Below are 121896 nucleotides of genomic sequence, written 5' to 3'. Positions count from 1 at the left end.
TATTTACTCCTAGTGCTTAAAAAGCAAATAATACTCTAGTATTTGTACTTACGGCCAAGTAAAGATGTAACAACTAACAAGTTTGCTTCAACTATGATGTGGCTAGAAATATGTACCTTCTGGTGCAAACATTTAAAGCCTAGAATATAAGGTAAGTCCCTTTTCTAAAGGGGAATTAATTTGGAGGAAAATACATCTTAGAGTCTGACGCGTGTACTTAGAAGCTAGACTCGAATTCCGGCCTCCTTCGTTGGAATAAAAGGCAAAGGGATTCTCGACTGTTTCCCAGACAAGTTAGTGACAGATCCAAATATGAAGAAATGAAATGAGATACGGTAGTTGATGTGACAGGAAATCAGGCCAAATCAAGCGAGGTTTGATATCAGTTTGTCAGTTTTATTGCTTTTGCATTTTAAGCTCATCACAGCAAGGTATCGATTTCTCTTTAATAATTATATTTCAGCACATTTGACAGCAAATGAAACCTCTTATCATTCCAGTCCTAAATTTTAAAAAGCAATAGGTTTTAGAAACAATTAATAAACTTTCCCTTGCAAGTTATTTTAAAATATTTATTTCCCCATGTACATTTATTTATACCAAATGGGTTAATTTGTTTTTGTTTTTGATGAAATGGATGACTGGGTTATTGAAGGGTGCCATCTTTCTAATGAGCTCTTCAGGTTTTTTTATGAAGCCCTACTTAGCCTACTTAGCTGGGCAACTGGGCTGATCCTACTCAGAAAAGACACAGGAGCAAACTGTATAGAAAATAAAAACTTTATTTTTTTCAAGTTTATAAGATAGTTCCCATTACATATAACATTATGGTCAAGGACTCTACACAGCCACGAATGCCCGCAGTCACATAAATATATCTGATCCACTCAATGCCTTTTCCTGCTAAATGAGGCATCTGAGGTCCAGAGGGTCATGTTTTGAGTAAAAGTTGTCCTTAATGAGATGGCTCCCGTCAGTGCATTAGGAACTAGCCACGGAGCCTTGCTTGCTGGAGCTAACTCAGAGGAGAGGAAGGGGCAGAGGGACTGCAAATCGGGGATGGGACAGAACGAGATTTTTCTCTCATAGTTTAAGATATTTTAGAGTCTCAGAATTCAGATTTAGCTTCTTTGTAAGTGTGAACATCTGGGGAGTTCCAAGTTTTGGATGAAAAAGGAAGCCAATTTAGTTGTAAGAAATAGAAGCCTGCTTAGGAAGGGCCTTAACTAGCCCCCTTCTATAGGAGTGAGGAAAGGAAGGCCCAAGCTCACCACCCTTGGCTTAGACCTTTATTCTCCCAGGAAGAGGAAGCATGTGGCTCTCCCCCTCCCCCCTCTCCCCCATGGTTCAGTGGCACTGACACCCATTCAAGGTAGTGAACATCTAGATGCTCCATACGCTGCAGCTAGAGTTTGCCAATCAGAATCTACTTGGAGCTTTAAAAGTGAGTTTGTATAAACTTTTTGAACAAGCTGTGGCACAGGTATCCCGGGACACTAGCTTTGCCCCCCAACTTACAGAGCAGAAGACAGGAACACCCCAAACCAAATAAAAGCCCAAATAGGCATCTAAATTTGGAACAGGCATCTATTCTCCTGGACACCACCAGCTGCCCCAGGGGCATTGGACAGGGTGATGCTAAGGCACAGTCAGTTTTACATTCGAAAGTCAAGCCACCTCTTAAACCCAGGACACATCTGACAACTCCAGGTCCCATACTAGAGACAGTCCTCACTGTGAAATGTGCAGACCCATTTTGTAGAACCCACAGTGCCCAGCTGGGGGAAAGACTGATCACATGGCCAATTTCAAGGGTATACTTTCTAGCAAAGAGGGTTTCCCCCTGAAGAAATGACTCATGGTATCCTTTTGCCCTGAGCTTCTAAGAACTCTTGGTGCTACCCACTTATTTTCCTTTCCAGCTCTTTGTGCTGGGGAGGAAGAAAACACAGGGTAAAAGGAGGACACTGTGTTCCCTGGACAACTCATTTTGGCAAAGAGGAATCAGGAAGCTCTCATTTTCTGTCTGTCCTATAACGAGGGCAGCAACCATCAAAAAAAGAAAAAAAAAAGCAGAGGTTGCTCTGCTCAGTAGAGCTCCTCACCTCTTGTAGCCAATTTCAAGTTCCTTTTGCAGGCAGTCAGGGCAAGGGTGGGGAGTGGGGGGATAAATGCCATTGAAAGAGGAGTCCAAGTCATATTACAGGGATAAAGAGCTTCTCCCAAAGGGCAGGGAGAGGAAAGTGTTTGTGTGTGGACCTGTGTGCATGATGGGGGTACCATTCCACAGCCTCAAAAGCCTGAAGTACAGCACCAACTACATGGCCTATGTCCAGTGCAGAGAACCAACAGTTATACTGTCAGTATGGGGAGAGCTTGGGGCCTGGAAGAAAGGCCCCTCATAGAGCTTTCTAAGGTCAATTATCAAGCAAAGCAGAGCAGCATGTGGGTAACTATGCTGAACACAGACCACAGAAGGCTGGCCTCAGACTACATGCCTCATCTCTTCCCCACCTGCCAAAGGAGACTGGGTCAGAGACGCAGCTAAGTAATAAGCACTGACTTCAGTTCCTCCCCCAAAACTGCTTCCCTAAAATTGAGTAATGGAGCACTTTCTCAATGAGCTCTGAAGGAATGTGTCTATCAGTCAGTCTTTGTCTGTTGCCATCTGGGTGGCCTGGCATTGGAAGGAGCCGGGCCCCTTTGTGCCGCAACATCTCTGGAAATGGATATGCAGAATCTCTAGGGGTGAGCAATTACAGCTGGGGTTGGTCAAGGGATGCCTCCTGCTGAGGACCCAGACTACACACCTGAGGTGCTTATATGATCGCTTCTTCATGCCGCCTGGGAGAGGCTGAACTTCCTCAGCTCTAGGAATTTTGTCCTGAGCAGATGCCCACATTGGTCTTGGAGAGATGGAGCATCCACAGACACAGCTAGGCTGCAAGGTTGGGATTAGTTGCCTGGCACCCACCAATCTTCCCAGAGGTCAGGGTGAGATGTTCCTGCATTTGGCCCAGGATTAAAATTTCAGGCATGGAGTAGGGTTCCAGCACTCTCATTTAAATCAGGAAAGTCTTTCTGGCCTTCTAGTTTCCCATTTTAGAACAAGATTTGAGAAGCAGGAAGGGTGTTCCATGGGAAAAATGGGTTTTGATCACAGCAATCTGTTCTTCAGTTTCAGGCAGAGATTTGGGTAAATATAGGCCCAAAATACCTTTCTTGGCTTAAGGGCTTCAAAGGAAGTCAAATGTAGTTAGAAGTCTGTTTTTAGACTTAACTTCTTAGATCCAAAGCTGAGGGACTGGCCAGAGCTGCATGGAAGTGGATGTGAGGTACAGGGGGCAGGAAAGGGGCAAGAGTCTAGTACTGATGACTAAGAAGGAAGAGAAGGTTGTAGGGGTGTCTGCTGGGAAGTGTGCTTCTCTGCAGGAGGAAAAGGTGGAATCTTCTTGTTTCAAGAGCCAAAGAAGCAGAAATTCCTCAGAAGCCTTAGTCCTTTCCCTACAGTTTGGAGGTAAGCCCTCTGGGATGCAGTCTTTGAATAAAAGTCAAGCTGAAGGCTTAGAATTTACTGTCTTAAAAGGGGGCATTTCTAGAGTTGTGCCATTTGGTTAAAGGGGAACAGGGATTGGGATGGGGACTAAGGCTTCTAGGATGGGAAATACCAAAGCCTAAAGTTAATCAGTATTCAGTGCCCCACAGTTCAGCAAACTAGGAGATGGAAGAACGGGAAGGAAACCACCCTAGAGAGCAGACCACTGGAGCAGCTAAAGAGGTGCTACTGTCACAGAGAGGTATTTTAGATATTTCAATTGCTATTTTCCAAGGAAACTTTACACACCCCTTTCTTGCTAGAAAAAGAAAGGAGGGAAAACCTGCTTCAGAGACCAGACCCTTAACTATAAAAATAACATATACATTCCCTGGGAATATTTTCTAGAGCTAAGGAGATTACAAAGACTGCAAGAGATGGTATCACAAAAGTCTGCCATGTTTATCCTGTTACCGCAAGTCCAGAACAGTTCTCAAACTGGGCACGAACTAAGAGTGCAACTCTGCCCCAAGAATTTCCTTTTCTTTTCTTCATTTTTTTGAGACAAAATAAAATGAAACAAAAAACAGAAGAATTAAAAGCACTGTAGCTGCGGTGAGTCTATTGTTCTCTCAATCCAACTGTCTCCTGCCTCTACGAGGATGAACACAGGGCTGCAGCTCACTCTTGGCAAAAAAAAAAAAAGCTTCGTCCCTTGCAGCTGTTGGTTCTGATTGTGTTCTCGCCAGCATTCCATGGAGAAAGAGAGAGAGAGACACACACACAGAGACAGAGACAGAGAGAGAGTTCCCAGATGGTTCCGGTCTCTAGCTCCCTTGAGGAATAAAAAGGAGCTCATGGGGAAAGGTCTTCATTCCAGTTCTCAGAGAAAATCAAGCTCCAAAGCCTGGTGGAGGGACACTAGGTCTCCATGGTTTGTGATTCTCCAGAAAGGCATGTTGTGCTGGAAGACAGGAGGACAGTTGATTAGCCCAACTTCTTTTGCGAACTTATATTTACCTATATATACCTCTTCCTCTCCACAAGATACTTGGGAACACTCTCTCCTCCTGCCCACCTTATAGGGCTGTTACAGGATCAAGTCAGTCACATGTGTAAGGATTTTGTACACGCCAGGATACTTTACAAATGTGAGAGATTTTTATCAGGTCTTCAGTTGTAACTCTGCTTTTATGATATATACTTGTTCTAGCCATTACATAGGGTCTTTAGGATCAAATAAAATGACCCATGTAAGACATTACAACTAATATTGTATTTTCTTATAGATGGGTCAGTCTTCTGTAAGTTTCAGAGCTACAAAGCTTAAATATTCTTCACAACTAAGATCACAAATCTAAGAAATATGATCCCATTTACTATATTGTCAAAATCATGTCCAGGAGACCATGTGCTGTTGTGGAAGCCACATTTTAAAGAAAGGATTTGAAAAATCGAAGTATTGGAAACTATGTTCAATGAAGCTAAAGGGGATTTGCTTTACTGATCATTTTGCTCAAACTGGTTGCAAGTCACCCAAAATACTGAAGTTTTATTACAATAGTTCTTTGGCAGTAAGCTCAGCGTTTTTCAAGCATGTGGCTGCACATAATATTTAAAAGGCTTTTAATATGCCGAAGAGGAAACAGACTTGTTACGTTGTGCTCATGACTAGGCCCAGGATGTGAAAGAGACACAAGTTTTAGTTTAGTGGAAGGAGGAACATCCTAACAGCTTGAGTGACTTCACAGAAGAGGATACACAGGAAGCAGTCTCTGCATCCTTGGGTTTATTCAAGTAAGGACTAGAAAGTCTTCTACCAAAGGGCTACAGAAAAGGTCCCTCACAGGGTAGAGGCTGAACTGGATAGAGCTCTAAGGCATCTTCCCGTGGGTATATTCTATGGTAGATGACTACAGGCATCAGCTTAGCGGCACCAACTCTGCTAATGACTTAAGTTGTTCTTTATCTCCCCAACTCCCTTCTTCAAACCAAGCAGCACTATTGCCTCCATCCACTAGTTTTTTTCCTAGAGGGCAACAAGCACTTCAGAATCAAAGCCTTAGAAATAACACATTAAAAAAAAAAAAAAGTCCTTGAATTGCTACATAAAATGGTAAATGAAAACATAATGAGGTAATAGTGCCACCTGATTATCAATCTCAGTTTATTAATAGTTGAAGTTTTTACATTAAGTGATGAAGAAGAAAAGCAGGACAGCTAATCCTAGTTGGCAACCTTCCACTTCTAAACCTAAGAAGCAGAGTTGCTGGAAGGAACCAGAGTAGAGGAAAAGAACTTTTGTAGATTCATTTAATAAATGCAGATGAGGAAACTCAAAGAGAAGTAAACTGTCCAAAGTCACACAGCTAATAAATGGATAAGATCTGACCCAGTCTAATTTTAGATTCCATAGGCAAGACTCTTTCATCCACCATTTCCTGTAATGAGAAGAGGTGGCCTGGAGTTGGGACCTGCACAGCAGAATAATCTTTTCTGGGCTCAAAAGCAGAAAGGAGTTTATCCAAAGAACTTTCACTTAATTGTATTGGCCTCTACCAGGTTTAATGATGGGGGTCTCTCCAGCAAGGCTCAATGATTTTAAGATTTCTGAGTGGCAGGGAGGAGAAAGGAAGGATCTAACAACTTATAGGGAAAATTCTATTTGGGGAAAAAAGGAACCTCTTTCTTTAAAGAAAAGGGAAAACATTATAATGCATAAGACTACTAAGATTTCTGACTTTTACCATTTCTCTAACTGCTTGATGCATTACCACATGGATTATTCTCTTAACCATGGTTACCTGTTTGGCTGCAATTTCTTCATCTCGCCCATCTCCAATCACTACGTATGTGACTTTCTTTCCAAACCTAGACACAATTCTCTCGAAGCAGCTCTCCTTACCTGATAAGAAAAATAAATTTCCCATTAGGATAGTCTCCCTACCTTTTTTCAGCACCAAAGAGGGCTGCTGCTGGTTCACCTGCCTAAGCTTAGACAAAACAAGTGGCAGCCCAAGTAATTTGTCTGGTGGGGAATACAGGTGGCCGCAGGAGATCCAGCAGGCCTGCTACCCAAAGAATGTGAAATTGTGCTATTAAGATGACAACAGACTTCCTAGGCATTGTTCTTTTTAGGTTCTTATTTTAATCTGCATACTGAGGGTAAAATCCCTAAGATCTTAGTGTGGGGATTTTTTTTTTTTTTTTTAGTAGGGTCCATGCCCAGCACAGGTTTGAACTCATGACCCTGAGATCAAGGTCTGAACTGAGATCAAGAGTTGGATGCTTGGGGCACCTGCATGGTTCAATGGTTGAGCGTCTGCCTTTGGCTCAGGTCATGATCCCGGGGTCCTGGGATTGAGTCCCGCATCGGGCTCCTGCAGGGAACCTACTTCTCCCCTGCCTATGTCTGCCTCTTTCTCTGTCTCTCATGAATAAATAAATAAAATCTTAAAAAAAAAAAGGGGGATGCTTGACTGAGTCACCCAGGCACCCCTTAGTGTGGGGAATTTTTATAAATGGGAAGCAAAGGGGCCTAGGCAGTGTGAGAGCTGGGAATACCACCTCCCTCTTCCATATCTCCTGTAGCCTACAAAGCAGTTCTCAAGGGATTCCTTTAATGAACTCTCAAAATAATCCAGTGAGATGAGTATCATTTCCCTACTGTAAAGATGAAAATGGAGCTGAAAGGATTAGTTACTTGTCCCAGATCACAAACAAGCTAGTAGCTATATTTTGGGCTCTAGGTTCCAATCTAGGCTCTAGCTATCTTGCTATGATATAAGAATGATTTCAGAGGGAACCTGTTTTAGTGTAGGAAAAAAAAAAAAGTGGAAGCATAAGGTCCTGATTTCTTGTTGGTAACAAGAAATAGGCAAACAGCCATTTCCTCCAATTCTTCACTTTCCAGAAACAGTCCTTAGGCCAGAATCTTATGTCTTTCAGTGGGGGAATAGCCCCAGAGTACCAATGAATATGGCAGTAAATCTGTCACATCCAGAATATCCTATTATACTTTGTAACGTCAGCTGAGATAGTGTCTCTCTGAAATTGACCTTGGGGAAGGGTGATTTCAAGCCATGGTAGACAGCTGAGAAACATGGCAGTGTATCAAAATTCAAATCCCATCTGGAACACACTGGAAACATGCACTGATGATAATGCTGTGGAAAGATACTTTATTTGCGTAAATAGAAAGGAAATTATTTCCTTTGCTCTTATTTCCCTGTTTCTGCCACCTTCTTCAGTTAAGCAAGGTCCTAACTCTGCTTTCTTCTTCATCCTTTCTTCCTGCAAGATCCAGGGACTTAGCACCAGGGTTCCTGTGTGAACAAGAAAAAAGTGCCTCTTCCCCAAGGCACTTGTCTGCCATCTGCTGGAAAATTGTTGTAATAAACATATAAATACATGAATTTGAGATGACTACATCAAAATTGACAACCTATCCACCCATACTCAGAAGTCCTGCTTGGCACATGTGAGCAACTGCAAGTCTTTGAAACTCCTAGCCTAACTGGCACCTCAAACCAGGTGAACTAGTCACCTGAACCAAATTCTGGTCCATTTTGGGCTTTAGCCTCCCACTTGCAATAAAAAGCTTGGCTCAGGTGCACGTAGGTCCCTTTAAGTGCTAACGTTTTACAATAGCATTGTCAAGCCTGACATTGAAATCAAGCAATGCAGTCAATGTTTGCAGAATAAATACACATTAATCTCATAAATGATTCAGTAGATGACTGCAGTCCATGTCTTGAGCCCTAATTCAAACATTAAATAGTTCAACTAATAAATTCTTATTACGTTCAAAGTGTTGAAGAGCTGTTCGCGTAATTCCATGCCAAATATTACATCCTTACAATCTAAGCCAACCTCTGCCAGATCCAATCTCCTTTATGATCTGTTTATAGAAAACCTTAAGTCAGAGTTTAGATTTTTTTCCGTAAGACCCAACAAAGGGAATGTCTCATATTTAAAGGACAAGGACATAGAAAGATTTTTGTCATGGCATGTAATGATCAAGGATGAAATACATTTAGGAATGTCTCCTCTAAAAGGATGGAGACAGAAAGATTTATTAGCAGCTCAAAGTGAAGAAGTAGCTATATAAAAAAATGACTCCCATACTGTTGGTAAATATACTTCCTCCATTTTACACTCTCAAAACAATCCTGAAGATGAGCCCTGCATTCAGGAGGATATGGCCAATGATCACTCAGCTTACCAAGTATCAGACAACTAAATCTGTAACAGCAAGACCAACTAAACCTTTGGAGAATATTAGCTTTCTGGGATTCCTGAAACAATTTTGAGAATTCTCTTTATTTATTATTATTATTATTAATTATTATTTTAAGATCTTATTTGAGAGAGAGAGAGAGAGAGAGAGGGAGAGAGAGAGAGAGAGAGAGAGAGAGAGAGCAGAAACACAGGCAGAGGGAGAAGCAGGCTCCATACAGGGAGCCTGATGTGGGATTTGATCCTGGGACTCCAGGATCACGCCCTGGGCAGAAGGCAGGCACAAAACTGCTGAGCCACCCAGGGATTCCGAGAATTCTTTTTAATATCCAAGATAACGGGGTGGCCATTTAGAGAACCTTAACTCGAAATCATTTCAGAGGAAGAAAACAAATATTTCTTCTCCTTACTCCCACTTCATAGTTCTGTAAAGGAAAGCCTCAATTCTCTCACTGTGGTTATCAAGGTCCAGGTACCTATTGCTTTGCAAATTAGCTCTGGGTGAAATGAGACTGAGAAAAATTACCAAATAAACACAGGTACTGTCAAAGGGGATAAAATCATTCCCATTAGTTGGATGAGCCTTTGGATGTCAGGACTCAGTATAACAAGGACTACAGAGAATTTACCTTTCAGATTTTGAAACGCATAGTGAAGCAGTGGCAGTGATACCAAAACACAAAGGGGAGTGGGTTTCCTGCAATTCCTTGTAAATGAAATAACTAAACATACAGAATAAGGAGAATAAAAATAAATTCTTGTATATCTACCACCAACTCACTTTTGTCAAATCGTAACACTGTACATAAAAAAATAAGAATAATGAGATATTACAGATTTGATTTCCTGTGTACCCCTATCTGTTGACCCTTCATTTATCTGAGTATATATATCCATAAACAATATATGGTTACATGGTTATGTACGTTTTTACCCTTTAGATAAATGATACACTCTGTACATATCTACAATGTGTTTTTTGTGTTAAACACTGTTTTTCATATTAATCCTTATAGATGTTATGTAGTTTTAGTTCATTTACTTTTTTAAAAAACATATTTATTTGAGACAGAGAGAGAGCACAAGCAGGGGGAGCAGCAGGCAGAGGGAGAGGGAGAAGCAGGCTCTTTGCTGAGCAGACAGCTTGACATGGGGCTCCATCCCAGGACCCTAGAACCATGACCTGAATTGAAGGCAGATGCTTAACCGACTGAACCATCAAGGCGCCCCAACAGGTTTTATATATGAATTAGTAAGTAAAAGAGCTGCAAAAATCTTTTCCCAGTCTGGTTTATCATTTTATATTTTCACTCAATATAAAATAAGATTCGTCTAATTAAAATGATAATTTTTTGTTTTTTTGAAAGTTTTTTTGGGCCATTTAAATAAGATCCTCTTCTATCTTAAGGCCATACAGATACTATTCTGTATTTTCTTCTAAAAATTAAAGTTTTGCTTATCATGCTGTTTTTTTAATCTACTCAAACTTACTTTTACAAATAGCATAAGGAAGGAATAAAATTCTGCTTTTCTCCTCACATGGAGAACCCAGTTATCCTCGTACCAGTGAGTGAAGGTAAGTTCCATGAGGACAGAGGATTTTGTCTCTGTTATATTCCTAGTGCCTTGGCACTATTCTGGACAGAGGGAGAAGCAGACTCCATGCAGAGAGCCCGATGTGGGACTCGATCCCAGGACTCCAGGATCAGGCCCTGGGCTGAAGGCAGACGCTCAACCACTGAGCCACCCAGGCATCCCTGTATATGCCATATCTTGTTTATCCATTCATTTCATGGATTCATTCTACCTTTTGGCTATCATGAATAACGCTACTATAAAGATGGGTCTGAAAATATTTTTTTGAGATCCTTCTTTCAATTGTTTTGGATATACAGCAGGAGTAGGATTGCTGATCAAATAATAGTTCTAATTTTAATTTTTTGAGGAACCACCATACTGTTTTCCACAGTAGTCATACATTTTGTATTCCCAACAACAGTGCAAAAGGGCTCCCATTTATTCATATCGCTGTCAGCATTTGTTATTATTATTTCTTTTAAATTTTATTATTAAACAAACTCTATGCCCAATGTGGGGCTTGAACCCACAACCCCAAGATCAAGAGTCACAATCTCCACTGACTCAGCCAAGCACCCCAACTACTTTTTTTTGACAGCAGCCATCCTAAAGGGTGTGAGGAATTTAACCAATTTTAAGTATACATCTTAGTCTTTGATTTTTTAATCTAGTACTTTTTCTATTAGAGACTATAGCAGCACTCTCTCTGTGAAAAAGAAAAATAAATCTGGAATGAGGCAAAAGTAGATTTTCAAGCTACAATATTATGTTCTTTCAATTATTACAAAAGGTAAGAACTTGATAAACATGAAGTCCTACAAACCTGAATTTGCTTACTGGCTGTGAAGCCTTAAGCAAGCTACGTAAGCTGGTAAGCCTGAACTGGCCCATCACTAATCTTAGGAAAAGACTGCTATGAGGATTAGAGATATGTATAAAGTGTCTAATTAAGGGACTGGTAAATAATTAAGTACATCATAAATTATAAAGTATTATGTAAGGCAAGTGACAAGAAATAGAATAGAAATCATACCAATTTTGGTAGCACTATAGATGTTTTCAATAGGAAATATTTCTCCTAGCCCATATAGGAGAACCTTGGCCAGAGCTGGAACCAGCTGGGTTGTAGTGATCAGAACATTCACACAATTCTTTCTAGAAGGGAGAAAAAATAAAAAGAAAAGAAAAAATAAAAAGAAAAGAAAAGGAAAAGGAACCAAACCAACATGAGAGCAAGAATTCAAATGCGTCTTCTCTTTAGGATCTAATTAAAAACCTAACCTCAAAGGGCCTGTTATTTGTTCAGTGACATGTTGGGTTATTACTCTATCTCAGGTTTATTCATTTCCCATATTAAAGGACAGAGTCTATATATATAGTTGGCAAAGAGCAGCAACTTGATTCTTGCCCCATTTCCCTCCTGACCATTGTAGTTCACTACACTTGTTAGCAAATAAACCACCACCACCGCATGTCACTGATGCCACACTCTGGAAAACCAGCAATGAAGACTTTTAGTCACAGACTATTCCATCTGAATTTAACTCAGCCCTTAAATAAGACATGATTTAGTCCTCTCTGCCTTTCACACAACAGCAACACAGATTCCAGAATACATGGTAATCTCATCACATGTCCTTTATCTTTATGAATATCCACCCCTTGGTTTCAGTTGTACTATTTGCTCTACTGGTTGTAGATCTGGAATTCCTGATTTGAGGGAGGGAGCAACAGGGTACTGACGCAGACTATTTGCTTCTATTTCCCATTCTAAGCTTCAAGCTGAAATCTCCTTAGACTGCTTAATATATTCCTTTTCTTGTGAGTCCTGCCTTCCTGAGTGGGTTTTGGTACATTTCTCTGGAGCTTCCTCTACTTATGTGGTATGTCTCCTACATGGATTTTTTGATGTGACCAGGCCCATCTCCTGGGCTGGAGATGACGGGTTACTCTGATCTTTTAATTCTGTGAGCGAAAAGTAAGGGGAAAGAAGACAGTTTCCATATGTAAATATCCTTTGAAAATTTGAACATGTACTGTCAGCACAGAATGACTTCGTCTCCCACTTATCTTGAATATTTGTTGGTATCCTTTGAACTCCCTTCACCCCTGTCCCAAACCTATGTTACAGAGTGGCCTATTGTGGACTGGTGCAGGAAAGAGCATAGCCAGGAAAGGATGAGAACTAAAAGAACCATTTCCGTACCTGGACTGGATGAGAAGTAAGGACTTCAATGCAGTTCCTAGCCAGGAGTCTGTTAAAACTTCAATTTCGGCTCTCAGTCTCTGCAGTGCTTCCTTCCTCTGAGGACTGAGCAGGCCTTCGGGAATAAAAGCAGACACGTTCATCACTCATCATCTGACAACATATCCCTGCTGTCACTGAGAAAGCAACTTCTAGAGTCAATTTAGAAACAGTGTGAGTCACTGAAATACTCTAATGAGCGAACAGATTTCTCTTCTTGGTAAAACCCTAGAGTAGCTTACTTCATTAAGATGCCTTTTCAACTTTATCAGAATGTTTTGCTAGGAGGGCCAACACCACCACAACAAAATCAGCTGAAAGAAACACTGTGATTAGATTCTGCCAAAGCAGAATCTTTCATCAACAGCCAGTAACATAATTTGCAGATGGGTGGACCATACTGAGTAGCACTGCTTTAGATGTGATATCAAGAATCAAAGGGGGAGAAATGAGTTGGAAGAGTGCAGCATTTCCAATCTCTCTAAAGAAACCAAAGCCCAAGGAGGAAAGGGGGGCTGCCTAAGATCACACAGCAAGTTAGTGGCTTGGTTTCAGAAGTCTATGCACTGCCATACATTGCTCCCATGGTGACTGTGCTTTCACCCTATCACAACACATTGACTTGAGATTTCAAGTTGAATGACCAACTTCAGGAATGTCATTTATTTGTACTGAAACAACTCCAGCTAAAAAGAGACTGAAACACTGTTTAAGATCAGGCAATTAAGCATAGAACAAAACAGAATTCATCTGATGGGAGCATGTTAGCAGACATTTGAACTGTAATACTCAAATAATAAATCTGGTGTTGTATTTTCTGTAGTGAAGGTAAAAACAGAAATCCTATATTCTATTTCAAATATTTCATAAAAACAGAAGGCACTTCTGTGAGGAGAATGGTGTATCATGTTTTCAGACTGATGGTTTCACAATGCAACCCTAGAATCACATGACTTTCAATGTCTCTGATAAAACAACAAAACCAGTACCTGTATGTCATGTGTGGCATACACATAAGTACACAGGTCACACACTTAACTAATAATATGATGTGGCACTTTTGTTAATTCCTATTTACAAAATCAGGTGGACATTACTTTTAGTGTTCCTTAGGGTAGGCTCAAGGGATTCTCACAGAGGATTATATCACTTTCTTCAGGAGACCAGGTCCTGGCACTCATTGAATAGAAGAAGGATCAGATACTTAGGTTGTATATGAAAACTAACAAAAGAAAGGCTAATATGTGGAGAGAGTAAAAGCAAAAAGATGGAGTTGCCAAAATATAATACTGGCTCTGAATCATGAGAAAAAAATAGGCTATTAAAAAGGGAGTCTAAAAAAAGCTAATTAGGGACACCTAGGTGACTCAGTGGTTGAGCATCTGCCTTTGGCTCAGGTTGTGATCCTGGAATCCTGGGATCAAGTTCTGTATTGGGCTCCCTGCAAGGAACCTGCTTTTCCCTCTGCCTGTGTCTCTGCCTCTCTCTGTGTATCTCTCATGAATAAATACTATCTAAAAAACAAACAAAAACTAATTAAATTCCTAAAGCTTAGATGCCTGTGATTTTTATCTGGTACTGGGGGCTCTAACAGAAGTGAGCATAATTATCTTTGAAGCCCTGTTTTTATTTTCAGCACCACAACATAAGGCAGCATGGTGTGGCAGGAGGACTCTCTTGATCTGGGGTAATATACCTCTTGATAGTCTATCGAATCCCTGAAACTTCATGCAACATTTCATATTAGATCTTTGAGGGTGATAGTTTATAGCTTAAAAATTTTCTTCTCATAAGTATGTCACTAAAAAAGGAACTACATTGGGGCACTTGGCTGCCTGTTAGTAAGCACATGACTCTTGGATCTTGGGCTTGTGAGTTCAAGCTCCATATTGGGCAGAGAGCTTACTTTACAAATAGATAAATAAAATAAAAATAAAAACATTCTTTATACATACATACATATATATATATATATATATATATATATATATATATATATATATAAAAGGCCTGCATGAGTGTAAAATGCACTGGATCAAGAGTTAGGGGATTGGGTATGACCATGGGTAAAATGTCCTCAGCATCCTCATGATAAACATGCTTTCTCAAATTGAAAATGAGAGGTTCTAAACATTAGAAATCTAATCTATGGCTAAGTTATTAATTCCAAATAATAGGATTTTAGGCATAGTGACACTGATAGTTGAGGGATTTCTGGGCAGAATTTCCAAGGTCTAACACATGGCTACTGCCAATCTAGAATTCTGGACTGAATTTTCCATCCACCATAAACCTAGTCACTAGTTCTACCAAACTTGTTCTGGTAGTTTCATTAATCAGTCAAAAAATACGGCAACCTATTAACTAGTACTGACAACAGTTGTGACTCCAGAATAAAACATATGTCATCCAACATAATCTTGGGAACATATTTCTTTAAAAAGGTATTTGTCTAAAAAGAACAAGAGAACTTTGCAAAGTCATGCTAAGAGAAGTCCATGAGAAATGCAGAGCTTCTTCCTCACAGGGTTTCAATCAAATCTCAATTTTTTTTAATACAAAGTTAAAATGTTATTGTGGCCCCAATTCCTAAGCAGTTGCTAGGGAGTTCTAAGGAATCCCTGGAAAAGAACACAGGAAATAAAGAGGGAAACAGAATACCAGACTGGTTGTATGCCACACTTACCACCCACGTTGCTTTTATGCTTATCATAGATCTCTCTCACTTTTCGGTAGCGGAAAGCCAGTTTTCTCATCCAATCCACACCTCCCTGGACACCCACAGAGGAACCATGGCTCCCCCCACCTCCTGATCCACTGAAACCATCTGTTGAGAAACTGTAGTTGCTGCAGAAAGAGAAGATGATGAAAATTAATAAATATACTGTATAGGGTTTTGGGCTGAATCCCACCTGGGATTCTCTGTCCTATTCCTGGCAATTGACATCAAGTCTAAAGGCTAAGAGAACTTTCTCCCTCAATTTCTGTGTGTCAAATCTATCTTCCATTAGTTGTCTACCTCAACCCTATTACTGCCATCAAAAAAGGAGGGAGAAAGAGGGAAAGAGAGGTAGGACCCATTCAAACATTAGCATCCACTAGATGTTGTCTTGGGAATACAGCATCTTTTCATTAATGACAGAATATCTTATAATGAAAAAAAAAAGCAGAAAAAAAAACCCACCCCAGAATATAACATTTTCATGTACACACATACACACAAATGATGGCAACTATGTAAAGTGGAGAAACATGTCAAGAAGTAATGGAAGGAAATGACTCCAAATATTAATAACTGCAAGGTATAATGGTAATGTTCTTCAGAGACAGGTTAGTTGGTTTATTTGATGGTGTCAGATCTCTTGCTCTCTCTTGGAGTACCTGCTCTGAAAGAAGTTAGCTGTCACATGAGCACACTCAAGCTGCTCCATGGACAGACATACAGAGCAAAGAACTGAAGTGTCCTGTTAGTCACATGTGAGAGGCTGCAAACAGATCCTCCAGCTCTAATCAAGCCTTCAGATGATTTAAGCTCCAGCCAATATCTTGATTTTAATCTCAGAGACTCTGATTCAAAACTACCTAGGTAAGTCACTTTCAAGTTCCTGTCCTACAGAAACTATGAGATGATAAATGTTTATTACTTTAAGCTACCAAGTTTTGGGGTAATGTTACAGAGCAATAGATAAGTAACACAGTTAAACAGGCTGGGAGAGATTAATACTTCCTAAGTAAAGATTTAAAAAATGACAGACAGAATTAGAGACAACTTGGTTCAATCAAAAGTCAAAAATGAGTTCAATAAGTATGAGGTTCTATTCTTAAGAAAATGAAGCTGTCCAGATATTTAGGTAATTAGTGGTTAGCCACATGTAGAAGAGGAAAAAAAACCACTAGGCTTCAGGGTAGATCATAAACTGCTTCAGACCAGACACTTTCCTAAAAAGTCTAGTAAAATCTCATTAGAATGGTGTGTTCCATGGCTGTGCAAGCACCACATGCAGAACTGGATGCTGCTCCTGATGTTAAATCTTTTAATCTTTCTCAGCCCTATAGGATTCGGTCCTTCCTAAGTGTTATGTCCAGTCCTGCTCTATGCTTGAGAATTCATGGGTAAAACAATTTTAGGGTAGACATAGGGAAGAACCTATGAAAGGGACAAACATGAACAACATGAAAAAAATGTCTTTTTTTTTCTGAATGTCTTTAAATAGAAGCTACATAAACTTTCAGATTATTTGCTAAGACTACTGGGCCAGAAGATAGTAGCCAAGAGAGAAATGAGGGGACGAGCAAGCATTTTGTCCCAGAGATCCCCTTGGTGTAGTGTTCACTGGTACAATACTTAGGACTGGCTACTATAGGGTTATTCCTGACGCCAACAGACTTCCACCATTAGTTTCCTTGGCAAAATTCCTGATGTTAATTTGTATATAAAACTAATCAGTCTGGAAGCACATTTTTCCTGATTTAAAAATCTGGCTAAAGAAAAACTAGTGTATCCTTTACTCTGGAGATTCTCTTCCCTCATCCCATCATTGCTACCCATTTTTTAAAGCCAAAATCAAATTCTACTGCACTGAGAAAGCCACTCCAATGCTGGCAATTAGCCATTCTCCACAGCCATCAGAATTACTTTCTTTTCTGTGTTCCATCACATTTTCTACTGTCACCTCTACACATCGCAGTCCATTGTTAACTCTGTTTCCTCTAATAGACGGTGACATCTTTTAGGGCCATGTCTTACTCATTTTTGTTTTTCTCTGAATCTAGACAGTGTCTTGTGCTTAACAACTAATCTGATGTTTAAGACATCACTGTTTCTATCACCTCAAGTCTTGGCCATTGTCATCAGAAGCCACATCTTCCACGTGCACCTGGTCACACTCCTGTTAAAAGACAAAACCACACACTATTTCAATTCAGGGAGTATAAGTGCTATCACCACGATGACATAATGTAAAAAGATTACAAACAATGGCAGATGATGAAATACCTTACAGTCTTTCTTGTGTGTGGAGGATCACTCTCACCCCCCTGCTGTCCAACTTCTTTTAAGGTTTAATTCATGTCCCACAGTCTTCATGAAATCTTCCTTAACCAGCCCAACCCTCAGGTGTGCTCTTTTCTTAGCAGTCATGGGTATAACACAACAGCTCATGGGTACAAACATAAGCTCCCCTACACTGTCAGGGATGTCTATGTCCTAAGCTAGACTACAAGGTCTATTACACTGCTGCCCTTCTATGGCACAACCTGTATCTTATACCTCCTTTGTACCCTTCTAGTCTAGTCCTTGTGTAGCATGTGCTCTTATGTAGCATGTACCCAATAAATTTTTGTAGATGAAGCAGATATTGGCAGAGTATGGTATCAAAATGGAGAATGACTGAAACAGAAATCTGTAAATTCAAACTTAGGAATTAGAAGTGGTCACCTAAGTTAATCTCATGTTCTAAAAGTGAGATGAAATGAATGACCCAAAGTCATACGAGTGATAGAAAGAAACTTGAAAGAGCCTGGGCCTTCCAATTTGAATCCAAGGTTCTTTCCACCAAGCCCGTGCTACCACTGATATAAAACGCCACCCACTGCCTAACTGAGAGAATCACTCCTCTGACACCACCTAGAGCAATGTTATGATGTCTGCCTGCATCAGAATCCACTGGGGAAGTTTTTTAAAAATGCATATTCTTGGGTCCACCCCAGACCTCCTTGAATCAGAATTTCCGGGTGTGAAGTCCTAGAATCTTCATTTTTAATAAGCTCCCCAGGTGATTCTTATGCCCCCTAAAGTTAAGAACCACTGACCTGGGGGGCAGGAACACATTCAGGTCAAATTCTTCACAGAACTTTCAGTCCTGAGTGAGGACTATGTCTAGAAAATCATTACAAATACAATTTGGCAATAATTATTGGCACAAAGTAGGTTTTCAATAAATGTTCGCTGAATAAAAATTATGATGCCCTAACGTATCAACATGTGAAGTTGAGGAAGATAAAAGCACTGTGGAGGTCAGACAAAAGTACTGAAGTTTAGAGCCCTGGTGATTCAATTTGTTGGAGAATTGTCCATTGAGTAGAACTAGACTGTATTTAAACAGAAACAGAATTACTTTGTGTTTATAAAATGCTATCTTATTTTTAATTAATTAATTAGATTTATTTTAAGTAATCTTTACACCCCATGTGGGGCTCAGACTCACGACCCTGAGATCAAGAGTCACATGTTCTCCCAATTGAGCCAGTCAGGCGCCCAACTATTTTATCTTTTTTTTTCTATTTTATCTTTTTAAATTAAAATTTTCACTGTTACTAAAAACTAGGTTATATAAGTAGTACACAGCATGAACTTAAAAGGGCATGAGATATGCCCTTCCCACCTCTGTGTCCCAGCAACACACCCCCTTTTCCAGATGGAACAACTGCTGGTTTCTTGTGTAGGACAACTGCTTGACTGAGGTCCAGAATGGGGAAATAACTTTCCTAACCTGGAACTCACACTCTGATCTTCTGACTTCCCAGTCTCGTGCTCTTGCCTATATCATCATGGTCACCACAAAGGTAACTCAAATGTCAAAGCCAAAAAATTCACCAAGAAGCTCTGTGTTCTTGCTTTTCCTTGTATCTAACATAAAATGATTCTGGACGTCAAAGTTAATCTACACATAGATAATAAGCATGTATAAATCACAATGAGTTAGAGCAGCCGTTTATAGATCTGATACATCAAAAGATTGCATTTTAAGAAAGTAAAATAAAAGAAGTCAAAATATAATTGAGTACAAGGAATCAAACCCACCATACTACATGTTATTTAAGATAGATGAATAGGAGTGTTGGTTTATATTTCACTGTTTTGCCTAAAGGGCTGGCATTTCCTCTAGAGCTAGATCATTTCCAAATAATCTAACAGAAATAAAATTTTTGAGTCAATGAAATTGAGGGCCAATACCAAGACTGATGACCTAGCCAAGGCCTTGTTCTTATAAGACTATATAAGCCTAAGTGGTCAGCTGGCCTCTCCACAAGCACCCCTTCTCCCACATTTCCTCTAAATAAAATAAGCATAAGGCTAGATAGTTATTAAAGAAACAAAATGTTTCACTGAAGCACAGAAACAATTTAAAATGCTTACTTCTAAGTCATTAAAAAATAGATGTGTATCAGCCACTTCAAAAATCATCTCTTCCATTGTTAAACCTGAGCCAATCACTACTGTTGGATCCTAGAAGATAATAAAAGAAAAATTTGTTTAATTGGTACTAAAAACACTGTTCCAATCTTTAAATATTTCAAAGTTATTCTGGGTCAAGGCCAAAACAACACAGACTAGCAAAAGTGCTTCTAACTATTACTTATGCAATTTCATTGACAGAAGATTGTGCAAAGGGATTGTGCAAAGTTAATAATTTTAGGACTTAGTTTTTAGAAAACTAAACCCACCCCCCAAAAAAACCCCAAAACTCCAATTTGGGTAGAAATTCCCTGTTTTGTGAGAAATGTTATTGCTGAAATATTACTATTATAACACCCATCTCCCACCTCACAGCCATGCACAAGCATATACGGTGTAATACTGCAAGTCAGTTATTGGACAATCTCAACAGCCGGGAAATAAGTAAAGAAAGGACAAAGAGTCAAAATATTTGTATGAAAAGCAATGCATTTAGCTTTATAGTGAACCACCGGGTCTTCACTTAGAGGATGTATGCTCTTATTTTATATACTTTTATAATCAGCTTGTTACACAGTGTTACTAGCTTATGTCAGCTTACCAGCCTAGATATTAAAAGCCCATGGAAAGTACTTCTAACAGAAACATTAATGACAATAAGAAATAAATGGGAATAGTAAGAAAGCAAAGGAGGCAGGTATTTTTATAAAACTTATTCACAGAAACTGAAAACTAGAAGCCTGGAGATAATTTAGTGTAGAAATATATAGCTTATCCCTCTATTAAAACTGATGTTTAGGGGTGTATAAGTGGTGCAATTGGTTAAACATCCAATTCTTGACTTTGGCTCAGGTTGTGAGATCTGCACTCAGCATGGAGTCTGCTTGGGATTTTCCCCCCTTCTCCCTTTACCCCTTCCCTGCATGTGCACTCTCTTTCTTGCTCTCTCAAATAAATCAATCTTAAAAAATAGAAACAAAAAACCTCCCCAAAATCCTGATGTTTGTATTGATGACTAAGTAAGTTAAATTCTGCTTTGTATATTTAGTTTATGAAGTATGTAATTTTAGAAAAGTATTTTATATGTACTTTAAATTTACTTATCTAGCATATACTCAGCTAAATAAAATACTCAGTTTGGGCTGTTAAAAGTGACTTAAGGTTAACAGATCAGTCTTTGGAATATATAATCCTTAGGTTCCACCATGTTTTGAGCTTCATTTCCATATTTAATCTTCATAAAATAGTGCTCTTGAACAACTTCAGTTTACAGTACTGGTCCCGGGTCTAGTGTCCAGTTTTATCAATACTGCCTGACCACGTAGCCTACCTGGTACAAGTCATCAGGTAAAGTTTCACATAGAAAGTAAAATGCCAACAGGGTAAAATGGAGGTAGCAGAGAAAGTGATTTTGGTTACCTGTCCATATATTGTTAGAAGGACGGTTACAACAAAGGAAGAAAGACTCCAATTACCTTTCCATATTTCTGGGCATAGGATCCAGTAAGAAGAGAGTGAAAGATGATGATGGTTTCATCCAAGTCCCACAGAAATACCCGCTGAGGAAGGAAAACATAAAAAAAAAAAAAAAAAAAAAAAAAAAAATGAGTGAGCATCTTTTCTAAATACAATGGAATGGAACAAGAAATAAGTAATAGAAAGAAAACTAAAAAATTCATAAATATGTGAAAATTAAACAACACAATTTTTGACTACCAATGGATCAAAGAAAAAAACCCCAAGTGAAATTAGGGAATACGTTGAGATGAATGAAAACTAAAACACAACATGCCAAAATCTATGGGCTGCAGTGAAAGTAGTACAAAAGGGAATTTGTAGCTGTAAATGCATGCCTTAAAAAAGAAGTAAGATCTCAATCAATAATATAACTGTACAATTTAAGAACTGGAAAGAGCCAGCAGAAGGAAGGAAATACTAAAGGTTAGAATATCAGAGAGTAGGGGCACCTAAGTAGCTCAGTGGGTTAAGCAACTGCCTTTTGGCTCAGGTCATGATCCCAGGGTCCTGGGATCGAGCCGCACACTGGGTTCCCATTCAGCCGGGAGCCTGATTCTCCCTTTCCCACTGCCTGCTGCTCTCCCTGCTTGTGTTCTCTCTCTCTGTCAAAGAAATAAATAAAATCTTAAAAAGAAAAAAAATCAGAGAGTAGAAAAATAAGAGAGAAAAATCAATGAAACCAAAAGTTGGTTCTTTGAAAAGATCTACAAAATTGACAAGTTTTAGATTAACTAGGAAAAAAAGACTCAAATTAGTAAAATCAGAAATGAAAGTGGAGATGTTATTATCCAATAACATGATGTTTAACCAATTTTATAGAAATAAAAAGAATTATAAGAGAATACTATGAATAGTTGCATACTAAAATAACCTAGATAGAAATGGACAAATTCCTAGAAGTACACAAAATGCAAAACTGCCTCAAGAAGAAATGGAAAATCTGAATAGACCTTTAATAGAGGTTGAAATCAGTCATCAAAAAGATACCAAGAAAGAAAAGTTCAGGACCAGGTAGATTAACTGGTAAATTCTACCAAACATTTAAAGAATTAACACCAATTCTTCTTTAACTCTTCCAAAAAGTGGAAGAGAGAAAAGAAAGGAATACTACCTAAATCACTCTATGAATCCAGCATTACCCTGATACTGAAGTCAGATAAAGACATGTCAAGAGAACTGCAGACCAATACCTCTTACGAACATCGATAGAAAAAAAATCCTCCACAAAATACTAGCAAACAAAATTCAAGTACCATATTAAAAACATCATACATCATGATCCTGTGGGATTTGTTTAGAATGCAAGGATAGATCAACATGCCAAAATTAATCAATATAATCTGCTACCTTAAAAAAACAGAGGGAAAAAAAAACAATGGTCAACTCAACTGATGCAGGAGAAGCATTTGACAAAATTCAACACACTTTCATGATAAAAACATTTAATAAATTAGGAATAGAAGTCAGTTTCCTCACATGATAAAGACTGTGTATGAAAAACTCAAAGCTAATATCTTACACTTAATGGTATAAGACGGAAAGCTTTACTCCTGAGATCAGGAATAGGACAAGTATGCCTGTTTTCACCAGCTGTATTCAATGTAAATATGAGAAATTTTAGCCAGAATAATTTGGCAAAAGGGGAAAAAAAAGGTACCCAAACCGAAAAGGAAAAAGGTAAAACTATCTCTGTTCACAGATGACACAATCTTATTTGTAGAAAACCCTAAAGAATCCACAAAAAATTGTTAGAGGTAATAAATGAATTCAGCAATGAGCTGTACTTCTATATACTTGGAATGACTAATCCTCAAAGAAATTTATCTATCTATCTATTTATTTATTTATTTATTTTAAAGTTTTTTTTTTTAAAAGATTTTATTTATTTATGATAGACATAGAGAGAGAGAGAGGCAGAGACACAGGCAGAGGGAGAGGTAGGCTCCATGCTAGGAGCCCAAGCGGGACTTGATCCCGGGGCTCCAGGATCGTGCCCTGGGCCAAAGGCAGGCACCAAACCACTGAGCCACCCAGGGGTTCCCCCTCAAAGAAAATAAAAAAAAATTCCACTTACAACTGCATCAAAAATAATAAAATACTTAAATATAAATTTAACAAAGGGGTGCCTGGATGGCTCAGTCAGTTAATCATCCAACTCTTGATTTTGGCTCGGGTCATGATCTCAGGGTTATGAGATAAAGCCCTGCATTAGGCTCTGTACTGAGCATGGAGCCTGCTTAAGATTCTCTCTTCCTCCCCCTCTGCCCCTCCCTGCCATTCCCTATCTCTCTCTCTTTAAAAAAAAAAAAAAAAAAAGGTAATGAATTTAACTGAGGAGGTGAAACAATTGTACACTGACAACTATAAAACATTGCCAAAGGAAGTCAGATGGACATAATAAATGGAAAGACATATCATATTTATGGATGAAAGATTTAACAATGCTAAATGACACTACCCAAAGTGATTTACAAATTCAATGCAATCCCTATCAAAATTCCAATGCTTTTTTTAAATAATAAATTTATTTTTTATTGGTGTTCAATTTGCCAACATACAGAATAACACCCAGTGCTCATCCCGTTAAGTGCCCCCCTCCGTGCCCGTCACCCATTCACCCCCACCCCCCGCCCTCCTCCCCTTCCACCACCAATGCTTTTTAAATAAACAGAAAAACTCATCCTAAAGTTCATATGGAATTTCATATCCCATGGCCTGAATGGCCAAAATATGAAAAAGAATGAAGTTGGAAGACTCATACTTCCTGATTTCAAAACTTATTACAAAGCTACAGTAATCAATACAATGTGGTACTTGCATAAGGACAGACACACAGACCAATGAAATTGACAAGATAGCTCAGAAATAAACCCTTACATATATGATCAATTTTGGCAAAAATACTAATACCATTCAATGGGGAAAGGAAAATATTTCTAACAAAAGGTGCTAGGAAAATTGTATATCCATGTACAAAAGAATGAAATTAGGCCCTTACTTTATACCATATACAAAAATTAACTCAATATGAAAAAAAGTTCAATATGAATCAAGACCCAAGTTTATGAGCTACAACAATAAAACTCTTAGAAAACACAATAATTTTTACCTTCCTGATAAAAAGAACTCACAGAATAGGAGAAATATTTGCACATCATATATCTGATAAGTGATTAGCATCTAGAATACACAAAGAGTTCCTAAAACTCAATAACAAAATACCAAACAACCCAATTAAAAAATGTGCATAGGATTTGAACAGCTATTTCTTCAAAGAAATCTACAAATAGCCAATAAACACATGAATAGATGACAAACATTATTAATCATTAAGGAAATGTAAGTCAAAACCACAATGAGTTACTATTTCACATTCATTAGGATGGATATTACAAAAAAAAAAAGGGAAATAATAAGTGTTGCGGAGGTGGAGAAATTGGAACTGTCATGCGTTGCTGGTTTTTATTCGTTTTTCAAAAAGTTGAACACAGAATTACCAAGTAATCTAGCAATTCTACTCTTTTGTGTATACCCAAAATAATTGAAAAGAGATACTCAAAGAAATATCTGCATAGCAGTGTTCACAGCAGCATTATTCACAATAACTCAAAGGTGGGAAAACCAATAGTGTCCATCAACAAATGAATGAGTAAACAAAACATGGTATATGCATATAATCAATGAAATATTATTCAGCCATAAAAAGAAATGAAGATCTTACACATGCTATAACATACATGAACCTTGAAACCATTATGAAAGTGAAAGAAGCCTCACACAAAAAGGTAGATAATGTATCATTCCACTTAAACAAGACAGTTAGAATAGGTAAATTCCTATTTACCTAGTAGAATAGAGGTTACCAGGGGCTGGTAGGAGGCGAGAATGGGGAGTTATTGCTTAGTGGGTACAGAGTTTTTGTTTGGGATTATTAAAAAGTTGTGGAAATAGGTAGTGGTAACAACCACCATTGTAAATGTACTTAATGTTACTGAATTGCACACTTAAAAAAATAGTTACAATGGTAAATTTTATGTTATGTATATTTTACCACAATTTAATAAAACTAAGTGAGTTCTCAATAAATGTATCAGGACTTTAGATTTTCTTTCTTGCCTTTTTTGTCAGGAAGAAAGGGAAAGAGAGTCCTCAAACACAGCCTCAATTTACTTATTATTATTTTTTTTAGATTTTTTTTTTAATTTATTCATGAGAAACACAGACAGAGGCAGAGACATAGGCAGAGGGAGGAGAAGCAGGCTCTACATACAGAGCCCGATGCAAGGAGCCTGATGCGGGACTTGATCCCAGAACTCAGGGATCATGTCCTGAGCTGAAGGCAGGTGCTCAACCTCTAAGCCACCTAGGCGTCCCAATTTACTTATGTTTTAACACCTATCGATGAACTCATCATATTTATTCGTATTCACATTCGTATTATTCGTATTCGTATTCACAGTATCCCCCTGCCCCATTAAATGTTCATATTATAGAAAAATCAAAAACAAAAACAAATGAAAAATGCCACGATTATTAGTGTTTTGTATAATTTTCTAATCTTTTTAATTACAAAGCCAAATGTATGCCCATAATAAATTATTTTAGTGCCTAACCACAAAATAATTGAGTGCCAATCTTGTTAATAAGTTACCAGATCTCGCTGCAGGTTTCAAAGAAGCTTGGCCTAAAGCCTAAAGCACTCTCACCTTCTCATTTTACTTTTAGATGTTTAAATGGAGAACACTATGACAGTACTTGAGATACCCTCTGCTTTCTGAATATGATGGAACTGTTCTTTCTGTTCTCCACCGGAACATAGAGAACCATTTGTTCTTTCCCTTAAAAAGTTATCTGGCTACCTAAATTCAAAAACACTTTTTCAAAGCCTTGGTGAAAAGCATCTGAAAGTAATATGGTGAGCTATGGGCACAGAGAAATGTGTTTCTATGTTTCTCTCTTCACTTGGCCAATTTCATTCCTCTTGCCCAGGAATCAGGAGGCATTCAACACAACTACAGTATATCTAGGAGTTTCAGATATGTATATTCGATAAACTTAAAAAACGAGAAAAAAAAAGTTTCTTCCCATACTTCCAATTCGCTGTCCTGGGAAGAGCTGGCATCAGCTTTCCTTTTGCCCCGGTTCTTGCCAGTCATGTTTTTTCTGGACTGGTCATCAGCCTCTTTATTTGGTGTAGTTTGGGACAAAGACGGACTTGTAGAAGGGTCTCCTGGAAAGGAAAAGCAAGAGATATATTGCTAGTAATCACAGGCTTTAAGGACCAGAGTAGGAAGAGGGTCAGCATGTTTTCTCTCCTTAAGAATCATATTGCAAGGATAAAGGCTGAAAAAGCAAACTTTCTCTAACCAGTTTAGGAATATAGATCTAGGCATCAACACTGAGCATTCACAGCTCCTAACATCACAGAAGAGAGTTATAAATAGAATTTATATACCTGCCTCTACAAAAAAAAAAAAAAAAAAAAAAAAAGAACCTGTATCTGATAAAGTTTCTACACCAATTTCTCAACTTGGCACAACTGACATTTTGGGCCAAATAATTTTTGTCAAGTGGATGTCTTAGGTGAACTGGGGAGAGAGCATGGCACAAAAATCACCTTTAGTTGAAAACCATGACTCTAAATCTATTTAACAATTTAAAATAAATTAGAGAAGGTAGCAGGACATGCTGAACTACCCAATATAGAAATAATCAGCAAAATTTAGACTAGGAAATGGTATGAGAGAAAGAGTCTGGTTTCTTCACAAATACAGTAATATCAGGGAATAAAAAAAGAAGGGAATTTGTTAAGAGACACAAAATACATATCTACCAACCCCAATGTATGGACCTTACTTTGATCCTAATTAAACAAACTATAAAAGGAAAAATAAAACTCCTAACATTGATGAAAAAAACTATAAATAATACCTTTTAGTATTTTATGATATTAAGGAATTACTGTTGAATTACTTTAGATATATGATGCCTGGCATTTGAGGAGAGAACTGGACGAAGTATAGTTTAAATAGGAGTTAACTGCTGAAGATTAAATGTTGAAGATTATTTAAAGGTTAAAACTGTTATGAAGAACAAAGATATTTAGAGATATGAATTCAAAACTAAGGCATCAATATGTGTAATTATTTCAAATTTATGTAAGTTTGAAGCAGTGACCATCTATATGTCTACTTAGAAGACTAATGAAGGCAACGTGCACAGAAAATTGCTTCAGTTATAACACAAAGCACTGTTTTTAAAATTGTATCAGTGCTAATGATAAACAGTCCTTCCACCAGTTATGTGATGTGACAGCCAACCACAAATTTTCCTGAAAAATGAAGACAAATTAAAAGCATATACATACATTTATTGAATGTGTGCATAAAGCCTTTGTCAGTTTTTTTAAACCTAGACTTTGTAATTTATCGATACATTTCAAGCCTAAATGTGTAACTTTAAACTTATACCTTAAATTTTATGTATTTACTTGAGGGGTAAAGGATCATAGCTTTCCTCAGAATCTTGGCGATTCATGACCCATAAAAAGTTAAGAACTACTACTCTAAGGCCTCAGCAAGCACCTAAAATAAGCACAGAACTAAAACTGGAGTCCTCCAACTTTTACAAACTGTGCTAAGATTTTGAAGTTCCCCATGACAAGCACATTAAAGCTAAAGGGTGGGGTGGGTATCACAGTCTTTTCACTCTTGGTACTTTCTGTTCACAGCACCAGGTATTACATTCAGCCTGTCAATGACTCATCATATAGTCTGGATCCAATGTTTAAATATTCCTCACCTGAGAGGGAAAGCCAATAACACAGTGACTCAGACCAAAACAAAATGATCTTTACTATTATATGCTGAATGAAGTGCCCTTAAGCCAAAGTTTTTGAAACGATGGTGCTTACCAGAGGAAAGCCTCTGTGCTGTAGGCGCAGGTACCATGACACTAGGCTTCTCCGCCTGGTATGTGGCTGCTGCTAATGTGGTACTCTCAGCGTCACTGTTAGTCTGGCCTGTGACTCCAAAGCTGGAGCTGGGGTAGCAGGTCTGGTACTGACTCTGACCAAGGATAGTATAGGTGGGATAGTCCTGGAGATGGAGGGGAATAAGGGGGGAAAACAAGACGCTCAGAAAGTGCAAAACACTGATTTCAACACAAGAGACTTTCATGTCCCTCTTATTCACAGCTATTTTCTTAAAACATTTATTTGACTTCTCATTTACCCATCTATAGCTTCCACTTAAACCAATGATTTTCAAAATGCATTCTGTGGCAGCCTAAGAGTCCAGAGGAGAGACCTAAGGAGCTATCTTCACCATGAGCAGAACACTGAGGGAAGGGTCCCAAGCACTCTAATTTCTCTTTTCTACTCTAACAGCTTTCTTATTTTCCTATTTTAGGTACTGAATTTCTGTGTAAATTTCTTCACAGAGTATCTCTATCTTCTTAAAATAATCAAGTTTTCTTTAAAAATGAAGTTTCTTTAAAATATCTGGAGGGAAGCCTCAGGTGGCTCAGTTGGTTAAGCCTCTACCTTTGGCTCAGGTTATGATCTCAGGGTCCTGGGAGCATGCCCCAAGGGTCTCCCTTGCTGAGTGGGGAGCCTGCTTCCCCTTTCTCTCTGCCTCCCTCCCCCCACCTCATACTCTCTCTCAAATAAATAGATAAAATCTTTAAAATAAAATAAAATATTTGGAGGGAAGGGTTTCTGGGTGGCTCAGTCAGTTAAGCATCTGACCCTTGATCTCAGCTCAGGTCTTGATCTCAGGGTCATGAGCTCATGCCCCACTGTGGGCTCCATGCTGGGCATGGAGCTTACTTATAAAAAAAAAAAATGGAGGGAACTTTTGATGATTTCATGGGCACATGAATGTCAAAGCTTATCAAACTACAACTGCAACTTATGCAGATTATTTATTACTATTTTTTAAGACTCCAACTATTCATTCATGAGAGACACACAGAGAGAGGCAGAGACACAGGCAGAGGGAGAAGAAGCAGGTTCCATGCAGGAGCCTGATGTGGGACTTGATCCCGGAACTCCGGGATCACGTCCTGAGCTGAAGGCAGATACCTAACCACTGAGCCACCCAGGTGTCCCAAATGCAGATGTGTTAATTATACCTTAATAAAGCTGCACAGAAATGTGCATGACATATAGCTCAAATACATATCCTAAAAAATTTCCACTGATACTGATGTTAGTAATAAGCAGGAAGAAACCAATCAACCAGACCAATTATAAAGAGTACTGAACATCTATCGTAAACAAATACAACTCAGTGTGTGTGTCTGTGTATGAGCTGGAATATTACAGAAGAGAGTGAGTTGTACTGGCTGAACTCAAGGGAGTTAAAAATCTAGCAGAAGAAGACAAAAATATGTCTAACAAATTGGCAATAAATTATATGTCAAATGAGTGAAATACAGAAGAAGACAACTATCACTGCAGACTGTTGTCAGAGAGCTTTCTGAGATAGAGGGAATAAGAGCATGAATAGGCCCTTATTAAGGGACCAGAGATGTTGAGTCTGGTTGAAACAAAGGCTCTTAGAGGCTTGAATGAGTTATGCAAGCCCATGAATGTGACTTGGATTCTTTAGACAACTGTATAGTTTGTATGGGGCAGGTAATAAGGACTATCAAAATAAAACAAACAAGTAAAAATACAACAAGATTCTGGACAGGTAATTGATGGGATAAAAGTGGACTTTTGAGAAAATTACTCAGATAGTGTTTTAAATTAAAAAAATTTTTTTTGGGATCCCTGGGTGGCTCAGCAGTTTGGGGCTTGCCTTTGGCCCAGGGCATGGTCCTGGGGTCCCAGGATCAAGTCCTATATCGGGCTCCCTGCGTGGAGCCTGCTTCTCCCTCTGCCTATGTCTCTGCCTCTCTCTCTCTCTCTCCCTGTGTGTCTCTCATGAATGAATAAATAAAATCTTAAAAAAAAAAATTTTTTTTTTTAGTAATCTCTAACCCTAACAGGGGCTTGAACTCATGACCCCGAGACTAAGAGTTGCACGCTCTACCGACTGAATCAGCCAGGCATTCACAGTGTTTTAGGAAATGTTTAGGCACAGAGAAAAACTAGAGATGAGATAAAGTTAACTGAAGTAATTCAGGATTAAAGGGGAAAAAACCAAAACATGGGAAATAATAGCAAAAATGGAAAAAAGAGAGAAAGAATTCTAGAAATGGCTGGATTAGAATAGGTGAGGAAAAAAACTGCAAACAACTGGTCTGGTTTGAGGCCTAGATTTATGTAAAAATCGTCTCATTGAGAATTCATAGGGAAAAATGGTTTTACTTTTGGAGGATGAGACAAAAAAAGGTGGAATAAAAGCCTGGTTTTCGATATGATGAACTTAGGGAAATAGTAAAACATTAAAGAAAAAATTGGCCGTCGATCAGCAGGAAGTCTGTAGATATTATGAAGTCAGAACTAGAATAATCATTTCAGGGGTAGTAAATGGATATTGTGAATGTGGTTAAATATTACTGGGGATGAAGTAATAAATGCATGGAAAACTACAAAGACTGTCCATGAGAGAAAACAGGATCAAAAAGAAAACCTATAAAAGGGAAAGAGATAAACAGTACACTGAAAAGTGCCAGGTATATAGTAGAAATTCAGTAGTCTGCAAACTCTAAGAATGAACGAATGCAAAAACAGCCAAACATAAAAAGATGAACCAGAACAGTTATGTTAATTATAGCCAGAAAAAGAGATTCATGGAGAAAATTTCATTGCTGCAGAGAAAACAAATAATAACATAACAGCAAATCAAAAAACCCTAAAACCTAAAGATATTACTAGTGATCTAAACATAAGGAGTTAATAGAACAGTGATCAAGATCAGATCATGAAGAATTCACAAAGGAATGAGTAGCTCAATAAAAAAGTGGAAGAACATTCATTCCACAAATACTTATTATGTGTCTTTAATGTGAGAACCAGGCATTTTCTGAACTCTAGGAACGTGTAAGTGAACAAAATAGAAAAATAAGTCCCTATCCTCATGGAGCTTACTTTCTAGTAGGGACAGGGCAGGAGGTAGACATGCATAGTAAGTGAAGGAGCAGATATAGCTCTATCACTCAGAAGCTTAGCAGAGTAATGAGAGAAACCAGAAGGCAACCTGAAAAACCATGCAGGATCCTAGAGTTCTGGTTGTTTATTAGACTGGCAAATTGACCATGGAGAGAAGAGAAGAGCAAGCTTGATGAACCATATCAAATAGGATGAATAAAGTAGCACAGTACCTGGTTTGAGATGCTGGAAACTGCTGCTGCTGGAATATTGGCAATTGTAGATGAAGTGGATATCAGGCTGGCATTTGTGCTTGAAGCTATAGGATTGAGAGTGTTAAAAGATGTTATAGATATCATGCAAAAGCCTAGAAGAAATGGAAAATATATTGTATCTTATGTAAACAGATCTACAAGGAGATAAAGAACATTGGGCAAAAGAAACAAATATTGGTTTTGCTCTACTGCATGCCATACCTTACTCTAATATTGATTAGAAATAAAACAGTTCAAACATTTTTCTGTTTCAACTCTTCCTGTTAGGAAGTGTACTTATACAATACACTCACTCATACTAATGATATCAATAATTAGAAGCTAAGCCAACTCCAGTCTATCTTTTGAGCCGTTGAAAAATGACTCATCTGCAATATGACCTACTGACAACCAAGAGAAACAACAAGAGCTCTGGTAAATCCACGTGTAAATCCTACGCTGTGATATTTGTTGTCACTTGCCCCAAATTATGCCTTTCCTAATGCAACATAACCACCTTGAGAAATAGAGCTGATCCCCCAAACATGCTTAAGAGTTGCTTTTGGGCTCTACTCAAATCATGGACTATTAATATGATCAACAAACATGATGATGGCATTTGATGATTTTACCAGTAAGCCTGGAAAAACTTGGAAAGTATTAAATATTATTCTGGCCAGGTAATGATGTAGTCTGCAAGCTATTTAGGCTGCCTATGCTGGGAAAGGAATTTGGGTTAAGTTTTCATACTCTTCTATCACAGATTCCACCAGGGTTTTAGTCAAATCTTCATTGACTACTATTTGTTACAGTGACTTTTTTCAGGTGGACCATGTGACTGAGCCTGTGAGGTACCTGTCTTGAACTCCTCTCTCTCACTTATCATAAGCACGCTTAGACATGGTTTCCACTGCAGTTACATGTGCCATCAGGGCTCACCATCAAGTAGACCTGACTGACTACCTAACCCATTAGCAACAAAGCCTTTAGAGGTAAAGTTAGGTCATGGAAATGGAAAACTTCCATGAAGAACATAACAGATGAACAAATGGAACAGAAATGTGAGGGTTCTTGTCGAAATCAGAGGCATCCTTACACCCTTTCCCAAGGGTACTCTGCTTAGAATGAGGTCTAGAAGAGATTAGAAGACAAAGGCTAAGCAACAGCTATTGTTGCAACCCCAGCTTTCATACGAAGAACGTGGGACAGAGAAGAGTTAAGTAATTTGTCCACTATCATGGAACTAGTGGCAGTCATGATGGTGATTGGGATCTCCAACTGGATGAGCTAAGATCAGATTTCCTGACTATCCAGGGAGATTTTCTTTTCTACAACAATTCTTTCCCCAGGAGAACTAAATGGCTCTTAAGAGTTTACCTTCTTAAACCCCAAGACCAAATGAAATAGATTTTATAACCCCATAAATGGTATTTTCTTCCTACCAATATTCATTTTCTTCTCTACTATGGCTTAATCCATTTTGTCCCCCTATGAGGAAGTACAAGGAATTACTGTACAATACACAGGCTTCAATAATTCTGTAAATAGTTTTTAATCATTTTTGTGGATAGAGATTTTGAGTGGCTTTCAGGTTCTATTACCAGTATACTATGGTAGGCACCCATGCAATAAAACAGATGGAAGGACACAATGTGATTTAAGGTGGGAAAGAAAATGAATAATTTACTTAATCTCTCCTAGCAAAGCCCATTTCTAGCTCAATTTTTCTTTGGTCTTTTTTTTTTTTTTTTCCTTTGGTCTTTATTCTAGCATATACTCCTCTTTTACTCCTATTTACCTTTAATTGTTTTACCTTCTAACTTATAAATGGTTAGCACTACAACCCATTCATATCTGATCTTTACATACATGGAAGAAAAGGTACTCTGACTGACAAAGTGGTTTTACAAATTTAACAATTTTTCAGACCATTTACTGAATTGGGTAGACCTTACAAAACAATTGGTCATATACCCTATGCTAGGAAGTTTAATGACTTGATTAGTTAGTTGCTGATCCTGAGTTTTTAACAAGTATCTTACTAAAAATCACTAACTACCTTCAGCAATAGTGACTTCTATTATAGGAAATGCTGGCCTGATGACCTAGAAAGTTTATAGGGTTCAATAGCCCTTCTTTCTCCAACTCAAATAATTTCTATTATGTGCCATTAGTTCATTCATTCAGCAAACTACGGTTTACTATGTACCCAGAAACGTTCTATCACTGAGGAATAGAGGAATGAACAAGGCAAAGTCCCTGCTCTCATGGAGATTAGATTCTACTGATAGAGTTAGATGATAATTAAACAATATTTTTAGGCTCTTTTAACAATCACAGAACTCAAGCTAAACTCACCTAAAAATATAATCACTGCATACTCTATACATAACTGACTAAAAAGCCATGCATCTCAAAAAAGTACTTATCATTCTGTGCATATATATGTGTGTGTGTGTGTATATATATGTATATATATACATAAATTGCAGATATAAAAAAAAAGCAGCAATAAAATTGCAACAAAAAGAATAAACTTAGAGGATCATCAAAACTGAAGTGGTAGATCCTATTGATAAATATCTGAAGACTATTAGCTCTCCAAAATGCCAATGGCATGGCTAACTGTTTTTGGATAGTTTCCACTCCTGTTCTGACAATGGAGCTGTGAAATCACAGAAAGACAAAATTTCTGAGAGTCATGCCCCACAAGAGGTCCAACTGATACAGTCAATATACACAGATAGCTTTAATCAGAAGATGGTGGTTATAGAATTGAGGGCATAGCCAAATTAAATGATACTGCCCCAAAGCCAGAGGGCTAACCTAAGGGTTAGTGATACATAAAAGTTGGCACAAGATTTATTTTCTACCCATATCTAATCTTATACATGTCTCTCTACCACCCTTGCTTACCTAGCTTTCAAGTTACTCAAAATAAGATGAGCTCTTTCTCACCTGAGTACCTTTGTAATACTGCTTGCTCTGCCTGGATTGTTCTCCCTGGCCTGTCCCTTTTGCCCTCCCAGCATGATGGCTCCTCCTCAGCATGTCTACTTCCTTAGAGACATTCTCTTTGAGCCCTCTATTGATACTCTTTGGGAAACCTCAGCGGCTCAGTTAAGTGTCTGATTCTTGGTTTCCAGGTCATGAGAACAAGTCCCATGTCAGGCTCCATGAAGCCTACTTAAGATTCTCTCTCTCCCCTCCCCACCGCCTCCCACTTGGCACGCTAATAAAAAATAAATAAAATAAAAATTAAAACTACTTGTTTTCCCAGTCCCAGCAATCTATTCTTTTTTTTTCTTTCAAACTTTTTGAAATCTATTTAATGATTTATATGCTTATTTCGTTTCCTCCATTCATCTGTAGCTCCATGAAGGCAGAATCTGTCTTATTCATTATCTCCAGTATCTAGCAAAAAACCTGGCACAGTATATACAGGCGATGCTCAATAAATACTTGCGGGATTCATGTATCATGTAACATGTCAAGGTCATCAAAAACAAGAAAACCCTGAAAAACTGCAAAGTCAAAAGGAGCCTAAGTAGACATTACAATTAAATGAAATGTGGTATTCTGGATGGGATCCTGGAACAACAAAAAAAAGGTAAGAACTAAGGAAATATGAATAAACTATGGACTTAGTTAATAATAATACACCAATATGGGTTCATTAATTGTAATAAATGTTCCAATCTAATGTAAGATTATGTCAATAATAAGGGAAATATTATGCAAGATGGAGGGGATATAAAACTCTACCATCCTCAAAAACAAAACTCCTAGTCAGTGAAAGACTATCAAAAAGATTATCATGTGCTACCAACAATACTAGAGCACAAACACATTCATTAAAATTCAAGAATGAGTTAAAATTAATTTTGAAATTTCTGAAATTAATTTCACCACTTAATATTAACCATTTAAACCACCTCAACTGAAGAAAATAATCAGGGACTGGACCACATAGTTATACCTTAGGAAAAGACTGATTTAAAGAAGCCAGATCTTTTTTTTTAAGAAGCCAGATCTATTTCACCAAAGAGTTTTCATGAACATTGCTATATAAACTAAAGAAAGGTTTTTATTTATTTATTTTTTAAAGAAAGGGTTTTGATCAGAGTTGATCAAGCCTGAAGTAAAATTATTTTAGGCTGAAATTATATACATTTTAAAAGAAATTGCAGTATGTTGACACACAATGTTACATTAGCTTCAAGTGTACAACATAGTGATTTGACAACTCTATACATTAATTGTAGAACGCTTTGGGGTAAAACGAGGAGACACTGCTGTTTTGACCATTAAAAAAAATTGATAGAATTCTTCTTTTTATTCTGTGGAAGGACTGGATAGTTACACAGGGGGAAAGGAGTAACCCTGGATGGCTGATAGTCACTATCTATGCTAAAGTGAAATTAAAAGTGTGAGTGAGGAGAGTAATATTGATAGAAAACAGCCCAGTACTTGTATTTAAATTTTAGACAATTGTTTCAAACTCGTATTCTACCAATTTTTTCTTCAGAATAAATGGCAAAATCAGTAACCTGATGGTTACCTTCTGCCTTAAATCCTACCCTTTGCCAAAGTTCTAATGAACAACGAAATGGGCCAAGCAGTTACCCAGAAAGGGAGGAGGAAAAATGAACTTAGTTATCTGTCAGTAAAGGTTCTCACTTAAGGGAGAGTTGATATTGACATCATGATTTTAATACTGAAAATCAAAAATACTGTACTCATGCTCTGAGGTCAGACTGTCCAGCTTACATCCTGACTTAATTATTCACGAACTTTGCGACCTTTGACAAATTACTTTGCTTTTCTGTGTCTTATCTTCTCCATCTGTGGAACTGGATTAATAATAGTAGCTTCCTTGTAGGTGTGTTGTGAAGATTACCTGAGTACACCTGTTACTTAAAACAATGCTAAGAACATGGTAAGCATTTAAGTACCAACAATGATCATTATTAGCAAATGAGGAGAACAAATTTAATTGATCAAAAGGAGAAAAATGTACTAACATGTAACAAGTATGGATAGTGGTTAATGAAGTTCAAAGGATGTTCTCATGACCCTTTCAAGTCAATGGGTCCTAAGTCCTAAGAGACTGTAAAAAGGTTGTTCCTCTTGTTTGACAAGGAGGGAGAAGTAAGCAAAGCTATTAGATTCCTTAAACTCAAGATACAACTACGGAGGAGTGGTGATGCTACACCTTAGAAAAGGGTTATTAATATAAAACAAGAGAACTCTTTGCTTTTCTTTCATGACCTAGGTGTAGTCATCAGGAATATATCTGTTTAGGAGGGACATAGCAACTAGATTTGCCTGTAGTTGCATCTAAAGGCCTATTAACCTAGAGAAACGCTTCACAAAAATGAAATGGGGTAGAAGAGAAGACAAAGTCATGCTCTTGAGTTTTTGCCCTCCTAGTTTATTACCATTTTAGAAAGAAAGAAGGGGGGAAGAGATAGACAAAGAAAGAAGGGAAAAATAAGTAAAAAACAGGAGACTCAGTAACTGCTGGGAGGTAAAGACAGCTCAGAGCAAGGTCTTAGAATGTAGTGACCAGTTTGTTCTCAAGCAGAGGTAGTTCTCAATCATTTAAATGAAAACAATTAAAACTGAGCATCAAAATATTTTACTTAATCTACATCGAAACATTCTTCATCACCAAAGTTTATATCTTTTTCTTTTTTTCCAAAGTTTATATCTTAAGAGTACCTCAGACCAGTTTTTGCTGTCCCACTCCCACTCCTCTAGCATCTATTTTATAAGGAATAAAATTTTAAAGCTGGGAGAGATCAGGAGAAAGGAGGCAGATGAGATGCCAGGTACATGAACATTAATTCCCAATCTGGAGCAATGACAAATTGCCTGTGTTCGATTTGGAAGGGTAGGGAATTAATTTCATAGCGCCTTCTGAGTTTCTTTGTCTTCATCTGCCATTGTCTAATAGTCTTGTCATAATTCTAACCTTTTAGAAGAACAACTCAGGAAGGCAAAGATGTTTAGAATTCATTTAAGGCTATGCTTTTTAATGAAATAGGAATAAGACTGAACTTTTTGAGAAAGAAAAATGCTCTCACCAAGAAACAGCAAGTGGGAGTGGAGATATGACTGTAGCAAAATACCTCACATTCTGCCCTATGTGGACTTCACATAAAGAAGTCAGCAAAGTTCTACCCCATGCAGTCTTCTGCTTATAGGACAAAATACCACTGAGAACAGACTAAAACAAAATCAGATAGGTTTTCTGGACACCAACATGCAAAAGGGAAGGCTCTGATGCTACTAAGCAGCTCATATTTAAAGGTTAAACTACTTACAAACCATAGTCCTGGGTTCTGGTTTGCCAAACACAAAAAAAAAGCATGCACAAATGCAAATATCATCCCCTTCTATTTTACAAGATAGATCTCCTGTATTACCCAATTTGTTTGGAGATCTAGGTAGACTGAAAACAACAAAAACAACAATAATAAAACACACACAACCATGCCTATTTACCTTGAATGGGGTAAGAATAATGTGCTGGGCTTGGCTGGCTTGTGGTTAACCCTGTAGTGCAGGTAAGAACACTGTGTTGACTTGGAGATGGAGTCTGAATTAAACCACTTTCAGGTTTCATACCTGGCCACAATGCACCTGAATCAGATAAATTGGACCAATTACAAACAACAAACTGGGACTGAGGAGCATGGTTATGCTTTCAAATATCAGCCAGTAGGTTTAAAACCTAAATCTTAAAAAACAAAAGTAAATTTGCTTGTAAGAGAAAATTACTGATTCTCCCACTCATAATATACCACAAGCAAATACAATTTCAAAGACTGAGAAGTGGGGCCACAGAAACAAAATCTTGTCAAAAACCCCATTAATGATATGATATAAATTCATTTCAATGGCTGGGGGAGACTGATCAGGGTTCAGAAAAAAAGGTACTGACACCCAACTAGAATACTGATTGTAAAGTGCCTGTTGACCATGTACAGTGATAAATCATTTATCCGTTGTCAAGGTGGGAGATATTCCACAGAAGTTTAAAATTCACTTACCCATTAAATAAGCACCAAATCTTTCTAAAATGTATTAAGTATTTTTCTGCCTTCTTAAGCTGGTTTATTGTTACCTGTTTCTTCTGATTAGGAAAGACATACCTGCTTATTTTTATAAATTAAAAACATTAAGGAAATATGTAACTTAGAAAAAAATAAAGTCATATATAATCCCAGCATCCAAACTTAAGCACTATTTACAGTTTGCAGAAGAGTCACTTAGATTTCTTCTATATATGTACTAATCTTTTTTTTAATAAAAATGGGATGTTATACATACTGTTCATAATTTGCTTTTCCACATAATACCTGTGAAAGACATCTTTCTATGTCAGAACATATAAATCTCTCATATTGATAGACATCATAGCTTGTTCACTTTTATTTTATTTTTATCACAATGCTCCTGGGTGACAATCTTTCTAAAATATATTTATATCCTTTCCTGCCTTCTTTGCAGGGAGGAAAGAGTGAACAAAACATACCTTTAGATTTTCTCAGAATTATTGTCACAAAGATTAATAGTGTGCTGTGATATATATATTACAAAGACACTCCCCAGAGGCTACTGGGATATGTGAAGACATTTGCTTAGTACTAAATAGAACTCAGTTATAGTTCTTTATCACTTTGTTTTTTCCTCTGTGACCTATCACTTGACAATCACTTGTTTCTCACTTTCCTCTTTCATTTGCAGTAAACTAGAAAACCATAAATGAACCTTTGCTTCTACGTGACAGCCTAAGGATGTCCTTTATGGTGTATAGTTTTTTTTTTTGTTTTGTTTTGTTTTTTATTTTTTATTTTTTATTTTTTATTTTTTTTATGGTGTATAGTTTTAATGATAATTTTGGCTACGCAAAAATCTATTTATAAAAAATCTTACCGTCTGGTTGTTCACTGTATTCTGAGCAGCTATGGCTGGTGGATTGGTGGAGTTGGAGCTAATAATTAGGTACAAGAAAGCTCATCAATCACATTCCAGGCAAGAAATCAATACCAAGGTCAGCCATAGCTTCAAATTTAATATTAGCTCATTTCATTTACTTCTAATCTGATACTGAATTATAGAAGTGTAATGCACTGATAATAAGGGCCTCTGCTTCACGAGGGCATTGAGATATCTAGGTGCAACTCTGATCTGATCTGTAAAATTTGTAGATTAGCAAATGTAAAGGAGATGTGAAAATCTCAAATGGACGTGGGCTGTGGCAATTGCCTTGCCCCAAACTCTTAAAATATAAAAAAACCCAAAAGTCATATTCTTTCTTCACCTATTAAACACATGAAATAACTTATTTGATGAGACTGAAGAATACCATCATCTCCAAAATGCATTAGGAGGACTGGCCCCCGTCCCATGCTTAGTTTATGATAATTAGCCACAGCTACAGTTCTACTATATCTAAATTTCAACACTAAAAGTATTTGAAAATGTTATTTTTTAAGTATTTATGTGAAATTTGAGTATCAGTGCCACGATTCTTGGTGGTTGAATATCACATTTTTTAGTAAACAAAATGCCATTTTAATGTCACAATAACTTTCAGATTTATTGTAATCAATGTAATTTTTTTCCTAAATAGGTTCTGAATCTGAGGTGTTGGATCTGTGAAAATGTTTAGATTACACTGTACTAAAGTATAATCTTATTAATGAGAACAGTATTACCTGAAAATGTTTTACTAGTCTCATTATTTAAGATATATTTAAGTTTCAAAATGTAAAATATCTATAAACTGGCCCTTATAAGGTAAAAAAAACAGACAAAATGTCCAAGGTAAGTGGGAAAATGGCTACTTATAGTAATTTTGAATGTTTTTGACTGAAAACATGAAGTTGATATTTAAAATACAATTATTTTATGAAGAATAGAAGAATAAAAGACCATACGAACAGTGCCTCCAGCATCATGGCAGCTTTGCTCTGCAAGCATATAAACATCTTCCTTTAAAAGTGCCCTCCCCAGAATTCCAAGTCACAGACAGCATGACCAAATGATCTGACTGTACTGCAATACTGCCCATAGTAAAGATGAAACCAAATCCTGGTTTCCTGACTGCTAGTCCATTGCTCTATCCCTACAACTACAAAGCTTATCAAGTCATTTTAAGCACCAAGGGCGTGGTGTGGAACAACAGCTGGTCTAACAGTGGCAAATGAAGCCTGTCTCTGAAGTGCTATCCTCTCAATGCCCCACACTGGGGTCTTATCACAAACTCTACCCAAGTTTCTCAACACAGATACCTCACCTTTGGTTAGTCACTAACCAAACTAATCTGAGCAGCTCAGTTTACAGTAATATGTATCAGAGTAGTGGACCCTAAGAGAAAAATTAGTTTGGTTAGGAACTGAAGTACTATTTGCTTAGGAAAAAAACACATCAAAGAATATCTTGATTTGTTGATTTGATAGCTCAATGGGATGAGCTATTATAAATACTAATTTAATGAGTATTTTTCTAATTATAAAGCAAGTATGTTATAGGAAATTAAGAAAATATAGAAAGTATAAAGAAAAAAACTACAGTCTCATTGCACAGAAAAAATATATAGGCAGTTCTTGCTTTTGTATGGCTCTGTGCTAACTGAAACCCATGCATAGTGCAACTGTGTCTTCACCTTGCATGGTTCTGTGGTAACTGAGATTGAAGCTATAATGCCTGTGCTGTGAACATTCACATTTGTCTTCCAAATTATTCTTTATGTACATTTTTGAAAAATACCTACTTGGACTACCATATTGTTTTTAGTTTTACATACTGCTTTTTGAAATTAATAATAAACTTTTTTCTCAAGATGCTGAATATTTCTAAAGAATGTGAATTTATAAGGGACACCTGGGTGGCTCAGTTGGTTAAGTATCTGCCTTTGGCTCAGGTCATGATCCTGGGGTCCTGGGATTGAGCCCGGCATCGAGCCCTGCATCAGACTCCCTGCTCCAAAGGAGCCTCTGCCTCTCCCTCTGCCTGCCTCTCCCTCTGCTTGTGCTCGCTCTCCCTCTCTCTGTCAAATAAATAAACAAAATCTTTAAAAAAAAAAAAAAAGAATGTTTATTTATAGAACATGATTCTAAGTTTTCCATTCTGTAGATACACTGCAATTTAACACACACCTTTCAATTAAAAAAGGTAGGCTGTTTCTAATCTTTTACTGTTAGAAGTAATGCTTGATGAATACCTTGGTTTGAAAATTTCTGTATCTCTAATTAGTTCCCTAGGATAAATCCCTTGAAGTGAAATTGCTGTGGGAAATGGCATGAAGATCCTTAAGGCTCTTAACAGTATTACCAAATCTCTCACATTAAGAGTTCTTTCAAAAGAGGCTGGGATAGTGGCAGCTAGGTAATCTTTTATGAGCTCCTAAAGAGAAATGGGTGCCCCATTCCTCTCACATGTTTATTGAGATCAGTGGACCCTCTAATCCTCTTTCTACCATTTTACTACATTTCTATGTAGCTCTTTAAAAGAATATGATCTTTATTCCTTTACTTTTACAGACTGCTCACAATATACTGCCTCCTAGATTTCCTCTATTCTTGTCTCCTTTCATCAAGAGGAGGAATATTTTTAAATTTCAAATTCAACCCTGAGACACAGACTAAATTTATGAGTACTTCTGAAATTAAACAGACCAGGGTTCAATTCTAATCCCAGGCATTTCCTGATTGTATGACCTCAGGCTAGTCACATGATCCTTCTAAGCCTGTTTCCTCATCTATAAAAAGGGATAATGCTACTGCTCACTCCCTCGGACTGTTCTGAAGAATAAATAAGACAATAATGTGAAGTGTGAGGTACCTGTTCCCAGCTTACTGCTTTGTATATAAAGTACTCCATAAACATTAGATATTATTACAACAAGATTTCCTGAAGCCCTGTTTACATCTGAAATAAAATAACAGACCAGCAATCTAACTTTAGTGCTAATAGGCAACACTAAGATAAAATTGCCAAATCTTCACAAGAAGAAATAGTGTTTTATACTTGAGTGAACACACTTTTTAAAAAAGAGCTATATCTATAATTTCCTTAATAAATCTGAGACTATGCCACATCTACCATTCACATTACCCCAACCTAGATCTCCAAGTAAGCATCATGTTACTTAAGAATCAAGTTTAGCTGATTCTCTCTTTGAAATACTGATAGAAGAATTTATGAAACAAGTCTCCCTCATTCCCAAATATTAAACAAAACCAGATTAATAAGAGTCTGTTAATACCAATACTTCTTTACGATATAGTTTCAAGTTTTTACCAACGATCTATTACACAGAATTTTCTTTCTTTCTTTAATACAAGGGAATGCAGTGATCATAAAAGACACTATAATATGCATATAGTACTTCGTTAGGTATTTTATAATCTGAGATTAGAAATATAATAGGAATTTTATTTAACACTGAATAGCAGGAGCGACCGCCTGTTCAACAATGTCATAAAGGGCTCTGGGCTTACTGATAATGAATTTCAATAAAAACAGAAGGTAAAAAATCAATATAAATATACTTATTTTATACTTTCTAGCTTTTACTAGATAGCTATTGAAAAATTATTTTGATACAGGCAAAAAGATAGAAGCATAAATGTATTCACAGAGAGTTCTATTTCCAAAAGGACTGCTCAGTCTTGGCTGGTTAAATATATAATAAATTTAAGATTTTAGTATAGTGGCTGATACTGACAGGCATGGAGGCATGGACATGCAAATGGGCAAACAAAAGCATTTATTTGTCTCTGTTCATGAAGATATCAACTACCGTATCATTAAAACATAACCTCTCATTTTTGTTTCTAGTAGTTACCAGGAACTAAGGCATGCTAACAAGCATAAAACTAAGAAAGCTGTCACTATCATAGAAGACTAGCCCATGGGCCAGGTAAAACAGGAATGTAGAAACCAAAAGGAAGCAACACTAATACATCCAGAGTCTGAGGTGGCCTTTTATTTTTTTTTTAAATTTTTATTTATTTATGATAGTCACAGAGAGATAGAGAGAGAGGCAGAGACACAGGCAGAGGGAGAAGCAGGTTCCATGCACCGGGAGCCTGACGTGGGATTCGATCCCGGGTCTCCAGGATTGCGCCCTGGGCCAAAGGCAGGCGCCAAACCGCTGCGCCACCCAGAGATCCCCTGAGGTGGCCTTTTAGAAGATCTTTCTAATTTGCAGCTAGTTTCAGTAAAGGCTACAGAGATGTAATTTTATTAACATGTTGCATATGTGAAAATAATACAGTATTCCCTCAATTTTCTAACACCAGTTCTAAGAAGCCAGGGAAGGGGCAATAAAGCACACTGCATATATCTATCAATTTACACACAGAGAGAAAAATCAGCACAGATATTAAGTGCTCAAAAGAGTCTCAATCGGACTTCTAGCAAATCAACCTAAATTCACAGTTCATGTCTAACATACCTAAAACGACAGAAAAAACTATGCACAAGGTAAGGGTTCATAAAATTGGGGACTCTCTTCATTCTAAGATGACTTTTTGGTTCAGCAGAGCAACAACTGATTGGTTTGGGGCACAAGGAGGAAAGAGAGGGTAAAACTGACCAAAAAAAAGGAGAGTAAACTATAAGGCATATTCTATCTGGATATTTAGATTACCAAGTTTTAGCAGGAAACTGAGTCACCTCAAATTATATTATGCTTATCTAACCATGGTAGCATGTTTTATATAATGAAAATAATAGTAACTCCTCAAAGAGTTTCCCAAACATTTAAAGATTCCAAGCTTTACAGTCAAGATTTTAGTACCTTAGAAACAGCTAAATTTTGGCAGATAAACAAATGAGTATTGAAAATTATGATTTTATTTAACATGCATCAAACATACTGTTGGAAAGTTGCACACTTAACTTCTATCACACTCGTAACTGAGTAGATACTCTTTAAGAACAACTCATCACCTTTCAGCTTCCTGATTAGCCAGCCATACTTGATTTTTGGGGAAGATCAAAGTTTCTGAGGGATAAAATCAACACTCTTAGAAACTGCTTATAATAGAATGCCTTACCGAAAGGAGGTAGTCCATATGTTTGGGTTGCCTGAGGGTAGACAGCATAGGGTTGAGACTGCTGTAGTGTCTGGTACGGAGTCTGCCCAGGGTAAGCAGTTTCCGAAACAGGAACTGAGAGGATATGTGCATAAGGTCTAGAAAAATTCAAGAAAACAAAAACTTTCATGTGTGATTTATTTTTAATGAAAAGCAGAGGAAATAGCTAATACCACTAAAAGCAAAAAAAAAAAAAAAATCAGCAATGAGGAGACTAACTTTTCACATAAAATGTTTCTTACTATGGTCAGAAAGTAGTAGTAATTTTTCTTTTCCAGGTTCTACTATCACCTAAGAAACATTTTTATGGGAAATTTAATAGTTCCAAATACCCTCCCAAGGTCCAATTACTATGCTACAACCATTTGTGATAGGTTACATGTAGCTTGTAGATAAACTTGTTTAGAATGAACCCCTTGTAGAATGAACCCCTAACAAAAAACTGGATAGAAAGAGATTCACAATTGGCTCTTATTCTCCATCCAGCCCTCTGGGCCAAACTTAAGTTCTAAGAGGGAAAGTAGGACTTGAGGAGGGTTAGGCTGGTAGAGATAAAGCAAGCAACCACTATAAATCAAAGAACAGGGAGTAAGGGTAGGCTCCAATATTCCCAAATCAAGCCTACAAAACAGGAGCCAAATAACTAATAAAATCTGAAAAGTCCCAGACAGGGCTCAGAATCTCCCCAAGGATATTTAAGCCAGAGTATAATGCCACTGGTTGCAGCCAACCATATCAGGTTTAGCTAGGGAATTTGACTTTAGCAGTGAAACTTCTGGGACTTTAACTAGATGACATGGTCATTTCATCCATGCAATAAAATGGTCCCACGTTTTGTGCACTGAATTTTTAGATACCGGTTATTTGGTGAGTTATGTTGTACTCAAATGTAAGCATTTTGTGTACCACATAAATCAGAACAATAAAATATTGGGAAGAAGGAATGTTTCAGAAGGGGAAAACGTTTTTTTTTTTTTTTTCAGCTTTGGGGGAGAGGAAAATGAATGAAAGCTATAAAGAAGTACTATGTGAGCTGAGCAGATAAGATGTGCAGAAATGAGAAAGAAAGGGTGTTCAAGGTCAAGAGAAAAACTCTAGTGAAGGTACAGAGGAAGGCAAAGAAGGGCTTTACCCTGCAAGTAGCACAGTTTATATTAAAGGATTATATAAAGTGAAGGAGAGTAGCAAGAGAAGGAAAAGACAGCAAAGACCTTGAATACCAGGCTGAGTTCAGACCAATTTGAAATAATTGGGAGTCACTGAAATTACTGAGCAAAGAGTGACAAGATTAGAGCTGTACTTGAATAAAGATTAATTTGACACTGCTTTGTAAAATGGGTTAGAAGTGGGAGAAAGTTGAAGGAGAGGTCCAGTTAAAAAACAGCTATAATGTGATGGTTCGCATAAATGCTAAAGAGGTCTGAATTGAGATAGAAGGCATAGCTAATGAGGGGATGTCCTGAATGCAACAGGTATGAAAATATTTCTTTGAATAGGCAAATGAATCTGGAAATGCCTGATGTTCCTATCTATTCTTCTTAGCCAGATCTAAGAAGAAGAAATAGCTCAGATTGTAGCTATTAAGTTACATGGGAATAATTTAAAATCCTGGTGACTTCAAATGGACTGATCTCCAGATATGTTAAAGATCATAATACCTAGGGTGGCTCAATTGGTTGAGCATCTACCTTTGGCTCGGGTTGTGATCTCAGAGTCCTGGGATAGAGCCCTGCATCAGGCTCCCTGTTGAGTGGGTAGTCTGCTTCTCCTTCCCCCTCTATCTCTGTGATCTCTCTCAAATAAATAAAATCTTTAAAAAAAAATCATAATATCTCTTTTTCCTACAGTATTTTTATAGCTCAAAGTATTTTCTTATCTCCCCTTCATAATCTCAAAGAACATGTTCAGTCATTTCACAGAAAAAAATGGCCCAAAGATGGGCCATTAATGGTTAAATACCAGATTAGAATTTGGAGACCTCACTGAATTGACTTTTTATTTTTAATTGATGAAAAATTCAAAAGGTATAAGTGGACACAAAAAGGAAAAAAAGAAATGCCAGTTTTCTTTCTATAACAGTTCCACAGGTATCAGTCATCTTTGTTACCAATTCCTTTTTGTGTTTTGCCTATGTAAGCACTTGCAAATACCTTATAATTTAATAAACACATTTCATGTGTCGATGAATGTGCAGGCTCACTCTTTATCAATGAACAGCTGATAGGCATACACTCAGTTCTGCACCTGCTCATCTTGGAGATGATTAGCTTGTAGATCTTAAATGCTGATCTTACCTGTGGAAGGCCCAAAATGTTGCTCTTAGTGACTTCAACCTGCTACGCCTAACTTGAAGCCTAATTCTACTTTGAGGGCATTCCTAAAGCAAGAAACTGAACATAGATCAGGCTGAGAAGTCCCACTAGGAGGCTGGCTTAAGCTGTGTTTATTGATGTAGCAAGGTAGAGGAAAGAGAGAATGATCAGAGGTCAATCAGTGATATGCTTTGATCACGAATAGTATTTTTCATTTTCAGTGGGTAGTCATTTATTTATTTATTTATTTAGATTTTTAAAAAATTTATTTATTCATAGAGACACAGAGAGAGAGAGAGAGGCAGAGACACAGGCAGAGGGAGAAGCAGGCTCCATGCAGAGAGCCTGACGTGGGACTCGATCCAGGGTCTCCAGGATCAGCCGTGGGCTGCAGGCGGCGCTAAACCGCTGCACCACCGGGGCTGCCCTCAGTGGTTAGTCATTTAGAGTAAGCTTATGGGTAACAGTGATCTACCCCAGGCAACCATCTACTTTTTAAAAGTATGTTACAGAGACTCTATGATTAGAGGGAATAAAAAAATTGGAGTAGGGTCAGAAAATAAGAGGTGAAATTAAGTTAAATGACTTAATAAGTAAAATATCAAATTAAATTTTGAAACGAACCTAGAGAAAAGGCATATAGACTTTTGAAATAATTATTGAACTTACTTTGCAGAATACATTTGTGAGGTATAATCATTGGATGAGCGAGGGATGTAATCGGTGCATGTCATAACTGAAAGAAAGATATCACCAGGTAAAAAGTTAGAACATGTCAAAAATGAAATGAGAAAATTGCATATCTCACTGTAGAGTCTTTCAAACTAAGTAACAGCTTGGACATGAGAAATTTAGAAAGACTATGCCATAGAAAATCCCTCTCTTACAGTAATGGGTTTAGAGACTTTTTGAGACAGTAAAAGAAGCTACAATGTGGGGGGTTTGGAAAAGAGCTGAAGGTTAGCACCAGTTATCTTTACCTTTATCCATCACTGATCTAAAGCCACAGATGAAACAACCTCCTAAGCTTTAACTGTGCTTACAGGTAAACTTAAAAAGCAAGATCCATATCTAAAAAACTGCATTATTCAGCTTATTCATTCTTTCAGTGCTTCTACTCTTCTGAGTAAAAAACCAGGAAGACAGATTTGGGGGTAAAGTACCCAGTTTTATTAGAAAATTGTTGCTACTGCTGTTTACAATGCAGCAAAAGATGCAAGTAGCTTCCATACCACTATTTTTCAGCTTTGTAGAGATAGCTTTCAAATTTGGCAAAGACAGATCTGAGGAATGATGTGATGCTCTGATGAACCATCAAGTAGAGAGACTTTCACAGGTAGTATTCTTTTGACTCCTATGATTTCATCTAAAACAGCTGTTGTGAAGGCTTAACCCTACTGATTTCATCTGTAAATATTCTACTGAAATCTGACAGGTAGCAAAATCCTATTCATTAGGCACTATTTCAGTCCATGCTGTAGACAGAGTTATATCATAAGAACTTGTACCAGATCCCTGAACTGTTCAAGAACTTCCTTTAACATCTGTAAAGGAGGTTGCTCTACTATTAATAGGAATTAAGAGTAAACCAACTAACTTTATGTCTAGCTGGGTTTCCTGAGTGTCTGAACTAAAAAGGGAACTGTGGTCAAGAGCACATGAGGGGCCAACTCACGGTCAACAATAAGACACTGTTTTTTTAAAAAGATTTTATTTATTTATTCATGACAGACAGAGACAGAGAGAGAGACAGAGAGAGAGAGAGAGAGAGAGAGAGAGAGAGAGGCAGAGACATAGGCAGAGGGAGAAGCAGGCTCCATGCAGGAAGCCCGATGTGGGACTTGATCCCCAGACTCCAGGATCATGTCCTGGGCCAAAGGCAGGTGCTAAACTGCTGAGGCACTCAGGGATCCCGCAACAATAAGAAAAATTGATATCTGTGAGTTTAGCATAGAAGATCTTTCCACTGACATTGTTCAAAGTCTTTAAAAATAATTACTGGAAATTTGTAGATCACATTCATCCATAATAATTTTGACAAAAATGAAAGAGAGATCAATTAGGTCTAAAGTTCTTTATTCACATCCATCACAGAAAACATAACTTCATTTGAATTCTGCATGACAGTTCCTTCCCTGCTGACAACTACTTTCAAAAACCCTAACTCAGGATGTGTGGGTGGCTCAGCGGTTGAGCATCCTGCCTTCGGCTCAGGGCATGATCCCAGGGTCCTGGGATTGAGTGCTGCACTGGGCTCCCTTTGAGGAGCCTGCTTCTCCCTCTGCCTCTGTGTCTCTCATGAATAAATAAATAAATAAAATCTTAAAAAAAAAAAAAAAAAAAGAACCCACAAATCCTTCTCCTCTGATTTAATTTAATTATAGAAGAGATCGACAAAACATCCTGGGAGACTTAGGCTGATATTTATTTCTCTATAGAATGAACGAAGCTTTATCTTTGCAGTAGTGAGGAACCATGAAAGGATTATAAACAGTCAAGACATAATCTGCTATAACATTAGAATAGTAGTAGTAAAGATGAGGCACAACCTTGAAATACAATCTGGAGATAAAACTAACAGAACATTCTGACAGATCTGCATATTAGGAATGAGGAAGACGGGAATACAGGATAATTTTTATGTTTTCAGCTTGAGCAACTGGAGGGACAGTGAAACTACTTCCTCAGATGGAGAAGTTTGGGAAAAGAAGAGATTTGATGGGGCCTAAGGGAATAAAAAGCTTTCACACATTTTAAGTATGACTTTCAAATATCTAAAGTTGATTTATCAAATAGGCAGTTGGATACACAAATGAAATTGGGGGAGAAGTCAGACTGGAGATACAAATTTGGAATTAACAATGTATACAATATGTAAAGTAATGTAGTGGATGAGAGGATGCAGAAAAAGAAAAGATGCTGGACTAGAAATATATCCTGAGGCCCAACATTCACAGTTCAGGCAGAGGAAGAAGGGCCAACAGAAGAGAAAGGTGGGAGGAAAAGTGGTGAGAGGCAGAATATGAGAAGAAAGAAACATCCACTAGAACTAGTACTCTCACAGTAACTGCAAGTAGCTAATGACCTTAACAGGAGCAATTTCCTTGAAAGAGTGGTGATAGAAGCTAAATTTGAGAGGGCTGAAGAATGAATAGAAGACAAGAAAACAAGAAAGGGCAACTCTTTCCAGAAGTTCCAATGGGTCATGGAACAAAGGAAAGGTCTAAAACTAGTGCGGAATGTGGATTCAAAGGAGGATTTTGTTTGTGTTTTAAGATGGCAGATATTGTGTCATGTCTCTTTTCTGACAGGAAGGATTAAGAAAAGAAGAACATGGTGATGCAGGAATGGTTTAATTAACTACAATACCAAAGTCCTTGGGGAAGGTTAGAAGGATATGGAACCCAAATAAAATGTCTTACCTTTGGCAGCACTAAGAATACTATTTTCATCCTGATGAGAATGAAGCAAGAAAACATGGGTACAGACACAGGTAGGCTTGCAGATTTGGTGGTGGAAGGAGGATAAGGGAGTTTCTTGTCTGACAACTTCTATTTGTGATGGAGCCATCAGTTAAGAATGAGGAAAGGTGAATGAAGATATGGGTACTCTGAGAGGACAGTAAGTGCTTGTAAAATATCAAAAGGTAGGGCACCTGGGTGGCTCAGTGATTGAGCATCTGCCTTTGGCTCAGGACGTGACCCGGGAGTCCTGGGATTGAGTCTTGCATCAAGTTTTAAATATCAAAAGGTAAAATTCATTAAGGAAATGTAATGGGATTTCCAAGCATGCTGGGTGCCTATTTGAGGACTTGTGAGTAGTAAGTCAGCTCTGTTTATATTTATCCAATGTTTAGCTATGTGAATGCACTTAAAGGGAAGATGGAGAGTTGTATTAAATTAGATTAAATTAGGACTGGGGTTTAACAAGGAGAGTACTAGAGGCAAAGTTATCGAGGGTATTTATAAGAGAGTAATTATAATAAAGAGCCACGGAATCTATGCTGAATAAGAAGGGATATAAAGGCAGACAGATATGATGACAGGTATTTGATAGGTCATCTACATGGACTTTGAAATTACCAAGAACAGTAAGGGTTTGGATGGAGAAGAAAACAAAGAAGACCTACTCTTTAAGCACAAAATGACCAAGAGTTCAGTCTAGGGTAAAAAGAAATGTAGGGGAGGCATAAATATAGATTTCAAAAGAATTAGAGTTTTTGGAGGGAAAAGAGAAAGAGAAATGATTTGGAAGGAGCAAGAAGACTCAATTTACCTCCTGGCCCTGGAATATATAATTCTCGGGGATGAGTGGCACATTAAAAAATATTAGAGAGACTTTTCGTTGATTATAGCAGTTTCCCATAGCATGAATAGTTTCTCCTATGCATCAGAATTACCCAGCTATCTTCTTGAAAATACAGATTCTGTGTATCAGATTTATTGAATGATAATCTCTGAAAATGAGGCCAGAATTCTACATTGCAAACAAGCATTTCAGATGATTCTTAAGTATGCTAAAAGTTAGAGAACCAACAGAATAGTACTTTTGAGGAAATAATAAATATAGCTTAAGATGTACCATTTCCCTCCTTCTCTCCTTCCATCCTTCCTTTTTTTTTAAAGACATAATAGCATTTTCTAATACATGGAATTATATCAGGTTAAGCATGACCACCTTAAGAGAAGAAAAATCTCCTAAACAAGTGTCTTTTTAAAAAGTGTCTTATACAAACTTACTCTTTTAAATTATTTGGTGAAATATGGAAGGGCACCAATATTTAATTTCAGGGAGAACTACTTGTCCTATAGAGGCAATCTGGGGTAGTATGTGGGTATGCTAGAGAAACTTGACACCTCTGCAAAAAACAAAAACAAAAACAAAAAAACACCAAAACCAAAAACAAACAAAAAACCCCCAGAACACTCTACAAATTTTTGTCTATTATATTAATGTATCTGTTGAATAGGAGAAAGCAGATTGGTAAGTGGATGATGTATCTTATTGGGCTGGATCTCTCCCAGGGTCATCAATCTTGGGCTCTTACTGGATTACTTTTCTTTTTTGGCATAGATGGACAGGTAGAGAATCATTTGGCTATTAGAAAGGTGGGAAGACATCAAGGCGTCTGGAGGAATAGTTAGTAGTTGGCCCACAAACTTTTCTGATTTTGAGTAAGGCAGTATTAACATTTAGAACATCCAACTTCAAAACAAAAATAAATTCACCAACTGTGACTCCTCAGGTACATGGATTCCAGATGATTTTGTTCCTCAGCTGGTATGTCAATAAAGCTTATATGAAAGCACAAGGATAAATACACACATACACACACAGAGAAAGGAAAGGCTTCTGGATATATGGGGCAAACAAGGCAACTAGTGGAAAACAATTCGAAAAGAAGAGCATCATCCATTTATAGGAGTACACAGAATATAGTACTTACTTTCCTCTGACATGGTAAGGTTTGAAGCAAGGCTTGAAGTTTCAGGTTTCTGATCACTGACTTCAGGGCTGCTCACTTGGCTGAGAGAACCAAAATGAATACATTAGCCCCTCATGGACTTGCTATATTGCTAAAAGTGATTAAATCAAACTCCTTTCTCTTCCTGGGCTGTACACGTAAGAGGCAAAGTAAGACTTCATGGTATCATTCTTGGTTTTTAGCAGCTATCTGAAGAGGTAGGGCCAGGGCTAGTATCCTCAATATTTGACTGTTCTTTCTCATATCACTAGATCCTTTCTGTTTTCATGTCACTCAGAACTTCCAAGTAAGTCGGGGGGATCCCTGGGTGGCTCAGCCCAGGGCATGATCCTGGAGTCCCAGGATCAAGTTTTGCATCAAGCTCCCTGCCTTCAGCTCAGGGCATGATCCTGGAGTCCCAGGATCAAGTTCTGCATCACGCTCCCTGCGTGGAGCCTGCTTCTCTCTCTGCCTTGTGTCTCTGCCTCTCTCTCTCTCTCTCTCTCTCTCTCTCTCTCTCTCTCTCTGTCTCTCATGAATAAATAAATAAAATCTTAAAAAAAAAAGAGAGAGAGAAGAAAAAGAAATTCCAAGTAAGTCATAGGCAAGTCAGAAGTTTTCCTAAAGACCATGTAGTAAAAACAAAAAACAACACACACAAAAAAACCCAAACCAAACTGCACTGTTACTTTGTTTCCGTAAGTTCCACAGGAAAGCAGGGAGATGTCTGATTTCAGAGAGTGGTTTTCTTAATTACTAGAGAAATCTTTTCAAATTATACATGCCTGCTTCCAAGAAGGGAATTCTGAACCTTAAAGTGGTTCATTCTACCATATTTCTCTTTTCCTCCAATTAAAAAAAATTTAAAGTTTGTTATCATATACCAGACTGAGCAATATCTTTATTTTTTTTAAGCAATAAGGAGAATTCAGAGAAATTACAAAAGGTAAATCACAAAAATTGGGGGTACAAATCATTATGTTAGACACTTTAATGATGGTAAGATTCTCACTGAAATTCTGGAATAGAGATTTTACTAAGTTTCATCCCTCACAATGTCCTCCCTCTTCCTTCTACTTTACTTTCTACTTTCCAGTTATCTTCTCAACTACCAGGATAGCATAGTGGTTAAGGGTACACATTCCAGAGCCAAATTGCTTACAATTATATTCCACTCTGCCAAAATTCACTTAATGACTTTGGGTTAAATTTCTTTATTTAGTGCCCCAGTTTCAACTGTCAAAGAGGGACAATAACAGAGCCTAACTCATATGGCTGTTAGATTAATGAGTTAATATGTGAAAAGTACTTACAGGCTAGAACAGAGTAAATACAATATAACCATAGCCATGATTATTATATTACAACTTCTCCCCAGCCCAGGCATCTTTCTCACATTAATTTTCCTTAGAAAGAAATCTGCTTTGCTAATGTATATGCTAGGGACAAGTAGACAGCACTGTACCAGAGGCTCCATATATCTCCAAAGATAATACTCACTAATAAAAGGTAAGAGTAGTTTCTACACAGAATTTTTAAAAGAAGTGTTACTTATAAAAAATACACAGCATCAAAATTCTTAAAGCTCTCTTCTTTTTTCTTAATGGACCTATAACATTCAAGTATAAAATCAAGATTTTTTTTCCTGGTATATTCTCAATCTTCAAACAATTTTTCCTCAAATGTAATTAACTTTTATTTTTTTCAAGTTTATTTATTTATTTTTTAAGTAATCTCTACACTCAGTGGGGACTTGAACTCACAACCCTGAGATCCAGAGTCACATACCCTTATGACCAATCCAGTCAGGCCCCTGTAATTAACATTTATTTATTTATTTTTCTTAAGTAGGCTCCATGCCCAATGTGGGGCTTGAACTCATTACCCTGAGATCAAGAGTTGCATGCTCTACCAACTGAGCTAGCCAGGCACCTCTGTAATTAACTTTTGCTTATTTATTTATATTAAAAAAGATTTTTTTTTTTTTTAATTTGAGAGAGAGCACAAACAGGGGGAAGGGGAGAGGGAGAAGCAGGCTTCCCACTGAGCAGGTAGCCCAACTTGGGGCTCGATGGGTCAGGACTCTGAGATCATGATCTGAGCGAAAGGCAGACACTTAACTGACTGAGCCACTCAGGTACCCCTGTAATTAACTTTTAAAGCTAAATCCCCAGATAAAGTTTATCTATTTACTCAAATGCCTGTATTTTTGGAATAGCATTTAATGTACTAACCAAGATGTGACTATGAAAATTGAAGGGTAAGGGTAAGAAATCATACTAAATAGTTACATCAATGTTTCCCAAACTGGTCTATTATTATAATTACCTGAATAATTGGTAAAAATACAGACTTCTGGGCTCCATTTCATGCCTTAGATAGGATTCCCAGCAGAAGGGTATAAAAATAGACAAGAACTTATATTCTTGACTACAATGACCGTTTTGTCTTCTATGTGTACCTGGATAAGTCTGGGGTTCACTGTTACACCCATTGCTGAAGGACTATTTCTAGGCCCTATAACTTAGAAAGTATATTTTTATAATCTAGGATATAATGGTATAAATCCTATGGGTCCTGGAATATTATATTATAGCAAAGTCCCCTACATAGTTCACTGAGCGTCTAGAGATTCAATAGAAACAACAGTGTCAATGGGATGCCTGGGTGGTCGGTTGAGCAACTAACTGACTCTTGATTTTGGTTCAGGTCATGATCTTAGGGTCATGGGATTGAGCCCCATGTCAGGCTCCGCACTCAGTGGTGAGACTGCTGGAGATTCTCTCTCTTTCCTTCTCCCTCTGCCTCTCCCCTGTTCATGCTCTTTCTCTATCAAATAAATAAATCTTAAAAAAAGAAAGAAAAAGAAACAACAGTGCCAAAACAGTGAATTAAGTAGCACTTTGTTAAACATTTAAAATTATTTTATCCAGGAAAATTATGTACTGTCTCAAAATTTAATTATTTTTAATTATATAAACACAAATTTTACTTAGCAGTGTGTGCATGATGGAACAACAACAAAAAAATGTTCTAAAATAAAATGATTTCAAGGCGCCTGAGTGACTCAGTCATTGTTTGCCTTGGACGTGGGTCATGATCCTGGGCTAGAGTCCTACATTGGGCTCCCTGCTCAGCGAGGAGTTTGCTTTTCCCTCTGCCTAGTTTGCTTTTCCCTCTGCCTGCTGTTTCCCCCTGCTTGTACTCTCTCTCTGTCAAATAAATAAATAAAATCTTTAAAAAAAATTAATAAATAAAATGACTTCTACCCCCCAAAAAGCAAGAACACTCAAACTCCAAAAAGTGAGCATTACAAATACTTGATACTCATTCAGTAGAATTTTTGTCAATAATCAACACAATCAACCAATATACACAAATAAGCAAAATTAGGTATGGACATATAATGGAATATTATTCAGCCTTAAAAAGTAAGGAAATTCTGACACCTGCTGACATTGATGAACCTGAAGACATTGCATTAAGTAGAACAGGTCAGTCACAGAAAGATACATACTGTATGATTCCACTAATATGAAAAACTATTATTTAATGAATAGTTTGGAAATATGAAAAAAGTTCTGGAGACGGATGGTGGTGATTATTGCAGAACAGTGTTAGTGCAATATGAATGACATGGTGAATTTATGTTTATGTATGCTTTATCACAATAAAGAAACTGAAGGAGAGAGAAGGGATAACTGCCGGAAAAGATGAAATTGGTAGGTTCTATAATATAACTGGAAGTATTAGCCTTACATATAAGCAGGGGAATAACTTGAGAGGATAGGGTAACAGGGAATATTGTAGAGAAGCAGATAAATGGGTAGATTTGGTTATAGGTAAATGAGGTAGTTTCTATCTAATTGTTTCTAACTTTCTGAATTAGATAGCAAGATCCCCAACTGTGTGGATAGGGACAGAGTGGAGGGGAGGTGAGATGAAAGGAAGGGGAGCAAGCAGGAGGCAGGGAGGGAGGGAATGATAAAAGGAAGGAAGGAAAGAAAGTTAACTTTAGAGACTAGGGAATAAAACACCAGGAAGGGTGGCTGGACCACCAAGAGTGTTTAAGTGCCTGTGTAATTATAAATGAAAACAGAAAAAAAAAAAAAAAAAGAAAACAGACCGATCAGCTCAATTTTCTGTTTTTCTCTCACAAAGTTCAGGTGATTGGAAATAGCATGGAATAAATGGACAGTGGGTTTAACCAGGGCTGTGGTTTTGCAAACACAACGTGCCATAAGGGAAAAGGAGAGTTAAAAGTGTTTGTAAGGGACTGATTAAATTAATAGATGTTATAATTTAAACAGCATAAGAAAGATACTGAAGTCTTTTTTTGTGGGAAGGGTGAACGGTTAAGAGTGAAAATATGATAGCTCATTTAATGGAAAGTGAACAGGAAGATATATAGCTACTGTGGCAGTAGATTAAATGAACAGGAACGTAAAGTCTGGTCCTAACAGTAAGATTTTGGAAATTAAGATGTCACAGGTGATACAGTTACTGGTTCACAAACAATAGGAAGAACGAAAAACACAGAAAACCATGGTGTTTTGGAAGCCAGAGGGTGAGGTACAGAGACTGCCCCTTGTCTAAGGGGAGTGAAGCTAATGATTAAGGCATCCCATATCCATTCGATAATTAACAGAAAATCCCTTGGATTTCCCTTATTTCTGCTTATTCTTCCCATTCTGTATACTGTACATCTGACTGAAGAACATTTATTGTCATGTCTCTTCCATGTATCACAGTAGCTGACAGATAACCTGAGCTTAGTACATATTATTGAACAAATAATGAATAAGAAAATATCAGCACATATTTGTTTCAAGGACAACCTATTAGAAGGAAATTTTCATCTTAAACCAAATAATTTCAAAAAGAAATTTGTAAAGACTGAGATACAAAAACTCAAAAGGAAACTAGTCAACCCAAAACGCACCCATTTACTAATCAGTGTGTGAAAAAAACCTTCTATGTAGATCATTAAAAAGAAATTCAACTTTACATACCTTAAAGTTTGCTCTCCTGATTCCTGCATCTTGGCTTTTTTCACCTGCAAAAATAAATACACAAAGCCATCAACACAGTGATCTGCTTTTGAAATCATCTATCTATTTAAATGGCAGGCTAATATTAACTAATAAATTATACAGCGTGTTGCATGTTGTTTTGCTTAGATTTATGTAATTAACTTTTGTTATATTTTAGAGATGAACTCCTTTGTTTTTCACATGAGCTCTTTTCTTTTAATGAAATAAGTGTTTTCCAGATTCAAGGTAAAATGTTTACCAGGATTTCTACTCAAGATAAAATGTTTATCAGAATAAAGTATTCAAACTTGAATACAAACTAGTTGGTTTTAAATTTTAACAGTCATATATTATCAAATAGTATGGCAATCTCAATATCATTTAATTTATTAATTTATTAAACAGAAATGCCTTAATATCTAAATTACTTGCATGCCAAAAATATAGATAAATTCTTATGAGGTTATGAGTAATTTTTTAAAAGATTATTTATTTATTAATGAGAGAGAGAGAAGAAGGAGGCAGAGACAGGGAGAAGCAGGCTTCCTATGAAGCTGGGAGCCTGTTGCGGGGCTCAATCCCAGGACCCCAGTATCACGACCTGAGCTGAAGGCAAACACTCAACAGACTGAGTCACCCAAGAGCCCCAGGTTATGAGTAATTTTTTATAAAGATTTTACTTATTTAGTTTGAGAGAGAAAGCACACATGAGTAGGGGAAGCGCAGAGGGAGAGAAATTCAAGTGGATTTTACACTGAGTGTGGAATCTGATACAGGGCTCAATCCCACAACCCATGAGATCACGACCTGAGCCAAAACCAAGAGTGGGATGCTTAACCAACTGAGCCACCCAGGAGCCCCAGGTTATGAGCAATTTAAAAAATATTCTGGGGATCCCTGGGTGGCGCAGCACTCCCTCTGCCTGTGTCTCTGCCTCTCTGCCCCTCTCTCTCTCTCTCTCTCTCTTTGACTATCATAAATAAATTTAAAAAAAAATTAAAAAAAATATTCTGCATGCTGTTCTGTTTTATTCCAGATTTTCACCTTTTCTAATTCCTTCGGAGGTGAAAGCATTTCCACTGAAACAGTTTAACCCACAAACGGATGATCAACATTTAACACTACTAGTGGATTTTCCTGCTTTCATATTACAAAGAAACTGATGTTAGAATTAGAACTCTCTGATTAGAATAACTAGTCATAGTAGAAACATGCTTAGTATGCTTAACCATACAAAATTATGGATCCTTAAAAGTAGTTCATGCTAACAAAAGGCAGAAACTCTGTTAAATAATTTTAAACAAAAATATCAAGTGGAAATATAGCTATTTAATATAATTAAATTTAATATCTCAGACATTGTTTGCCTTGATTTGGGCAATTCTGTGCCGCTGTAATTCAGGGATAGGAAGTATGTGCTACCTTGGTACTAGAGGCAGGTAAATGAACTCAAAGGATACAGAGGGACTTCACAAGTACGGGTTCAAACAACAGAATTCAGCAACTGACAGAATATAAAAAAGATAGCTACTCTGGAAAACAGTCTAGTAGTTCCTCAGATAAGGCAAATAATAAATATAAGATAAATACAAGGCTATAACATTTCTCATGGACATCTATTCCTCATGAGAAAACATTACAAATTCACTCTTGGTTCCTTGCTTATGGCATGCCACATATGTTATATTTAATGCTACTTTAATTTTCATAGTTACCAAACAAGATAAAACAATGAAAAAGGGGGCATTAAAAAAAAACTCTCTGGGGGCCTGGGTGGTGCAGTCAGTTGGGTGTCTGACTCTTGGTTTTGGCTCAGGTCAGGATCGAGCCCTGTGTCAGGCTCTGTGCTCACCTCACCTCCACTTTGTTCCTCCGGCTCATGCTCTTTCTGTCTAAAATAAATAAATCTTAAAAAAAAGAAAAAAGTCTAAGAATAATAGGCATAGCATATAGCATATAGTCAATCACATTGCAACAGCACTGTGTGGTGACAGACGGCAGCTACAACTCTGGTGAGCAGAGCACAACACAGAGTAGCTGAATCATTATGCTGTATATCTGAAACTAATGGTGTATCTACTATATTCAAAAAATTTTTAAATCCTCTAAATTTAAAAATAAAATTACAGAGGCATATGAAGAAAAACAAGAGCAAACAAAAACCAGTGAGGCAGATAAAGTCTTACTAAGCATACTAAATTCCAAAGCCATAAAATAAAAAAGATTTGAATATACAAAAATTCAAAATTTCTATATGATAAAAGATACCATAAACCAACCAGGATCAAGGGGTCCTAGGATGATATACGGACCTGGACAAAAACATTTAAGTTATTACAACTGTATGATATAACCCCACTGAAAGGGGTGGAAGACAAATGAGGTACTTAAGAAAATAATGGATGACATTTTAACTGGAAATTGCAAAGTTAGACATAAGAAAAATTCAACTATCTGGTTTCACAAATGACAAAATATATGCCTTTGTTATAAAATGTGCTGTCCTTCTCACCTGGACAGTATTTACATGAGGTCAGATGATAATGTAATTTTCTAATAGTGGGGATGAATTTATGCTTAGCTCACCCTAAGACTCTCCTTCTCCAAACAGTCATCCATATAAAGAAAACTGGAGCACTGAGGAATCTAATTTATAATCTTAATTTTATTAAAACCACGCAGTAATAAACTTAGCTCTAAAATTCAAAAAAAAAAAAAAAAAAGGTGGCACTGGAGCAAAAAAAAAAAATTTTTTTTTTTTGGAGCAAAAAATTTAAATATGCCACAATACCATAGGGTCTTTTTTATTTTTAATTTTTAAAGGTTTTGAGAGAGAGGGTGCGCGTGCATGAGCGGCGGAGGGACAGAGGGAGAAGCAGATTCCCTGCTGAGCAGGAAGCCTGATACAGGGCTCAGGGCTCAATGCCAGGACCCTGAGATCACAATCTAAGCCACCCAGGTGCCCCTATCAGAGGGCCTTTCAAATTTTATACCACTTTTTATTTATTATAGGGCCAACCCAGTACAAAAGAACAAGTAATACTAGAAATGGAGAAAATGTACACCAAATCATATCTACCAAATAAAGTTTGGAGGAAGAAAATATGTTATCGGCTAATTTTTTACTTTCCATGGCCCACTGTTTGCCTTGACTTGAGCAATTTTGCTCTCCTATAAATCAAAGATAGAAAGCATGTGCTGCCTTGGAACTCCTTGGAACTCCTTTTGAGTAAAGGAACTCAAAAAGATACAGAGATTTCACTGGATTACAGAATCACAGGTTCTAACAAAACAATCCAGAAACCGAGAGAATGTAAAATAATGTAGCTACCTTGGAAAACAGTTTAGTTGTTCCTCAAAAGATTACATATATAGAGCTATCATATAACCCAGCAATTTCACTCCTTTTCTATATAACCATATAACCAAGAGAAATGAAAACATATATCCACGGATGTTCATAACAGCATTATTCAAAATAGTCAAAAATTGTAAACAACCTCAATGCTCAGAAATAAACAGATAAATGGATAAATAAAATGGTAAAATAATGATAAATTAAATAATGATGAATGCTAAATAAATTCATACAATACTATTTAACAATAAAAGGGAATGAAGTACTGATAAATGCTAAAACATAAATGAACCTTGAAAAGGTTATGTTAAGTGGAGGAAGCCAGTCTCAAAGAATCACAAATTGTATGATTCCATTTACATGAAATGTCTACAAATTGGTAAATTTTTAGAAAGAAATTAGATTAGTAGTTGGCTAGGGTTGTAGGGGATGGAGCAAATGAAGTGTGACTGCTAATATGTATGGAGTTTCTTTCTGTAATGATGTAAATGTTTTAAAATTGATTTTGGTGATGGTTGAAAAACACTGTGTTTAGTATAATTACATATACTAAAACCCAGCAAACTGCACACTTTAAAATGAATATGTGAATTGTATCTCAAAGCTGTTATTTTTTTTTTTTTAAATGACATATAATCTTATTTTTGACCTAAGATAACACAAAAAGAACCACTGGCAAACTCATGAATCAGGGTTCTATTTGTGCCTCTGCTTAAATTAAAAAATCCTGCCTTAATTTAAATGTAACAGAGTAAGGGAATGCTAGTAACACAGTACATGAATTCAGAATATCCACATTCTGTTTCAAGTACTTCACTCTGTGATTTTTCAGATCATCAATGCTGGCTTTGTATTGATGTCTGAAAGTTTTAGTTTTATGAGATAAAACTGCTGTTAAGTCTGGAAGAATAGAACTCATTTGAAATAACTTAGGTACTTGCTTATACATATTAAAATAAAAAGTATTTTTAAAAATTGAGGTATGCTACCCTTTACAGCTCACCTTCTTTCATAGGGAAGATAAAGAAATCAGGGGTTCTCTCCTTACTACCTGTTCCACCTGTTTCTTCTCCTTACCCTCCAAGCCCCAAACACATTTTTTTTTAAAGATTTTATTTATGAAAAAAAAAAAAAGATTTTATTTATGTATTCATGGAGGGGGGGTGGTGGCAGAGACACAGGCAGAGGGAGAAGCAGGCTCCATGCAGGGAGCCTGACTGGAACTCAATCCCAGGACTCCAAGATCACACCCTGGGCCGAAGGCAGGCACTAAACCGCCGAGCCACCCAGGGATCCCGCAAACACAATTTTTAAAGTCCTTTTTTTTATTCTCAAAAATGTTTCCCAAGCTTCGCTCTTTTCCATGTTTTAGCCTAGAGAGTACACTATGGCTATTGGCTATAAGCATCTGCCACCTCTGCTGTCTACAGTAAGTATGAGGAATTTCTTTTAAAAATTTAAACACAAAAGGCATACATGCTCATATTTTTAAAAATTCAAACCATTCAGATATGTATAAAAAAATAAAAGATCTTTTTCTGACCCATCACCTCCATGAAATAATCAGTATTAAGTTTACTGTATATTATTCTAAAAATTTTTCCTACTCCGTGTATCCTTTCAAAATGTGAATTTGGAAAGCACCCCTGACAGCCATGAAGGAGTTTTTAAAGTGCTTCTACCTTGCCAGGGACAGTCTTGGTTTATATCTCTTATCCCCAAACCAAGTCTGGTTAGTGTCCTGTTTTACTCTTCAAGAGTATTGTCCAGTTTAGAAAATAATACAACTGCTTCAGTATATTTGAAAAAGATGAAGGCTGGGATGGGGGGGCGGGGAAGAAGGAGGAGACTGAGTAATTTCAAAGTAACTGGTGACCACAGAGTGAATCATCTCTGACTGCAGGAGACTATGGATTGACTGGCAAAAAGGGAGAGTGAAAGAGAGAACCCAATGTTAGGATTTACATTGCATTGTCAACAATGACCTGAACAAAGCTTAAGATAGAGCAAATAAGTAGTAGAGAAACAAAAAGATAATTCAGTAGGCAAGAGACAAAAAGACAAAAAGAGTTATAACATAACTCCAGTTAATACTGCCCACCAACATCTCTCTATGTATACAGGTAACAGTCAGTAGGGTAAAACCCTTGGTTTTATTTATTATCATGAACTTGGGATAGAATCATTCTTTCCACTCAATTTTTAGATGTCTACTACAGCCTGTGAAGACTTTTCTCCTCAAAGTATAATATTTACCCTTCCCATTCTAATTATTTTTAACACTTTATAGGCATTCATTAATCATAGGGACAAACTACAGACCAGGGCTGTGTACATCTCCCTGTGATCCAGAGCCCATACTCTGATCCTTCTCTTTTATGCTACTTACACACCAAGTCAATATTTCCCCTGCTCCAATCACCCCAGAGCCTGACACCAGACACCTAGTGACAGCCTCAAAATCCCAAAAGCTCTTGGAATTATTCAAACAAATGAAACTTAAATTGTTTACCCTGCCTTGCCTGTGGTCCAATAAAGACCATGTCTTCTGTATTCCCCTATCTCCTTTCTGTCTCCTAACTGACTCTGGTACTTTCCCTGTGGCCTGGTGTGATGTGCATGGCTTTTCATTTCTAAGGACTGTGAGTAACATTAAACTTTTCTTTCAATGGCATTGACCTCCCCATGTTGTCACTCAGTTACCTTTATAAATTAAGACTAAGGCACAAGTCAATAAAAAAAATTATGCCCTGGGTCAATCACCATTTAGAGTCAGCAGAAAATCTGCTTTTAAAATGGTTTAATCAGGGCAGCTCAGGTGGCTCAGTGGTTTAGCGCTGCCTTCAGCCCAGAGTGTGATCCTGAAGACCTGGGATCGAGTCCCACGTCGGACTCCCTGCATGGAGCCCGCTTCTCCCTCTGCCTGTGTCTCTGCCTCTCCTCTCTCTCTCTCTGTATCTCTCATGAATAAATAAATAAAATCTTTTTAAAAATTTTTTAAAAAAATAAAATGGTTTAATCTGGGACACCTGGGTGGCTCAGTGGTTGAGTGTCTGCCTTCAACTCAGGGCGTGATCCCAGAGGTCCCGGGATCCCGCATGGGGCTCCCTTTGGGGAGCCTGCTTCTCCCTCTGCCTATGTTTCTGCCTCTCTCTCTCTTCATCTCTCATGAATAAATAAACAAAATCTTAAAAATACAATAAAATGCTTTAATTTCTCACCTTCTTAAGTAACAATCAGGGTTGCATATCATGTTATAGAAATTGAACAGAACAGAAAGGAAATGAAGCAGAACAGAAAAGATGATCACCAGCAGGTCAGCCTCACAATCCTCATTACCTTCAATAAGTGAGGAGTAACTAACAACAATACCCTTATTTCAATGTGTGTCAGCATGTAAGTCTTGAAACTAGACCTCTATCTTGACTAGATCTCTGTTTTGCTACCCTAAAAACTCAAATGACATAATTTTCTTTAGTACATTTAATGTCTCTAATCTAGCTATATTTGTTCTTACTGTACATATCCTAAGAACACTGCTGAGGATGATATCCATGATTATCATTGCCCCATCAGGGATAGTGATGACATTTCCTGTTTCAAAGTCATTTTACCAAATGTGTATGACTTTCCAGTCTTATACTTACCTTAAGTGAGAAGGCTAAAAGAATAATGGCAAAGTAATCATTAGTATGACTTCTCGACATAAAACAAATATTAGAAATGTATTAAAGGACTTCATGCAAGCAGGTGTCCATCCTTCTGCGGTTTAAAGAATATATCCAGAACATGAAAAACATACCCTATTATCTGCTTTCAAAATTCAAATGTTTCTAAGTTGGATTTTCGTAAAGGTAAACATGTATCATTCTACATTCTCTCTTAATATGATATTCAAGAGGCTCATTCAGGATAGTAAGCTGACTCAGAATTTATCTAACTTCAGAAAAATAATCAACACAACAGGAAAAGATTCTTTATTATAAAGAGATCTTAAAAGAATGATTACTATTGTTTTCCTATTTTATTTTATTTTACTTACTTTATTTACTTTTTAGTGGGCACCATGCCCAACATGGGGCTTGAACTCACAACCCAGAGATCAAGATTTGGATGTTCTACTGACTGAGCCAGCCAGGTGCCTTTGCTTTTTTTTTTTTTTTTTAATGCTAAGGTTCAAAATACAAATAGAGCAAAACAAACAAACAAAAGTCCATGGCCAGGCAATAAATCTGTATCACATGGAGACATTTACAATTACTTTATTTATATTAAATATTTCAAAGATATTAAGAATCTAACCTAGACTCTAGGGTCTTACCTGTTTTTAACAATCAGCTGGTAGTCAAATTATACTTTTCTTCAACTACTGTTTTTTGAAAAATTAAGTCAATCTGAGAAATTTAGGTAAAGATAAAACTAAGTTTTCTGGCAGAAATGGTATATATTGTTTTCCTGGTAAATAGATATCTTCTATTATTTTCTAAAAACTGTAAGAACAGCCATTGGTGTTTTTTTCTTTTTTAATGACATTTCCAAATACAATACTTGTTTTGTAACGCTGAATCTTCTAAGCACACTCCCTAGCATTAAGCTAACAAAATGTGAATTTTAAGAATATAACATAACACTGTTTTCTTAGAAATATTAGGAAGTCTTTTCCTTATTTTTATTCTAATTTTGAACTTGTAGCATAACAGTAATATTTAAAATCTCTTACGATTAGATTTTCTAAAAAGAATTTTAATTGAGACACTTAAAGGAGACACTTACTGGTTGTTCTGGTAAGTCTTGCTCTTCTTCCATGAGGACCAGTATTCCTTTCTATCGTTTATGTGGCTGGATTGTGTCTGTCACAGCAGTCTTCACTGTCTGTTTAAAAAAAAAGGGATGGGGGATTCAAAGCTTTATGTACTCTTAAAGCATTATCATTGAGGCCATCAGAAAATAATTTTTTAAAACTTTTTGTTACTCCAATCTTTCTACGTGAATCCCAATCTCAAAATCTCTAACCTGCACGTGGCTTTTCAAAATTGACATGCTGCACCAAGTCAAGATAGGTGTACACAATGACCTTTATACTACCTTGTAAAAGCCAACACGTGGAACTCCTTCTGCTGTACTTAAAACATGGTTACTATAGTGCCTAATGCACTAAACATTTTATAATGACAGCCACGTGCAGATAACTAAAACATGATTTTTAGGATTATTGTTACATTAAAAAATGATAAAAACTAGCATAGCATGTCAATAAGTTATGATAACATCTAACTTGCTTGAATGTGGAACATTTACATAACTGTTAACACAGACAGACACACTGAATAGGATGTTTGTTAAATAGGACAAATTGGAATAGCAATTGAATACTTTCACAACCAACTATCTGTATATATGTAATTAATTTAAAGGAAAATTCCTCTGGATTTATTTTAATAATGCAAATAAATAAGTAAAGCAAAACCTTGAATTTTAGAATTAAGGAAAAATCATGTAAAACCCAATTTTATTCTGAAATAACAAGCTCCATTAAATATACTACCTAGTCAATTTGAGGGAGGGAGAGAGCTAGCACGTGCATGAACACACAAGCAGGGGAGAGGAACAGAGGGAGAGGGAAAAGCAGACTCTCTGGGCTCAATCCCAGGACCCCAAGATCATGACCTGAGCCGAAGGCAGACAGTTAAACAATTGAGCCACACAGGCACCCTGCTACCTAGTCAATTTTTAAGCAAACTCTTTACCTTCTCAGACCCTATTCTTCCTTTCCTGATTTTCAAACTAAAAAGAAAAAAAGAGGACTCAAAGCCCCACATTTACAAGTAATAACATCTTATGGTGGCCTGCTGGCAAGAAAGAGACAGGTAGATATTAGCAAACTTAATACATTATAAAAATAAAACTCCATTTCTATGTAACACAAATGAAACCGACACTTCTCCAAAACAGACGTGATAGCTTACGCCTTTAATGAAGGTCACACCTGTTTTCACTTCTACCAACCACTGTAATTAAACATATAAAGCTAAGGTAAGTATAGAACCTTATTGCTAAAATAATGAAAAGAGAGAAAAAACATGTAAAGGGAAATGAAAAACTTCAGTTGTGCCAATATACCTCCCCTTCTACTGCTCTATTTTGATGCAATACAAAACACTATTTTAGAGCCACACTCCAGAATGGGGAAAAAGAGGGAACACACAAGTGATCAGATGCAAAATTGTCTAACTCCACCACAGCTTTACTCCCTTCTCTGACCTAGATGTCAAAGAAAAAGTTTAAAGGTCAGAAGCACTTGATGATCAATACTCACGTGTAGCTCATACATAGAGCCTCAAAAGCCAAGTTCTCCAACTACATGACGCAGGTAATTGGTGCTGCAGAATTACAGGGCGCAGTAACTAAAGCCCACAGGAGCTATCTTGCCTGAACTTGTTTTGCTCTCCTCAGAAGAGCATAATCAATGTGACGTGAAACGGATTCACAATTGTGAAAGATGAAACATTTTTATGTTTTACCAGTTTATATCTATTTTAGTTTTAAATTGAAATGTCTTTATGTTATGGGATTTTAATATCGTCTAAATGTACATAAGGTACACATAAAATTTCATCTGAAAAGAAGGAACAAAATAGGGCCAAATTATGAGGGAAGTGCAATGCCTTTAATACCTCATTTGTTGGATTTTTGTATGACCATTTCTTAGCTAAACAAAAAAGTGATGATATTCCATATTTTACTTAATTGAAGGACATATGTAATAACTGCAATCTCTAATTAGTAGATTTTCAGCACGGCAGAGGGTAGGGATATTCCTTCTTATGGGGGAAGGGTTATAAAATCTGCCTCCAGGCAAGAAGGTAAGAAAAATTGTTTTAAAAAAAGGATACTCAAAAAAATAAAAAAATAAAAAAATAAAAATAAAAAAATAAAAAAATTAAAAAAAAAGGATACTCAGTAACATGTGCTTTAAGTTTAAAGCACAGGAACTAATTGATTTAAGAAATATAAACATTTAAGAAGAATTTTTTTTAATTGATCAAAGGGATCACAGATTTTGTAAAGTAAATACTACTCTTAATTGTGGGGAAATAAATTCTCAAGCCATATAAAACTAAATATTAAAATCTTGAATTTTGTTTTTTAGAAATATGGCAATATTATAGTGATTTTATAATGAAAATGAACAATTTCTCTATTTTTCCTAAGACAAATTCTATGGTAAGTTGAAGAAAACTTTAAGGGAAAAAATTGGAAGACATTTTTTCTACCTCTCCTATTTCTCCTTTGAAAATAAGCACTGGTTGTTGCTTCCATCTTAAAAGTCACCTTATTTTCTCAGCTTTTCAATTTAGGGGAGGAAAAGGGGCACAATTTCTATGGTTAGGAAAAAACTTTAAAAATCAAGTAGCTGCGGCCCCCCACACAGCCCCGGTGTGGTGTGGGGCAGGGCAGGTGGGAACCCCCTGGGCACCTGTGGGGTTGTAAAATAAATAAATAAATAAATAAATAAATAAATAAAATAAAAATCAAGTAGCTGATCAATGATCACCAATAATTTTGATCATTTAAAACAAACAAAAGCAATCTTAAAAGGAAAGTACATAATTTATTACAGAATCTTCTGGGATTCTATTGGCAACATGTAAAATGCATAAAGTTGCAAGCATACATTCTGGTACATTTGTGTATATAATATGTTAATAACTATAAATTATGTATTTCCATCACAATATTCATCTAAGTACTACTTTCTGTTAATAGTTTTCCTTCCTTCCAATAATTTATAATTTGAATAACCTGAAATATAAGGACATACTAAATACAAGAATACAAGTATTTGTCACATTCCTCGAATTTCTCAATGAGCTAAAACTTTAATATTAAGATCTGACACCATTTTCTGTAAGTGGCACATGCTTACAATCAAGTCACATTTACTAGCAACCAGATGGAAGTGCTGTATAATATAGACACAGTACTATAATAATTGATAATAAAAAAAAGTACAGAATTACTATACAAATCTTAGTATTCTCATTTCCATGTTCTAGAGTTTAATCTAATTGTGGGTTTTTGTAAACCATTAATCTAACATGACATTATTCTAAACGAAATTCATCTTCTAAAATATCCAAAAATACACAGACTTGACATAGAAGTAGAAAATGGATTCTTATTGGAACTTAAATGAATACAGTTACTTACAATTTAGTCAAACAGCCAGTGAAATTACGAAACAAGGTGTGAGTTAATCTTTTAAGTGCCTTTCAGCATTTGGATAGTAATGTCTTCTCACAACTTTCTAGTTTCAATTCTTATTGTTGATTTCTAAATACACCTTTTTAATCACAAGAGTCTGTCAGTATCTAAATGCCTTTATGGGCAGAAATTAGGAAAATCTACAACTGAGAACAGAAATAGTATTCTGTTCCGTATCTGCAAATAGATATGGAAATAGACTTTCCGTATCTTCAACTGCTCACAATGAAAAAATAAGGAATTTTGTTTGGATTTGAAGAGATCACATAATTTTAAATACTGTGATTTCACATGTTCATAAATAAAGCAGGATACTTTTATAATATGGCAGCCATAATTTTTATTTTTAATCTTTAGAAATCAGAAGGGAAATAACTAGTAAATATTTTAATATTCTAATTAGATTTCTACCTCATAATTTCTGTTTTGTATCAAGTTGAATATACTATTCATCCTGTAATTGTAAATGGCTACATGCAAAAATCTAGGTTACTGCAATATTATTATAGCTCTTACGTATAGGAAGGGGAGAAAATATATATATTCTAAACACACATATAAAGAACAAAGATCAAATCATAATGAAAATAAACACTACTCTTAATTATAACATCAAGAGAAGTGTCTAAATAGGGCACAACATTCTGATCCTAGAAGGGGAACTTGCATGTGGCTAAGTGTGCACAGATTAACTGAATATCTTTGATACAGTTCTAAAGAGTATCTCTAAAGAGAAAGCAGGTAGCTCATAAATTTAACCACTGACCATGCCGTGTTTTAGCAGTCTACTTAATATTTCTTCCAAGGCCTTATATATACATATTTTTAGAACATAACAAATAAAGGCTGTAGAAGTTTCCCTGTGGAAAATTAACAGCATCCTTCCCAAAATTAAGTATGTCACAGCAATAATAGTTATATAGAACAGTAATCTAAAGAAGTATCCAAAAAAGTGGCATATCATCATTTAAGATTATTAACATGTGTATTACTCTAGGATTTAAAAGTACATAATCAGCAAATATCTACCATGGTATCCTCAAATATGTGTATGCCTTGAAGAATGAAAACAATAAGCAAAATACGATCTTCTAGTGGCTTTAAGATGACTGCTTCAGGTATTGTTATTTTCAACAATAACTGATCTATTTTAAAGGAGATCCATAAATGAATTCAGAAACCAGTGCTCTAAAACCCAAAGTATCAAACATAAAACTTAAAGATATTTCTTAAAAACAAACTCTAATTTATAAACTAAGGGGCCTTAATAAGGCAAAATCAGAAAAAGTGTCAGGAAAAATGGTTTCAAAATGTGAAGAAACATTTCTATGGTCTCTTGCAGAACACTGCTTATTAGTACTAAGTGTTAGTGGCTGTGTAGTAAACTGGGCTTCATAATCTATAGAATGTATACATTAGTTTTAAACAAGAAGTGAACAAAGGTTTATTCCATACCTACAAATGTCTTACTGAAACTAGGCAAAAATAACAATGAATATCTTGGAGGAGAGGAGAATTATTAAGAGAATTAAGGAAGACGTATGCCATACCAGCCTTTAAAATCAGTTACAGTGGGAAGGATGAAACAGGAACAATTTACCAAGCATGTAAAATACACCACATATTTTTACATTTATTGTCTTACCTAGTCTTATCTCCACAACTATCCTAAGACACAGGTGTTATCCTCATACTATGGAAAGGGCAACTGGGACTCAAGAAATTGAAACAATTTGCCTGAGAATAACAGCAATAATGTCTCAGGTTAAGGTAGAAATATACCAAATAAAGAGACTAGAGAATGGTGCTGATGGCTGCACAACACTGTGAATGTACTTAATGTCACTGAATGGTATATTTAAAGTGGTTAAAATAGTTAATTCTGTTATGTATATTTACCACAATGAAAAAATACAAAAGACCTATGAAACAAGAAATACCAAATGATCAAATCCAAAAAGTGCTTATAAACTAGAACTTAAATAAAAAGTTGAAACAAAACAAAAACAAAAAAAGTGCTTCTAAGTAGAGAAAATCAATACTTAAAAAGTACTGCCAGAGCATGCAACTATTCGGTCTTCCATCTTCAGGTTTTGAGTTTGAGCCCCACGCTGGGCATAGAGATTACTTTAAAAAAAAAAAAAAATACTGCCAGAAAAACAATATCAATATGGAGAAAAGCATGACTAATTCTAAATAAATTAAAAACTAGGCATTCAAAAAATTTTGGAGAAAACGGATTAGCATATTTCTCTCATCTGTGGAAACGATAAAAATTGCATGCAATAGAAGAAAACATAAGCAATGAATTAATAGACCCAATTATATAAAATATACTTTCATGCAATGAGGAATAATATATCTAATACTAAGAGAGTGTAACAAATGGAAGCAAGACCTGCAATAATTATAATAAACCTTAATGTCTGCAATATAAATCCACCCAATTCTACATTACTGATCACTTACAATGTGGCAAACCATAACTAATACTTATATCCATCAAAGGATACAAACAGGGATCCCTGGGTGGCGCAGCGGTTTGGCGCCTGCCTTTGGCCCAGGGCGCGATCCTGGAGACCCGGGATCGAATCCCACATCAGGCTCCCGGCGCATGGAGCCTGCTTCTCCCTCTGCCTGTGTCTCTGCCTCTCTCTCTTTCTCTCTGTATGACTATCATAAATAAATAAAATTAAAAAAAAAAAAAAAAAAAAAAAAAAAAAAAAAGGATACAAACAGTTTAAGTAACCACCAAGATCAAATCAGCACTTGGGAAAAAAGATTCTCACTACTAATTGAAAAAACTTTAATAATTTCAAGAGACTACTTCATTCCTATGAAAATACCAAAAATAAAACTAAACAAAATCAAGTGTTATCTGAGCTATAAGAAGATAAGAAATGTTCAGGCACTGGGACACATTGGGTGGCTCAGCAGTTGAGCATCTGCATTTGGCTCAGGGTGTGATCCTGGGGTCTGGAGATCAAGTCCTGCATCGGGCTCCCTGCGAAGAGCCAGTTTCTCCCTCTGCCTATGTCTCTGCCTCTCTATGTCTCTCATGAATAAATAAATAAAATCTTTAAAAAAAAAAAAAAAGAGAGAGAGAGAGAGAAAAGAAATGTCCAGGCACAGCTGTAAAATCATGTTATCTTCAGACTGTTCTCTGGTTAGAGTATAAAACAGGTCATAAAATTGCCCATGGCCTGATTAATTTTCTAATTTTTCCCTCAAAATTCGATAGAAGGGTAAAAAGCTAACTCTAACTCAAGAAACAGTAAGTTTGTTCAGAGAAATGAAAAATTGGAAACAATCAGCATGTGGAGAATGGCTTACCTAGGCTGTAATTCTATAACATTCTATATTAAAATAGAAACTGTAGGGGTGCCTGGGTGGGTTAAGGTAGAAATATACCAAATAAAGAGACTAGAGAATGGTGGTGATGGCTGCACAACACTGTGAATGTACTTAATGTCACTGAATGGTATATTTAAAGTGGTTCTAATTTTTTTCAGTTAAGCCTGTGCACGCAGCTCAGGTCAGGTCCAACTCGGGCTCCCTGCTCAGCAAGGAGTCTGCTTCTCCCTCTCCCTCTGCCCCTCCCCACTGCTCATGTGCTCACATTCTCTCAAATAAATAAATAAGATCTTAAAAAAAAATGGGAACTATAACCTATTTCAATAAGCTCATTTAAAAAGGTGAAAGAAAAGATTTTACATTAATTATGAAACTTAATATAATTTGTTAAGAGTCAAAAGCAGATCCAAAGGGATACAATGTTAGATGTCTCAAGGTTTGTATAGTAAAATGTTTACACACATTATTCTACAAATGCTCTTAAAAAAGTGTTCAAGACATTAAGCTAAAATTGGACATAAATTCTCCATTCTTGCCCCACCCTTTTTCCTCAGGAAAAAACTTCAACTTTGAGAGAAAAGCAATTTAAATTGTATTGATTCTCCCTTACCCCAAATCTTAAAGAAGTTCAAGACAACACTACAGGCAGAAAGACTTATTAATTTTCTTGTTCCGTTATCTCTTTCATAAGCAAAAAGTCAAGTTAGACCCTGCACACAAACCTAGGGTTGTTTCATTTTACAGTTCTATACAAAAGCTCTGAACTTCCACTAAAGAATTTGATATCAGAAGATATTTCACATTCGATTTTACCCTATTAGACAGAAATTACTCTATGAATGCAAGAAAATATATAACATAAAATGCTATACAAGGAATATAGATTTTAGGGTTGTAAACTAAAATCAAAAAGGTGAAGACACTGCCTCATACAGAATGAGTAGTAGAACCCAAGACTATGAATTCCCTCATCTGAAGCTTTTTTTCCCCTTTCAGGTAGAATTGAATATAGGACTCCCTTTTGAAAACTACATTCCTAATATTAGCATAGGCTATTTATTCCTTTTCCTACACTAATAAATCTCTTAACTATTCTAACTATTCTATTTGACTTCGTGGCACTATAGCATAATTTTTAAATGTTTTAAATTTATAAATTCAACACATTTTCAATATGTTAACTGGCATCCTAAGGACCACCTCAAAATCTTAAAACCAGATTCTTTTTTTTTTTTAAGATTTTATTTATTCATGAGAGACACACAGAGAGAGGCAGAGACACAGGCAGAGGGAGAGGCAGGTTCCCTGTGGGGGACCCAAGGTGCCCCTACCAGATTCTTTTCTAATGGTACTTTTTCTTTTTTTTAAAGATTTTATTTAGGGGATCCTTGGGTGGCTCAGCGGTTTGGCGCCTGCCTTCAGCCCGGGGCATGATCCTGGAGACCCGGGATCAAGTCTCACGTCGGGCTCCCTGCACGGAGCCTGCTTCTTCCTCTCCCTGTGTCTCTCTCTGCCTTTCTCTGTGTGTGTGTGTGTCTCTCATGAATAAATAAATAAAATCTTAAAAAAAAATAAAGATTTTATTTATTCATGAGAGACACAGAGGCAGAGACACAGGCAGAGGGAGAAGCAGGCTCCACGCAGGGAGTCTGACGCGGACCTCGATCCCGGGCCACCAGGATCACGCGCTGGGATGAAGGCAGGCACCAAACCGCTGAGCAACCCAGGGATCCCTCTAATGCTACTTTTTAACTTCTTGTGAAGTCTAGCAAAAATAACAATTGGTCTTTACAACATAAGTCTTTAATTTACAATGTACAGATGGATTTACTGTTAATGAAACAGGTCATTTTAATTACAAGGTATATGAAAATAAATTCCTTTACTATTTCTACTCAAAGATAAGCATCACGATTTTAGAAAATTAAAATACCTATTAACCTACTAAAACCTCAATGTTGTTAGTGAAAGTTCCATGTTTCACAATTAATGATTAAGAATTCTTCAAATGAAAAAAAAAATTCTTCAAATGGGACACCTGGGTGGCTTAGTGGTTGAGAATCTGTCTGCCTTCGGCTCAGGGCATGATCCTGGGGTCCTGGGATCCAGTCCCACAATGGGCTTCCTGCATGCTTCTCCCTCTGCCTGTGTCTCTCATGAATAAATAAAATCTTAAAAAAAAAAAAAAAAAGAATTCCTCAAAACTCCTCTAAACCTCTAGTATGGTCTATAAGTCTGACAGTTTATAATTCTGTTAATACCACTGTTGTGTACTCACTTGTTACCAATTCAAATTCATGTTTTCAAAGCTTGCTTTGGACAAAGTTGTGGTATGAGCTTGTTTTGAATAGTTTGCTTTGATGGAATTGTTTTTGAAGATATTAGGATTTTCTTATCGAACTTTTGCACCTTGAGTGGAGAGGACCATGAAGTCCCCGATACCATGGTAAGAGCAGTGGTGTCCATCAAGTGATGAACTTAAAAGCTCAACTTTAAAAACCAAGAGGTCTGACCACCAACTCGACAGCGTTCGGTCTGGGCAAGGCTATTCTTTGCCGATCTACACAGCCTTCTGAAATCTTGAGAAGCTTGCTCCTGCTAATGGTCAGACTACCTGTGGTCGGCAGTGGCAATAAATCATGTAGCAGTCTCAGGAGTAGAAGGGGCATCTGTTCTGGCCTTGGTGAAGCTACTCCTCACAGGCAGTGGCTCTTGGAGTAAAAAACCTGTGGAGCAGCCCACCTTGCCCGTCAACACCACTATTAATTACTGTCTGTGAGCAATGTGCCCCGGCAGCAAGGGACCTACACCAGCAGTTGACACTCAGCTTTTAGTTGCAATGACTGACTCCACCAAGACCAGCTTGTTGAAAGGTACACCTCAACTAAATTTGGATTTTATTTCTTTCATCTCTCTTTTATCTGAAACAATAGGGTAATTAATTTATCATTAGTTTGCAATATCATTAGTTTATTGGCTTATTACAAGACATTATCCTTTATGCCATTGGTTTGTAAGATATTAATATTATAAATTCTAATTCCCATAAACGTGTGTTAAATAAATTATTAGCAAAGACAATCTCTGTCTCAGAGCATAATTTGCCCCAAACAAAACAACTACTAGTTTTCCTTTGGTTGATTCCTGTGGAATTTGATCCTAAATTCCACAGTGGCAGAGACCACTTTCTTCTTTTTAGTATCTGACAGCACATTGTGGGCATTCAATAAATATTCAACCAAGTACAATTTCTAGGCTCTTGATTCCTCTAAACATTTACTTAAAAGCAGTTCACTATGAAACTTCAATACATTTAGAGGCACAGAACATTCAAATCTTCACGTTTCCCATTTCTCACCAGGGACGTCTAAATCACAACTTTAGTTCTTTACAAGGTTTTGTTAACTGACTTCAGGAATATCACTTTGAAGTCTGTGTTAACTGAAAGGTTCCGTTCAAGTAAAAGCAAGGAATGATATACTTTGTATCACATCCATAACAAAGAATTACAGCACAGGTACTACTTATATAGCAATCAGGAGCCCTCGGGTTTCTCTCCCTTAATAGACTAAAGTTAGAAAAAGAAAAATGGGGGTGGGGGGGGAAGCATAGAGAAAGAGGAAAAAGAATCCCCTTTCCCAAACCCACATATACTCATAAAATAGATTTCTGATGAATGATAGGTCCACACCTTAATCCCCAGAACCAACAAATGCCATCTTATTTGGAAAAAAGTCTTTGCAGGTGTAATTAAGGATTTTTAGATGAGATTATCCTGGATTATCTGGATAGGTCAAAAATACTATCTCCAGTTTCCTTGTTAAGGGTGAAAATGAGTAAGAGAAACCTCATTTGAAATGGAGTTCAAAGGCCTTGAAGGGGGTGCTCTCAAGCCCTACCAACTTGTCAACTGCAGACCCCGAAGGAAGAAGCATACCTTGTGTCTTCCAACAGAAGAATCATACTTTACTACAACAGTGGCAAAAGGTAAGATATCCTCCTTGCTAGGCGATTGCCCAGTCAATGAGAAACCATCACCACCCTGAACTCTCCTCCAAAGGACTTCTGCTCAAAACAGCTCCTCTGTACTTCCTCCTTTTTCCCTATAAAGGAGAGATATAACTTGCTTTGATGCACTTCACTTTATTGCACTTCCCAAATACTCTGATTTTTGGAAATTGAAGTTTGTGACAATCCTGTGTTGAGCAAGTCTATTGGCAATATTTTCCCAACAGCATTTGCTCACTTTGTCTATGTACCACATTTTTAAAATCTTGCAATATTTCAAGCTTTTTCAATATTATTATGTTTGTTGTAGTGATCTGCAATCAGTGACCTCTGATGTTACTACTATAATTGTTTTCAGGTGCCATGAACTGTGCCCATACAAGATGATGACCCTAACTGATAAATGTTGTGTGTGTTCTGACTGCTCCACTGACCAGCCATTCCCTCATCTCTCTCCCTTTCCTCAGCCTCCCTAGTCCCTGAGACACAACAATACTGAAATTAGGTCAATGACTAATCCTACAATGGTCTCTAAATGTTCAAGTGAAAGGAGGAGTCACACATCTCTCACTTAACTTCTTTTTAGTGTAACCTGTTTATTGAATTAGCTGACTTGATAGGGTGCCTTCTCATCAGGTCTCCTCTTTCTCTTTTAAAAAAATTTTTGAGGATATTTGGCAATGTTACCTTAGTTTCAGATATACAACACAGTGATTCAAGATCTCTATACATTATGCTCACCACAAACGTAACTACCATCTGTCACTACACAAAGCGATTACAGTATCATTAACTATATTTCCTATGCTGTGCCTTTTATTCCCATGACTTACTCTTTCTATAACTGAAAGCCTGTATCTTCCATTCCCCTTCACCCGTTTTATCCCTTCCTCTGGCAACCATCACTTTGTTCTCTGTATTTATAAGTCTGATTCTGCTTCTTGTTGTTTATTTGTTTTGTTTTTTAGATTCTACATATAAGTGAAACCATATGCTATTTTTCTTTCTCAGTCTGACTTATTTCACTAGCATAATACCCTCTAGGTCCATGTTGTAAATGTCCTTTTTCTGCATATCTCACTTTAAATGAAAAGCTAGGGGCAGCCCCAGTGGCGCAGCGGTTTAGCGCCGCCTGCAGCCCGGGGTGTGATCCTGGAGACCCGGGATTGAGTCCCACGTCGGGCTCCCTGCATGGAGCCGGCTTCTCCCTCTGCCTGTGTCTCTGCCTCTCTCTCTGTGTGTGTCTCTATGAATAAATAAATAAAATCTTTAAAAAAAATAAAAATAAAAAAATAAATGAAAAGCTAGAAATGATTCAACTTAGTGAGGAAGGCATATCAAAAGCTAAGGCAGACTGAAAGCCAGGCCTCTTGTGCCAAACAGTCAAATTGTAAATGCAAAGAAAAAGTTCTCGAAGGAAATTATAAGTTTCCTTTTAATTTTCAGAGTAAAATTTCAGGGAAATTTTACACACTTTTCAGAGTGTAGTGAATACATGGGTGGTAAGAAAGCAAAATGGTTTCATTGTTAATATGGAGAGATTTTGAATGATCTGGATAGAAGATCAAACCTGCCACAATATTCCCTTAAGCCAAAGCCTAAGCCAGGGCAAGGCCCTAAGTCTCTTCAATTCTATGAAGGTAAGAGAGGGGAGGAAGCTGCAGAAGAAAAATCTGAAGCCAGGTGAGGTGGATTCATGAGATTAAGGAAAGAAAGCCATCTCTACTTCATAAAAATGCATAGTGAAGCAGCAAATGCTGATGTAGAAGCTGCAGCAAGTTATCCAGAAGATCTAGCTCAGATTAACTGATGAAGATGGCTACACTAAATAACAGATTTTCTTTTAAAAAAATTTATTTTATTTACTCATGAAAGATACAGAGCTAGCGAGAGAGAGGCAGAGGGAGAGCAGGCTCCATGCAGGGAGCCCAACGTGGGACTCGATCCCAGGTATCCAGGATCAGGCCCTAGGCTGCAGGCGGCGCTAAACCGCTGTGCCACCGCCACCGGGGCTGCCCCAAACAACAGATTTTCAATGTAGATGAAATGGCATTAAATTGGAAAGAAGATGCCATCCAGGACATTCATAGCTAAAAAGAAGAAATCAACACTTGGCCTCAAAGCTTCAAAGGACAGGCTGACTCTTGTTAGGAGTTAATGTAGCTGGTGACTTTAAAATGAAGCCAAAGCTCATTTACCATTTCAAAGATCCTAGAGCCCTTAAGAACTATGCTAAATCTAACTTGTCTGCACTCTGTAAATGTAACATCAAAGCCCGGACAACAGCACATCAGTTTACAACATGGTTTTCTGAGTACTTTTTTTTAAAAAAAGATTTTATTTATTTTAGAGACAGAGTGAACATGCTTGCATGAATGGGGGGGGGGAGGGCAGAGAGAGAGGGACAAGCCCTCTGTGTTGAGTGTGCAGCAGAGTTCAGGCTCCATCTCACAACCGGACCCTGAGAGGTCATGACCTGAACCGAAATCAACCGATGCTTAACCAACGGAGCCACCCAGGTGCCTCAGTTTTCTGAGTATTTTAAGCCTACTGCTGAGAACTACTGCACAGAAAAAACTATATTCCTTTCAAAATATTACTGCTCATTGACAATCTACCTCGTCACCCAAGGGCTCTGATGCAGATATACAATGAGATTAATATTGTTTTCAAGCCTAGAATATATTATTCCAAACTAAAATTATACCAAAATAATTACTCCAAAATAGAAAGTTTATCTTTTAAAAAGGGAGTATCATTACACACTAGCATGGCTGAAATGAACAAAGGAAAACTGACCATATCAAGTGTTCACAAGGAAGTAAAGCAACAAGAACTCTAATGCATTGTTAGTATGAATGTAAAAAGTACAATATAGCTATTGTGGAGAAGTTTGATAGTTTCTCAGAAAGCTAAACATCCACTTACCATATGAACCAGCAATCCTACTCTGAAGTATCCACCTAAATGAAAATTTATGTTCACCTGAAAACCTGCACGTGAATGCCTATAGTGGCTTTGCTCATATATACAATGAGAACTGGAAACAAATGTCTTTCAAACCAGTGAATGAATAAACTGTTGTACATTTATAGAATGGAACACTATGCAGCAATTCATGGAACTCAGATGAATTTCCAATACATTACGCTAAGTGGAAGAAGCCACACTCAAGAATCTACATATTGTATAATTCCACTCATATGACATTTTTCATGTAAGGACAGAAAAGAGATCAGTGGGTGCCAGGTGCTAGGGATGGGGAAAGGATTGGCTACACAGAGTTACAAGGGAACTTATCGGGATAATTGGAACGGTTTTCTACCTCAATTATATTGGTTGTTACATGATTATATGCATTTGTAAAACTCAAGAGAACGTAGTATGATGACTTTATTATATGTGTGAATTATACCTCAAAAATTATATAGGATCTGTTTAAATGTTTAGAAAAAAATTAATTGTATATGAAGTTGAATAAAATTCTGATTGTTGGCACCTAGGATCGAGCCCCACATTGGGCTTCCTGCTCAGTAGGGAGTCTGCTTCTCCCTCTCCCCTGCTCCCCTCCCCTGCTCATGCTCCCCCTGCTCATGCTCTCTTGCTTTCTATCAAATAAATAAAATTTTTTAAAAAATCTTATAAAATAATAAAAATCTACATCTTTTGTTTAAAAAATTCTATAGCTGTAATATATACAAATAAAATTATAAACATAGATCAATGGTTTATGAATACAGAGGTTGAAATGTTGGTTAATAAAATTATAAATAGGGCAGCCCCGGTGGTGCAGCGGTTTAGCGCCGCCTGTGGCCCAGGGCGTGATCCTGGGGACCCTGGATCGAGTCCCACATCGGGCTCTCTGTATGATGCCTGCTTCTCCCTCTGCCTGTGTCTCTGCCTCTCTCTCTCTGACTCTATGAATAAATAAATAAAATCTTAAAAGTAAAATAAAATAAAATTATAAACAGTTGGATCAACAATTCACAAGTACAGAGACTGAAATGGTGGTATTACTTGATATTATCTTAGAGGACTTTTCCATCACATAGAGGACTTAAATAAGGTCAAATTGTATAAATTTTTTATGTTAAATGGAGCTACCTTCAAACAGATACTCCCTACCTAAACTGGAGTGGTAGAAGAATTCTAACGCTATGCTAAGCCATTAAAGGTAGATCTATACAATACAATCAGAACCAATTACACCTAACTAGAAACAGATAAATTTCACCTAAAATAGAAACATATGTACTCAAAGACAAAAACAAAGAGTAAGGGGTAATTAAGAGACAAGCAATGAACCAAAGATCTCTGTAAAATACATAGACATTTATCAAGCCAGAATTACTCTACAGAAAATACTTCGCAAACCCAATGATATACCATGAAAACATGTATCTGGTAAAAATAAATAAATTTAAAAAACAGAAAAAAAAAAAAACCCAAAGAAAATCCTTTAGTTGGAAGTCTTAAAAGAAAAAAAAGTTGCATAAAATCCGTATCATTTCATCACTTACTGGAGTGTCATTATGGATGTTAACATTGAACAGCACTGTTTTCTTTTAAAAAAGATATTTAAGGGGCTTAGAGGCATAGTACCAAAAAGGCTGCAAAAAATCATTAAGCAAGCTTGTTTTATAAGACAGATGGTTCTGGGCAGCCCCAGTGGCGCAGTGGTTTAGCGCCGCCTGCAGCCCAGAGTGTGATCCTGGAGACCTGGGATCGAGTCCCACATCGGGCTTCCTGCAAGGAGCCTGCTTCTCCCTCTGCCTATGTCTTTGCCCCTCTCTCTCTCTCTCAATGTATGAATAAATACATAAATCTTAAAAAAAAAAAGACAGATGGTTCTTAGAAGTTTGTGATCAAGTTTTTATAAAATCAGTCATTCCAAATACACTACAGGAGCTTGCTTAATTTAACCGGCAAATTAATATAAGGGAAAGAGATGGGATTCAGAGTCAAAAAGGTTTATTTAGCTCTGTTAACTACTAGCTGTAAGACCTGGACAAGTCACTCTTATTTCTCTTGTAAATATAGATTCATTTTAAAATTCAATGAATACTTAGAAAAAGAGTCTAGTACAATCCATGTGTCTAACACAAATATAGGTACCCCCAAAATGTTAGTCCCCTTTGCATTCATAAGTGTCTTGCTATGCACTGAGAGTGGAAGACTAAATAAGGTAGGACCATATCCACAGGTTATTTATTTAGTCCAGTGGATTTCTTAGGTATGAAACCACTGCAAACCCACAAAAGAAAAAAAATAAAAGAGAAATCGGACTTCATCAAAATTTAAAACTCCAATTCTTTAATTTGTATTCTGGTTTCTATACCACTATAAAATGTTTCCTATGGAAATTAAGAGTTAATTTTTTCACTAATGTTTTCCCAGTCCACATCTGTGTATGTCCTATCAGTGGTAAAGTAGTCTCCTTAGACTTTACCAACGCCCCACCCACTCACCTCTGGCAACTACCAGTTTATTCTCTGTATTTAAGAGTGTTTTTTTTTTTGGTCTCTTTTTCTTTGTTCATTTGTTTTGTGTGATACGAGTGAAATCTTATGGTATTTATCTTTCTCTGACTTACTTCACTTAGTATTATATACCCTCTAAGTCCACCCATGTTGGTGCAAATGGCAAGATCTTTTATTTTTTTTATGGCTGAGTAGCAGTATTCTGTGTGTGTATGTACCATATATTTATTCATCTGTGAATGGACATTTGGGTTGCTTCCGTATCTTGGCTACTGTAAATAGTAATAAACATAGGGGTGCATATATCTTTTTGAATAATTAGTGTTTTCATTTTCTTTTCCCATTTTTAAATTTTATTTTGTATTTTATTTAAATTCAATTTGCCAACATACAGTCATCTCATCGTGTGCCTCCTTAATGCCCGTCATCCAGTTAACCCATCCTTCCTATTTTCATTTCTTTTGGGTAAATACTCAGTAGTGGAATTACTGAATCACATGGTAATTCTATTTTTAATTTTGAGGAACTTCCATGCTGTTTTCCACAGTGGCTATACCAATTTGCATTCCCACCAACTGTACACAAGGGTTCCTTTTTCTCCACATCCTCACCAACATTTGTTATTTTGTGTGTACTTTGGAAAAATGTCTACTCTGATTTAAAAATCAGAAGACTGCTTATTTAGTGTTGAGTTATATATGTTCTCTATATATTTTAGATATTAACCTCTTATCGAATGTGTCATTTGCAAATATCTGCTCCCATTCAGTAGATTGCCTTTTTATTTTGTTGACAGTTTTTCTCTCCATGCCAAAGCCTTTGATTTGGATATACTAAGTGTACTTCTGCAGGATCTGACGATGCTGACTGGCCCCTCTGTACTAGATTTCTTTTGGGATACTTGAGAATTGCCTTCTTTACACACAAGGTTAGGTACCTTTATTTTTTTATTTGATTGTTTTTAAGATTTTATTTATTTATTCATAGAGACAGAGACAGAGAGACAGACAGACAGAGAGAGAGAGAGAGAGAGAGAGAGAGAGAGAGGCAGAGACACAGGCAGAGGGAGAAGCAGGCTCCATGCAGGGAGCCCGATGTAGGACTCGATCCTGGGTCTCCAGGATCACGCCCAACGCTGCAGGCGGAGCTAAACCGCTGAGCCACTGGGACTGCCCGGTTAGGTACCTTTAGCCCTTACAAACACACATGTATTATTTATCTGTGTATGTGTACATATATTTCTTCTAAGTAGTTCTGCTTCTCTGATGAAGCCTAACATCTGCCAATCCTGACAATTTACTAATAAGGTTGCAACCATTAATACCCACTTTGCTGTGCCTTAACCAGCACCAAGTACCATCTTTTAAATTTCTTGCCTAACTCAACAAGTAAAACATGATCTCAAATTGCAAAATAGAAAGCATGATTTTTAAGAAATAAAACTTGTCGATCTTTTTTCCCTTTGTGCTTTCTAGAATTTATGCACTATTTAGCCTTCTCCAACTTATAAATACATATTCATACTTTTGTCTACAACTTCGATAGCTTTATTATCTACATTTACATGTATTTATCAGGAAAAGATATTAATTTGGTCAAATGCTTTTCTGGCATCCAAAATGATGATCATACAGTTTTTCTATCATCTATTAAAACTTGTTAATAGATGTTCTAATATTGAGCCATATATGCATTTATTTCAGAAACCAAACCCTTGGATTGTAGAATATTATTTTAATAAACTGTTAAATTCTATTTTCTAGTACTGAATTTAAGATTCTTTCATTGATACTTGTAAGATTCTTTCACAGTTTCTTATTTTGTGGTTTTCATGAAGTTTCAGAATCAATTTCATTGATTACATTTCATTGGCTTCCTTAAAAAACCATAAACTTACCTTTAAAAAACTTTTTTATTTATTCATGAGAGACACAGAGAGGCAGAGACATATGCAGAGGGAGAAGCAAGCTCCCTGTGGGGAGGAGCTTGATGTGGGTACTCATCCCAGGACCCCCAGCTTCACGCCAGAGCCAAAGGCAGACACTCAACTGGTGAGCCACCCAGGCATCCCGGGGGGCTGCTGGTTTTCAAAGTTACCATGGAATTAGAGAGAGGAGGATGGCACTTGGGCAAGTTAAACTGCTACAAAGTTTACTGTTTTTCCTGAAATGTGGCCATTTTTCTTGAATAAATGCTCCCAGTTTACTGTAAGCCTACGGTTAATTTTCAGAGTTCTGAAACAGTTGATTGTGTCTGCCCGGGTTCCCATTGCTTTTATGGAAGGGAGAATTTCAGAGGTTCTCACTGTCATTACTGCTGACATCCTGCACTTTAACTGAGAAACTCCTTTAACTCAGTTTTTTGTTTTTGGTGTGGTTTTTTTTGGTGGGGGGGAAGCTAGCCCCAGTGGAGCTAGGGGTAGGGTGATGAGAGTGATGGGTGGGGGGGAGGGGGAGTGAGGAGAGAATCTTAAATACCCTTCACACCCAGTACAAAGCAGATGTGGAGCTGGACCTCATGACTCTGGGATCATGACCTGAGCCTAAATCAAGAGTCCGACATTTAAATAACTGAGCTACCCAGGCAACCCTTAGCTCAAGCTTTATGTTTATTATTTTGCTATATTTGCTTTTGAATTTTTCTCTTCAAAATTTCAATATTTACATTTATTTCATTATTTCCTCTGAAATTACTAAAAAAATGCTTATCTTTAAAATCTTCAGTTCATACTATTCACTATTTCCTTTAGTGTCAGCTGCATTTGATTCCTTTTTCATAACATTACTTTTCCTCAAATGATTAAATCTAGACTATTAGAGTTCATTTTTACAGTTGGGAGTTTTACTTTTTTCACTCAGAGTAGATGAGAATTTTTGTTCATCTCTTGTATAGGTAGGTTCTAGTTATATACATTCACTTACGGTGATTATGGAAGAGGGGTGAAATATACAGTTCATCAGTGTCCGCAGGTAATCTGCTTTCCGGATATGAATCCATCTCTTTTGAACATCACATAAATTATTAGGGATATCTCTGGCCTCTTATGCCATGACTTTCACTTTGGAATAGCTATCAAAGCTTTATCCTAGGGAGAAATACCAGACTTAGCTAGTCACTTTGCTTTTCATTTCCTCTACTTTTGTTATAGCAGTCTATAGTTACTTCAGACTCATTCTTCTTTTTCTAATCCCAAAATTCATTCATTCATTTATAAAATATTCATTGAATGTGTACTATGTGCCCTCCATTGGCTTAGATACTGGGAATTCAGTGATAAACACAAAATCCCCAGCCTCAAGGAACTTATATTCTAATAGGAAGATGAACAAATACATAGGTAATATAATTTTGCAAAGTAATAAGTACTATGGAAAGGAACACAAAGAGACAACAACGGACTACAGGGGAGCTATTTCAGATAGGGTAATAATTTCTCTGAGGTGGTAATATTTCAGCAGAGTTCTGAATAATGAAAAGGAGAGAGTTATAAGAAGATGCAAAGGAAGAGGTTTCAGAAGAAAACAAGAATAAAAAAAGTGAAAGGATAACATCTTGGCATGTTTGAGATATAGCAAAGAGACCGGTATTAACAAGTGAAGGAATGGTTGGAAATGAAGACTGAGAAGCAGGCAAGAGCCACATCACATACCGCCTTGTAACACATGATAATGGAATTTGGGAAGGCAATGGGTGCTTCAAGCTAGAGAATGACATAATTTGTTTAATATACACTAAACTCCAAGGGGAGAATAGAAGAGAGGGAAACACATGCCCTCTCCAAGCAGATTGTACAATGTGTCTTGAAAGCATTTCTCCAGGCTTTATCCAGGAGACAAACACCAGATGCTCAAAATCAAGAGTAAGGGCCGGAAACTCATTTATGCTCCAAGCACCCTTCAATTTCTTCATAATTGTTCACTTGGAGTCTGATACATTTTTGGAACTTCTACATATACTTCCAGCTGTGATTTCTTCTCCTACTCTCTATTAAATCCCATCTCATTGTTTATCTTTCAGAAATTCACCGGTCTCATCAAATGATGGCAACCTTTCTTGATATTATCACCTTTCAAAAAATATCTAACATATCTAACATATTACTCAAAGTCCTTTGTACTCGAGTCCTGCTGAAGTAGACAAAAATATCTCACAACCCTGGGATCATGACCCAAGTTGAAACCAAGAGCTAGATGCTTAACTGACTGAGCCACCCTTATACTCAAGCTGACCCACCTTAAAGCTCTCTGTCTTTCAAGGGACCCTAAGAAAGCCTTTTAGCTCTCACAATTCAGGCATCAACACAAATTACATTTCTGTGGGGGAAAAAATTATAACCAACACCTTCCCTGCAGAACTGTCTGCAGACAGACAAAAGCCATCACCACGGTGGTGAACTCCTTCCATAAATAAACAGCCCAGCCAACTGACTGTGGTAAAGTTGGTGAATTCTTCTGGTTACTTTATTTGGGAAGTATGACTGACCGACATATCATGGTATTGTCAGCTGTACGAATATTTATAGTAACTTCACACTTAACAAAATACTATCAGAACTTACAGAGAAATAATTTTTAAAAAATACACTTTGGCTGTACCACGTTCTTAATAAGAAAAATACTTTATCAGGAACAGATTTCTCTAAGAAGAATTGTTCTTAACCTAATATTATTTCTTGGAAAATCATCCCTTCAAGTTGTCTACAAAATAACCTTTAATAAAAATTTAAAAAACTTTCCCCCCACAAGCTTCCGATAAAATAGGGGGATGTGTTCTACAAGTAAAATTCCAAAACCATAGTATTGCAAAGGAATGAGTTAATCTGAATTAGATTTGTCAAAGTGAGCTTAATAATAATCTAACAGTTCTACTACAATCCTTCCAACTCTTTCTGTTTTTAGTAACTTGTCAATCACAAACCTAAGAATTTATTTAATGTGCCAGATCCAGACTCCATGGAACTCAAAGCCTCCAAAATTTTCTTTCTTTCTTTTTTTTTTTTTTTAAGGCAGATAAAGGTTTGTTTTATTGAATAACTGATCTGATTCATGCTGAGGCCACTATGTACAGACAAGAGAGGGAGTTTTATTTCTTGGTCTCTTCCTCCTTGGAGAGAGTCTTGATGATTTCCTCCTTCTTGGCCTGGAGCCCCTCTTCAAGGCGCTTGCGGGCCTCCTTGGTCTTAGATCTGCGGGCCTCAGCCTGGTCAGCCAGAAGCTTCTTGTGAGCCTCGTCTGCCTTCAGCTTGTGGATGTGTTCCATGAGATCCGCTTGTTCTTGAACATGTTACCCTTCACTTTCAGGTAGAGGCTATGATACATGTGGTGGTCAATCTTCTTAGATTCACGGTATCTTCTGAGCAGCCTGCGTAGAATTCTCATCCTCCTCATCCACATTACCTTCTCAGGCATTCGAGCATTGGCAGTACCTTTTCTCTTACCAATGCCCATATGCCTGCCCTTCCAGCAGGCCAGAGTGTTTTTCCGGCACCAAGCTTGGGAATGCACAGTCACAGGCTTCCGGATTATCGGCCCATCTTTGATCAGTTTTCGTATCTGCTGACGGGAGTTTGCATTGGCGATTTCATTGGTCTCATTGGGGTCCAACCAGACCTTCTTTTTGCCACAGCGGAGGACACTGGAGGCAAGCCTCTTCTGAAGCCTGAGCATACTCATGGCTGCGGCCAGCGCCGAAAGGAAAGAACCCAAAGTTTTCTTTATCCTTCTTTGATCTGTGAGGTTAACATTTCTAAGAGAATTGCAATTTTTTTCTATAGGTGCTATGGCCTGATACATGGTTTAATTCCAGTATGAATATCCTATGTGGGACCCAGGAAATTTAACAAAAATCCCCTGCCCCTGGACAAGCAGAGCAGGACTAACTCCATTTTGTGCTACACCTGCCACCTCCTGTATGACCCCCACATAACCTGCTTATTGCTTAAGGCGCTGCCCCACCCTAGTCAAACCGCTGGGCACACCCTAATGGGAAATCGGCTCATAACAATGTAACCCCGCCTTGTGCCTGCCAAAACTACACCAATTCTGAGATTCTGATCAAAGTAATAGGCCAGCTCAAATGGATACTATAGGGTGAGATGTAATTCAATTGGCCACCTGCGTGTGGACATGACTGTGCAACTTTCTGTGTATCCCATTGGCCACTGGCCCCTATAAAGCTGCTAGGGCTCTTAGTCTCGGGGTCCAAGTCCCTGCTCCGCTGTGTCGGGTATTGGACCCAAGCTCGAGCTTGTAATTAAACCCTCATGTGTTTGCATCAGTGTCGGCTCCTTGGTGGTTTCTCGGATTCGCAATCTTGGGCACAACACCTATAAATGTGTTTTCCAGTTATATAGAAAAAATTTTACCCTATTTCTTCCACCTTTGAAAAACAAAACTGTATCACTTCCTATAAATCTATCTCTATATTTATATACCAGCTCTCTATTATTCAGATAAAATTTATCTTACACTATACTAACAGAACTAAGTCTTTTGAAATGTATGTCTTCAGTTGTCAAAACTATAAAATCTAGGTTCAGTTCTTCTGTTAATGTTTTATTTCCCCAAACTTATTTACTCTTTTGAGAATACATCAGACAAAAATTCAGTACTGTCATTTCAGCACAAGGTGAGGAATAGTGAATTTTTTTCTATATTTAAAAAATTTAATTCCAATGTAGTTAATGCACAGAGTTGTATTAGTTTCACAGTAGTAGTGAAGTTTGAACACCTGTTATTTTACTCTTTCAACATAATTCACCTCTAGAAGAAGCAGGCTGGGCAAGCTTGAAGCATTAACTCTGGAGCCAGACTACTTAGGCTCAAATCCCAGCTCCACCCTGATGAAAGGTATGGGAGTTTACTTATTTATAACCTTCCTATGTCCCAGTTACTTCATCTGTAAAATGGGAATAATAAATAAATAAATAAGTAAATAAGTAAATAAATAAATAAAATGGGAATAATAATAATGTGTCTTCATCATAAGATTTAAATGAGTTAATATTTGTGAAGCTCTCAGGATAGTGCCTGGCACTAGAGGAAACATGATATAGCTATTTGTTAAAGAAAAATAATAAATAAGTATCTTAGGCGTAAGATAAATTCAGGAAAAATAATAAGTATCTTAGGCGTAAGATAAATTCAGATAAATTCAGGAAATCTGGTCTTGAGTGAAAGTCAATTTGACAACTAGTTGCCCTTAGTTTTTCAAAGGGAAAAATATTTAGATTATTAAGTATATGGTCCAAATAACAAGAGATTCCTATGAAAGATTAAATAAGTTGGACCTGTAGCTTTACCTTTCTCATTTGGCTTTGATTCCCAATACTCTATATAACTTTCCCTATGAGTCCTTTGCAAGAAATGCTGTTTTCAAGCTCCTGGACAATAAAACATTGAATGTCAACCACAGACTGTTACTTAGCAAATACACAGAACTCATCATGGTCACAAGTACTTTTAGGAGATCCAACTGTGAGTTGTGAGTTATTAATAACTAACATTTACAGAATGTTTCTTATGGGTTAGAACACTGTTCTAAGTACTTTACATGTATAACTCATTTGATCCTCTCAATAAGTCTATGATAGGTACTATTTATCATTATCACCATTTTACAGATGAGGAAACTAAAGTACGGAGAGTGACTTGCCCAAGGTTATTTACCTAGGAAGACACCAACCTGAAATTCAAGCCCAGGCAGCCTCGCTTCAAAGTCTGAGGTCTCAAACCACAGCTATGTACCACTCAATATGGAACATCACAGACAGTACTGATGACTTTATTTATTTATTTTTTTTTACTGATGACTTTAAAAGGCTGACCAAGCTAAAAATGCATGCTATGCCATGCTACACCAGTAGCCAGAATTCACAAGCCAGATAATAATAAAGAGGCAAGTTTTCTTCTTTATCCTCTCATTCTTATTCTCCTAGGCCTCCCAAGTGAATGAAGTGCTTTATTATTTTTTTAAGACTTATTTATTTAGAGACAGAAAGAGAGAGCATGTTTGTGCACGCATGAGCACAAGTGGAAGGGGCAGAGGGAGAGGGTGAGGGAGAGAAAATACCCAGCAGACTCTGCACTGAGCACAGAACCCCATACAGGGCTCCATCTCATGACCCTGAGATCATGACCTGATCTGAAACCAAGAGTTGGATGCTTAACTGACTATGCCAGCCAGGCACCCCAAGTGAAGTGCTTTAAATAGTGCATGGAACATAGTAAGTGCTTAGTAAATGTTAGGAGGTGGTGGTGACAAAAAAAAAACAGTAGAGTATGCTGCTGACCCTGCCTCACTTATTGGCTATGATATGCTAGGAACTGTTGATATCTCTACTCTCTTTTCCCCTTTGTGATTACAGGAAAGGAGTCAGGACAATACATACGTGCAGTCTACTCTTTAGACATGTTACTTTCACCTGACCATATACACACAAGCAAACTGCTTCACTCCTCAGGTCTCTTTTTTGGTTTATAAGGACTGGACTGGGGCCAGAAGAAAGTAGAATAAAGCAGCTTTGTAACCTTTTGATTAGCTGCCAAGGGCAGACACAAAATTTGTGAAAAGCAACTTCATTAACTTAAACTTTGACTATTATTTGGAACCTAGCAAAGGATTCTAATGATAGAAGTTCTACATGTGAACAAGTGTTTTCAACCTCCCGATTCTTTATTATTGCAGTTTTTAAAATGATATGCCTGGACACAGTAAAGAACAGAGATGACAGTAATGGCAATTGGCAATAGAGTCTCCCTCTCTTAATTGTTCTGCATAGTTATTTAGATTAAAAGCTTAACAGATTCAAGATACATTTCAGAGAAAAAAGTAACAAACTCAAACATTTTCAATTCCAAAAAAACAATATTGGAAAAAATCTAGCAGTCATTAGAATTTTTCAAACTGCAGGTAAAATGTATTAATATCTTATTAACTTAGTGGAGATCAACAGTTTTAAATGAAATACAGTAAAACAAAATAGAGTAGAAAATATTACAATTCACATCCAGTAGTAAAAATAACACTTTCACAAAACTCCTGTTTCAATTTTAAACATTAATATGTACATTAATATGTACAAGTATTGGATAATATACATATATATGTGCATACTGGGTAACAACGAAAAACTGCATCTTATAGTGGGTCCTGATCAAAAAAATTTGAAAGCCACTTTATCAGAATAAAAGAAAATGCCAGACAATAGGAGAAAAATATCCACTTCAAACTACATAGGAAATAACATTCAGAATTTTGGTGGTTCTCTAAATTACAGTATATTTAAGGCAACCCTCTGAAAAAGAAAACCATCTGCATAAAAATTAATAGTTTAACAGTTATTCCAAATAAACAATTTCACAGAATGTGAGGTACCGACATTAAATAAATACATACTAACAGGAGATACACAAAAATGAGATAAAGCAAAGATTTTCTGTTCATCTAGCTATTAAATGCCACGCCAATGTTAGAGATGGCTTATTTTCTTTGTAAAAGCTCTCAATTCTCACTCTCATGAACACTTATTCATCAATGTTATCTAATCATTGCTTCCGAATCTACAGCAAAGATGTGGTAAAAAGAAAAAGCAGATTTGAAAATTTCAGTGAATTAGTAACACTTTTTTAAAAATAAGACCTGTAAATACTATTTTTTATCCTAAAATGTTCTCTAAATTCTAATTTTCTAAAAACCAAGTCATGTACACATTATTTTCTATTATGCTGTCGATAAAGAGAGTGAAGCTATCATATCAATCTAGTAGGAAAAAAAATTAACATCATTGTGCTAAATTAAAATTCCCTCTTATTTTGAAAAAAGGAGGAACAACAGGTAAATCTGACCTAAATCTTTTTCAACTACTATGGAAACTAAAGAATAAAGTTCAATCCCACCTAAGAGCTAATCATTCTAATTTATTCCCATAGTAACAGTGCTGATAGCAATAAACAATTTTCGTAAATTCAGTAATTACATTATTAAATTTCAGGTAAAAGTACTATTGAAATTTTAGAAAAGAAACTGATTATCAAACACACATAAAAGAGCTGCTTTTGAAACAAATATTAAATGTTTAAACCAAAGTACATTCTAAACACCAATAAGTAAATTATCATAGCAAAGCCTAGACTTTTCAGCTCCATAATAGTATTTTTCCCAAAAAAAGAAAAAAAGACAAAAGCTACTATGAAAAAGGGTGTACTTACTTATGTCTGAATTAACAAGTGGAGTTAATATGTAAAAAATAAGTAGTATCCCTAACCAAATGTCACTTCTTACCAGAAATAACTGTAGTTTTTTTCTGTTAACCAGATCCCATGATTCTCAACTGTTTTTAAAATACTCAGAAAAATCACTTCTCCTATCTCAGTCCCAGATTCTTAAACTACCACCTCAATTGATATAAAATCATCTCCTTCCCTTGGAGACGCAACAAAAATTTTTATATTTGGGAATAACAAAAGCACAAAGAAGAATCCTAATATGATTAATGATATTCTAAATGACTATTTGCATTTTTTAATTTACAAAGGAATTGATTTGTCAAAATTCTCCTCCTCTTTTCCAAGTAAAACTAAAAACACTTAGTTTTGCACGAAGTTCCAAATTTGGAAATGAAACACAGGTAAGTCAGAAATTTTAGTTTTAGTTTCGTTTTGTATTTCAAAGTTGTTAAATTCATATTGAGAACATTAAGATTTCAGAGTTTGAGACATAAATTCGTTGAATACTTTGCAGATCAAAGAAAGAAAAAATATTAAGATCAAGAAGTAAGGGCAGCCCCGGTGGTGCAGCAGTTTAGCGCCGCCTGCAGCCCAGGGTGTGATCCTGGAGACCTGGGATCGAGTCCCAGGTCAGGCTCCCTGCATGGAGCCTGCTTCTCCCTCTGCCTGTGACTCTGCCTCTCTCTCTGTCTCTCATGAATAAATAAATAAAATCTTAAAAAAAAAAAAAGTTCAAGTAAGACATGTTAGTAATATAGAATGCACTTTATTAAAAATACTGCCTTTTCTCCAAAAACTCAAAAGTAACTACTAACTTCCACAAGATAATTTTTTTAAGAGGCAAAGACCTGGTCCTGTTTTCCTTAAGCTATAAAGGAAGAAATCACTAAACTAGGAGAACTCTGTACAAAAAGATCATGAACTCTGAAGCCAGAAAGACTAAGTTTAAACCCAGCTGCCTAACTAACTGTGTTACTTTGGGCAAGTTTTATAACTTCTGTGCCTTGGTTTCCTCATTTGTAAAATGGAGATAAGAACAGTACTTCTTACTTCACAGGGTTGTAAAGATTAAAGAGTTAATATAATTAAAGAGTTAAACCACACGGAATAGTTATATATATATATATATATATATATATATATATATATATATATATATATATATAATGAATATAATGAATTTACTATATATAAATGAATTTATTATATATAAATGAATGAATATATATATTCACTATATATATATTCATTCATTCATTCATTTATTTTAGACATAGAAAGAGAGGCAGAGACACAGGCAGAGGGATAAGCAGGCTCTATGCCGGGAGCCCAACACGGGACTTGATCCCAGGTCTCTAGGACCGCACCCTGGGCCAAAGGCAGGGGCTAAACCGCTGAGCCACCCACGGATCCCCTAAAGCTGCTTTTATGTTTACTGTTTTACCATTATAGATTTTTACAGTTCATTTGTGAAGACTCCCAAATGAAACTGATTTAACTGTACCTATAAAGAACATGATTTTATATTAAACTGTGATGCAAATTAACACAAGAACCTCAAACTCGATTACTGATGAGAAACCAGTGTTTTGAAAACAACATAAAATCATAAAATCTTTAAAAAAATCATATACCATTGTCACTGGTAGAAAGTAACATTTTCTTAGGATGAAAGTTTAATTCTAATTATGTTATCTCCTGCTGCTTTTTTTTTTTTTTTTTGCTACCACCTGGTGATATAGGTTATATTACATCCTATAGTTTAATTCAAATATGTAGAAAGAAAACCAAATTCAGGATTTAAGTGTAAATGTCATTCTTACATAATGTTACCTAGTTCACATGAGCAGCCTGTACATGTATTATTGAAACCGAACATAGTAGGGACCCAAAATAAATTTGCTAAAAGAAATGTATTACAAAGACTATTGCTAACTATTTTATACAGCAAATAAAAGCAAGTCTACCTAGTACAAATTATTAACCAAGCTAATAAGTTAAAGTGCATCCAACACAATCTGTAGTAAGATCTTTAAGACGTTAAAGTACTAGACTGCCTTGGGAAGGATCTGTTAACTTACAGTTAAGTCAGCAGTATTTTTTTTTCTTTCTTATCTTTTTTAAAAAACATTTCCACCCAAATGTTAGAATTATTTGTTCCAGTTCTGTGAAAAATGTCACTGGAATTTTGAAAGGAATTGCACTGATTTTGTAGATTGCTTTGGGTAGTATGGACATCATAATAATATTCTTCTGATACATGAATATGAACTATCTTTCCATTTATTTGTGTCATCTTCAATTTTTAAATCAATGTCTTACAGTTTTCTGTGTACAGGACTTTCACTTCCTTGGTTAAACTTATTCCTAGACATTTTATTCTTTTCGATGCCATTATAAATGGGATTGTTTTGTTAATTTTTCTTTCTGATAGTTCATTATTATTGTGTAGAAATGCAACAGATTTTTGCATATTGATGTTTTATCCTGCAAATTTACTGAATTCATTAATTCTAACACATTTCTGGGGAGACATTAGGTTTTCTACATGTAGAATTAGGTACCTGCAAATAATAGCAGTTTAACTTATTCCTTACCAATTTGGATACATTTTCTTTTTCTTTGTGTAATTGTTGTGGCTAGGACTTCCAATACTATGCTGAATAAATACAATGGGTAAGAGTGGGGGCATCTTTGTCTTACTTCTGATTTTAGAGAAAAAGCTTTCAATATTTCACTGTGGACTATGTTTGTGATGGCTTTGTCATATACAGTCTTTATTATGGTTTTTTTTAATTTATTTATGATAGTCACACACAGAGAGAGAGAGGTAGAGACACAGGCTGAGGGAGAAGCAGGCTCCATGCACCGGGAGCCCGACGTGGGATTCGATCCCGGGTCTCCAGGATCGTGCCCTGGGCCAAAGGCAGACGCCAAACCGCTGCGCCACCCAGGGATCCCCTAGTCTTTATTATGTTGAGGTATGTTCCCACTATTGCTATTCTAAGAGTTTTATGATTTCTTTTTTTTTTTTTTTTGAGTTTTATGATTTCAATGGAGGTTGAAAGGATAGCACTATTTATAATTTCCTTTTTTGATTTAAAATACTAATACAGGGGCACCTGGCTGCTTCAGTCGGTAGAGCATGTGACTCTTGATCTCGGGGTCATGAGTTCCAGTCCCATGTTGGGCGTAGACTAGATTACTTTAAAAAAAAAGTAAAATACTACTACATATTTAAAAGGAGAAAATAGTAAAGATAAATTTTATGAAGCCCATATTTCAAATAACTGGGGTTTTTAATTATTTTATTTATTTATTCATGACAGACACACAGAGAGAAGCAGAGACATAGGCAAAGGGAGAAGCAGGCTCCCTGCAGGGGGCCTAATGAGGGACTCCATCCCAGGACCTTGGGATCACAACTTGAGCCAAAGGCAGATGCTCAACCACCTAGCAATTCCCAAATAACTGTCTTTAAATATACTATAAATAACAAAGAAAATACTCAATTATTTTTACATTTAATAATTAGATACTAGGACTTAGGTTGATGGGACCAAATAAAGATATCAAGATGATGGTATGGTTTGCTATGTTCTCTGCCAATAAAACATATTCACAGCTTATGCCATACATTCTATATAAGAACATGCACCTGTATTTTTAGGTTCATTAGCAAATAGAAAGTACACCTATTTTCAACTTTATTCAAAATGTAATAATCCATTGACATAAATGAATGTATGAGAAGAATAAACTATTCCTTTTTTTTTTTTTTTTTTTTTTTTAGAATAAACTATTCCTAATTTTTTTTTTTAAGATTTCACTTATTCATGAGAAACACAGAGATAGAGAGGCAGAGACACAGGCAGAGGGAGAAGCAGGCCCCATGCAGGGAGCCCGACATGGGACTCAATCCGGGGTCTCCAGGATTAGGCCCTGGGCTGAAGGCAGCGTTAAACCGCTGAGCCACCCAGGCTGCCCTATTCCTAATATTTTTAAATACATTTTGAACTATTTCTATGTTAAACTATTCTACGTTAACTACTTTTAACTATTCTTCCTCCATTTAAAATACACAAAAGGTAAAATATCCTGCCGTTATATGCAGAACACAAAAGTCTTTTAGACAAACAACTACCAAAATAGAAGTTCTATCAGCCTTTTATCTGAAAGCAAAACAAAAAGAATGACATTATGAAGTGGCTTAGGCAAATCACAGAAACCATCACACTGCAAGGTACAAAAGGTAAGGGCATGGTAGAGGTGTACTTTGCTTCTGGAATTTTTAAAGCTGCACTTTCCTTAAAACATATTCCAGGTTCAAGAATAAAAATTAAACCATGTAAAACAAAGCACAGTAACAAGGAAAATGACAAAACAGCAAAATAATTAAACCAAATAAAAACAGAAAACCTGGGGCACACGGGTGGCTCAGTGGTAAAGCATCTGCCTTTGGCTCAGGTTGTGATCCCAGAGTCCCACCCATATCGGGCTCGCCATAGGGAGCCTGCTTCTCCCTCTGCCTATGTCTCTACCTCTCTCTGTCTCTATGAATAAAAAAATAAAATCCTTAAAAAGTAAAATAAGAAAAAAACCCAGAAAACCTGACAGGCATAAAATAATATGCAGAAATTTATTTTAAATTGAGACTTCAGGGTCACAAGCTAAGACTGCCAAACTAAAGGAGAAATTTCTATAGAAAATTGACAGTGATTCCTCTCCTGAACATTACAAACATATACACTAAGTTGTCTCTAGTGATATATTTATTTCTTTGGAAGCTGGGTAAGACAGGCAGGCTTTTTAGTAAACAGAAAATCTATTAGTTCTGGGTAAGAAGACCAGGAGCATGAGCACAATTGCTCCAATGAGACCATGGGATGTTCATTTCATGTAAAGGCTTTTATGGAGCATTTATATCATAATAGGCTAACGTGATTTTAGAAGAAAAGAGACTCCCTAAAACTAATTTCAACTTCTACTTCTGCACAATTTCTTTCTAGAATCCACCTTTGAAGGCAAAATGACTCCAGCCTTGCATTTAAAAATCTGTCATAAGTTTCTTATCTTAAAACTCATTCCTGTGATACAACTGTATTGAAATGAACCACTAAATACTACGTTGTACTCTCTGATCTGCAACTTTGAGGGAACTAAAACCCACTTCTGAATGCATGGACAAGACTTCTTTATTTGTAAAAACTGACCTTAGAAAAATCACCAATTCTTTGTCTTGATTTCCTTATTGTAAAATGAAGGGGTAAGTCTGAGCTCTGTGGTTCCCTCCAGCCGTAAACTGTAGAAATTCATCTAGGTTTAGACTTAGACATACTCAAGAAAGAAAAAGTTCAGAGATGAAAAAGGTTAAAAGAGGGCCTTGCATCAATCCAAATGTTTCTCTATGGAATATCTGTGGCTAAAAAAAAAAAAAAAGTCCACAAACCAGGAGGTAAGGAAACAGAGTCAGCCCATACTCACTGGAGTTAGTTTTTAAGGATGCAAAATGATGAGATCAGGCTGAACAGAAACTAGAGTTTCCAGTGTAGGTGGTGGGGAAGATAAGAGGTATGGGTAAGGAGCTCTCAGCCGTTAGATGAGGCCTGAAAGCCACCCAGAAGGGTACTTCTCTGTAGGTTCTAGGACTAGTATGGCCAAGCTCCAAAGTCCTTTGCTAAAAATAGCTGAAGGGAGTAGCCCAATTCTGGAATGAGCCAAGGTCTATGCTATGCTCGCATATGTATATGTATCACATAATGAGAGAAACTTTTCTGTAACTCACTAATCAGAAGTGAAACGGACACTAAAAGCTGTATTTATTCTGTTCACTTAAGTACTAAATTTCAGAGCATAATTTATATTTCAGAAGCTGCTCACACAAAAACATTTGCAATCAAATGCTACACACCACCATAAACATCAGAAAAACAAAAGTAAAAATTATCCAATCCTGTGTCTCAAAATATACCTCAGATCACAAAATTTGAAAAATAGGAACTAACCACTATTAAATCCAATCTCTTCAACTTTTTTTTTTTTTTTTAAAGATTTTTTTTGAAAATCTTGAGTCTGGGATCAAGCCCTGAGCTAAAGGCAGATGCTCAACCAGAGTCACCCAGGTGTCCCCGATCTCTTCATCTTAAAGGTGACTATGAGCCATCAGAGAAATTTAAGAAATTAAAAGCCTAAGTCTCAAATGAGAAAAAGTCGGTTCTAAGGCTAAGGTGGAGGGGCTGCCTGAGTGGCACAGTCAGTTAAGTGTCAGACTCTTGGTTTGGGCTCAGGTCGTGAGATCCAGTGCATTATGCTCCATACTCAACATGGAGTCTGCTTGGGATTCTCTCTCTCTCTGCGCCTCCTGCTTCTACTCTTTCTAAAATAAATAAATAAATAATTCTTAAAAGGTGAAAATAGTAAAGAAAAAATAACAGAATAATAGTCAAAGTAATAATGTACTGTAATGTCTGGCTTATGAAGAAACAGAAAGAAAAATAGAAAACTTGTCAACAGAGTAAAAATGAAAATTTCTAAGAGGTAAGGATAAAGATACATATGCACACTGAGTTCAAATAAAGAAAACTTAGTGCGAAATTACTATAGTGCGCTCTTTAGCAGAAAATATTTCAGTGACACTAAAATTTTTGGCAATAAGCTTATTAAATCTGGGGCTAAAAAATCTCCCAAGAAACCGTCCTCTGTCACAGCAACTGTTCTGTAAGTAAAGCCTATGCAGAAACAGAGATGATCGTCCCAAGATTATCCGCATTTTTGCCTCAGCTGTGCACATCCATTCTCAAGGGACAGAGAACACAAAAATGACAGGACATCCTCAAGGCCTGTCAGTTAACCAGACCACACAAGCCCAATCTCTAGCAGTTCCGTGTGCCTGCCACCTGTTAGCCTGCTCTGGAGAGAGCACCGAAAACTGTGCTCCAGCAAAGAAGTGGAACCGCCTTTGTTGTTCCCTCACAACGGAAGCTACCCGAGTTGGGTCTCACACGACGCCTCAAGGCAAAACTTCTCCCTGGCCAGATAAATCGGCCCCGACTGGGCTTTGGCTAAGCATTCCCCTAGCTAAGAAAAGGCGGGAGAACCCCAGGCGAAGCACAAATGTCACCTACTAGTCCCAGGAAGGGACAGGGGTCGAAGGCGATGGAAGTTGGAGGACAGGACCCAGGTAGGACCCGAGAGACACAGGCTGAGTTTCGCAGTGGAGGAGGGGAAGCACAATGAGGAGGTGGGCTGTCCTGCTGCGGGAAAGGACAGCGAGATCCCAGGGAGGTGCTAACGTGAGAGCCGGGGGGAAAAGCGAGAGGCAGTGGTGAGAGAAGCGCCGAGGCGAAAGGCAAGAAACCGAGGCTTGTAACCGAAGGCTAAGAACGAGGAAAACAGCCAGGCAAGAGGTGCGCGCGGACGGGCGAGACTAAAGGGAGGTGAAAGAGGCGAGGCCGGCGAGGGAAAGGCTAAAGTGAGAGAACCATTGCAGGGACAAGGGACAGGCAAAGAGAACCCCCACCCACAGGGACCGGGACAGAACTTTTGACCCGTCCCTCTACAGGCTGTACTCGACCGGCCGCATTCAGACCCTGTCGCAGCAGAGACTCACCCTACGGCTGCAGAGGCCCCAAAGCAGGACATGGGTACTGGTCCAGACTCACAGGAGAACCAAGCGGATGGAGGAAACCGCGGCGTTAGCGTGACCCGGATGCGCATCCGTAGGAACCGGAAGTCAGCGGCCAGGGTCACCTCGCAATCCACACCTCGTTCCACCAGAAGCCTCTGGGCGCATGTGTCAGACTTCACGAGGCGGGGCGAGGACGGGCCTAGGCCCCGCCCACTCCGCCCTCCCGGGAGCCCCGCCCCGCCCCTGGTGACGCCCCGCTGGGCGCCTAGGACGTGCTTAGCGCGGAGAGGCCGGGTCTTGCTGCGGGAGCGTTGGTCGTAGCGCCGGGGTACGAGCAGCCCCGGTAAGGCATATTTCAGCGTTCACATTTTCAGACGGTCTTTTAAAGTTCGCGCAAGGGATCCCTGGGTGGCGCAGTGGTTTGGCGCTTGCCTTTGGCCCAGGGCGCGATCCTGGAGACCCGGAATCGAATCCCACATCAGGCTCCCGGTGCATGGAGCCTGCTTCTCCCTCTGCCTATGTCTCTGCCTCTCTCTCTCTCTCTGTGACTATCATAAATAAATAAAAATTTAAAAAAAAATTAAAAAAAAAATAAAGTTCGCGCAATAGGGATCCCTGGGTGGCGCAGCGGCTTACCGCCTGTCTTTGGCCCAGGGCGCGGTCCTGGAGACCCGGGATCGAGTCCCAGGTCGGGCTCCCGGTGCATGGAGCCTCTCTCTTTCTCTCTGTGACTATCACGAATAAACAAAAATTAAAAAATAAAAAAATAATAAAATTCGCGTAATACCCGCCTCCCCAAAGCCATCGTGAGAAGAAATGCCGGATGCATCTGATTTAAAAAAACTGTGGGAGGAGGAATGTGTGAGAAGTTTTGGAAACACTGGTGTAGAGGCGAGACTAACGTGGTGTTTTTATCCTCAATACTAGTTTATTTCTAATATTGGATTAATCTCACAGTGGCTTCTATTTCGTGCACATTATTTTATGGGAAAATTTTTATCAGAAACGATATTAATGCTTCACTAACTTTAAATTGCTACCCAAATATGGGCAAGGAGCAAGGTTGAATTCAGGTATTGTGGGGACTTGAGATTTATTCAAATTGAGGACCCTGTTTTAAAAAAAAAATCCATAGTTACATGGTGCGCCTGGGTGGCTCAGCGGTTGAGTTGTCTGCCTTTGGCTGAGGGCGTGCTCCTGCAGTCCAGGGATCCAGTCCTGCATCCTGCTTCTCCCTCTGTCTCTCATGAATAAATAAATAAAATCTTTTTTTTAAAAATCCAAAATTATAAATACAATATGAGGTATAAAAATGAATCTTTTCTTTGGAGAAAAGAAATCACAAATTATGAATTTTTAAAATTTAACGAATACCATAAAATCCAGAAAAATTACAAACTAATTTTTCTTTCTTTTTTTATGATCTTATTTATTTATTCGTGAAAGACACAGGCAGAGAAAGGGAGAAGCAGGCTTCATGCAGGAAGCCTGACATGGGACTTGATCTCGGGGTCTCCAGGATCACCACCTGGACTGAAGGCGGCGCTACAGGGATGAGCCACCCCAGCCGCCCAAATTACACACTATTTTTAAACTGTTTGGTACCCCTTAAATACATTTCTCTTCTTTTCTCTGTTTTTTTTTTTTTTTTTTAAGATTTTATTTATTCATGAGAGACCTAGAGAGAGAGGCAGAGACATAGGCAGGGAGCCTGATGTAGGACTCTATCCCAGAACCCCAGAATCACACCCTGACCTGACGGGAAGGCAGACACTCAACCACTGAGCCACCCAGGTGCCCCTTTTGCTTTTTTTTAAAAGTAAGCTGCATGCCCAGTGCAGAGCCCAATATGGGGCTCGAACTCTACACTGGGAGATCAAGACCTGAGCTGAGATTGAGAGTTGGATGCACAACTGCCTGAGCTACCCAGGCACCCCTAAAATACTTTTTCTCTACATTTTTGGCTATATATATTCTTTGATCACCTCTTCTTATGACAACAATTTATTAAGTAATATCATTTACTAAGATCCTTGACTCTTCTCTCACACCACTCACATCAGTGAATTCTCTTTTTTTTTTTTTTTTTTTATGGTTTGGTCCTTGTGAGTCATTATTATTACAATATACTTTGACAAAAATAGAAACTCATTTCATATCAATACAACAACAACAAAAAAACAGTTTCCTGGACTGTTACACTGCTAACGTTTTCCAAAGGTTGCTATTTACAATTACAATAGCCAAAAGGGAAGGTGGGCTGTGGCCTGGGGGTGGTGGGACAGGAGGTAGCGGACCAGGAGGACACCCAGAGCAGGGAGGTGGGGTCATGGGGTCAGGAGCGGAGGAGCTAAGAGGGGCTGCCATCAAAATTTGTTCAGAATCTGAGTCAGGAGCGGAGGAGCTAAGAGGGGCTGCCATCAAAATTTGTTCAGAATCTGACCACTTGCTGCTTCTCTTGGTAAAAGCCACAATGTGTGACTGCTCTCTTATATACCCTTACTTTTCCATGATTAACATGGCAGCAAACTTCTGTTGAAAACTTTAAGCAGATCGTGTTCCTTCTCCAATGGACTCCATTTTCTTTTTTTTTAAATATTTTATTTATTTATTTATTTATTTATTTATTTATTTATTTATTTATTTATTATGTGAGAGAGAGAGAGAGACAGGCAGAGGGAGAAGCAGGCTCCATGCAGGGAGCCTGACATGGGACTGGATCCCCCGGGTCTCCAGGATCACGCCCTGGGCAGAAGGTGGCTCTAAACCACTAAGTCACGGGGGCTGCCCTGCACTCCATTTTCTTTTCTTTTTTAAGATTTTATTTATTTGAGATAGAAAGAGTGAGAGAGAGAGAGAGCACAAGCAGGGAACAGAGGTAGAGGGAGAAGCAGTCTCCTTAGGAGCACGGAGTCTGACATCATGACCCAAGCCAAATGTAGGCACTTCATTTGGCTGAGCTACCCAAGTGACCCTAGACTCCCATTTTCAAGTGAAAACAAAAAAATCCTTAAACTGGTCTACAAGACCTTCAAGATGCAACATGCCTCCTCCCCCCAACCAAGTATAACGAACCTCATCTCCTATTCTCAGTTATTCCCCCCACCCTACTCCACCCCACCCAAGGCACATTGGCCTCCCTGCTATTCCTCAAATCTGCACATAAACTCAGGCCCGTGGTGTTTGCTGATCTCTGCCTGGAATGCTCTTCCCCCAGATAAATGCATCATTCACCCTTTTACCTTCTTTATGGCTTTGCATAAATATTACCCTCTTAATGAGAACTTCCCTGCCATTGTATTTAAAACTAAAGCACCACCACCCTCCCTGCATTTCCTAGCCCAGTTCCCACTTATTTTTTCTCAAATAACATTTATCCCATCCATTTGCTGGTGGAATTGGTTAAATGTCTTTCTCCCACGTATATTCGCCAAAATGTCAGCTCCAGGAGGGCACAGATATCTGTGCTTTGTTCAAAGGTGTATTTCAGCACCATTACAGAGCCTAGCACATTGTTAGGTGCCCAATAAATGTTTGCTGACTGAAAAGATAAATTGCTCATTTATGTTGCTTTTGCTCATCTGAAAATGTGCAACCTGAGCCACCAATTCCACCAGGGGGAGCCCATGAGTAGCCAATGTGGTATTCCCCAGAAAAGTTCTCCTAAAGCACCATACACATACAGAATTTTAGAGCAGGGCCACAGAAGAGCACAAAAATTCCTCCCAAGAGCATGAGTGTTGTACCTACTAACAATAAACAATAAAACCCCTCAAATGATCTTCACAGTCCCTTAAGAATAAAATCTTAAAAAGAAATTAAGCTCTGTACTATGATCTGTGAGGCCCATCTTGACATGTTCTCCCTGACTCTTGTATGTCATGCCCAGCCTCCCTTCCTCTCACATACAGATCCAGTCATCCTGTCCTGCTTTCTTCCTGTCTACACCAAGTTTTCTTACCCCAGAGCCTAAGCGCATACTGTTCCTGCTCTCTCTCGTACTCTTCCCCAAACCTACTGATGACTGATTCTTTCTGCTACTCTCAGTTAAATTCACCTCTGAAGGCTTCCCATAGGCCTCCCCAGACCTCCTGTCTGCTTCTAAAGTAGCTCCTGCATCTCCTTCCCATACTTTTCCTCAGGGTCCCTATCACTATCTGAAATTACCTTGTTTATTGTCTATCACTGGAAAGTAAGCTCCACAGGGGTTATATATATATATATATATATATATATATATATATATCTTTTATATATATATCTTTTATTGGAGTTTGATTTGCCAACATATAGTATAACACCCAGTGCTCATCCTATCAAGTGCCCCCCTCAGTGCCTGTCATCCAGTCACCCCATTCCCCCGCCCACCTCCCCTTCCACTACCAGAGTTAGGAGTTCATTTCCCAGAGTTAGGAGTCTCTCATGTTTTGTCACCGTCTCTGGTTTTTCCCACGCATTTTCTCTCCTTTGCCCTATAATCCCTTTCATTATTTTTTTTACTTTTTTTTTAAAATTTATTTATGATAGTCACACAGAGAGAGAGAGAGAGAGAGGCAGAGACATAGGCAGAGGGAGAAGCAGGCTCCATGCACCGGGAGCCCGACGTGGGATTCGATCCCGGGTCTCCAGGATCGCGCCCTGGGCCAAAGGCAGGTGCTAAACCTCTGCGCCACCCAGGGATCCCCCCTTTCATTATTTTTTATATTTCCCATATGAGTGAAACCATATAATGATTGTCCTTCTCCAACTGACTTAACTTCACTCAGCATAATACCCTCCAGTTCCATCCACGTCGAAGCAAATGGTGGTATTTGTTGTTTCTAATGGCTGAGTTATATTCCATTGTATATATAGACCACATCTTCTTTATCCGTTCATCTTTCGATGGACACCAAGACTCCTTCCACAGTTTGGCTATTGTGGACGTTGCTGCTATAAACATTGGGGTGCAGGTGCCCCGCAGTTTCACTGCAGCTGTATCTTTGGGCTAAATCCCCCAGTAATTGCTGGGTCGTAGGGTAGCTCTATTTTTAACTCTTTGAGGAACCTGCACACAGTTTTATAGAATGGATGTACCAGTTCACATTCCCACCAACAGTGCAAGCGGGTTCCCACAGAGGTCTTTATCTCTCTTGTTCACTGATGAATTCTCTGTACTAGAAGAGTGATTGGCATATAGTAGGTGCTCAATAAATAAAGTACAAATATTTATTGAAGCTTTGCTCTTACTGTATATGGTAAATATATAAGTGCCCATATTTTTCATTCAGTTATCCCAACAAACTTGGGAAGTATTGCGATTATCTCCACAGATGAGAAAACTAAGGCAAAGATAGGTTAAGGAGGGATGCCCAGGTGGCTCAGTTGGTTGGGCTTCTGCTTTTGGCTTGGGTGATGGTCTCAGGATCCTGGAATAGGGCCCCTCGTTGGGCTCCCTGCTCTGCGGGGAGTCTGCTTCTCTCTCTCCCTCTGCCTTTACCCTCACTTTTGTACTCTCTCTCAAATAAATAAATAAATAAAATCTTTAGAGAAAACAGTTAAGGAACTTGCTCAAGGCCACACAACTGGCAAGAAGCAAACCTAGGACTTGAACCCAGGTCTGTGTAACTTCAGAGCCCATGATTTATCTCAAACTATAGGAAGAGCTTACATAGCCACATATGAATTCATTTTACTTCCTCGTTTCTTTTCAATGATTTCATGCATCTTCACGTGTTGTCACAGTCAGTAGGAGTGGAAATGTGGTTTTTTTTCCTGACCTATTACACTACTTTTGGTGACAGATCTAAAGAAATATGCCAAAGAATATGTGCTTTTTTTTTTTTGAGTTGGGTTTAATTAGATATTTGTTATATTATTTTCTGTAGATTTAAAATATTTTGAATACTTCATTCAAAATTTAATACAAAAGAAAGGCTATTAAAGTAGTCTAAAAATATTATAGCCAGATCCTTTAAAAAAAAAATTCCTGCATTTATTCCTGAGAGACAGAGAGAAAAAGAGAGAGAGACAGAAACACAGGCAGAGGGAGAAGCAGGCTCCCTGCAGGGAGCCCTATGTGAGATCTGATTCCAGATCCCGGGATCATGACCTGAGCCAAAGGCAGGTGCCCAACCGCTGAGCCACCCAGGTGTCCCACCAGGTCTTTTTTTAAAGTCTATTTATTTTTAAGTAATCTCCACACCCACTGTGGGGTTTGAACTCACGATCCAGAGATCAAGGGTTGCATGCTCTTCCAACTCAACCAGCCAGACACCCCTGTACCCAGGCCTTTCTAAACAAATCCAAATGTAAATCAAAACACAAGCCTAATTAAACTGAAAGTATCTAAAAGTAATATCTCTAACTTATATATTTCCATTTTTAAAAGACACAATGAATGTATGATCAGTGTTTTGTTCACAGTTATCAACTTAAACTCTCCTGATTGATGTATCTGAAGCACAATGATCTGGGTTTTTTTCTGGTAATTTCTCTATTGTATTTAGGACAATATCTTATGATACACATGACAGTTGAACCTCTAAAAGCAATGTATAATGGGTGGGATAAAAATAAGATTACTGTATGATCCAGCAATCCCACTTCTGAGTATGTATCCAAGAGTCAAAAGCAGAGTCTCAAAGGGAGATCTGCATACCCATGTTCATAGCAGCATTATTCACAATAGTGAAGAAATAGAGACAACCCAAGTGTGCATCAGCAGGAGAATGGATAAACAAGATGTGGTATATACATACAACAGAATACTCTGGAGACTTATAAAGGAAGGAAATCCTGTCACATGCTGAAATAAGGATGAACCTTAAGTCACATAAGTGAAATAAGCCAGTCACAAAAGGACAAATAACAGTATGATTCCACCTACACAAAGTATCTAAAGAAGTCAAATTCGCAAGTACAGAAAGTAGAATAGTGGTTCCAGGGCTGAGAGGAACTGGACAGAGGAGAATTGTTCAGTATACACTAAATTGTACACTTAAAAATGGTTAAGATGGTGAATTTTATTTTTTTTTGCCACAATAATTAATTTTTTTATAAAGTACTCTGATATAGAACTACCCTATGATCCAGCAATCACGCTACTAGGTATTTATTTATTTATTTATTTATTTTGCTACTAGGTATTTAAAAAAAGAATACAAAAATACTAATTCAAAGGGATATAGGTACCCCAATGTTTATAGCAGTAGTATCTACAATAACCAAATTATGGAAACAGCCCATGTATCCATCAATTGGTGAATGGATAAGTAAAATGTTACACACACACATGCACCATGGAATATTACTCAGCCATAATAAAGAATGAAATTTTGCCATTTGCCATAACATGGATGGAATTAGAAAGTATTATGCTAAGGGAAATAAGTCAGTCAGAGAAAGACAAACACCATGTGATTTCACTCATATACAGAATTTAAGAAACAAAACAAAAACGGGGGAAAAAGAGAGGCAAATGAAGAAATAGACTCTCAACTATAGAGAACAAGGGGTGCCTCTGCCTCTGCCCCTGCCCTTCCCCTCTGCTCATTCTTGCTCTCTTGTGCTCTGTCTCTCTCGCAAATAAATAAAATCTTTAAAAAAAAAAAAAAGCTATAGAGAACAAACTGAGGGTTACCAGAGGGGTGGGAGGTGGGGGAGGTGCGGAGGGGGTGAAATAAATGATGGGATAAGGAGTACACTTGTGATGAGCATCAAGTGTTGTATGGAAGTAATGAATCACTATATTATAACCTTAAACTAATATTACACTGCGTGTTAACCAACTGGAACTTTTTAAAAAAAGTTGGGATCCCTGGGTGGCGCAGCGGTTTGGCGCCTGCCTTTGGCCCAGGGCGCGATCCTGGAGACCCCGGATCGAGTCCCACGTCGGGCTCCCGGTGCATGGAGCCTGCTTCTCCCTCTGCCTGTGTCTCTGCCTCTCTCTCTCTCTCTCTGTGTGTGTGACTATCATGAATAAATTTTAAAGAAAAAAAAAATTATTATTTTAAAAAATTATTTATTTATTTATTTATTTATTTATTTATTTATTTATTTATTTATTTGACAGAGAGAGAGACAGAGCACAAGCAAGGGGGAGTGGCTGGCGGAAGGAGAGGGAAAAGTAGGCCCCCTTCAGAGAGGGGAGCCTAATATGGGGCTTGAACTCAGGGCCCTGGGATCATGACCTGAGCCGCAGGCAGATGCTTAACCAACTGAGACACTCAGGCACTCCTTAATTGGAATTTAAGAAAAAACTTTTTTAAAAGAGCAATCAATAGCAATCTAGTTAATGCTATAAGAATGTGGGTCACTTTATGCCTATTTGGCTGTGTATAGAAATTATTAGAGTCTCTTTCACAGTTTTGCCTAAATTTCCACCAGTAAAAATACTTTGAGGTAGAATGAACTCACATTTTTTAGTGTATGTGCTGCTGAAGCGAGCACTAAACTCACATTTTTAAGAAAAGATTTATTTATTTTAGGGGTGGGTGGCTTATTTGGTTAAGTATCTGCCTTCAGTTCAGGTTGTGATCTTAGAGTCCTGGGATGGAGCACATCTGGCTCTGTGCTCAGAGGGGAGTCTGCTTCTCCCTCTCCCTCTGCCCCCACCCTTGCTCATTCTCTCTCTCTCTCTCTCTCTTTTTATGATAGTCACAGAGAGAGGCTCTCTCTCTCTTGAATAAAGATTTATTTGTTTATTTGAGAGAGAGAAAGAGAATATGAGCAAGAGGGAGGGGCAGAGGGAAAGGGAATCTCAAGCGGACTCTACTCTGAGCATGGGGCCTGATGTCATGCTCAATCTCATGACCTTGAGGTTACAACCTGAGCTGAAACCAGGAGTTGGATTATTAACCAACTGTACCACCCAGGCACCCCTAAACTCACATTTTTAAGATACGCAGTGACCATTGCTGTCTTCAGAGCAAAGCATTTCCAGTCCCTGAATATATTATCTTTACTTTACCCACAGGCATCTTTTCCTCATGGGTACTATTGTTGTGTGTATTTCCCCCTAACAAATTATTATGATTTGGCACCATCCAAGATCTCTTGCTGTATAGACAATGATTCTGGTATAAAACTCAGGTGTTTTAGGAACACCTCACAGCAATGCATATAGGATTAAAATTATAGCCCTGGAAATCTACATGAGATAGAAATGGAACACTTTCTGCATCCCTATCACGGTCAGCTTTGTATCACAAAGTGTGTTCTGGTTATCTATTGATATGTAACAAACTATCCCCAAACTCAGCAGTCTTAAACAATTGCTGTATTATATCTCACAGGTTTGGAGTCAGGAGTTTGGGCAGAGCTGATTCTTCTCTTCTGTGTGGCGTCAATCAGAGTCAGTTGGTAGTATTCTAGCTAGCAGATAGGCAGTGAGGCTAGTGTGGCAGGTCCAACACAGCCTTTCTCATGTGCCTTGCACTTGATGGGATTGGCTGAAAGACTGGGTTCAGCTAGCCCCCTCATCACATAGTCTCAGAACCTCTCTACATGGTCTCTCCATGAGGGTAGTTGAACTTTTTAAGTGGCAACTCAGGCCTCTATAGAGATGGGTCTTGGAAGCTGCCATTCTTTTAAGGCCAGCCTGGAAACTGACACTACAACACTCCCAACCCCATTGGTCAAAGTGGCCATAGAGGTCATCCAGATAGACCTGGCCATTGTCAGAGTAACTTGGACCTATTGCCACTACTGTAGTTGGCCTGATGTTCACCAAAAGAGCTCCTGGGAAAACATTCATATTGTTGTGTATCTACTACTTTGTAATATGCTAGACTCTGAGGACACAGCAGAAAACAAATTAGACCAAACTTCTGCCCTCATGGAGCTCATATTCCAATCAATCTGTGGTCAAAAATACGTGTTGTATATGTTTGGCTGGGCTCAATACCCATTCCCACTTCTTTCTGCAGAAGTGGGAAGGTTAAAGATGGCACTTCCCAGGCTCCTCTATTGCTAGGGTTCTAGATGAAAACTAGGTATTGCCAATTAGAGGGACTGGGTCAGATTTACAAGAGAAATGAGTAAGAGGCAATTTTCCTGCACATTGGCTCTTTCTAGTGGTCAATAGGATTATCACTGGAGATGTGGGGCTTTTCTGTGTCAGTGTTTCAGTTTCTATTTCCAGCTTCATGAGTTAGAAAGATGGTTATAGCAACAGCAACCAGGAAGACAGTTCCCCAGTCCTAGCTTTCTGATTTCTGAACCTTATTTATAGAAGTATGTTCTTAAGATCAGTAATCCCCCAGCTGGCCTCCTGATGCGTACTCTCTCCTTCAGATTTTCCCACAGTTTTCTAAACATCTAGTTTCCTAATATAATTGCTTTCTGCCTTAAGCACCTAGAATGATTTCTTTCCTGTGTGGAAACCTGAGAAGGTATAACATTAAAATTGAAAATACTTGGTTCCCACTACGTCTCCCTTCTAGGTAGACCCTCCTATATTTACCTGATGGCTACATTAGAGTGACTCCCTGGATATCTGAGCATCTGATGCCCTTGCCTTTAATGCCTCCCAGACAGTCTGGAGTCCCAGACAGTTCTACAGCTTTAGGGTCTGGGTGAACAGAACCTGTCCCAGGAATCATTGGAAGCTTAGAAAGTGCAATTGCGGGACCCCTGGGTGGCTCAGCGGTTTGGCGCCTGCCTTTGGCCCAGGCCTGATCCTGGAGACCCCGGATCAAGTCCCACATCGGGCTCCCTGCATGGAGCCTGCTTCTCCCTCTGCCTGTGTCTCTGCCTCTCTCTCTGTGTTTTTCATGAATAAATAAAAAAGAAAAAAAGAAAGTGCAATTGCTGCAGTGGGGGATCCAGGGACACCATCTCAGCAGGAACCCTAAAGAGGCAGGGTTCTTCCTCTGCTGGTCCCTTCACTACTCCCACGGCAGTGTGCTTCCCAGCTATAAAATGGGAATAAGAATACTTTTCCTAATTCAAGGAGCTTTGTAAACTATACTACCACATAAAAATAAGATGCTACATATTATCTGAACCAGTGGTTCTTCAAGTATGGAAGTCTCCAACACACTATCAGGGAGTGAAGTGAAAAAAAATTACTTAAGATAATACAACTTGGGGTACCTGGGTGGCTCAGTCGGTTAAGCATCTGCCTTCTGCCCAAGTCATGATCCTGGAGTCCTGGGATGGAGCCCCATGTCGAGCTCCCGGCTCAGCTGGGAGTCTGCTTCTCCCTCTCCCTCTGCCACTCCACTCCCCCTGCTTGTGCTCACTTGCTGTCTCTCTTTGTCAAATAAATACATAAAATCTTTTAAAAAATTATAATACTCAGTATTTTACTTTTTCACTCTTATTCTCCCAAGAGTATGGTAGAGTTTTCCAGAGGCTATGTGATGATGTTATTCCTCTGATAGCTAAGGAATATGTATTCAAAGATGTGCTTCACTTTTAAAATTTATGTTTTAGGGATCCCTGGGTGGCGCAGTGGGTTTGGCGCCTGCCTTTGGCCCAGGGCGCGATCCTGGAGACCCGGGATCGAATCCCACGTCGGGCTCCCGGTGCATGGAGCCTGCTTCTCCCTCTGCCTGTGTCTCTGCCTCTCTCTCTCTCTCTCACTGTGTGCCTATCATAAATAAATAAAAATTAAAAAAATTTAAAAAAAAAATAAAAAAATAAAATAAAATTTATGTTTTAATTGGGAAAGGAGCAAATATTCATAGCTATAACCCATTTAAACAAAAGCTCTTTGGGGTTCAAAATCATTTTTAGGAGTATTAAGGGATCCAAGATCAAGACATTTGAAGGACGCCTGGGTGACTCAGCGGTTGAGCGTCTGCCTTTGGCTCAGGGCATGATCCCGGAGTCCCAGGATCAAGTCCCATATCAGGCTTTCTGCATGGAGCCTGCTTCTCCCTCTGCCTGTGTCTCTGCCTCTCTTTCTCTGTATCTCTCATGAATAAATAAAAAAAATCTTAAAAAAAAAAAAAGACATTTGAGAGCTGCTGACTTAGACCATTGTAATTTCCATATTTGTACTCTCTACAATGGCCCCCACTTTAACAACTTCTGGATGCCTGCTTCCCACTCATGGTCATATCCCTGCCATGTCCAAAACTCTTCTACCAGAATGCCTTTCTATTTTGATTAACACACTTGAGATAGTATCTTCTTGCACAGATGTCCAATAGCAGCTGTCTTGGCACAGCCTTGAATTTCCACATAACTATGAGTGGGGAACAAGAGACCCACAAACCAGCTCCTTCCCTTACTGGTACTGGGTCATCCTGGCCAGTTGCCGTGACCAAGCTGAGTCATCCCCACCCCTTATCTCTGTCCAATTCCAGCCTCCCCCATCCCTTATTGCAGTTTAGAGGTGGGTCAGGCTGAAGCCTCCTGGAAGCTTCCTGCCAACCAGATAATAGATTAATATTTGCTTTTAATTATGGCTATATCCTCCCCCAAGAATGCCGTTATCTGTGTATTTATTCTCTGTTAGATTTAAAATTAAGACATAAACAGCTAGCAATGGATAATTCTTGTGACTAAGGATGAAGGAGAGTATTCACTTCTATGTTATACATATCAGGCAAGTTTGCTGGGGGTTTTTTGCTTTTGTTTCTTTTTTTCCTATCATGAGAATGTGTAGAGATTAAGGACACAATGTCTTTGGGGACATTGTGTTTGTTCTCCCAGAATTTGCTGGCTCTCCCACTAATAATTGTGTGACACTACACAGGTCAAATAACCTCTTAGTACCTCATATTTATCATCTGTAAAATGGAGATTTTAAAAAGCACCTATTGGAGAAGTAGGAAGAGGAATGAAAAAGTCTTTATCTCATAGAGTTGTATGAGAATTAAAAATATGTAAAATGTGAGATGCCTGAGTGGCTCAGTGGTTGAGTATCTGCCTGTGGCTCAGGGTGTGATCCTGGGGTCCTGAGATGGAGTCCTGCATCGGGTTCCCAGAGGGAGCCTGCTTCTCCCTCTGCCTATATCTCTGCCTCTCTCTGTGTTTCTCATAAATAAATAAATAAGATCTTTTTAAAAATATGTAAAATGCTTGGAATTATACAGATACATACCTATATAAATGATTAAAAATCGAGAAGAATGGAGATGTAGAATCTATGCTGTGAAGCTTTCATGAATTTAGAAATATAGAAAAAGATTATAACGGGTCCTAAAATCTTGATCTTTTCTCCCCAAGATTTTATTTACTTAATTGACAGAGAGAGAGCATGTGCACAAGCAGGGAGAGTGGCAGGCAGAGGGGGAAGCAGGCTCCTCACTGAGCAGGGAAGCAGGCTCCTCACTGAGCAGGGAGCAGGACTCGATCCCAGGACCCTGGAATCATGACCCTAGCCAAAGGCAGATGTTTAACTGACTGAAACATCCAGATGCCCCAGGTTCTGATCTTTATAAGGAAACTTGAGAAGGTGACAAGCCATTAACCCAAGTGCTTTGGAGAATGTCAAGCACTGGATGATCCATTCTCCTTTGTTTAGAAGATGAGAAGAAGGGTGCCTGGGTAGCACAGTTGGTTAAGCATCCGACTCTTCGTTTTGGCTCAGATCACAATCTCAGGGTCATGGGATTGAGCCTACTGTGGGCTCCATGCTGAGCATGGAGATTGTTTGGGATTTTATGTCTCCCTCACGCCTTGCTCATGCTCTCTCTCTCTCTCTCTCTCTCTCTCTCCACTAAGAAAAGAATAAAGAAAACAGTGGTTATTCACTTAAAGCTATAACTATGTTTGTTATAAAAGGTTAATTTTTCTCCAGTTTAGTGATAAATTTTTTTAAATTCTTTTAATCAATTTATTTATTTATTTGAGAGAGAGGGAGAGATTGCGCACAGGGAGGAGCAAAGGAGGAGGGAGAGAATCTCAAGCATACTCCATGGTGAGCAGGGAGCTCGATCCCACGACCCTAAGAGATGATCTGAGCGGAAACCAAGAGTCAGATGCTCAAAAGACTGAGCCACCCAGGCTCTCCCTAGTTTACTGATAAATTAAGCCACTGATTATGTCTTTGCTGACCAGTATAAAAAGTCTAATTAACTTGACCAGTATAAAAGTCTGGGCAGGGGCATCTGGGTGGTTCAGTCAGTTAACCATCCAACTCTTGGTTTCCACTTAGGTCATGATTTCACATTCAAGAAGTTGAGCCCCCCATCAAGCTCCTTGCTCAGCAAAGAGTCTGCTTAAGATTCTCTCTCCCTCTCCTACCCTTTCCCCCGCCTGCCACCCCCCGCCATGCATGCACACTCTCTCTGTTTCTAAAATAAATAAATAAAATCTTTAAAAAAATTCTGGACAGATTCTTTAAAATTTAGTAATACATCAAAATACATTCCTTCATGTGAAAAGAGTTATAAAAAATAAATATAAGACTCTAGTAGATTAACTTTTGTATATGTGCCGTCAAGGAAACACACTGACAGATTAATTTTAAAAAGCAATTCAGAGGGACATCTGAGTGGCTCAGTCAGTTAAGCATCCAACTCTTGGTTTCGGCTCAGGTCATGATCTCAGGGTCATGAGATTGAACTCTGCCTCAGGCTCCTCACTCAGTGCGTAGTCAGCTGGAGGGTCTCTCTCCCTCTTCTTCCTCTGTCCCACCCCACACACTTTTAGGTGCTCTCTGTCTCTCCAAAAAATAAGTGAAAAATAAAAAGCAACATAGAGAATACAATTCTGATACATGCCACAACATGGATGAACCTCGAAATATCATACTAGGTGAAATAAGCCAAACAGAAGGACAAATATTATCTAATTCCACTTGATGAGTTACCTAGAATAAGCAAATTCATAGAGAACAGAAGTAAAATAGAGGTTACTAGAAGTTGGAGGAAGAGGAAATAGGGTATAACTGTTTATTAGTACAGAGTTTCTGTTTGGGATGATGAAAATCTGAAAATAGTAGTGATGGTTGTAAAGCACTGCCAGTGTACTTAATGCCAGTGACTTGTACACTTACAAATGGCTAAAACAGGGTGGCCTGGGTGGCTCAACTGGCTAAGCAGCTGACTCTTAATCTCAGCCTAGGTCTTGATCTCAGGGCTGTGAGTTCAAGTCCTGCATACCCAGTATGGAGCCTACCTTTAAAAAATTAATAAATAAAGTTAAAAAAGAAAAAAAGGCTAAAGTGGCGAATTTTATGTTACATATATTTTACTACACACAAAAAATACATGTCAAAAAAAAAGCCATGCAAAGGAAACAATGTAAAATTTTTTTGCAGGACAACTAGTCTAGATTCTTCAAATCATCGATGTCATGAAAAATCCAGAAATGGAGAGGAATTGCTCCAGATTAAAAGAAAATAAAGAGAGTGCCTGGGTGGCTCAGTAGGTTAAGCCTACTCTTGGTTTCAGCTCAGGTCATGACCTCAGTGTCTCTCTCTCTCTCTCAAATAAGTAAATAAATCTTTTTAAGAAAAAGAATAAAGAGACTCAACAACCAAGTGCAATGAGTGAACTTTGATTTGATCTTTGATTTGAAAAAAATTTTAAATACATTCTAGGGAGGTGAGTGGGGGGATGGGGTGACTGGGTGACAGGCACTGAGGGGGGCACTGGACAGGATGAGCATTGGGTGTTATGCTATATGTTGGCAAATCGAACCCCAATAAAAATATACAAAAAAATAAAATACATTCTTATATCAATTGAGGAAATTTGAACATGAACTTTCTGTAAGATATTATAGAATATTTGTTATCTTTTTAGGTATGGTAATGTTATTGCATTTATGTAGGAGAGTGGAGTTATCCTCAGGAAATACATGAAGTATTTAAGGGATAATGTCTGCAGCTGTCAAAGAGTTCACCAAATTTAAAAATGCAAGGGCGCCTGGGTGGCTCAGTCTGTTAAGCATCTGCCTTTGGCTCAGGTCATGATCAAGAAGTCCTGGGATGGAGCCCTGCATCAGGCTCCCTGCTCAACAGACAGCCTGCTTCTCCCTCCCCCTCTGGCGCTCCCCCTGCTTGTTCTCTCTCTCTCTCTCTCTCTCTCATAAATAAATAAAATCTTTTAAAAAAATTTTAATGCAGAACAAAATTAAAGCAAATGTAGCAAGATGTTAGCATTGTGGAATTTAGATGGACATATAAGTCTTTCTTGTTTTATTCTTTCAGCAATTCTGCATATTTGAAAACACTTGAAAAATTCTGAATCTTGATATTTAAAGACAGAGAGAACAGTATTTGTAGAGGACACCTCCTATTTGTGTTCATCCAGTGTACACACCCCTCTTCAGGCAACAGAACTTCCACTTACCTTCTGAGCATTCTCTCTCCCATTGTATGCTCACTTATGAATTTCAATCAATGTGCCCTCTCCTTCCCTGAGAAAGGGGGTAGAGTATGCAACACAACTCAGGTCAGTCAAACAGTCTCTTGGGAGAATTTAACCTTGGGTAGATCAGCACAAGGCATACCCGATAGTTCCTGGAGAAACTGCCCATCATTTCCTACTACCTAGATCCCTAGAGCTACCCTGTATGCTTTTGCTGAGGCTTGACTGATAGCCTTTTCTTCAGTGTATTCTGTATTTTCCCAATAACATATTTTGTTGTTGTTGTTGTTGTTATTAAGACCAGAATTAGTCACTGATGTCTTTAACCAATGAACCATAGCTGATCCAGTGTTTGGTCTGTAAGAGGCATATGGGGTACCTGGTTCATTCTGTTGGTAGAGTAGGCGACTCTTGATCTCCAGGTTGTGAGTTCGAGCCTCACGTTGGGTGGAGAGACTACTTAAAATTTAAAAAAAAAAAATTTTTTTTTTAAAGAAGAGTGGCACAGGGATAATTTCTAGCATGAAAAATCTCTTGCTTTTATATAACAGTTAAAATCTTAGAGACAGGCAGCCTGGGTGGCTCAGTGGTTTAGCGCCACCTTCAGCCCAGGGCATGATCTTGGAGACCCAGGATGGAGTCCTTTGTCAGGCTCCCTGCATGGAGCCTGCTTCTTCTCCCTCTGCCTGTGTCTCTGCCTCTCTCTGTCTCTCTCATGAATAAATAAATAAAATCTTTTTTTAAAAAAATCTTACAGGCAAGAGACAAATCACAATTGTGAAATGAGCTGTGAACCTAAAACCAATAAAAAGCTTTCAGAGTGTAAACAAAGGAAAAAAAGAAAAAGGCATTAAATTTATTCCTTCATTGAACTGCAGTCTCATCTACCAAAGTAGGCAATGAGAGTGGAAGTAAATGGAACATAGAGAAAGGGGGCAGCCTGGGGGGCTCAGCGGTTTAACACCACCTTCAGCCCAGAGGGCTTGATCCTGGAGACCTGGGATCAAGTCCCACGTCAGGCTCCCTGAATGGAGCCTGCTTCTCCCTCTGTCTCTGTCTCTGCCTCTCTCTCTCTCTCCTCTCTGTGTATTCTCATAAATAAATAAAATTAATTTTAAAAAAGTATCACTGCTCCACCGAGGATGGGCTCCCACAGCAATATGGCCACCATTTACCAAGAGCTCAGGGTCACACAGGTGCTGGGTTAGTCCTTCGTATCCATCACCTCACTGAATTCTCCCAGTGGCACAATTATCATTTATTATTCAACTACATATACTCTGATTATCCCCACATTACAGAAAATTGAGTGAAGCCTAAGGTTGCTAAGTCACTAAGCCAAAGTCCCAGAAGGAGGAGGGGCAGGATCCCAATATAGGCGAGTGGCTCCAGCGCTCTGGGGCAACAGAACCTGGAGGGCCAGCAAGCTCCAGCTTCCTGGTCCAGCCTCATGGCAGCATCCCTGGGGCCTAGGCCCCTACCAAGTTCCTGAGCCAATGTGGAGAGAAATCAGTGGATATTAACAGAGACTCTGCTTCTCTCCGCTCACTCTGGTCCCAAGAGCTTCTTCCACAGTGTTCAACTGTTGGGTTCCTGAGTCACCTCTCCTGCCCGAGAGAGCAGAAAAACCAAGTTGGGAGCCCTAGCCATCCCGATGCCACACCCTCTCAAGGTACTTGCTAACATTTTGCAGTGTTAACTCCATTCACAGGAACTAGATTTCTCCCACTCCTACTCTCCTGGAATTAGTAAAGCCTAATGATTAAAAGCAATAGCTTTGGAGGCAGACACACCAAGGCTCAAGTACCTGCATCACTTCTGCCTCCCTGTATTAAGTTTCTTCATTCTCAACCTCCCGACCTAAAGTAGGAATGCTAATCTTACCTTCTTAGTAGAGTTGTTGTGAGATTAAGATGCTTTCTGGTCTTTTGTAAGCACTCGGTAAATAGTGTTTGTTATATTCATGGTTTCCGTTTTTATTGCCATGCTATAGTCTGTCATTTGGGGCTTAGATCTCCTGCCTTCTTTTGTCATACTTTTTTCTCCCTAGTAGTGAATCCCAACCTTTGAGGGCTCCCAGGGCATGGATGGGTCTTCTTCATTTTGATGTATCTTTAGCCTACCTGAAGTCTTCATTTATAAAAGTTATTTCCAGGTGGAAGTTTGCCGCAATACCCACCAATTTTCATCTAGAACTTCAATGTAGGTGATATGCCCCCTGAGAGAACCAATAAAGGATGGGGCATCCTGAGGTGGGGCTAGGGCATGGGATCTCAAGTTAGCGGCACCTGGACCTGCATACTCCCTCCCTCTCATCTCTGAACTTCAGTTTCTTTAGCTATAAAATGGGGAGTATTGGGGCACCTGCATGGCTCAGTTGGTTAAGCATCTGCCTTCGGCTCGGGTCATGATCCCGGCCGGGGTCCTGGGATAGAGCCTGATATCAGGCTCCCTGCTCCACAGGGGGCCTGCTTTGCCCTCTTCCTCTGCCTGCCATCCCCCTTGCTTCTGCTCTTTCTCCTTCTGTCAAATAAATAAATAAAATCTTTTTAAAATTAAAAATAATAAAATGGGGAGTCTTGCTTTTAACCTGAAGAGAGGTAGTGAGGATTCCATAAGATAATGGCGGGAAAGCCCAGGTACCTGACGCAGAGTAGGCAGGGATACTGCCCATTTCCTTCCCTCTGGGAAGCCATCACATTTTTGAAATACTGCCACCAGCATCCTAACAGAGAGGTCCCAGCCCTAGAGAAATAGCAAAGCTCCCCCTTTCCTGTTGCCTCTTCTACCTTCTTTCTCGTCCTTCTTGTATTTCTCCAAACCTTTGCCATTCTGAAGTTGGGGTGGAGAAGGGAAGAGAGTCTGTCCCAGGGGTTCAGCTCTGAAGTGGCCCTGCTCAGATGCCTTTTGGTCAGGAGCCAGATTTGCTGATTAGAAAAACACATCCATTCTGGGCACCACTACTGAAGGGGAAAGCTCTGAGAAACGTCAAAAGCAGCAGTCAAGATGATTAAAGAGTTCAAGAATAGGACCTTCAGGTTAAGGAAGTGAAGGCAGGATGGGAAGGCTAGGCTGCTGAGAAACACTTTTCAAAGAAACAGAGCCTATATGTGTGTGTGTGTGTGTGTGTCTATGCTGTAGACTGGCAGCGGTGAGTACGGGGCAGTGAAAAGGTCTTGGTAGGTCCATTGAAACAGAGGCCAGAAGTCTCTTTAAGAAAAAGAATATGATGGGGATCCCTGGGTAGCTCAGCGATTTGGTGTCTGCCTTTGGCCCAGGACGCGATCCTGGAGTTCCAGGATCGAGTCCCACGTCCGGCTCCCTGCATGGAGCCTGCTTCTCCCTCTGCCTATGTCTCTGCCTCTCTCTCTCTGTGACTATCATAAATAAATAAAAATTAAAAAAAAAAATTAAAAAAATAAAAGAAAGAAAAAGAATACAAAACTATCATTATAGAAGGGTGCTTCCTGGGCTTTGGAAGGGTTATGAGCAGGTGAGGTGCCCTGAAACATAAGCTCTGCTGATTCCACAGTATATTCACCTCATGAAACAAACTGGTGGTTACCAGGGGGGAGGTGGGTGAGGGGGCTGGGTGAAATAGGAAAAGGAGATTAAGAGCATACATATCATGAGGAGCACTGAATAATGTATAGAATTGTTGTATATGTACACCTGAAACTAACATAACACTGTATGAACCATATTGGAATTAAAATTTAAAAAATTTGCATCTAACCAAGGATGTGACAAGTGAGCTGGCAACAGGTCTGGGAAATGGACATACAACTAACTCCATTATCCTGCAGACTTTGGCTGGAAATGCCTTCTCTCCCTTCTTTCCCAAACTAATGCCTCCTTAGTCTGCAAGTTGCAATGTAAGCCTACCCTCTTCTCCGACATCTTACCAGAGGCAGCCCTTCCTGCCAGCATGGAATGGTGTGCCACCCTCACTTGTACACCTCTCACATTGTGCTTGTTTGTACCACTCCCCTTGTGTATGAGTTATCTATTGCTGCGTGACACATTTCGCCAAAACGTACTGGTTTAAAGCAATACGCATTCATTATCTCACAGTTTCTGTGGATCACACAGTCCCGCATGGTTTAGCTGAGTCCTCAGTCACCTTCAAGCTCAACTAGAAAAGATCTGTTTCCTAGCCCATGTGACTGTTGGGATTCAGTTCCTCACAGGCTGCCGGACTGAAGCCTCAGTTCCTCAAGAGCTGCTGGCCAGATGCCTCCCTGGGTTCCTTGCCATGTAGGCCTCTCTGTCAAGCAAGCAAGGCAACTGGCTTCATCAGAGTGAGCAAATGAGAAAGCCAAGAGAGAGTGCCAGCAAGGTAGAAGTCACAGTCCTTCATAACCTAATCACAGAAGTGTCATTTATCACTTTTATCACATTTCATTCACTAGAAGCAATTCCCTAGGTCCAGCCCATACCCCCAGGCAGGGAATTACACAAGGGCATGAATACCAGGAGGTGAGGATTGTTTGGAACCTTCTCAGAAACTGCCTACCACAATTGTCACTCCTTCTACTCCATATTGTCATTGCCTATTGTCCTGCCTGTCCCTGCCATTCCATCATGAGTTCCTTGAAGACAGAGACCACATTTTACTCACGAGTTAGTCCTCCTTGGTGCCTAGCACAGTCCTCTTGGGTTTTTTAACTGAATAGTTGATGAATAAATGAATGGCTGGTTACTTACAGTAACAGAAAAGGAACCAAAGGCAAGCGTATCATTTTACTTAAGAGAAGGTGCTATTTGGGGCACCTGAGTGGCTCAGTGACTGAGCATCTGCCTTTGGCTCAGGTCATGATCCCGGGGTCTTGGATTGAGTCCCCATCAGGCTCCCTGCAGGGAGCCTGCCTATGTCTCTGCCTGTCTGTGCTCTCATGAATAAATAAAATCTTTAAAGAGAGTGAGAGAAAGAGAGAGGGTGCTACTTATTACCTTTTGGCCCAGTCATTTAATTTCTAGGAAGTTAAACAATCAGGAATGCAATTACAAGGATATGTTCAGAAGTTTACAAATTAGTTGTGAGGATGTTCTATGGAATTGTTTATAAGGTCAAACCTCCCCCTCAAAAACAAAAAAACCAACCCACAAACTACCTGAATGTCCAGTGATAAAAAGTTGAGTAAATGCATTATGCTACAGTCATAAAATGGATATTCTGCAGTCTTTAAAATGAAAGGTGTTAAGCAATAGTGCATATCAGGGAAGGATGCTTGCGACACTGCATATTATCTTAATATTGTACAGTATTGCACATTATTTATTGTACATCTGGAAAGCAGGTAGTTGCAAAGTAGTGTATGTATTCTATACCTTTACAAAGTAAATATGCACATAGAAAAAGTCTGGGAGGATTTAATCAGCTTCGAGTAGCCATGAAATTATGAAGATAAACCAATTTTTTTTTTAAGATAAACCAATTTTAAACTGCTTCAACAAACAAGTATTTTTGGCTTTGTAACAGACTACCTGGAGGCCGGCAGCCTCTGGCCTTGGTTCTCTCTGGCTCAGTATCACTGCAGTTCTTCTGGTATTCCCCTCATGCTTGCCCTGCCCCTGCAGTCAGAAGATGGCTGCCCCATTTCCAGGCAGCATACCCACATTCAAAGTAGGAAGAACAAGTAAGGGGAGGCTCCAGTGGTGGCTAACTCATTACTAGGAAAGCCAGAGCTTTCCCAGATGTCCTCCACTAGATTTCCCTAACACTCTCCTTGGTTGAGTCACATGAACAATCCTAGCTCGGGAGGCTGGGGACACTAGAAACCAAAATTTCATGATTAGCTTAGAAAATCATGA

At 38.0% G+C, this 121896-nt stretch overlaps 1 protein-coding gene and 1 pseudogene across 3 annotated transcripts; both read right to left on the bottom strand.

Moving 5' to 3' along the window:
• Positions 1 to 375: 375 nt before the first annotated feature.
• EYA3 (EYA transcriptional coactivator and phosphatase 3) lies at positions 376 to 99934 on the bottom strand. Of its 3 annotated transcripts, none has more exons than XM_041766661.1 (18): positions 99812 to 99934; positions 65643 to 65741; positions 57491 to 57534; positions 52461 to 52540; positions 47684 to 47750; positions 44664 to 44800; positions 38095 to 38232; positions 31564 to 31649; positions 28205 to 28388; positions 26382 to 26521; positions 21249 to 21332; positions 19735 to 19824; positions 17427 to 17485; positions 15283 to 15443; positions 12558 to 12672; positions 11385 to 11506; positions 6340 to 6440; positions 376 to 4499 (listed from the first exon to the last, which is right to left on the bottom strand). In XM_041766661.1, the coding sequence occupies exons 2-18, from the start codon at positions 65673 to 65675 to the stop codon at positions 4419 to 4421; spliced, it is 1722 nt and encodes a 573-aa protein (XP_041622595.1). In that variant the 5' UTR covers positions 65676 to 65741; positions 99812 to 99934; the 3' UTR covers positions 376 to 4418. The 3 variants fall into 3 exon arrangements, with proteins under 3 accessions (XP_041622595.1, XP_041622596.1, XP_041622597.1); XM_041766662.1 differs by lacking the exon at positions 99812 to 99934 and adding an exon at positions 76426 to 76547; XM_041766663.1 differs by lacking the exon at positions 38095 to 38232.
• Positions 86980 to 87687, bottom strand: LOC121497267 (annotated as a pseudogene).
• Positions 99935 to 121896: the final 21962 nt, after the last annotated feature.

This window comes from Vulpes lagopus, chromosome 8 (assembly GCF_018345385.1).
Source record: "Vulpes lagopus strain Blue_001 chromosome 8, ASM1834538v1, whole genome shotgun sequence".
NCBI classification, from domain to species: Eukaryota; Metazoa; Chordata; class Mammalia; order Carnivora; family Canidae; genus Vulpes; species Vulpes lagopus.
Note: the sequence above shows the minus strand (reverse complement) of the source record. Positions and strands in the feature narration are given on the sequence as shown.

Coding starts and splice junctions, on each gene's coding strand:
- EYA3 (XM_041766661.1), bottom strand. CDS start 65,675: ATGGAAGAAGAGCAAGACTTACCAGAACAACCA. Junction 26,522..28,204: donor AGCACAGAGGCTTTCCTCTG/GTAAGCACCATC, acceptor TTTCCTTTCCAG/GAGACCCTTCTACAAGTCCG. Junction 21,333..26,381: donor CCCAGGACAGCGAATTGGAA/GTATGGGAAGAA, acceptor TTCCTTCCTCAG/CGGGTATTTCTGTGGGACTT.